The sequence below is a fragment of the Siphateles boraxobius genome, unplaced genomic scaffold, assembly GCF_051911475.1.
Source record: "Siphateles boraxobius isolate OS27281-9 unplaced genomic scaffold, OSU_SipBor_1 6, whole genome shotgun sequence".
NCBI lineage: Eukaryota > Metazoa > Chordata > Actinopteri > Cypriniformes > Leuciscidae > Siphateles > Siphateles boraxobius.
The window spans coordinates 507,320-651,498 of record NW_027509186.1 but is presented as its reverse complement, the minus strand read 5'-3'; the positions used below and the strand labels follow the sequence as shown (position 1 = coordinate 651,498).

General features: G+C 44.6%; 1 protein-coding gene and 24 non-coding genes across 25 annotated transcripts; 3 read left to right on the top strand and 22 right to left on the bottom strand.

Moving 5' to 3' along the window:
* The first annotated feature begins 11,305 nt into the window (after nucleotides 1-11,305).
* Nucleotides 11,306-11,388, top strand: trnal-cag (transfer RNA leucine (anticodon CAG)). The gene has a single exon. It is a non-coding gene; the product is annotated as a tRNA-Leu (tRNA).
* A 663-nt stretch (nucleotides 11,389-12,051) lies between these two features.
* On the bottom strand, nucleotides 12,052-12,125 carry trnam-cau (transfer RNA methionine (anticodon CAU)). Its single transcript has one exon. It is a non-coding gene; the product is annotated as a tRNA-Met (tRNA).
* A 95-nt stretch (nucleotides 12,126-12,220) lies between these two features.
* trnal-cag (transfer RNA leucine (anticodon CAG)) lies at nucleotides 12,221-12,303 on the top strand. Its single transcript has one exon. It is a non-coding gene; the product is annotated as a tRNA-Leu (tRNA).
* A 777-nt stretch (nucleotides 12,304-13,080) lies between these two features.
* Nucleotides 13,081-13,163, top strand: trnal-cag (transfer RNA leucine (anticodon CAG)). Its single transcript has one exon. It is a non-coding gene; the product is annotated as a tRNA-Leu (tRNA).
* Nucleotides 13,164-29,177: 16,014 nt separating this feature from the next.
* On the bottom strand, nucleotides 29,178-29,250 carry trnav-aac (transfer RNA valine (anticodon AAC)). Its single transcript has one exon. It is a non-coding gene; the product is annotated as a tRNA-Val (tRNA).
* Nucleotides 29,251-31,088: 1,838 nt separating this feature from the next.
* Nucleotides 31,089-31,161, bottom strand: trnav-uac (transfer RNA valine (anticodon UAC)). The gene has a single exon. It is a non-coding gene; the product is annotated as a tRNA-Val (tRNA).
* A 265-nt stretch (nucleotides 31,162-31,426) lies between these two features.
* Nucleotides 31,427-31,499, bottom strand: trnav-cac (transfer RNA valine (anticodon CAC)). Its single transcript has one exon. It is a non-coding gene; the product is annotated as a tRNA-Val (tRNA).
* Nucleotides 31,500-31,622: 123 nt separating this feature from the next.
* Nucleotides 31,623-31,695, bottom strand: trnav-aac (transfer RNA valine (anticodon AAC)). Its single transcript has one exon. It is a non-coding gene; the product is annotated as a tRNA-Val (tRNA).
* A 5,121-nt stretch (nucleotides 31,696-36,816) lies between these two features.
* Nucleotides 36,817-36,889, bottom strand: trnav-cac (transfer RNA valine (anticodon CAC)). Its single transcript has one exon. It is a non-coding gene; the product is annotated as a tRNA-Val (tRNA).
* A 410-nt stretch (nucleotides 36,890-37,299) lies between these two features.
* Nucleotides 37,300-37,372, bottom strand: trnav-uac (transfer RNA valine (anticodon UAC)). The gene has a single exon. It is a non-coding gene; the product is annotated as a tRNA-Val (tRNA).
* A 459-nt stretch (nucleotides 37,373-37,831) lies between these two features.
* On the bottom strand, nucleotides 37,832-37,905 carry trnav-aac (transfer RNA valine (anticodon AAC)). The gene has a single exon. It is a non-coding gene; the product is annotated as a tRNA-Val (tRNA).
* Nucleotides 37,906-39,173: 1,268 nt separating this feature from the next.
* Nucleotides 39,174-39,246, bottom strand: trnav-cac (transfer RNA valine (anticodon CAC)). Its single transcript has one exon. It is a non-coding gene; the product is annotated as a tRNA-Val (tRNA).
* Nucleotides 39,247-39,683: 437 nt separating this feature from the next.
* trnav-uac (transfer RNA valine (anticodon UAC)) lies at nucleotides 39,684-39,756 on the bottom strand. The gene has a single exon. It is a non-coding gene; the product is annotated as a tRNA-Val (tRNA).
* A 488-nt stretch (nucleotides 39,757-40,244) lies between these two features.
* trnav-aac (transfer RNA valine (anticodon AAC)) lies at nucleotides 40,245-40,317 on the bottom strand. The gene has a single exon. It is a non-coding gene; the product is annotated as a tRNA-Val (tRNA).
* Nucleotides 40,318-40,868: 551 nt separating this feature from the next.
* Nucleotides 40,869-40,941, bottom strand: trnav-cac (transfer RNA valine (anticodon CAC)). Its single transcript has one exon. It is a non-coding gene; the product is annotated as a tRNA-Val (tRNA).
* A 123-nt stretch (nucleotides 40,942-41,064) lies between these two features.
* On the bottom strand, nucleotides 41,065-41,137 carry trnav-aac (transfer RNA valine (anticodon AAC)). The gene has a single exon. It is a non-coding gene; the product is annotated as a tRNA-Val (tRNA).
* A 538-nt stretch (nucleotides 41,138-41,675) lies between these two features.
* trnav-cac (transfer RNA valine (anticodon CAC)) lies at nucleotides 41,676-41,748 on the bottom strand. Its single transcript has one exon. It is a non-coding gene; the product is annotated as a tRNA-Val (tRNA).
* Nucleotides 41,749-49,150: 7,402 nt separating this feature from the next.
* On the bottom strand, nucleotides 49,151-49,223 carry trnav-cac (transfer RNA valine (anticodon CAC)). Its single transcript has one exon. It is a non-coding gene; the product is annotated as a tRNA-Val (tRNA).
* Nucleotides 49,224-49,634: 411 nt separating this feature from the next.
* Nucleotides 49,635-49,707, bottom strand: trnav-uac (transfer RNA valine (anticodon UAC)). The gene has a single exon. It is a non-coding gene; the product is annotated as a tRNA-Val (tRNA).
* Nucleotides 49,708-50,002: 295 nt separating this feature from the next.
* trnav-aac (transfer RNA valine (anticodon AAC)) lies at nucleotides 50,003-50,075 on the bottom strand. Its single transcript has one exon. It is a non-coding gene; the product is annotated as a tRNA-Val (tRNA).
* A 214-nt stretch (nucleotides 50,076-50,289) lies between these two features.
* Nucleotides 50,290-50,362, bottom strand: trnav-uac (transfer RNA valine (anticodon UAC)). Its single transcript has one exon. It is a non-coding gene; the product is annotated as a tRNA-Val (tRNA).
* A 462-nt stretch (nucleotides 50,363-50,824) lies between these two features.
* On the bottom strand, nucleotides 50,825-50,897 carry trnav-aac (transfer RNA valine (anticodon AAC)). Its single transcript has one exon. It is a non-coding gene; the product is annotated as a tRNA-Val (tRNA).
* An 11,482-nt stretch (nucleotides 50,898-62,379) lies between these two features.
* Nucleotides 62,380-119,023, bottom strand: LOC143715742 (FGGY carbohydrate kinase domain-containing protein-like). Its single transcript, XM_077207478.1, has 15 exons — nucleotides 118,982-119,023; nucleotides 107,242-107,433; nucleotides 107,026-107,137; nucleotides 106,809-106,960; nucleotides 106,636-106,724; nucleotides 104,983-105,098; nucleotides 104,738-104,866; nucleotides 98,320-98,423; nucleotides 98,136-98,243; nucleotides 73,626-73,687; nucleotides 73,408-73,558; nucleotides 72,815-72,881; nucleotides 71,536-71,630; nucleotides 62,633-62,694; nucleotides 62,380-62,506 (listed from the first exon to the last, which is right to left on the bottom strand). The coding sequence occupies exons 2-15, from the start codon at nucleotides 107,419-107,421 to the stop codon at nucleotides 62,419-62,421; spliced, it is 1,515 nt and encodes a 504-aa protein (XP_077063593.1). The 5' UTR covers nucleotides 107,422-107,433; nucleotides 118,982-119,023; the 3' UTR covers nucleotides 62,380-62,418.
* A 24,195-nt stretch (nucleotides 119,024-143,218) lies between these two features.
* trnah-gug (transfer RNA histidin (anticodon GUG)) lies at nucleotides 143,219-143,290 on the bottom strand. The gene has a single exon. It is a non-coding gene; the product is annotated as a tRNA-His (tRNA).
* Nucleotides 143,291-143,480: 190 nt separating this feature from the next.
* On the bottom strand, nucleotides 143,481-143,562 carry trnas-aga (transfer RNA serine (anticodon AGA)). The gene has a single exon. It is a non-coding gene; the product is annotated as a tRNA-Ser (tRNA).
* Nucleotides 143,563-144,179: the final 617 nt, after the last annotated feature.

Sequence of the window (144,179 nt, the reverse complement as noted above, 5' to 3'; positions counted from 1 at the left end):
AGCTTGAAATGTCTTTAAACGAAACAATTATAAACGAAAAGAAATAGGCTACTCTCTCTATAGGCGCGTTCACTACGGAGATGGTGATCATCAATTTCATCTTTGCAGACACAACACTAGTTTATTAATAGAAATAAAATACAAATTTATTTTTAAAAATGGTGTTTATCGCGTTTTGGAAAAGAGCTCCTCATATCTTTTAGTTTGTCAGTGCGTTTTGTGGTGTTAGGAATTGTTTTTCTGCGCATTTCCGCACTAACTCAAAACGTGCGTACATGTACACCACCTCCTGACCTGGCGTAGGATTTGAGCGTGCCGTACGCCAACGTCCATATTGATAAATATCAAAGTCACTGTGGTTTTGGGTGTACGCTGGAAATTTGGTGTATGCACTTTTGATAAATGAGGGCCAGTGAGAGGTGCAGTAGCAGTGAGAGATGCAGGTGCAGTGAGAGGTGCAGGAGCAGTGAGAGATGCAGTGAGAGGTGCAGGAGCAGTGAGAGATGCAGGAGCAGTGAGAGATGCAGTGAGAGATGCAGGTGCAGTGAGAGGAGCAGGGCCAGGGAGAAGAGCAGGCCTAAATCATTTCAGTATACTCACCTTCGTGCCAGGATCAGTCGGAACTCCATTCTGTGTGCCAAATCCAGCTGGTCCAAGATGGTCTTGCTACTGGAAATGTAACCCATCTTACAACCAGCGGAACTGCACCAGAGGGTCTCCGTGATCATCAGGTAGTACCTATCGACATCCAAAACCTGGCGGGCTCACTTGTGGGCTCCATAACCTGTGAGCTGTTTTCCACACACAGGACAGCACAGCCTGACCTTCCAAAGGTGGTATGGCATCCACAAGACAAGCCGGTGTGTGAAAAAATGCTCTGGAGTGGGGGCCTTGTATCGATACGTTTTTATTTATTAATTACCCATATGACTATGGAGTTCCTTGAAATGTGCTATACATATGAGATATATAGGCCTATAATAATAATAATTATAATAATGTTTTGACTCAGGCTCACTGAATGATTACTGAATGACGAGAAACAATTCTATGAACAATAAAATGTTTTATTTTTTAACAATAAAATATAACATTAAACTATGCACATAATAAAGAGTATATATATAACATGGAGAACAGTAGTAAACACACAAAAGTAGAAACAATACGAGTATTAAAAAAAAACATATAAAATAATTAAAATAAAAGTCCCTGAGTGGGGTCGAACCCCCAACCTAATAATAAATAACATATATAATAGTAATAAACACACAAAGATAAAAAACTTTATAAAACTATATACATAGTAGTGAGTATATATATATATATATATATATATATATATATATATATATATATATATATATATATATATATATATATATAAAATAATGTAATGTATATATAAAAAAATATACAAAATATATAAAAAATTAGCTATTTCTTTTTCTTTACTTTTTCAAGCCACTGTTCTTTCGTAAGTGTCTCTGTGACAGGGCAGTAGATAGTCCCTCTAAACTGGCTGTGCCCAGTCGCTGCTGTCCTAAATTGTCCACACTTCCTGCAGGTATTTGCCTCAACCTTTCTGTGGTATGGACGAGGGACGGTGGGTTGAGATTGACTGACTGTGGCAGGAGCTGGGAGGACGAAACTGGGAGTGGCTGGGGCTACAGGAAAAGGGTTTTGGGGGACAACAAACAGTGTGAAGGTAGGGGTAGTGTGGGAGGCAAGAGGGACAGTCGCGCTGGGGCTGGGAAGGACAGGTTCTGGTTGAAGGCTGCCAACGGGCCGAGGAATTATTGGCCTCAGGGTTGTCAGCTTGGGTATGACTGCCTCAGTTGTATAGCTAGTGATGCACCTTTTTAATCTAGCTTGCCCAGCTGTGCTTTGTGGCAGTTTGTAAATATGTTGCTCTCCCTGGACCTGGGGTGGAGCAACAGCACGTACACTGGCAGGTGGGAGAGCCTCAGCAGCAATACCAAGAGGGTCAGGCAGATCGATCCCCTGAAGCAGAAGAGTCTGATCTTGCTTCTTAACCCTGCCGTTGTGCCACTGAACCAGAGTGGTCTGATTTACCTCCACCAGCTGGAGAGTAGTGTCCTGCATGATGGCACCATTAGACAGGATCAGCTGCCGGATCTTTCGGTAATCTTGTAAAATGAGAGACCAGCGACTCAGCGTCTTCTTCTCTTTCTTCCTCGGACTTTGATGGATGCGACAGAGCCTGATGAAAATGGCCTCCACGAGACGACAGCAGTCTGGCCATTGGGCAGGTGAAGCTGTAGATGCTAACACACTCCGTTTCAGGCTGTCCACTCCAGGGTTGAAAACAGCCTTCTTTTTTGGAGACCTGAACCTCCCTATTGTCAGCCTGTCCTGGTGTCTGGCAGCAAACTTCACTCGCTACTTGTCATATTCAAGCAGGCTCTGCCACAAGCACACAATGTCATCAACCTGAAGAAGGATAGAAGTATAGAGGCATAGCAGAGTTAAAAGGAAACTGGTAATTTCGCATACATAGTTCAGTAACACTGTTTTTACAGTCACATTGTGTTTTGTGTGGTCTTTTCCAAGTTAACAAACATTCAAAATGTTTACATACCTGCTGCCTGCTCAGTGTTAACCCTGTGCTTGTCCTCAGCTCTACCAAATACTCAGCCAGTCTGTCCACCCGGTCCATTCCTGGAATGTTCTGGTCATCCACAGCCTAAAACAGTATCATTTTAAATGGTAAAGAAAAAAAGAGATCAGTGAAATTACATCTTAATGGTAGTATTAATCAGTTTGTCGAATTACAAATTAATTTGCTCGTGGCAAGTTCCTATTGTGAAATTTACATACCAAAAGCTCTTCAGGCACATGAGTGGGGGAACCTGGTGCATACTGGTCTATGGATGTAGTTGGCTGAGAGGAGAAGGCGGCAGCAGCTGGCTGGGAGAAGGCAGATTGGGATGAGGCAGCAGCAGACTGGGATGAGGCAGCAGCAGACTGGGATGAGGCAGCAGCAGACTGGGATAAAGGAGCAGCAGACAGGGATGAAGGAGCAGCAGACAGGGATGAAGGAGCAGCAGACAGGGATGAAGGAGCAGCAGACAGGGATGAAGGAGCAGCAGACTGGGATGAAGGAGCAGCTGACAAGGATGAGGCAGCAGCTGACTGGGATGAAGGAGCAGCAGACTGGGATGAGGCAGCAGCTGACTGGGATAAAGGAGCAGCAGACTGGGATGAAGGAGCAGCAGACTGGGATGAGGCAGCAGCTGACTGGGATGAAGGAGCAGCAAACTGGGATGAAGGAGCAGCAGACTGGGATGAAGGAGCAGCAGACTGGGATGAAGGAGCAGTAGACTGGGAAAAGGCAGACTGGGATGAGGCAGCAAAAGACTGGGAGAAGGCAAACTGGGATGAGGGAGCAGCAGACTGGGAGAAGGCAGACTGGGATGAGGCAGCAGCAGACTATGATGAGGCAGCAGAAGACTGAGATGAGGGATGAACAGGCTGAATTGTAGGTGGGTTATAGTTAGCTTCATCTTCAAGGAGGAAACTCAGTGTAGGGTCCTCATTGATGTCCTCCTCAAATCCCTCATCCTGCTCATCTACATTTACTTCCTCCAGCAGCTGGTCTGTCTGCTCATTGTCAGCATCTATTGACTGAAGTGGCTGCCCTGTCTGACTAAGTAGATAGTCCACTCCAATTAGCTCCCCTAAAAACAGAATGCAGTGTGTTAAACATATTGCCCTTGCATTAGCAAAGAACCATGTGCTGTAAAATGTACAGTGAGAGTCTTACCAGTGTACTGTGCAGGAGGTTGGAAGGTGGGGACAAGCTTCTCTCCAAAAACATTTAGGCTGTTGGTGTTGATGCTTTGCACCACCTGCCCTACGTAGGTGAGAAGAGGGGAGGATTTTGTGGAAATTGATGCTGCTGCCTGGTCTTGGTTCCACCTGTTCAGGCCTTCCAGGAGATACAACTGAAAATTCAGTGTTTTAGCACTGGTTCCTGTAAAGAAGTGAACAATGAAAATCATGAAACTGGGATAATGAGTTCCTTCAGAAAATATAAAGTGATATTAGATGTTCTATTGTGTTGAATATATACTATACTGCAAACACAATGAGCCACAAACCTGGAATGAACCTGTTTAGGTGGCAGTGGAAAGATTCAAGTGAGGTCAAGCCCCTAGCACATCTGTACTTCATGAGAACTAATCCTCCCTTGGTGGTGGTGGTGCCCGTCACAGTGTAGAGAAACACACCTGGCGGATCCTGGATCACTTAACATGCCTCATCTCAAACACGCCAGATGTGCTCTATCCTCACTGTGTCCAGCAAAGGAACCCCCATCATATCTCTCCCCTTATCCCCCTTCAGTTCCTGCAGAAGCCTGTCAAGGTAGCGGGTTGTGGACTCCACCCCACGAGTCCTCCGACGGCAATAGAGCGCCAGCTCTTTTTTGGTGATGCGTCGGTCCACAAGGTTATCTGTGATGACAGGCACACCTTCCTCCTGCAGTTGCTCTCTCTTTGCCCGCCGCAACAAAGCCACATCATCTGGGTCCCATTCAAAAATGCACGCAGAGAGACGTGACATGAAGACTGGGTATAGAGGATGAGCATCAGTGGTGCACCCCACTGCCAGCCGACGCATGAAGTGCCAGATGTCCAGCCTGATATTGAGGTCAGGCCATCCTCCAAATCTGGCCTGTAGCTTGCTCTGCCCCTTCTCTATGCAGCAGCCACAGTCCACGTACAGCAGCAGTGGTGGAGCCACGGCCGCCTGGCTGTACCTGTTAATCAGTCCGGAGACCATGGTGTCCAGTGCTGGACCTTCCTGAGCAGTCAAGACACTGATAAGAATTTGTCCTGTCTCATTGCCAACAGAAGTCACCCACTGTGCTGTTCCCCTGGCTGTGCCTGCCAACTTCTTTGTGATCTAAAATCAACCAAATTAAAAATATTAATAAAGCATAACACAAATCATTTTCAAACTTCACAACAGTTAAAACATCAGTAATAATGTCAAACAATTACCTGTTTGGTTGAGTCCATTTTCAAAATGGTCCCAGACGTGGAGGTTATGCTTGCCTTGATGTGGTCTATGCGACTGATAATGTCCCTCCCATAAACTGACAGCAGCCACTTGTTAGTAGGGACATCAATGGGCTCTGGAGGCTTTTGGCACATGACAGGTAAGAGGCTGGGGCGGTTGATAAAACCAGCACACTCCTCCATATAGTGCGCCAAACGGTCAAGCCACTCCTCCCCGTGGTTCTCCCTCAGCTGTTTGACAAGTCTTGTGCGACTGTTGCCCAGCGTCCGTTCCCTCAGCATGCGTATGACACGAATGTCACAAGCTTACCTTTGTGTAAAAGAGAAGATTTGCTTATGTAATTTATTTTATGGTAAATAAAATACACTTTTATTTTGCATTTACTTCATATTACACATTTCTGCTTCAGAAAATAAATTATTAATTTTGAAATATGAATGACTTTATTATAAACACATTACAAAATTCTGTACAAGGCGTGTAGATTTTAACTCACTTCTGTGTCAAAATCAGACGGAAAAGTCTTCTATGGGGCACATCGAGCTGGTCCAGGACAGTCTGATTGGTAGACAGGTAACTCAGGCAACACACAGTACACCTGAGAGTCTCTGTTACCATAAGGCAGTACCTGTCGATGTCCAGGACCTTCCGTGCTCTCTTGTGGAGGCCATATCCAGTCAGCTGCTTCCCACATGCAGGACAGAACAGTCTGAACTTCCACAAGTGGTAGGGCATCCACACCAGAAGCCTGTGATTAAAAAAGCGATCTGGAGATGGAGCCTGGTGGTAGATGAGGGAAGGGACGGGTGGCTCATACCAGAGCTTCAAGTCTGTCCTAAGTCTGCCAGAGTGAAAGATCGCAGAAGCAATCCACCTCTGATCCTGTGAGGGGATTGTCTGCCTCATTTTAGTGGGCAGCCAAAATTGATCTGGCTCGGATGCAGGAGCAGGTCCGTGCATAGAAGGGGCAACATGCTCCTCCTGATTCAAAAGCAATGAAAGATTAGAGATGTAATATTAAAACATTGTTTCTCTCAAGTTTGCATACAAGTAATTCTATAAAGGGGCATTAGGGGACATTTCATGTCCATTTATGATAATTAGCCTATATTTTCTTCAAACAAAATTATATTTAAGGCAGATTTGAGAACTGGTTCTCAAATGATTTTTAAAAAAAATCACTGTATACATGGCTAAATGGAAAAAAATAACACTCATATACATGTTTTACTTGAAGTTTAACATTCAATTTGTTTGTAATGGTTGACAAATTCACCAGGGAAACATAAACCAACAGTAATTTTTGTAATGTACCCCCTAATTTTTAGAATAAGCCACATGTACATGTACTTCACACACAGGAAGTAAGAGATGCCACAAAAAATAGATGGGCACTCACCAAGGATGTAAGAGTCGGACTAGCTGCAGAAGGAGGTCTGACTTCAGGAGACGGATTGGCTGAAGGAGGTCTGGCTGCAGGAGACAGACTGGCTGAAGGAGGTCTGGCTGCAGGAGACAGACTGGCTGAAGGAGGTCTGGCTGCAGGAGACATACTGGCTGAAGGAGGTCTGGCTGCAGGAGACAGACTGGCTGAAGGAGGTCTGGCTGCAGAAGGAGGTCTGGCTGCAGAAGGAGGTCTGGCTACAGGAGACAGACTGGCTGAAGGAGGTCTGGCTGCAGAAGGAGGTCTGGCTGCAGGAGACAGACTGGCTGAAGGGGGTCTGGCTGCAGAAGGAGGTCTGGCTGCAGAAGCAGGTCTGGGTGCAGGAGACGGACTGGTTTAAGGAGGTCTGGCTGCAGAAGGAGAAGCACTGGCTACCGGTTGAATGCTTGAATGAGAAGGACTGGATGAAGGTGAAAGACTGGGTCTGGCTGAAGGAGGCGGACTGTGACTACCAGGCTATAAAGATACATATTGTACATTATCAACAACCATAATAAAGATGATGATGATGAAACATATTAAGGTCTTTTTAAATTACCTGAATCCGCCTTTGTACATTTAGGCTGGGTTTGGCTGCTGAACTAATGGATCCCCCAAATCGTGGCTTTGTAAACTAAAAGAAGGAGATTATTGAACAGATTGACATTCATGTAATATCATACATGCATTGGAAATTTGATGATATGAATTCCCTATTGAAGAATACACAAATAATCTTCCAGCCTACCAATAAAAGGCATTGGGAAATTCCGGAGATCATTGCTTGTGGAGGAGGTAATCTACTCAAATATTAAAATAATGCTTTACCATTGATAAGTTAAGTGCAGGCCGTGTAAAGGTCGGGGCTGAGGTAGAGGTTGGGACAGCGGTAGGAGTGGATGCAGGTGGAGCACTTGTGGTCTGGTAAAAGAACAATCAAGAATGAGGAAAACAGGTTGTATTCATCTTTCATTCGTGGTACATTTTACCGATCTAATTACGCACAGGCATGCCAAAATCTAACATTCACAGACATTTATACATTTAATCAGGACAATCCGTCCCTGTACACCAGCAAGAGTCTGAGAGCAGAAACAGCAAGGAGAAGCTGTATAAAAATAAATATAACACCCAATAAAAATAAATTCAATACTAACTGGTCTCTTTGGCAATTTTTAAAATCCAAATCATTTCTAAATGTTTTTGTTTGCTTGTGTTTTTATATCTGTAATGAGGTCATAAATAAAACCTGTCCTTCGTAATCTGTGGATACGTATATTTTGATATTTGGAGAAATACACACAGTGGCCACAAATTAATTATATTCACATTATATATATATATTTTATTTTTATTTACAATTATACACTAATTAATGGAGCCTAACTGCAAATCGCAGATGAAATTGTAATTGACTGTCTAATTCTAAGATGCAAATATATATATATATATATATATATATATATATATATATATATATATATATATATATTTGTTTGCAGCTTAGAATTAGATAGTCAATTACATGGATATATTAATCCATGTAATTGATCCTAAATTAATCCTAACATAAATATTATTGATATAGGTAATGGTAATGGACTGCTGACACATCAACTTTGTTTGAGGTAAGATTTAAAAGCTTTATACAAAATACTTTTTTGAATAAATGAGCAAAACCCAAAGCCTATCAGAAATTGTCTCTGCCTATTTAATCGTTGGAGGAGCTATGGGACTAGATATAGCCAACATTGTTATCCACGGTAAAAGGTGGTATCACTTTAGCAAGCTTTATAAATAAAAAGCAAAATTTTTATTTTTATTTTCCAAACCCCTGTGCTGGCAAACCGCCGCAGACGAGACATCCACTCATCGTCCCCCATGGCCTTGTGTGACTTTTTAGACATCTCTGGAACATTTGAAACATGTTTAGTCTTTTTAGCTACTAACGCTTTACTACTTATTACTGTATTTGATACAGTACTACTATAATTAAACACTAAACAATAACATACCAGAATCATGATCGATATTGACATTTTTAAACACACCTTAAAGAACACTGAAAGGTAAAAATCCACGAATATATTATTGTTAATGTAATTCATCATTGGAGACAATAACATGAGAAGTGCTGCAGTATACTACATCAAGACTGATCATGACACTAAACAACTTTACATTTTAAAATGCAAATTAAAATATGTTGTTGTTAATGTAGATTGTAGTTTATCAAAAAATAGTGTAATAGAAAAGTGCTGCAATATACTAGCTCATCAAGATATATAGATCATAACATTAAAAAGTACCTTAATGCAGCATAACATACGAGAAAAAGTTAGCAATATTTGAAAAATATGTTGCTGATGTTAATGTAGTTCATCAACACATTAAGATGAAATGCTGAGGTTGCCAGCAGATCAAGATCGCGATAGATCATAACAATAAACACCTTAATGGGTCATAAAATACGAGAAGAAAATGAAATATGTATTATTGTATTTTTGTTAATGTAGTTTATCTTACTTGTTGACATTCGATGAATGAACGGCAATACTTCGGCGCGGGTATACCTGAGAATAAAAAAGAGCCCGTCTCTCCACGGCGCCTGAAAGATGAAGATTCGATGCGTGATTGGCCAAAGAATCCTCTCAAAAATGAAGCCAGAGAACGCCATTGGCTCAGCAAAGATGGAGATCCGAAACGTGATTGGCCAAGGAACTCTGAAAAAGATGAAGCCCGATAACGCCATTCGCCAAGCAAAGATGAAGATACGACGCGTGATTGGCCGAGGAACTCTGACAAAGATGAAGTCCGAGAACGCCATTCGCTCAACAATGATGGAGTGCTCGCGCTTGATTGGCTGTTGTGAAACAGCGGCACGGCTGTCAGGTAGCGTTCAGGTCGCAGTCTCCCCTGCTGGCGTGGGTTCGAATCTCACTTCTGACAAACCTAACCATTGGCTGCGGGCCCAAGCTAGAGTCTTTAACCCTGTTCAACATTATCCCCATTTTGACGGACTATCCTTCGGCAGCTGGCGTTCAAGTCCCAGTCTCCCCTGTAGGCGTGGGTTGGAGTCCCACTTCTGACAAACCTAACCTTTGACTCTGAAGCTAGAGTCTTTAACCCTCTGGCAAGTTTATCAAGAAATGCAGTAATGTTGACAAAGCACTGCAATTCAGTTCATGCTAGAATTAACCAAACATTAAAGTAACACTGACCTGCAGTACATGGCCTTTAAAGTAACACTTTAGTGCAATGTATGGGATTCTATGGCACTTGGAATTTCAAGTCATGACATTTCAGAAAAAATGGACATGTTGATTGAATCGGATTCAACTGAATTTCACGAAATAACATGTTGTGATGTTTACCGGAAGAAGATGCAGTAGAATTTCATGGCAAGGATTCTTGGAAATTTCTTGGAATGAAATGTCATGGGTTTGGGGGCATGGGGTGGAGTGTCATGACACAAGATTCAAGGAATGTCATGTAAAACATTACATTGCCATTAACAAGACATGCCATTAGAATGAAGGAATGATATAAGCCTTAACAAAACATTGTAACAACACTGACACATATGACATGAATATGAGAGTAATACTATTACTGTATTTGTTCAACATTAGTCTTAAAAAAACACTGGATTTCAATTACATTGCATATGAAGAAATGGACAAAGGCATAAAAGGGAATACAGAAAGCAGCTCCTTTATTTACACGGACCCGTGTATCAAAAAGCACCATTCTGCCCCGTGTGAGGCTCGAACTCACAACCTAAAGATTATGAGACTGACGCGCTGCCTAACTGCGCCAACGTGGCATGTGCTGATACTCGGGTGAGCGTTGACCCCTAGATTCTAGATCATCTGCCATTCCGTGTAAGTGCAAAAATGCTGCTCACCACTGGCCGTCATGTCAGGATGGCCGAGCGGTCTAAGGGGCTGCGTTCAGGTCGCAGTCTCCCCTGGAGGCATGGGTTCGAATCCCACTTCTGACAAACCAACATTTGGCTGCGGGCCCAAGATAGAGTCTTTAACCCTCTGGCAAGTTTATCAAGAAATGCAGTAATGTTGACAAAGCACTGCAATTCAGTTCATGCTAGAATAAACCAAACATTAAAGTAACACTGACCTGCATTACATGACCTTTAAAGTAACACTTTAGTGCAATGTATGGGATTCTATGGCACTTGGAATTTCAAGTCATGACATTTCAGAAAAAATGGACATGTTGATTGAATCGGATTCAACTGAATTTCACGAAATAACATGTTGTGATGTTTACCGGAAGAAGATGCAGTAGAATTTCATGGCAAGCATTCTTGGAAATTTCTTGGAATGAAATGTCATGGGTTTGGGGGCATGGGGTGGAGTGTCATGACACAAGATTCAAGGAATGTCATGTAAAACATTACATTAGCATTAACAAGACATGCCATTAGAATGAAAGAATGATATAAGCCTTAACAAAACATTGTAACAACACTGACACATATGAAATGAATATGAGAGTAATACTATTACTGCATTTGTTCAACATTAGTCTTAAAAAAACACTGGATTTCAATTACAGTGCATATGAAGAAATGGACAACGGCATAAGAGGGAATACAGAAAGCAGCTCCTTTATTTACACGGTCCCGTGTATCAAAAAGCACAATTCTGCCCCGTGTGAGGCTCGAACTCACAACCTTCAGATTATGAGACTGACGCGCTGCCTAACTGCGCCAACGTGGCATGTGCTGTGATTCGGGTGAGCGTTGACCCCTAGATTCTAGATCATCTGCCATTCCGTGTAGGTGCAAAAATGCTGCTCATCACTGGCCGTCATGTCAGGATGGCCGAGCGGTCTAAGGCGCTGCGTTCAGGTCGCAGTCTCCCCTGGAGGCGTGGGTTCGAATCCCACTTCTGACAAACCTAACCTTTGGTTGCGGGGTCAACTTAGAGTCTTTAACCCTCTGGCAAGTTTATCCAGAAATGCAGTAATGTTGACAAAGCACTGCAATTCAGTTCATGCTAGAATTAACCAAACATTAAAGTAACACTGACCTGCAGTACATGACCTTCATAGTAACACTTTAGTGCAATGTATGGGATTCTATGGCACTTGGAATTTCAAGTCATGACATTTCAGAAAAAATGGACATTTTGATTGAATCGGATTCAACTGAATTACACGAAATAACATGTGATGTTTACCGGAAGAAGATGCAGTAGAATTTCATGGCAAGCATTCTTGGAAATTTCTTGGAATGAAATGTCATGGGTTTGGGGGCATGGGGTGGAGTGTCATGACACAAGATTCAAGGAATGTCATGTAAAAAATTACATTAGCATTAACAAGACATGCCATTAGAATGAAAGAATGATATAAGCCTTAACAAAACATTGTAACAACACTGACACATATGACATGAATATGAGAGTAATACTATTACTGCATTTGTTCAACATTAGTCTTAAAAAAACACTGGATTTCAATTACAGTGCATATGAAGAAATGGACAAAGGCATAAAAGGGAATACAGAAAGCAGCTCCTTTATTTACACGGTCCCGTGTATCAAAAAGCACCATTCTGCCCCGTGTGAGGCTCGAACTCACGACCTTCAGATTATGAGACTGACGTGCTGCCTAACTGCGCCAACGAGGCATGTGCTCTGACTCGGGTGAGCGGTGAAGCCCTAGATTCTAGATCATCTGCCATTCCGTGTAGGTCCAAAACTGCTGCTGACCACTGGCCGTCATGTCAGGATGGCCGAGCGGTCTAAGGCGCTGCGTTCAGGTCGCAGTCTCCCCTGGAGGCGTGGGTTTGAATCCCACTTCTGAAAAACCTAACCTTTGGCTGCGGGCTCAAGCTAGAGTCTTTAACCCTCTGGCAAGTTTATCCAGAAATGCAGTAATGTTGACAAAGCACTGCAATTCAGTTCATGCTAGAATTAACCAAACATTAAAGTAACACTGACCTGCAGTACATGGCCTTTAAAGTAACACTTTAGTGCAATGTATGGGATTCTATGGCACTTGGAATTTCAAGTCATGACATTTCAGAAAAAATGGACACGTTGATTGAATCGGATTCAACTGAATTTCACGAAATAACATGTTGTGATGTTTACCGGAAGAAGATGCAGTAGAATTTCATGGCAAGGATTCTTGGAAATTTCTTGGAATGAAATGTCATGGGTTTGGGGGCATGGGGTGGAGTGTGTAAAGAATCTTAGCTCAGGTTTGGGGAACAAATATTCAACAATTATTAATTTGGAATCAACAGTGATTGAATACGGGCCTGAACTAGATCATCATACATAAAATTCACCCAAATAGGGATTATATATACAGTATACAGTGCATATGAAGAAATGGACAAAGGCATAAAAGGGAAAACAGAAAGCAGCTCCTTTATTTACACGGTCCCGTGTATCAAAAAGCACCATTCTGCCCCGTGTGAGGCTCGAACTCACGACCTTCAGATTATGAGACTGACGCACTGCCTAACTGCGCCAACGAGGTATGTACTCTGACTCAGGTGAGCGGTGAAGCTCTAGATTCTAGATCACCTGCCATTCCGTGTAGGTGCAAAAATGCTGCTCACCACTGGCCATCATGTCAGGATGGCTGAGCGGTCTAAGGCGCTGCGTTCAGGTCGCAGTCTCCCCTGGTGGCGTGGGTTCGAATCCCACTTCTGACAAACCTAACTATTGGCTGCGGGCCCAAGCTAGAGTCTTTAACCCTCTGGCAAGTTTATCAAGAAATGCAGTAATGTTGACAAAGCACTGCAATTCAGTTCATGCTAGAATTAACCAAACATTAAAGTAACACTGACCTGCAGTACATGGCCTTTAAAGTAACACTTTAGTGCAATGTATGGGATTCTATGGCACTTGGAATTTCAAGTCATGACATTTCAGAAAAAATGGACACGTTGATTGAATCGGATTCAACTGAATTTCACGAAATAACATGTTGTGATGTTTACCGGAAGAAGATGCAGTAGAATTTCATGGCAAGGATTCTTGGAAATTTCTTGGAATGAAATGTCATGGGTTTGGGGGCATGGGGTGGAGTGTGTAAAGAATCTTAGCTCAGGTTTGGGGAACAAATATTCAACAATTATTAATTTGGAATCAACAGTGATTGAATACGGGCCTGAACTAGATCATCATACATAAAATTCACCCAAATAGGGATTATATAGCTCACGCGTCTGCTTCAGAGATATATAGTTAATTAACACAACGAATTGTAATTAATTAAGTATATAATTCATATGCAGGCGGGCTATATTAATTTTCGGAATACCTTAATAGAGTTACTGCAACTGTTATCCCAACTAATCAGTTCGTCCACCGAGCTGCTTGTTCGATATGCGTTACCAATTCTCAAAAAGGTTTATCCTTAGTATCAGTTTACTAATCAAATTAGTTAACTTTATCAGTATCAGCTCGTAGCTTTAGATCGTACATTAAAGAGGCTTTGTTCCGTGACCAACAAACAGAGACAATCAAGAGTATAATGGGTTTAATAAAAATGAACTAGACAATATAACTACATGTAAAATGAATATATCGAACAATAAAAACAAAAACAGTAAGAAAGAAAAGTAGAAGACAGGAAAACAAAGATTGTTACCACAGTTGAACCTTAAGAACCAACAAGGAAAATACACACTTTAACGCGCTGGAATCTGGATTGAATTATACTTGCACTGGACCTTTATGTCGCTGGACAAGCCGGCGTGTGTGGGTGTGGATGTCCTCGTAGTTGGTGAGCTGGAAGCGTCCTTTCGGTGTTTCGAGGGCGTGTTTTGCTCGCGGGAAATTCGAAAGTCTTAAAGGTATGCTGTGGAGGAGTCCTTTCACCCGGAGGATATAGGACTTCTATCAAAACGTAAAATGCTGTGTTCGGTCTGCCGACAAGAACTGAGCATCAAATAAAAGACTGAGTTAAACGTAAAATAAAACCGAAGATAAAATAAAGCGACTAGGTCGCAGGACATACACAGGAAGAATAGCACGAAGAAGAGAGAGAGTTGAGCCGTGTCGCGGTCTTTTAAAATGAAACTAAACGCCCCTTTCTGTGGAAGCACAGTCCAATAGCAACTCACAGATTTTTGGCGCCCGATATTCCCTTTGTCTTAATCTGATGACCTCATTCGCGTGTTTTATGAGGACGAGCGTTTGGCCTTTCACTTACAAAGATGGGAAAAACATAGTAGAATATTTTTTTCATTAACTTCTTACATATATTTGGCTCGAGCAAGTTGAGCGATTTCGTTTAATACCAATCACTCCGTGTTTGTTACGCATACAAGGATATATATAAACTCTTAGACCTTTATAGAAGTCCGCAAGGTTCAACTACATAACTAACAGTCCTAGATAGACAGGATACGGTATAAACTTCAAACATACAGGAATACATCATGTTTACATTTCATAATCACTCATTTCTGGGTTTTAATGTTATAGATGCATATATGTGTGTGTGTGTGTGTGTGTGTGTTGTCCATTTGCGCATCTGGCATTCCTTCCTCGGCGGGGGGGGGGGGGTTTGGAGATAACGGTCTTCTTGGATGTTGGCTCGCGAACAAATCAGGATCGCGCGAGGATCTCTGTGGGGACTCATTACGCTGTAAAGGTGTCACAAACTAATCTACCCTCCAGACTGGCTGGCGCTAACGGAAGATTTAGAATTGGAAGAGTCATAGGTTGGGGCTTTAGAAACCCCTGTTAACGTGTGTTTATTGTGTTAAGGAATGCTGACTCCATGATTCTGCGCTCATACTCTACTGTCCCCCTTTTCGTCGGATGACGTCTCTGTGGAGACATCATCGGACGACAATCATCACAATGGCGGATGGCAGGTGAATCATGAGGGTTTTGTAGCAGGTGGTTATTGAGGCTGAGGGCTCAGCTCGATGAGATTCAAAGCGGTGTCTGGTGTGATCCCCTCTTTCCGGGGGTTCCGTCGGAAACCTCCAGACACGGCTTTCGTGAGCTTGGCTGTCGATGTTCGCATCTCGTTGAGCCTCCTATACAGGATGAAGGCCAGGCCTAGTGACAGGATGTGGCTGACTACCATAGAGATACACAGCGCGGTGTCGGCTGCGGTCCAGGCTTGGACAACAGGTGAGGATGTCAGGATGGGCAGTCGAGACAGCGCTTGGAGGGCGGTATCGATGGGGGCAATGTCAATTAGCTGGGATCCCCCTTCTTCAATCCCCAATTTCAGTTCTGGATCCAGGGTGAAATTACGGTTCTTGAAAAAGGAGGGGATTTCCAGTTCTGATTCGTACTCGTTGCTTGGAAGATGGTACAAAGCTAGATCATCTAGATGGAGGATGGCACCTTTTGGTACCTGAATCCACATGCTCTGGTCGAGCAGGGTGACACGGGTGGCAGTGTCGTGCTGGTCGTAGGTGAGCGTAGCCGTGCGCACTGGAGTGTTAACGAGCCATCTGTCACCTACAATTTCTGCTTGCGTCTCTGTGACTTGAGTGCGTGACTTGGCTTCGGCAGGACACCGGGTGTTGCTGGCCATGGGTTGCAATCCGCAGATTCCATCAGTGTTGTCTCTGAGGAAGGGTTTGCTAGGGCAGAGATAGTGAATGTCTTTAGTCAACGTGCACATGTGCAGGTTCGGGGCCAGGTACAGCTGTGGGTCACTGTCGTGATAGGCCACTACGTCGGGAGTGCGGATCTTGACGTGGGTGTTATCTTTCCAAAACCCGACATTGACAATGTCCTTGAGTCTGTAAATTCGGCTTGACTCTATGATGGGCAGGTTCAGGAGAAAACCCACTTCCCTTTGCTCGGGGTCGACGTAGAGGGGGATGGCGCTGCCCAGAGAGTAGGCGAGGTGTATTTGTAGAGGGTCAGTTGGCGTGGTGACGGCGGAAGCCAGCACCGTTTGGACAAGGCTTAAGGGTATCAGGTACGGTGGAATCCTTCCCATGGCTAGGCTGTCAATGGAAGAGCTCACCTCCCGCAGCATGTCTGCCATCAGGGCTGTGACCAGCTGAGTTTGAGCAAAGTCATTCTGGAAAACCGTAAACAGCTGTTTCATAGAGTTCACGGTCTGGGTCAGCAGGACGCTGTGAGTGTTGAGAACCACCACAGTTCCCCTCAAAGTCTTGCCGATGGTCTGAAGGGAGGCACTTTGTGTGTTGAGTTGCTCTTTTATCTGTGGGATTTCAGTCCGAATTTCGGCCACGTGCCGTCTCACGGTGGCTAAGTTCACTGAGTTGACACTAGACATACCGATGTTAAACAGAGTTCCGACGGCAGCGCCGGCTCCGAGCAAAGCTCCAAGGAACCGTTTGGAGCGGCGGTTGTGTCCACTTAGCTCCGCTTGTGTGACAGTCATTTTCTCAAGTTGGTTGAGCATGTGCCTGACATCGGCCTCAGCGTGAGTGAGGGAGTCCTCTGTCCATCGGGCACCGGCCCAACTGTATTGGGCCACTGCGCTGGGGTAATGTGCTCTGTAAACATTACGCGGGTCTAGTCGAACATATACTTTCTGGGTGTGGGTCCGGCAGTTGGTGATCAGGAGTCCCGGTTGTTCCCTCAGGACGATGCCTGATGCCGGACCTGGTGAGATGATCTCCGATTGCGGCTGGCCTCTGGTCGACTGAAGGCACAGGATGGCAAACCACAGCAGCATCCTGGTGAGAGCAAAAAGGGTAGAGGGGGAGAGAAAGGGGGAGAGAGAGAGGGAGTAGGTCAGCGAGGGTTGTCCTTGGTTGGACAGGACAGTCTTTTCGCTCCTAGGACGGTAATCAGGTTAGTTTGCATTGGCCCCTCCCCGCCTTTCCCTTCCCGCAGCCACATGTCTTTTAATTTGATTGCGGTGGACCCATTTGAAAACTGCATCTTTCTGTCCCCGGCTTAGTTGGATTCGGTACGCCACCGGGGAGAGTTTGTCAACGATCTCATGAGGTCCTGTCCAGTGGGGCAGGAATTTCTTTGACAGCCGATGGGAGGCTATGTGGGATGGTTGTGTGAAGCTATGATACCAGACCCTGTCGCCCACGTCCAGTTCCTTGTTTGACGCTTTCTGGTCATAGTATGCTTTCTGGCCTTCGGCACTCTTTTGAAGCTGTTGTTGGGCGAAGGCAAAAGGTGGCTTTCAGGTGCTGGTGTAGCTCGTCCAGGTACTGGTGAGTGGTGCAGGCTGTCACTAGGTTGGAGTCTCCTGGCTGATACAACAGATGCAGTGGCAGTGTCATTTGCCGCCCAGTCATTAGTTCGAAGGGAGACACGTGAGTTGAGTCCTGCGGGGTGGCCCTGAGGGCCATTAACACCAGCGGGAGTTTCACATCCCAGTCTTTCTGATTGGCAGACACATACTTTTTCAGCATACTGACCACGGTCCGGTTTGAACGTTCCACTTGGCCAGATGAGATCGGATGATGGCTGACGTGTAGTTGAACTTGAACTCCCAGGAGTTTCCAGATCTGCTGCATAATCTCAGCTGTGAAGTGAGTGCCTCTATCTGAGTTGACTGTCAGTGGCAGTCCGAACCTGGAGAAGATGTGGTTCATCAGGAGGTATGCCGTGGTCTGGGCAGTATCGTTGGGTGCTGGAAGGCACTCTACCCACTTTGTGAACTGGCACACAACCGTGAGAAAGTATTTGTTGACCCTCGTCGACCTGGGCAGAGGTCCTACCCAGTCGATTTGGAGGTCTGACCATGGGAATGTGAGTCTTCTGCGTTGCAGTGGAGCTATGTGGTTTGGGTTTGCCGGTTGAAACTGGCAGCAGACCAAGCATTCTCTGACATATTCTGCCACATGTTCCTGCATGCATGGCCAGTATGCCACTTGCTTCAGTGTCTTATAAGTGGCTCTGATGCCGTGGTGTCCGGCACATGGCGCGTCGTGGGCATACATTAGCATGACCCCCCTTAGGCATTGTGGCACCACAAGCCTTGGCGCTGTGATGCCATCAGGTGCATACCACAGAATGTTTTCGATCACGCGCAGCATGTGCTTGATGTCATGCAGTCGTCTTAGGCACGGGTTGTCAGTGAGGTCAGATGGTTGGGTGGTTGGAGGGGTCTGAGAGGTGGTTTACTAAGGTCTTTATAGATGTGTCAGAGGTTTGCATGTCGGCTATGTCGTTGTTTGACATCTGCGGAGCCAGCGTTAGAGGCTGAGAGGTGGGCACTGCTGCAGGGAATGTTCTTTTGCTGCGGGTTAGCACTGCCACGTTAGAGGTAGGTGGTTGGATTGGCGGTGACCACAGATTACCGTGTAGTGCGCCAGTCTTGGCGAGTTTTATCATTCAAGTCTTTGTCAAGGCCTGGTTGTCTCGAGTGTCCTTTCACCTTTTTCCAGTAGACAATCATGTTGTGTGTGCTTGTGATGTCATCACATGCCTGGAACAGGTGTTGGTGTGTGACAGGCTTGTTCTTTGAAGTCTTAAAGCCATTTTGTTTCCAGCCTGGAAGGTGGCATGTGAAACTGAGTCTGGCATAGTTAGAGTCTGTGCAGATAAGGAGTTCTCTGATGTTATGTGTCGATGCGATTTGCAGAGTTATGAGAATGGCTGCTACCTCAGCATATTGTGATGACTGGGGGCCCAACTTGAAGTGTTGAGGTGGGCACGGGCAGTCATTTATCCATAGCACACCCGCTCCTGCTTGACGAATGCCCTCTTGGTTGTAGGAGCATCCATCGACATAGGCTGTGGGCATACCTTGGCACGCCTTTTCTTCAAAATACCTGTGACAGGTTAGTTGTTGCTGTTGGGGTTCTTGTACAGCCACCGTCGCAGCTGGTGTGATATCAGAGCAGTTTTGGCAGGCTGCCAGGCCGTTGCCTAGCGCAGATTTGTGGTTCTGAGCATATCGTGCCTCGACATTGCGCCCCTGGAGGGCCATTAACCACGTGGCAATGCATGAATTGGTGACCACGCCATCTCTGATACGTTGGCTGTTGAGGAACATGACAGGCTGGTGGCAGGTCTCTATAATAACCTTCTGGGCTCCAATGTAGTTGGAGAATCTTTGGATGGCCCATACGGTGCAGAGCAGAGCTTTTTCACAATCTGAGAATTTAGTCTCTGGTGGCAGGAGTGTCTTGCTGGCATACGCGACTACTCTTTTGTCTTGATCGTGGCGTTGGTATAGGCCAGCGCTGAGACAGTGGCTGGAGAATCCAGCTTCTAAGTAGAACTCTCTTTGTGGATCAGGGTAAGCCAGACATGGAGCTGTGCACAGGTGATGTTTCAGCTCATTCATGGCATTGTCTTGAACTTCAGTCCAGACAAATGGGCAGTCTTTTTTTAGAAGGGCTGTCAGAGGTTTTGCAATGTCTGAGTAGCTTTCGATGAACTGCCGTGAGTAATTACACACCCCAAGAAAACTTCGCAGTTCTGAGATGTTGGTGGGTGGTTTGATGTTTTGGACGGCTTGAATGCGATTGGACTGCGGTTCGATGCCCTGTGACCCAATCAGTAGGCCTACGTAGTTGACCTTGGTTCGACACCACTGTCCTTTGTGGAGAGCGATCTTGGCGCCGGCAGTTGACAATTGGTTCAAAACATAGTCTATCTCTTTTAAGTGGTCAGCCACTGTTTTGCTTTTCATTAGAACATCGTCTACGTAGATGAGGTTACCTCTCATTCTGGCATCTGGGCATGCTTTGTTCAGGAAGATGTTGAACTCAGCAGGCGAGTTGGCATAGCCGAACGGACACCTGGTGAAAGTGAATTGTCTGTTGCCGAAAGTGAAAGCTAGCTTGTGCTGGTCTTCTGGGTGCACGGGTATGGTCCAGAATCCAGAGGCCACATCAAGTGTAGAGAAGATTGTGACACCTCTGATTCTGGGTATTTCTTGCTCCAGCTGGGTCATGGGCCATCGTGATAGTGGCACCTGTTGATTCAGTTTCCTGTAGTCAATGGTGGGTCGCCACTTGCCGTTTGGTTTGATTACGGGCCAGATCGGGGCAGAATAGGTGCTGTTGCATGGACGGATGACACCTTTTTCAAGCATGGAATCGATGATCTCTTGCACCGGTTCGTGTGATGCGATGGGGATCTTGTACTGCCTGACAAAAGTGGGAGGAGCCTGAGGGTGCGTTGGGATGCGCACGGTGTGGAGTTTGGTGAGACCACAATCTAAAGAGTCTTTGGCAAAGGATGCTTTGAACTTGTAAAGGACTTGTTTGAGCCTTTGTAGATCTGCATCATCTTTAATTGCATCAGCGTCTTTTAGAATTTGTTGAACTTGAGATTCAAATCCTGGGTATGGCTCCTCTGTTGGTGTGTCGTCTGTCGTGTTGGCAGGCAGAGGTGCAGCAGTTTCATCAGTCTCGCAGGCGGGCTGTTTGGAGACAGTGTATACTGCAAGGTGTTGGTCATCTGTCAGTTCTGTTCTGCATACCTGGTCTTTGTCCTCCGGCATGACTGAGGTGATGGAGATTATCTTGAAGGGTGTTGTGAACACTGTGTTGTCTGTGTTCCCTTCGGGCATCATTGAAGATGGGATGGGTCCAATGATTGGTAATTTGAGTTCAAAATCAGGAAAGTCGTGGCTCACTAGCTATCCCACCCGATAGGCTTTTGGAATGGCGATGTCCATTGCCATGCAGTTGTTGAAAAGGATGTAGACTGCACGGGAGGACACTTCGATGAGGGGTGTGGCCTCTAGCGTGAGTCCAAGTTCAATGCATTCGGGTGAAGGTTGAAAAAAACCCAGAGTGTGGTTTAGGGTTTGGCCACATCGCATGATGAGCCGTACAGCGACCCCTTTGGTGTACGCTGGTACGACGGTTTCCTGTTCGTTGACTAAGGTGCAGACCTCTGGAATGGTCTGGCCTGACAGGAGGTTCTCAGTGTTGGTTGGAACAATGGCTGGCTGTAAAGTCAGTGGGGCCCACAACACCTCATTAATAATGTCTATATGAGCCTGGAGGCGAATCAGAAGGTCTGCACCGATGTAGACATCATGGGGCGGGTCCGGAAGGACCAGGAAGTAATGGGTCAAGCACCGGTGCTTCCATTGCAAGTTCAAAGCGCAGATGCCTTTAGCAGTCACCAGGTTTGATGGGCATGAGTTCAAAGGGAAACGGGTGTGCTTGCTGGCAGACGGAAGGTCCGGTGTATGTTCAGTGAGGGCATTGAATAGTGAGACACTGATGGCTGAGTTGTCTGCCCATAATGCAAGTATAATGTCAGTAGTGGTAATGAAGCCAGAGAACGCCATTGGCTCAGCAAAGATGGAGATCCGAAACGTGATTGGCCAAGGAACTCTGAAAAACTCTGTTGTGCGGTCAGCAAAGAAATTTTGCAATACATTAGCAGCTGGCAGGTGCAGATGAACTGAAACTCTCTTTGTTTGGACCTGGCACTTAAAAAAAATTGCATGAACTTATTGACTTGACCTACCAGGCTCCATATTAAAAAACAAGGTCTCTAATTTAATAATGTAACACGTTTTATACAGACACTTCATATTTGACACATGACGCCGTTCCTGGAAGTCGCTCTGATCGGGTACATCTACCGGTCTCTACAACTCCTCGTTAGTATAGTCGAGGTATAGTATAGTAGTATAGTATAGTATTTTTAGAAGATGGCTCCTTCCCATAATCTGCCCTGCAAGCAGTGTGACAGTCTGTAAATTCCACAAACAACAGTATAGAGGTCATTCGGCATAGCAGTCTACCTACAGCTCCTTGGTACGATGGCCTTCATCTGTCTCAAAAGTAAGGGTTTTGTAGCGAATTGCAGCATTTATATTTAAAATGCCTCCACTTGTTTCCGCCGGGTTTAGAACTGAGAACCTTTCGCGTGTAAAGTGAACATGATAACCACTACACTACGGAAACATGCTTTGTATGTCAGTCCCACCTCTTCTAGGGTACGCTTGTTCAAAAGCAAATTAAACTATAGACTGCCCAGTGTTTTTAACATGGCAAAAGCTGCTAATTTTGTTGGCAGACAAAACATTTTTTATTACTGTACAGGAAACCTCAATGGTCATTTGTTTTATTTTTGTCCTTTTCTAAAGAGATTGAACCACAAACATCCCTGCAAGTGTACTGACCTGCTCAACAGAAAATCGCATATGAAATTTTTACAAAAACCACCCACAGTTTCCGCCCAGTTTAGAACTTTCGCGTGTGATGGCCTTCAACTGTCTCAAAAGTAAGGGTTTGTAGCAAATTGCAGCATTTATATTTAAAATGCCTCCACTTGTTTCCAGCCAGTTTTGAACTGAGGACCTTTCGCGGCGGGAGTCGAAAATGGTTAAGCTTAACTTCCCTTAACTTTTCCCATTCATTCTCTATGGTAGTGCTTAACACTACGGATGCAATATACCTTTGGCCACACGTAGACTTCCTGGCGCTGTTTCGCTTTTCCGTGGCGGGGAGTTTAAAAAGCATAGTGTCATCTGTCAGTCATTCGCAGTGGAGGAGGGGAGACCCGTTTTACGAACGGAGAGATATTTGTTTACCGACTTGTCAGCAAACTTGTTTTGTTTTGTTGCTGTCTACCTGCAGACAGATTTTCCCTCAGGTGACCGCATATACATTATTATTCAAATATTTTATAATTTAAATTGCATGTATATTGTCATGTAATCGTATTGTTATCGTGTTGAATGGATTGTGACTATAAGAAACAGTAAACTCCTCGTTGTGAATACAGCTGTTATTTTATAAGAGTATCTTTGTTTGTAAAGGTGAATGTTTCATCATAATCTCTTACTATGCTTAAAATATATGTTAACAGTGCAGTAAGATGTAATGTGCAGTAGTATGGAGGACCAAACCTGCAATTAAAAATGAATGAATTAATAAATGAATAAATAGATAGATAAATAAATGTGATAATAGGAAAATAAATAAAGGAATAAACGACTTGATAAAATAAATATGATTCATTTTAATCAAATATATTTTTTTATATTTTTCCCCTAATTTATAATTTTTTGCTTTTATATTTTAATGTATTTGTATTATTTTTAATTGTTTTTATTTATTATTTTATTTATTTGTTTGTTCCATTTATTCTTATATTTATTTATGCATTCATTTATTTGTATATTTATTTATTCCAATATGTATTTATTTCCAGATTTATTTATTTTAATCTTTATTTATTTTTATTTTTCTTTCTTTAGTTTTATATCTATTCTTACATTTTTTTTGATGTGCATGATAATTAGATTGGTTGGTTTTGCTTACCAAATATAAATATTAATTAGCAAATAAATAAAAGCAGAAAATAAATTAAGGGAAATAATACAAAAATTAGTTTGATAAAGAATAAATCATATTTATTTTATCAAGTCGTTTATTCCTTTATTTATTTTCCTATTATCAAATTTATCTTTTTATTTGTTTACATGTTTATTTATTCATTTAATTTATGCGGGTTTGGTCCTCCTATAATGTAATTAATATCAGACACACACATATATTACATTTAAATTACAAACAAATATATATGTTATGAATTTGCGTGGAAGCAAAGGCAGTAGGCGGATCTAAATGCAGCAGTAGACTTTAATTACAGGTTCGGAACAGACAAGATACTCGTGGTACGCACATTAAAACATACATTCAATAACTGACCCCCAACAAAAGAGCAGACAGGATTTAAATACACAGACGGGATAAGGGAACAAGACACAGCTGGGGCAAATCAGAACACCGAGCGGGACCATACAACCTAACAAGACAACACACCTGAAACAAGGGACCTAATAATGACATGACTAGGATAACAGACTACAATTAACAAGGCACAAACTGAATAAAAGACCAAAGACAGAGAAACCACAAACCAGAAACATGACAAAATGAATAAACACCGTAACAATATATATGTGTACAATTTAATGGTATAATTTAACATTTTTAATTAGTTAACTTGTTAACTTTTTATATATACATATAAACATTTTTAAAGCAATTTAAATAATGAATATTAAATAATACAAATTTAATAAACAGTACGTGCTCTAAGGCTGCATTTATTCAGTTAAGAAACAGTAATATTATGGAATATTATAGCATTGTAAAATAACTCTTTTATATATATCACTGATGCTTTAGTATTAACTGTCTTATTTCATTTTGTTACTGTAAGTATTTAAATGCTTATGCTGAGACACTAATGAATACATTCTGATTTCAGAACAGCATCATGAAGAAAACAGTGTTCTTCCCAGGGAAAGTCAAAGTGTCTTTCAGGAAAGGCCCGTCGGGCCATTTACGCCGGGACCCATCAGAAGAGGCAAAAAGAATTAAAGACAACCCTTTACTGCAGGACAAGTCAACACCTCAAAGAGAAGATCTGGTCAAGTTGAACGCCCGTTCTGTTGTGTTACATAGAGGAGGGGATGTCTCTGACAAGCAAGAGGTGTTGGGAGAATGCATTCTTCAGTTCGGCAAGTACAAGGGCAAGTCTTTCAAGTGGTTATTAGAGAATGATGGCAGCTATGCTTTGTACCTGTCCGATAAGGTTGAGGAAGAAGAACAGGCTGGGCAGTTCAACCCAGAGGGTCCATGCAAGGATAGCCTCATTTCCTTTCTTGAGTATTCAAGAAGCTTCAAGGAAATTGAAGATCTTAAACAGTATCTGTCTCAAAGGCCAGACGCAGTGCCAGTTTTGACAGAGGAATACTGTTGGATTTGGATCCAGAGCACAAGACACTTGGAGGAAGATTTGGGATACCAGGGCAGACGGATATGCTTTCTTTATAATGAGGCAGAAGTGTGTGCCAGGCAGCAAAATGTACAATTTGCAGCAGTATCTTTTAAAACAGCAGCAAAAACAGATGACCAAAAACACTCCTCCGATGCCCTCACCATCAGCTTCCGCTGCAAGACCACCTGTTCCTTCCATTACTGACTCTGATCAGCCTGGTGAGTTAATAAAATTCATGCAAGTTTGCTTATATTGATTCTCAAAGCCTGCCTAGCTACTGATGCATTTGTCATATTTTATAGTAATGGAGGAGGATGAAGAACTGGAGAGGATGATGCTGAGTATTTCTCCAACAAAATATCTCACACAGCTGAGTAAGTAAATCAAGTATTGTGTCATGTGTGTTATATATACCCATGTCAAATTCTTATAAAATTGGTATAAAATTGTACATACTGGAGAGAAACCATTCAAATTATAATGCCTAATTTTTAGGATCATCTGCAGCCACAGGATCCACAGTCTTATCTACAACAGGTTACTTTACACATCAGTTTTGGAGGCTTATTCGGTTACATACAGACTTATCCTCCATTTCTGATTTTTAATTATCTTATTTGTTGTTTTGGCACTGTTCTTGCCTGTTCTAAAAAACATGTTATTTTGTTCTAACTACTGTCAAGGTTTGAATATACCAGTGGTGAGGGTGAGTGCACTTCATGAATTGTATGCATGCTATTTAAACTGTTTTTATTTGTTGTGAAAAAGTGGACTGTTTACTTACAGACATTTGAACATTATCAGAATGTGCATTACTAGAATAAATAACAAAATACATAGAATAAAATAATAAATAATGATTAGTCATTTAATGTAGTCAAGACAATCAAATACATATCATGTACATTCAGTGTTTTAATATGTTTTTAATTTCCTCCCTGTGCTTTTCCTTGCAGCTCTGCTGCAGCCTCCATCAACATCAGCTCCTGTGTGTAGGCCTTCTTCACAGGGTGAAGGCTTTATACCACCTCAAGCAGCACAATCAGCACCTCCACCTGCACCAATGCCGTCTGCACTGACTGAAACCCCTGTTCCCAGCTACTTGAACAAAAAAAGTAAAGACAGTTAAACACACGAGCATTAAATGTGTTATACACGCATATATATATATATATATGCATTTATTTCCTTTGCTTTGTGTTCCGTGCAGTTCTGACACAGCCTTCACCACCATCACATGCAGTCTCTAGTTCTCCCAGTCCACCAGCTCCTGTGTGTAGTCCTTCTTCACAGACTGATGGTTCTGTACGACCTCCTGCAGCACAATCAGCACCTACAGCTCCTGCATCATTGACGTCTGCACAGACGGAAGCACCTGTTACTAGCTACTTGCAAGATATTAGCCACTGGAACTGCTCTATTCATCAAAGAATTTGGATGAAAATAGAGATGGAGTCTATGGGGCTCTGGCCAGGATCACACCCAGTAAGACACCTAATGAATATGGTCTCCTTGTGGCGCTATCCACCTCAGCCTGAGCTTATAGAGACAAACATGGGCCTTCCGTCACCAAAGTACTTCCAGCTCCATCCCTTTTTCATTTGGAAACCTGAGCACAGTATAAATGAAAGGCTTAGAAACAACTACATCCTGCCCTGTCTCTACAGCTGTCCAAATCCTCATGTTGTGTCCTCAGGTGTGGGAAGACCCCGAGTGATCCTTGGCACTAGTGGGCAATATTACATCCTTGCTTCACGTCTGTGCTGTAAGGCATGTAAAAAATACTGGTTCGCTGATAAACCTCAGTGGGTGGACATGCTACCACAGCGATTCAGAAACATCTTGCCAACCTTCCTCACCCATAAGAAGGCAATCTGTAAAACTGTGATGGATGAACTGAGGCGCTCTGGAAAATCCCCTAATGACATGGCCAACCAGCTGTCTGAGGTGCTTCACCTTAAGTTTGAAAGAGCCCACCTTGCTTACCTTCTCATTGTGCAGAACGTCAGGGATGCTGAAGCAGGGCTGTATGGCCAGGAAACCATCACAGGAGCATTGAGGAAGGATGACACACCTGCTTCGTTTGGGGGTTACGAAGATACTGATGGGTGGCATGGGGTGTCTGTGTCTGCACATTATCTGGTGGAGTGCCTGCTTCAGGAATATCACCGGCAAGAGGCAGCTCTCACTCAGCTCCTTCAAGGAACTTTTGGACAGGTGTTCAGATCAGATCACACACGCAAAGTTGCTAGAAAAGTGACCCTCTCATCTGGCACAATGTCATCCTACGCTGTGATGAACGAGAACTGGATGATCCTGTCCTGGGTGATGCTGCAGTCTGAGAGTGAGCAATCCTTGACTTCAATGTACTGTGGGATGGCCAATCGCTACAGTGCTGCTGGCATATAGGGGTGGTGATGTCGCAGTGGATAATACACATGCCTTTGGTGTGAGAGACCGGGGTTCAAATCCACTGCGAGACACTTAACCCCTAGTTGCTCCAGAGGCGTGCGAAATATAGCAATTGTAAGTCGCTTTGGATAAAAGCGTCAGATAAATCTTGTTCTATAACCAAAATGGCGCCGCAGATGGCTGCCTCGGTGTGGAGCTCTCCATACCCAAGGCCAAGTACCAGTGGGTGGACAGGTAAGAATAATCACATCTCATCACACATCACATCAAGATGTCTAAGCAAAGGTAATGAATACATTAAAATGTATTTCCCTTTTATGTACTTAGGGACTGCTGTGCTGCTTTCAGAGTGATGGACCCAGGACAGTATGAGCACCAGCAGTGGGAAGCTTGGAGGACCACTGAAGCTACTGTGGCAGAGGTTACATCAGGAAACCTCAAGAATGTAAATGCCGCTTGCCAGAAGTACAATGAGGACATGGTGGTTAAACTAGACTTGTTTAACTGTATGCGGCGATTCACCAGGGAATGTGTTTCGGAGCACCATCCTCTGTATAGCTCGTTCTGCCACTTCCTCTCTTCTGCCTTCTCTGTAGTAGATCAGAGTGACCTGGAGAAACTGAGGAAAGCATACAAGTTCTGTGGAACTGAGCCTGGTAATCCCACAAAGCAGCACATCAGAGCGCACTGCAGGACAAAAGTGCCACATCCTAGAGAGCTGGTCCAAAGAGTGGAAGAAGTACTTCACCATTTCCATCTTGCAAAGGATCCCAACAACATCTTCCTTTTTAAACCCTCGATGCTAAAATTGTGTTGGATTCAGCATATCCACATCCTTAGAGGCTGCCTGAGTGACCCTGAGGTGGAGGAAGGAATCCTCTACAGACATGGTGAAACGCTACAACTGAATCATGTCAAGGGTGAAGGAGCTGCTGTGGCCATCTGGATCCCTGTCAGAGGCACTTCACAGCAAGAGGGGTTTCATTTCCACCAGGCTCAGTGGGTAACGGGTAATCGCGTCTCTCCTGAGCTGTTCCAGGCGCAGGGTATGACTGGTGTCGCACGCTGGAATTATCAGCGGCTGGTGGACCTGAAACAGCCTGGGCTTGTCTTACCTGGAGTGTTTGACCCTGTTTTGATGTTGGAGTTAAGCAGGGCATCTATAAGAGTGACTGGGCAACCCAAATATCCAGCCTTCCACATCTCCAGCTGGGACACAAGAGAGAGGTTTGGCTTACAATATGTGGAGCCAGGCTGTCGACCTGTGCCTCTTGACTTTGACAAACACAAAAGCAGGAAGACAGACCTAGGGATGCAAGAAGCGTCTTCATCTGGCACTCAGTTCTCATTTCCATCTCAGGTAAGCCTTTAAAGTTCTTTGATAACAGACTTTTTATTAAAAAACAAATACTTTATAATTCTTGCTCGCATATTACACTAATTTTGCTGAATTTCAGAAATGCTTAGAGGATTCCTCTTCTGCTGAGACCGCTCTTGCTGCTGAACCAGAGGCCACCCCCCTGACTTTCATTTTTCAATGTTTTTCTACTCCGAGTGCTGTGACAGTGAAGGAAAAAACATCTGAGGAGTTTCTTTTAGATGCAGGTAATTATATTATTCTGTTATACTGTTTCTGCTCGGTTTCAAACCGAGGACCTTTCGCGTGTTAGGCGAATGTGATGACCACTACACTACAGAAACCTATTGTTGAGACAATTGTGCTTTTTAGAAGATGGCTCCTTCCCATAATCTGCCCTGCAAGCATTGTGACAGTCTGTAAATTTCACAAACAACAGAACAGAGGTCATTGGGCATGGCAGTCTGCCTACAGCTCCTTGGTACGATGGCCTTCACCTGTCTTAAAAGTAAGGGTTTTGTAGCAAATTGCAGCATTTATATTTAACATGCCTCCACTTGTTTCCACCCAATTTTGAACTGAGTACCTTTTGCATGTAAAGCAAACGTGATAACCACTACACTACGGAAACTTGGTTTGGATCTCATTCCCACCTCTTCTAGCGAAGCGACTTTTCGCGTGTGAGGCGAACGTGATAACCACTACACTACAAACACGTCTTCAGGTTGCAGACATAAATCTTTAGGTGCACGCTTATTAAAAAGCATATAAAGGAAATGAGCGGTGCACCCACCTAGCGTGGCAAGCGGTTTAAATTTTCTGTCAGAATCCAACCACTGTTTCGAACCAAGGACCTTTCGCGTGTTAGGCGAACGTGATGACCACTACACTACAGAAACTTATTGATGGTTCATGTGCTTTTTAGAAGATGCCTCCTTCCCATAATCTGCTCTGCAAGCAGTGTGACAGTTTGTAAATTCCACAAACAACAGAACAGAGGTTATTCGGCATGGCAATCTCCCTACAGCTCCTTGGTACGATGGCCTTCACCTGTCTCAAAAGTAAGGGTTTTGTAGCGAATTGCAGCATTTATATTTAACATGCCTCCACTTGTTTCCACCCAGTTTTGAACTGAGGACCTGTCGCGTATAAAGCGAACGTGATATCATGGCATGTGCTTTTTAGAAGATGGCTCCTTCCCATAATCTGCTCTGAAAGCAGTGTGACAGTCTGTGAATTCCACAAACAACAGAACAGAGGTCATTCGGCATGGCAGTCTGCCTACAGCTCCTTGGTACGATGGCCTTCACCTGTCTCAAAAGCAAGGGTTTTGTAGCGAATTGGAGCAGTAAATTTAAAATGCCTCCACTTGTTTTCCGCCCAGTTTTGAACTGAGGACCTTTCGCGTGTAAAGCAAACGTCATAACCACTACATTATGGAAACTTGATTTGGACGTCAGTCCCACCGCTTCTAGGGTACGCTTGTTCAAAAGCGACTGAAACTATAGACTGCCCAGTGTTTTTAACATGGCAAAATGCTGCTAATTTTGTTGGCAGACCGAACATTTTATATTACTGTAAAGGAAACCTCAATGGTCATTTGTTTTATTTTTGTCCTTTTCTAAAGAGATTAAACCACAAACATCCCTGCAAGTGTACTGACCTGCTCAACAGAAAATCGCATACGAAATTTTTGCAAAAACCACCCACAGTTTCGAACTGGGGACCTTTCGCGTGTGAGGCAAACGTGATAACCACCTCACTACGGAAACATGTCTTAAGTTTGCAGACATAAATCTTTAGGTTCACGCTTATTAAAAAGCATATAAAGGAAATGATCGCTGCACCCACCTAGCGTGGCATACAGTTAAAATTTTATGACAGAATCCAACTACTGTTTCTGCTCGGTTTCGAATCGAGGACCTTTCGCGTGTTAGGCAAACGTGATGACCACTACACTACAGACACCTATTGATGAGGCACATGTGCTTTTTAGAAGATGCCTCCTTCCCATAATCTGCTCTGCAAGCAGTGTGACAGTCTGTGAATTCCACAAACAACAGAACAGAGGTCATTCGGCATGGCAGTCTGCCTACAGCTCCTTGGTACGATGGCCTTCACCTGTCTCAAAAGTAAGGGTTTTGTAGCGAATTGCAGCATTTATATTTAAAATGCATCCAATTGTTTCCGCCCAGTTTTGAACTGAGGACCTTTCGCGTGTAAAGCAAACGTGATAACCACTACACTACGGAAACTTGATTTGCAAGTCAGTCCCACCGCTTCTAGGGTACGCTTGTTCAAAAGCGACTGAAACTATAGACTGCCCAGTGTTTTTAACATGGCAAAAAGCTGCTAATTTTGTTGGCAGACTGAACATCTTATATTACTGTACAGGAAACCTCAATGGTCATTTGTTTTATTTTTGTCCTTTTCTAAGAGATTAAACCACAAACATCCCTGCAAGTGTACTGACCTGCTCAACAGAAAATCGCTTACGAAATTTTTGCAAAAACCACCCACAGTTTCCGCCCAGTTTCGAATTGGGGACCTTTCGCGTGTGAGGCGAACGTGATAACCACTACACTACGGAAACAGGTCTTCAGGTTGCAGACATAAATCTTTAGGTGCACACTTATTAAAAAGCATATAAAGGAAATGATCGCTGCACCCACCTAGCGTGGCAAACAGTTAAAATTTTCTGTCAGAATCCAACCACTGTTTCTGCTCGGATTCGAACCGAGGACCTTTCGCGTGTTAGGCGAACGTGATGACCACTACACTACAGAAACCTATTGATGAGGCACATGTGCTTTTCAGAAGATGGCTCCTCCCCATTTGGTGGTTCTAGATCGGTTCCAAATATGTGTTTCAGCAAAACGGTTCGAAGGAAACGCCCGATCGGCCCGAAACTGACGTATGCGTCCCGTCACGGGCCCCTGGGACGGGTTCTAGAGTTCCGCGTCCCTCTGACATTTTTTCGCGCTATTTGGCCACCAACAGCCCCATGGAATAAGTTGCACGTGGGACGTCAAAAAAACAGGGGCCAAAAGGGGTCGAAAGGTCGCAGCGGCCCCAAACTCGACGCGGTGGGTGTTCGGGGGCCCCCGGTTCTAGATCCCGGGTTTGGTGGTTCTAGATCGGTTCCGAGTGTGTTTTCAGTTTGACCCATCAAGAGGGAATTCCAGTCTATGAGCTGACTATGAGTGCAAGTGGCCTTTGAAGAGAAACTTGAACAAATGTGGAAAAAAAATTAGCCCTGAGTTCTAGAGACTCGTCCTCCTGATATGTCGTTCGGAGGCCCGAGGGGGCCCGGCACGCAGTGTTTGGGGCCCGTGGGACCTCCGGGGGCCGAACAGGGGCCACTGACACGTGTGACTTATCCCATTCATTTTCACAGGTGTTTGGTGGACGTGTGACAGAAAGGTCCGATCGGCCCGAAACTGACGTATGCGTCCCGTCACGGGCCCCTGGGACGGGTTCTAGAGTTCCGCGTCCCTCTGACCTTTTTTCGCGCTAATTGGCCACCAACAGCCCCATGGAATAAGTTGCACGTGGGACGTCAAATAAAAAGGGGCCAAAAGGGGTCGAAAGGTCGCAGCGGCCCCAAATTCGGCACAGCGGTAGTCCGGGGGCCCCCGGTTCTAGATCACGGGTTTGGTGGTTCTAGATCGGTTCTAAGTATGTGTTTCAACAAAACGGTTCGAAGGAAACGCCCGATCGGCCCGAAACTGACATATGCGTCCCTTCACGGGCCCCGGGGACGGGTTCTAGAGTTCCGTGCCCAAAACTGCTCGTTTGGCCGTAAAAAGCCCCCCTTGACCTGGAAGCGCCTGTGAAGTTTAAACTGAATAAGTTGCACGTGGGAGGGCGGAAATACAGGGGTCGAAAGGTCGCACCGCCTCCAAATTCGACGCCCTGGTAGTCGAGGGGCCCCCGGTTCTAGATCCTGGATAGCAGGGTTCTAGATCGGTTCCAAGTGTATCATTTTTTTGTGCAAAAATCTCCTCACTTTTGGTCCTACTGAGCATATGTCTTTCTGTGTGTGCAAGAGGGCTGCCATTAATTGGACCATGTGCTCGGTGAAGGGTGGACAGAAAGGTCCGATCGGCCCGAAACTGACGTATGCGTCTCGTCACGGGCCCCTGGGAAGGGGTCTAGAGTTCCGCGTCCCTCTGACCTTTTTTCACGCTAATTGGCCACCAACAGCCCCATGGAATAAGTTGCACGTGGGACGTCAAAAAAACAGGGGCCAAAAGGGGTCGAAAGGTCGCAGCGGCCCCAAATTCGGCACGGCTGTGGTCCGGGGGCCCCCGGTTCTAGATCACGGGCTTGGTGGTTCTAGATCGGTTCCAAGTATGTGTTTCAGCCAAACGCTTTGAAGGAAACGCCCGATCGGCCCGAAACCGACACGCGGGTCTCGTCACGGGCCCCGGGGACGGGTTCTAGAGTTCCGCGTCCCTCTGACCTTTTTTCGCGCTAATTTGCCACCAACAGCCCCATGGAATAAGTTGCACGTGGTACGTCAAGTAAACAGTCGCCCTAATGGGTCAAAAGGTCGCAGGACCTCGAGATTGGTCACGGACGACCGCCACGGGCCCCCGAATCGGGCCCCAGAGTATCGTGGCTCTAGATGCTTCCTGAGCCTAGTAGGCCGTCTAATCCTAACTGCTGAATTAACCCTTGCAGACACATGCTCCCATAGAGATCAATGGGAGACAGAGAGGTGCATAAAAAATAGCTAACAATAAACTTGGCATGTCTCGACCTAGCCCGCTCTGTCTGTCGCAGAGGGCCACGTGACGCAACTTTTTGTAGAGTTTGGGGCCCCTCGGACCCCTGGGGGCCGCGCGGGAGCCACTGACACGTGCAACTTATCCCATTCATTTTCATAGGCGCTTGGTGGACATCCCCACGCAACGGTCCCAATAGCTCCGAATGGCTCCGATTTGAAATCTGTGGCCCCTCAGGGTCCCCTCAGACGGTCCGCAAAGACTGGGGTCCGTAGTACCCCGTTAAGTGCGTTACAGTCAAAAACAGCATCCCATCTGTAACCTATTTGACGGGTGCCCTAAATGCTGTCCGTGGACAGTCCATTTTTAGGCTAATTATGCATAATTATTAGCTTTAATGTACATCATTGTGTTGTATTGTGTCCCCTGTGTGGTGTACAGTAGGTTTCACCTCATAAAACCTCTGTAATTATGAAATATGACCTGTTAATGCATTGACCACGGACAGCCTATTTGGGCCCCGTCAAATAAGTTGCAGGTGGGACTTCACCACATGTGATGAAATCGCCTAATCATTACAGGGATTCACCCGCTGAAAATGTCTAAGTTAAAAACAGCATCCCACCTGTAGCTTATTCGACAGGGTCCAAATAGGCTGTTCATGGACAGTCCATATTTAGGCTAATTATGCATAATTAATAGCTTTAATGTACATCAGTGTGCTGTAGTGTGTCCCCAGTGTGGTTTACAGTAGGTTTGACCACATAAAACCATTGTAATTATGAGATATGACCTATTAATGCATTGACCACGGACAGCCTATTTGGACCCCGTCAAATAAGTTACAGGTGGGCCCTTACTTTGCCCACCTGTAACTTATTCGACAGGGTCCAAATAGGCTGTTCATGGACAGTCCATATTTAGGCTAATTATGCATAATTAATAGCTTTACTGTACATCAGTGTGTTGTATTGTGTCCCCTGTGTGGTGTACAGTAGGTTTCACCTCATAAAACCACTGTAATTATGAAATATGACCTGTTAATGCATTGACCACGGACAGCCTATTTGGACCCCGTCAAATAAGTTGCAGGTGGGACTTCACCACATGTGATGAAATCGCCTAATCATTACGGGGATTCACCCGCTGAAAATGTCTAAGTTAAAAACAGCATCCCACCTGTAGCTTATTCGATAGGGTCCAAATAGGCTGTTCATGGACAGTCCATATTTAGGCTAATTATGCATAATTAATAGCTTTAATGTACATCAGTGTGTTGTATTGTGTCCCCTGTGTGGTGTAGAGTAGGTTTCACCTCATAAAACCACTGTAATTATGAAATATGACCTGTTAATGCATTGACCACGGACAGCCTATTTGGACCCCGTCAAATAAGTTACAGGTGGGCCCTTACTTTGCCCACCTGTAACTTATTTGACAGAGTCCCTGTAAGCTGTCCCTGGACATGCCATTTTAAGTCTAATAATGCATAATTCTTCTGATGGGACACATAGGCCATTCGTGGCCACACAGGCGGTCAGTGGGATGAATAGGCCGTTCGTGGTCACATAGGTGCACAGTGGGATGAATAGGCTGTTCGTGGTCACACAGGCGGTTAGGGGGATGAATAGGCTGTCCGTGGTCACTTAGATTGGCCGTGGACAGACGGGCCGTTCGTGGTCAAACAGGCTGTCAGTGGGACGAATAGGCTGTCCGTGGTCACTGGGCGGGGCCACGGGCCGTCACTTAGATTGGCCGTGGACGGACGGGCCGTTCGTGGTCAAGCAGGCTGTCAGGCTGCGTCGAATCGACTGAGGGCGGTCGGCGAGTCACCCCCTGTGGCCGACGCCCGTAGCCCGGCACCGTCGGCCGGTCCCCCAAAAATCACCTAGGGGGCGTCGCGCAGGGGTCCACTAACCTCCTACCACGGACTACCTTTTAAGCTGTCCGCGGACCCCTTCCCTAACCCGGTGGCCTAAAGGGCGTAAGGGTTTTGTAGCGAATTGCATCATTTATATTTAACATGCCTCCACTTGTTCCCACCCAGTTTTGAACTGAGGACCTGTCGCGTGTAAAGCGAACGTGATAACCACTACACTACGGAAACTTGATTTGGACGCCAGTCCCACCTCTTCTAGGGTACGCTTGTTCAAAAGCGACTGAAACTATAGACTGCCCAGTGTTTTAAACATGGCAAAAAGCTGCTAATTTTGTTGGCAGACCAAACATTTTTTATTACTGTACAGGAAACCTCAACGGTCATTTGTTTTATTTTTGACAGAAAATGTTCCTGCATCCCTGCAAGTGTACTGACCTGCTCAACAGAAAATCGCATATGAAATTTTTGCAAAAACCACCCACATTTTCCGCCCAGTTTCGAACTGGGGACTTTTCGTGTGTGAGGCGAACGTGATAACCACTACACTACAAACACGTCTTCAGGTTGCAGACATAAATCTTTAGGTGCACAATTATTAAAAAGCATATAAAGGAAATGAGCGCTTCATCCACCTAGCGTGGCAAACAGTTTAAATTTTCTGTCAGAATCTAACCACTGTTTCTGCTCAGTTTGGAAACCGAGGACCTTTCGCGTGTTAGGCGATCGTGATGACCACTACACTACAGAAACCTATTGATGGAGCATGTAGTTTTTAGAAGATGGCTCCTTCCCATAATCTGCTCTGCAAGCAGTGTGACAGTTTGTAAATTACACAAACAACAGAACAGAGGTTATTCGGCATGGCAATCTGCCTACAGCTCCTTGGTACGATGGCCTTCACCTGTCTCAAAAGTAAGGGTTTTGTAGCGAATTGCAGTATTTATATTTAACATGCCTCCACTTGTTTCCACCCAGTTTTGAACTGAGGACCTGTCGCGTGTAAAGCCAACGTGATAACCACTACACTACGTAAACTTGATTTGGACGTCAGTCCCACCTCTTCTAGGGTACGCTTGTTCAAAAGCGACTGAAACTATAGACTGCCCAGTTTTTTAAACATGGCAAAAAGCTGCTAATTTTGTTGGCAGACCAAACATTTTTTATTACTATACAGGAAACCTCAATGGTCATTTGTTTTATTTTTGTCCTTTTCTAAAGAGATTAAACCACAAACATCCCTGCAAGTGTACTGACCTGCTCAACAGAAAATCGCATACGAAATTTTTGCAAAAACCACCCAAAGTTTCCGCCCAGTTTCGAACTGGGGACCTTTCGCGTGTGAGGCGAACGTGATAACCACTACACTACGGAAACACGTCTTCATGTGGCAGACATAAATCTTTAGGTCCACGCTTATTAAAAAGCATATAAAGGAAATGAGCGCTGCTACTACCTAGCGTTGCAAGCAGTTAAAAATTTCTGTCAGAATCCAACCACTGTTTCTGCTCGGTTTCGAACCGAGGACCTTTCGCGTGTTAGGCCAACGTGATAAACACTACACTACAGAAACCTATTGATGAGGCACATGTGCTTTTTAGAAGATGGCTCCTTCCCATAATCTGCTCTGCAAGCAGTGTGACAGTCTGTGAATTCCACAAACAACAGAACAGAGGTCATTCGCCATGGCAGTCTGCCTACAGCTCCTTGGTACGATGGCCTTCACCTGTCTCAAAAGTAAGGGTTTTGTAGCGAATTGCAGCATTTATATTTAAAATGCATCCACTTGTTTCCGCCCAGTTTTGAACTGAGGACCTTTCGCGTGTAAAGCAAACGTGATAACCACTACACTACGGAAACTTGATTTGAACATCAGTCCCACCGCTTCTAGGGTATGCTTGTTCAAAAGCGACTGGAACTATAGACTGCCCAGTGTTTTTAACAGGGCAAAAAGCTGCTAATTTTGTTGGCAGACCGAACATTTTATATTACTGTACAGGAAACTTCAATGGTCATTTGTTTTATTTTTGTCCTTTTCTAAGAGATTAAACCACAAACATCCCTGCAAGTGTACTGACCTGCTCAACAGAAAATCGCATACGAAATTTTTGCAAAAATCACCCACAGTTTCCGCCCAGTTTCGAACTGGGGACTTTTCGCGTGTGAGGCGAACGTGATAACCACTACACTACAAACACGTCTTCAGGTAGCAGACATAAATCTTTAGGTGCACGCTTATTAAAAAGCATATAAAGGAAATGAGCGCTGCACCCACCTAGCGTTGCAAAGAGTTTACATTTTCTGTCAGAATCCAACCACTGTTTCTGCTCGGTTTACGAACCGAGGACCTTTCGCGTGTTAGGCGAATGTGATGACCACTACACTACAGAAACCTATTGACGAGACGAATGTGCTTTTTAGAAGATGGCTCCTTCCCATAATCTGCCCTGCAAGCAGTGTGACAGTCTGTAAATTCCACAAACAACAGAACAGAGGTCATTCGGCACCCACCTAGTGTCATTCGGCATGGCAGTCTGCCTACAGCTCCTTGGTATGATGGCCTTCACCTGTCTTAAAAGTAAGGGTTTTGTAGCGAATTGCAGCATTTATATTTAAAATCCCTCCACTTGTTTCCACCCAATTTTGAACTGAGGACCTTTCGCCTGTAAAGCGAACGTGATAACCACTACACTACGGAAACTTGGTTTGGATCTCATTCCAACCTCTTCTAGCGTACGCTTGTTCAAAAGCGACTGAAACTATAGACTGCCCAGTGTTTTTAACATGGCAAAAAGCTGCTAATTTTGTTGGCAGACCGAACAGTTTATATTACTGTTTAGGAAACCTCAATGGTCATTTGTTTTATTTTTGTCCTTTTTTAAAGAGATTAAACTACAAACATCCCTGCAAGTGTACTGACCTGCTCAAAAGAAAATCGCATACGTAATTTTTGCAAAAAACACCCACAGTTTCGAACTGGGGACCATTCGCGTGTGAGGCAAACGTGATAACCACTTCACTACGGAAACAAGTCTTCAGGCTGCAGACATAAATCTTTAGGTGCACGCTTATTAAAAGCATATAAAGGAAATGAGCGCTGCACCCACCTAGTGTGGCAAACAGTTTAAATTTTCTGTCAGAATCCAACCACTTTTTCTGCTCGGTTTCGAACCGAAGACCTTTCGCGTGTTAGGCGAACGTGATGACCAATACACTACAGAAACCTATTGATGAGGTGCAAGTGGCCTTCGATGGCCTTCACCTGTCTCAAAAGTAAGGGTATTGTAGCGAATTGCAGCATTTATATTTAAAATGCATCCACTTGTTTCCGCCCAGTTTTGAACTGAGGACCTTTCATGTGTAAAGCAAATGTGATAACCACTACACTACGGAAACTTGATTTGGACGTCAGTCCCACCGCTTCTAGCGTACGCTTGTTCAAAAGCGACTGAAACTATAGACTGCCCAGTGTTTTTAACATGGCAAAAAGCTGCTAATTTTGTTGGCAGACCGAACATTTTATATTACTGTACAGGAAACCTCAATGGTCATTTGTTTTATTTTTGTCTTTTTCTAAGAGATTAAACCACAAACATCCCTGCAAGTGTACTGACCTGCTCAACAGAAAATCGCATACGAAATTTTTGCAAAAACCACCCACTGTTTCCGCCCAGTTTCGAACTGGGGACCTTTCGCGTGTGAAGCGAACGTGATAACCTCTACACTACGGAAACACGTCTTCAGGTGGCAGACATAAATCTTTAGGTGCACGCTTGTTAAAAAGCGTATAAAGGAAATGAGCGCTACACTCACCTAGCGTGGCAAACAGTATAAATTTTCTGTCAGAACCCAACCACTGTTTCTGCTCGGTTTGTATCGAATTGCAGCATTTATATTTAACATGCCTCCACTTGTTTCCGCCCAGTTTTGAACTGAAGACCTTTGCGTGTAAAACGAACGTGATATCATGGTATGTGCTTTTTAGTAGATGGCTCCTTCCCATAATCTGCTCTGCAAGTAATGTGACAGTCTGTGAATTCCACAAACAACAGAACATAGGTCATTCGGCATGGCAGTCTGCCTACAGCTCCTTGGTACGATGGCCTTCACCTGTCTCAAAAGTAAGGGTTTTGTAGCGAATTGCAGCATTTATATTTAAAATGCATCCACTTGTTTCCGCCCAGTTTTGAACTGAGGACCTTTCGCGTGTAAAGCAAACGTGATAACCACTACACTACGGAAACTTGATTTGCAAGTCAGTCCCACCGCTTCTAGGGTACGCTTGTTCAAAAGCGACTGAAACTATAGACTGCCCAGTGTTTTTAACATGGCAAAAAGCTGCTAGCGGCAGACTGAACATCTTATATTACTGTACAGGAAACCTCAAAACCTTTTATATTACTGTACAGGAAACCTCAATGGTCATTTGTTTTATTGTTGTCCTTTTCTAAAGAGATTAAACCACAAACATCCCTGCAAGTGTACTGACCTGCTCAACAGAAAATCGCATACGAACTTTTTGCAAAAACCACCCACAGTTTCCGCACAGTTTCAAACTGGGGACCTTTTGCGTGTGAGGCGAACGTCATAACCACTACACTACAGAAACACGTCTTCTGGTTGCAGACATAAATCTTTAGGTGCACGCTTATTAAAAAGCATATAAAGGAAATGATCGCTGCACCCACCTAGCGTGGCAAACAGTTAAAATTTTCTGTCAGAATCCAACCACTGTTTCTGCTCGGTTTCGAACCGAGGACCTTTCGCGTGTTAGGCGAACGTGATGACCACTACACTACAGAAACATATTGATGAGGCACATGTGCTTTTTAGAAGATGGCTCCTTCCTATAATCTGCTCTGCAAGCAGTGTGACAGTCTGTGAATTCCACAAACAACAGAACAGAGGTCATTCGGCATGGCAGTCTGCCTACAGCTCCTTGGTACGATGGCCTTCACCTGTCTCAAAAGCAAGGGTTTTGTAGCGAATTGGAGCATAAAATTTAAAATGCCTCCACTTGTTTCCGCCAGTTTTGAACTGAGGACCTTTCGCGTGTAAAGCAAACGTGATAACCACTACACTACGGAAACTTGATTTGGACATTAGTCCCACCGCTTCTAGCGTACGCTTGTTCAAAAGCGACTGAAACTATAGACTGCCCAGTGTTTTTAACATGGCAAAATGCTGCTAATTTTGTTGGCAGACCGAACATTTTATATTACTGTACAGGAAACCTCAATGGTCATTTGTTTTATTTTTGTCCTTTTCTAAAGAGATTAAACCACAAATATCCCTGCAAGTGTACTGACCTGCTCAACAGAAAATCGCATACGAAATTTTTGCAAAAACCACTCACAGTTTCCGCCCAGTTTCGAACTGGGGACCTTTCGCGGGTGAGGCGAACGTGATAACCACTACACTACGGAAACACGTCTTCAGGTTGCAGATATAAATCTTTAGGTGCACGCTTATTAAAAAGAATATAAAGGAAATGATCACTCCACCCACCTAGAGTGGCAAACAGTTTAAATTTTCTGTCAGAATCCAACCACTGTTTCTGCTCGGTTTCGAACCGAGGACCTTTCGCGTGTTAGGCGAACGTGATGAACACTACACTACAGAAACCTACTGATGGCGAATGTGCTTTTTAGAAGATGGCTCCTTCCCATAATCTGCTCTGCAAGCAGTGTGACAGTTTGTAAATTCCACAAACAACAGAACAGAGGTTATTCGGCATGGCAATCTGCCTACAGCTCCTTAGTACGATGGCCTTCACCTGTCTCAAAAGTAAGGGTTTTGTAGCGAATTGCAGCATTTATATTTAACATGCCTCCACTTGTTTCCACCCAGTTTTGAACTGAGGACCTGTCGCGTGTAAAGCGAACGTGATAACCACTACACTACGGAAACTTGATTTGGACATCAGTCCCACCTCTTCTAGGATACGCTTGTTCAAAAGCGACTGAAACTATAGACTGCCCAGTGTTTTAAACATGGCAAAAAGCTGCTAATTTTGTTGGCAGACCAAACATTTTTTATTACTGTACAGGAAACCTCAACGGTCATTTGTTTTATTTTGACAGAAAATGTGCCTGCATCCCTGCAAGTGTACTGACCTGCTCAACAGAAAATCGCATATGAAATTTTTGCAAAAACCACCCACAGTTTCCGCCCAGTTTTGAACTGGGGACCTTTCGCGTGTGAGGCGAACGTGATAACCACTACACTACGGAAACACGTCTTCAGGTGGCAGACATAAATCTTTAGGTGCACGCTTATAAAAAAGCATATAAAGGAAATGATCGCTGCACCCACCTAGAGTGGCAAACAGTTTAAATTTTCTGTCAGAATCCAACCACTGTATCTGCTCGGTTTCGAACCGAGGATCTTTCACGTGTTAGGCGAACGTGATGACCACTACACTACAGAAACCTATTGATGAGGCGCATGTGCTTTTTAGAAGATGGCTCTGTTCCCATAATCTGCTCTGCAAGCAGTGTGACAGGTTGTAAATTCCACAAACAACAGAACAGAGGTCATTCGGCATGGCAGTCTGCCTACAGCTCCTTGGTACGATGATAAAAAATCTGATAAAAAATCACAAAGCCCATAATAAGAGCAACAAAAGAGATGAGAAACGGGGAAAAGAACAAGAGGTATTAAATTTATTTAAAGAAAAGGGAGCACAATTGATAAAAGAACTTAGAAAGAGAGTAGGGAAAAAAGAAAGCATAATAGAGACCCCAACCCCATATGCACCATCCTATGACTTGACTGGTAAACAGCTCCCACTAGTGACTGGAACAGTGGCTATAAAAGGCAAAGTGAATTTTGAAAATGAGAAGGAAGAAGAAATAAAGGTGAATCAGGACTGTAGAGGAGCAGACATGAGTGACCCTCTAATTTTATCAAGATGGGATGCTGTGAGCCGTGAGGGGAGTCAGGGAAGTGCCTTAGACCTCAAACACCTGATTGACGCTCATGGAAGCCCTGCATTGTCTAACCCGTATTTCCATGCAAGTCAAGCTTTGCAGGAACTCAGAGGAAAGACGGGGAAGAAGGTGGAGGTTGACAGACAACGAGCCAGACTTGACCGGGAAGAAATAGAACGAGATATACGGATAACTAAAGAACAGATCGACCAAGAAGTTGAAGCCATGCGAAGACTCCTAAGAGACTCCATAGAAAGGGACCAACAGAGACTTCGGGAACATCAAAGACGAAGATCTAATTCAGCCAGCCCACACAGGGAATACAAGCATGTGTCTGGAACCCTCCTTTTAGAAGAAGCACCCCCAAGCGAACCACACTGGAGGAGCGGAGACAATTTGAGAGAGATACCAGCACGCAAACTGAGTCCATATAAAGATGAAGAGGAACAACTGGAAGAAGATCCCTTACAATGCCCCATCCTGATCAAAGGACATCAAGGACAGTACGTGCCATGGGCAGGACAAGATCTGGAGGGACTGATAGCCCGCCTCCCTGACCTACATGAAGGGGCTGGCAAATGGATCAGACTGCTGGAAGAAGAGACAATGGGAAAGATACTAGCCAGTGGAGATGTCAAGGCCCTGCTGGCAAAGAGCGTTGGAGGTGCAAAGACTAATGAAATCCTTAAAGCCTCTGGACTTGGAGCTGCAGTCAATTCGACCAGGATGGATGCCACACCATTGGACAGGCATAGAGCTGCACTATGGCGGGCTCTTCGAGAACATTATCAAACTCAGATGGATCCGAAGATGCTGAAAGGGGAACCAATAGGAGATGAGGAAAATCCAATCACCTATGTTCAAAGACAGTCAAGAAAGTGGAAGCAAGAGCTGGAGAGATACCCTGAACGGGATCCAGTGATAACAGCACTGTTCAGATCCTCCATAATTGACGCCATGCCTCCCTCTGTAAAAGCCAAGCTGGAGGATGTGGTCGGGTTGGCCTCAAAGACATCAAAGGAGTTCAGTGACCATGTGGCTCACGCAGTGGAACAGTACAGGAAGAATAAACTAAAGCTGAAGAATCAAGAAAGAGAGCTTCAAAGAAAATTGACTCAGCTACAACTGGATGAACTGATTAACAAGAAGAAGAAAGTACAGGCTGCAGTAAAGGAAGTTGAAGATCAGTCTGCAGTGATGGCTGCTGTGAACATACCAAGTCAAGCGCCACAAGTCATACAGCAAGCTCCAGTCAACATGGGTCAGAATGTGCCAGTCAACGTGGGAAAACCCATAACAACCGAATGCACCTATCGTGATCTATCTTCCTGAACAACAAGACAACAGAAACAGAGCAATGTCAGCACCAGGAAGGGGAAGAGGAAGAGGAAGAGGAAGGACATACAGCAACCAACAGAGGAACATGGATCAACCTGGACACACCAAGAGAAATTGCCCAGTGAACCCATGGCCACAAGATGAGATGCAAGGCCAGATGCAACAACCTTGGCAGCAGAGATCCTTGAATCAGCAACACCAAGTATCAGGGCCAGTCAACCCATGGCGTGGCCCAGACCAAGGTTACTAGGGGTGCCCAGAGAATCCTACGGGGAGGAGTCAGCTGCCAATGCTGACCAAGAACCTATGCTGCGGGTTAAAATAGAGGACAAGATAATACCCATTATGCTTGACACAGGGGCAACATTCACATGGTTGAGCCAAAATTATGCCTCTCACCTACCCAGGTCTGGAAAATACGTCAACACAGTGGGATTTTCGGGACTGACACAGCTAATTCCAATGACAGCCCCTGTCAGCATAAAAGTCAAAGACTCTGAAATAAAGATTCCAATACTAGTGTCTGACCAAACGCCAGTCAACTTGTTGGGTAGGGATGCTATATGCAAATTGAACTTACAGATATGGTGCTCTCCTGAAGGGATATATATATATATATATATATATATATATATATATATAAAAATACAGGTATAAAACAGATGTTAGTAATGGGTGGAGCTGAGCAACAAGAACAATAGACAAAAATATTTTGGATAGGGAATATAGATTGGGTAGTAGGGGACACACTTGAAAAATGGGGAAGATACAGTATATAAAAGAGCAACTTCAGAAACCAGTTTCCCCAGAAACCGAATTCCATTGTACAATGAGATATGATCCCCTTAGAGATCCAAAAATGGAAAAAGAGTGGTTAGGAGGAACTAAAGGACAGACTGTGTGTCTGACTTCAAATTACATAATTGTAGGACCAGAGAGAGCAGCGTTACAAATTGAACACTGTGAATTCACTAATACTTGGTTTAGAGTAGATGATTCAGTACCACATGTTACATTATTTATAAATGAGGGGGGTCAAGCACAAGATCTAGGCCCAATGATGTTAAAGGTAGAAGGAAAGCTTTGGTAAGCCACTGATAACCCTTTCATTTTTCAAACAAAATATATGACATATCTCAAAATCATCTGCACAACCAAAATGGTAGGGATTCCAAAATTGATAGTTGAGACAGTAGAGAAAAGCGAACTGAAGTCTAGAATGGACGAACTTATCTCAGAGATGGAACAACAAGTGCCTGTACAGTTATGGTCAAAACATGACACAGATGTTGGCCTAGTTAGATCAGCAAACCCCATTAGAATTGCAACTAAACCAGGAGTTCAATTACCAAGAAAGCAACAATACCCATTAAAACGTGAAGCAGTGGAAGGGATAAAGGCAACAATTGATGGATTGGTTGAGGCAGAAGTACTGATTGAGACAATCAGTTATTGTAATACCCCAATTTTACCAGTTGAAAAAGCCAACAAGTCAAAGTGGAGGTTAGTGCATGACCTAAGAGCAGTTAATGAAGTAGTTGAAGATTGGCCAGCGGAGGTTCCAAATCTGCATACGCTATTGACAAATGTTCCACCTGCTGCTAATTATTTCACTGTGATTGACCTCTGCTCTGCATTTTTCAGCGTTCCATTAGCAGAAGAAAGCAGACACCTTTTTTCCTTCACCTACCAAGGTAAACAGTATACACTAGAATGCCTCAAGGATTTAAACACTATTTACACTCATCATAAGACTGCTGAATTATTAGAACAAGGACGATTTGTTTTGACACAGGCCAGATGCTTAGCATATTCTACATTGACAACTTATCCTGATATCACGATAAAGCGATGTACCACAACAAATCCAGCTAATTTTGTCCCGCTGGAGGGGGAAGGAACACCTAGTGAGTGTGTTTCTGTCTCTCTAGCTTTTACTCGTCTGAGACCAGATTTGGAATCAACACCAATTGTTGATCCAGACGTAGATTATTTTGTGGATGGCTCATGTTTTAGAGACCACTTAGGTAACCATGCTGGCTTTGCTGTTGTACAAAAAGATGGAGACAATTTTACCCCTGTGATAAGTCAACATTGTGAGCAACCTTGCTCCGCACAATTGGCTAAACTAAAAGCACTTACTGAAGCTTGCATATTGGCTAAAAACAAAGCAGCCAACATTTATACTGATTCTGCATATTTTACCCCTGTGATAAGTCAACATTGTGAGCAACCTTGCTCAGCACAATTGGCTAAACTAAAAGCACTAACTGAAGCTTGCATATTGGCTAAAAACAAAGCAGCCAACATTTATACTGATTCTGCATATGCCCACGGCGTATGTCACTTATTTGGTGCGGTGTGGAAGCAAAGAGGATTTAAAAAGAGTGATGGAACCCCAATTCAACATGGAGACAAAATTACTAAATTGATTACAGCTATGATGTTTCCTACAAAATTGGCCATAATTAAATGCCAGGCCCATAAGAAAGAAAATGACTTTGTCATCAAAGGCAACATTGCAGCTGATATGCATGGAAAACAAGCCTCTGGATGCCAATTAGCTGTAATGGCACCCTAAGTCCTGATCCAGCCTCTCCCCACAGTAGAAAGTATTGCCCAAATGCAGTCCAGAGCAACACCACCTGAAATATATTTATGGCAGCAAAGGGGGGCGACAAGAGATGCAAACAACATATGGAGATCACATGAAGGCCACATGATAGCCCCCACCCCATTGTAAGAGTAAAAAGATACATGTTGGTTATCATAGACAGGTTACAGCCAAGAGGGATACCACATGAGTTTAAAGCTAGAGACAAGGCAGCAGCAGGACTTGAATCAATATTTGTATGGATAACGCCAAATACGAATATGGAATGGATTAATTACATATATTACAATCAGCATATATTATAATACAGATCAAGCACTTGTTGCCTTAGGTCACCAACTTAAATACACTAGCAGAATGACATGGCAAAACATACAAGCCCTGAACTGGTTACTGGCAGAAAAAAGATGTCTAAGTATGTCTAATGTTTGGATCTGATTGTTGTACCTTCATCCCAAATAACACAGTCCCAGATGGATCATTTACTAAGGCTGTGAAGAAGTTGAAGGCCCTAAGACAAGAGGTTTCTGCGAATACGGAGAGAGACAGAAATTTGGGATACTGGTTTGATTCCATATTTGGATCATGGAAAGAATGGCTTATTGAAGTGAAAGTGAAAGTGACACGTGATGGCCAAGTATGGTAAACCATACTTGGAATTTTACCCCTGCATTTAACCCATCCAAGTAAGTGCACACACATTAGGAGCAGAGTAGTGAGTAGTGAACACACACACACTGCAAACGTGAATACACACACCCGGAGCAGCAGGCAGCCTTGAGTGGCACCCGGGGTGCGATTGGGGGTTAGGTGCCTTGCTCAAGGACACCTCAGTCATATTCCTGCCGGTACTGGAATCGAACCAGCAACCTTTGGGGCAGTCCAACTCTGTTACCATTAGGCCATGACTGCCCCTTATTAAGGTGGGAATAATAATAGCAGTGACTATTGGTGTTTTCTTTTTGCTGTTCTGCTGTGTTGTGCCTTTTCTCAGATCCATGCTGGCTAGTGCAGCTGCAAAACAAATGATCAATGTGTCAGTGAAACCATCAGGCATTGACATTGGATGCACCAACTCAGGAGTATATCCAATTGGCCCAGGCTTGGACGAACTGGATGACTTCCTTTGAGAGGTTGGATGAAAAAGCAAGGAATAAGGGTACCTTATTACTTTTGATTTTGATAATATTTTTACTCTGTTTTTGACAAGATAGGGAGATAGCCCCACTGTGTATTTTGATTCGGGGATAAAACTAGTTAGAACAATTAGAGCATGGGTAGAGTAGGAAGTTAGTTAGAGTGTTACTATTTACACTTTAAATATATTCCTGTAACAAGTCAAGAAATTTAGAACTTACATGCATTAGACCATTGGAACATGTATATAGTTATAAGTGCAAAAGAGGAATTATTTGCAAGCGCGGTCATCGTCTGTTGAAGAAACACGAGCTGACTCAACTGGTGGTTTAAAAACCCGCTGTCTGCTCTAACACCAGATAGCGCCCCTGGCTGGACTGGGGCACCTCTGGCAACGATGGAGCAACCCAGATAGCACTCCAGGCCACCGGAAGCGCCTGCTCAGTTCCTCTGGCAACGTGAGACAGCTGCTGGAATTCAAGTTCATACACTGTGATTGTGTTATTGAATGTTTGATAACCTGAAGTAATGCATCCCCTTAAACTGATGATGTGATAGGAAGGTGAGATCTTTTACTCCACTCTAGCCAATTGGGGGTGGAGATGTTTGGTCTTACTATTCCTCCAGAGTGTACCCTTATGATGAAGGTTTATTGATAAAGTTGGATGGTCTAGATCGGCCATTTTTGATAGGTAATACAGAAAGAGATCTATTCATGAGGACACACCCTGGGTAAGAACGGTTTGAAGGTGGGACTAGAGAGAGTCCCAAAGGGGGGATGTGTTGGGGAATTTCATTTGTCTCATACATGGGTCTGAATATAAAATGCTGTAATGCTGGAGAAAACCAGGCCTAAGGATATGAGATGAACAGAAAACTAGGCCTGAGGGGAGGAGATGAACAGAAAACTAGGCCAAAAGGCAGGTTAGGTAAGGACAGGAGAAGAAACTGGGTGAAAGGGCATGGAAAAGTACCTGAAAATCATGTATAAAGCCATTTTTAAAAGATACGCATGCGCAAAGAAGGTTGCCTCAATTAAAAAATAAAATAACGATGCAGGTGTTTTTAATCATGGTGACAGGTCAAGGAGGAGCAAGTAGAAAAAGATAACTGTATGAGCGCTAATTGGACACTTAACCATAAGAAAAAGGTATAAGACCTGAGCACTGGGCCCTTGTGAAGTCAGATGAGTGGCCGTCATCTCACTTTGTTGAACTGCTCAATAAAGTTATTCTTCTGAGACCTTAAACTTCGACTCTGAAAGATTTCTTCTGAGACCTGAACCAGACTTTGAAGACTTGAACCAAAGATCGAGAATTTGCCACAACAATAACCACTACACTACGGAAACTTGATTTGGACGTCAGTCCCACCTCTTCTAGGGTACGCTTGTTCAAAAGCAACTGAAATTATAGACTGCCCAGTGTTTTTAACATGGCAAAAAGCTGCTAATTTTGTTGGCAGACCAAATATTTTTTATTACTGTCTAGGAAACCTCAATGGTCATTTGTTTTATTTTTGTCCTTTTCTAAAGAGATTAAACCACAAACATCCCTGCAAGTGTACTGACCTGCTCAACAGAAAATCGCATACGAAATTTTTGCAAAAACCACCCACAGTTTCCACCCAGTTTCGAACTGGGGACCGTTCGCGTGTGAAGCGAAAGTGATAACCACTACACTACAGAAACACGTCTGGCTGCAGACATAAATCTTTAGGTGCACGCTTATTAAAAAGCATATAAAGGAAATAAGCGCTGCACCCACCTAGCGTGGCAAACAGTTTAAATTTTCTGTCAGAATCCAACCACTGTTTCTGCTCGGTTTCGAACCCCGCGCACCTTTTGCGTGTTAGGCGAACGTGATGACCACTACACTACAGAAACCTATTTATGGAGCATGTGCTTTTTAGAAGATGGCTCCTTCCCATAATCTGCTCTGCAAGCAGTGTGACAGTCTGTGAATTCCACAAACAACAGAACAGAGGTCATTCGGCATGGCAGTCTGCCTACAGCTCCTTGGTACGATGGCCTTCACCTGTCTCCAAAGTAAGGGTTTTGTAGCGAATTGCAGCATTTATATTTAACATGCCTCCACTTACTTGTTTCCACCCAGTTTTGAACTGAGGACCTTTCGCGTGTAAAGCGAACGTGATAACCACTACACTACGGAAACTTGATTTGGATGTCAGTCCCACCACTTCTAGTGTACGCTTGTTCAAAAGCGACTGAAACTATAGACTGCCCAGTGTTTTAAACATGGCAAAAAGCTGCTAATTTTGTTGGCAGACCAAACTGGGGACCTTTCACGTGTGAGTCGAACGTGATAACCTCTACACTACGGAAACACGTCTTCAGGTTGCAGACATAAATCTTTAGGTGCACGCTTGTTAAAAAGCGTATAAAGGAAATGAGCGCTACACTCACCTAGCGTGGCAAACAGTTTAAATTTTCTGTCAGAACCCAACCACTGTTTCTGCTCGGTTTCAAACCAAGGACCTTTCGCGTGTTAGGCGAATGTGATGACCACTACACTACAGAAACCTATTGACGAGACGGATGTGCTTTTTAGAACATGGCTCCTTCCCATAATCTGCTCTGCAAGTAGTGTGACAGTCTGTAAATTCCACAAACAACAGAACAGAGGTTATTCGGCATGGCAATCTGCCTACAGCTCCTTGGTACGATGGCCTTCACCTGTCTCAAAAGTAAAGGTTTTGTAGCGAATTGCAGCATTTATATTTAACATGCCTCCACTTGTTTCCGCCCAGTTTTGAACTGAGGACCTTTCGCGTGTAAAGCGAACGTGATAACCACTACACTACGGAAACTTGATTTACATGTCAGTCCCACCTCTTCTAGCGTATGCTTGTTCAAAAGCGACTGAAACTATAGACTGCCCAGTGTTTTTAACATGGCAAAAAGCTGCTAATTTTTTTGTCCGACCAAACATCTTTTATTACTGTACAGGAAACCTCAATGGTCATTTGTTTTATTTTTGTCCTTTTCTAAAGAGATTAAACCACAAACATCCCTGCAAGTGTACTGACCTGCTCAACCGAAAATCGCATATGAAATTTTTTCCAAAACCACCCACATTTTCCGCCCATTTTCGAACAGGGGACCTTTCGCGTGTGAGGCGAACGTGATAACCACTACACTACGGAAACACGTCTTCAGGTGGCAGACATAAATCTTTAGGTGCACGCTTATTAAAAAGCATATAAAGGAAATAAGCGCTGCACCCACCTAGCGTGGCAAACAGTTTAAATTTTCTGTCAGAATCAAACCGCTGTTTCTGCTCGGTTTCGAACCGAGGACCTTTCGCGTGTTAGGCGAATGTGATGACCACTACACAACAGAAACCTATTGATGAGGCACATGTGCTTTTTAGAAGATGGCTCCTTCCCATAATCTGCACTGCAAGCAGTGTGATAGTCTGTAAATTCCACAAACAACAGAACAGAGGTCATTCGGCATGGCAGTCTGCCTACAGCTCCTTGTCAAAAGTAAGGGAAATTAGGTAGTTCATGGAAATATCCCTATTAATTTAAGTTGCCATTCGACGCTTAAGCACTCGGAGGGATCTCTGCTCCAAATGGACGCCCATTTGCCGCTTAAGTTAATGGTGAAATGGACACTTTGCGTTTTTGGGGTGTAAGGCGTATGAATGCATTGCATTGCCCATAGGGCCCTGGATGGACAGGCTGGTGGTGGTGGACAGGCTGTAAATTCCACAAACAACAGAACAGAGGTCATTCGGTATGGCAGTCCTTACAGCTCCTTGGTACGATGGCCTTCACCTGTCTCAAAAGTCATGCCGATCTTTATGGGAGCTCCCTGGGCACAGCGCTATGGAGGGCCAGGATCGGAGTTGGGCTTGCATGATTGGAAGGCGCAGACGGAATATCTGGCCGGATTACAGGGACAGAGTGCATCACAGAAAGTACAGTTTGTGTTGGGGTCTTTGGAAGGAGAAGCCAAAAGAGAAGTTTTTGCTGCATCGGAAGCCACACGGAAAACTACCGCGAAAACTATCTTCGATTTCCTGTCCGGATTATATGGAGACTCTACCCCGGTGGCCACTCTTCGTGCCCAGTTCTTTAACTATCAACAGGGGCCTAAGCGGACTCTTCGGGCATACTCCTTGAAATTGCGGGAGCAGTTTGGCCGGCTTTTGGGTGAACTTCGTCGGGGTCGAGTCGAGGGCGGATCTATGGTGAGAGAGAGGTCGTATTCGGAGAAGGGGCGAGCTCCTGTGCGCCGCCCCCTACGTCCTGTGGGCCCCCGGTTCCAGTGGGATGACCAGGGAAGGCCCATCTGTATTAATTGTGGAGACCCGTGACACATCAGTCGTCAGTGTGGGCTCCGTCGGGGTTCTCAAGGGGGTTTTTAGTCCCACCGGCTACTGTGGGTCAAGTGGCCGGGACCCCTTTGTGTGACCCTCCTTCTGTTCCTGTTTTACGAGACGACAGGGTTGGGCGCTGTCCCACCGTGGAGGTTCAAGCTAACGGAGTCACGATAGATTGTCTGGTCGATACAGGTTCTCAAGTTACGTTATTTTCGGAGAGCCTGGCCCAGGAGTTGGTTGCAGATCATCGGCTCCAAGCAGTGGACGCTTCTAGGCTGACTTTACGGGAGCAAATGGTTTGGACATCCCTTACACTTGGTACATCGTGGTAGACTTTCTGGTCCGAGGGGTTCCCGTCCAACAGAAAGGGGTCGTTATCGTCCGAGATCATTGCTTGTGCATTCATCGAGCACTCCTAGGGAGGAACGTTATACTGGATTGCTCGGAGGAATTGTTTCTGGGCCGGCCGGCTCGGACTTCTCTGTCATCGGCGAAGCAGGACAGGGACCGGATTCTGGCCGATTGCCGAAGAGTGCACGTGGCTAGTCAAGTGAAGGAGAGAGAAGGCATCGGTCGAGTAGCCTGTCGGTACGCTTTGTCTGTCCCAGCCCAGAGCGAGACCGTGCTTTGGGTCCGAGTACCTGCAGGACCCTGTGGGACGGGTACCTGTGTCCTGGTGGAGCTCCATGAGGACTGTCAACCCATTGAAGTGGCACACGGGCTGACGGCCATCCACCGTGGGCGAGTCTCAGTAAAGATGCGGAATGCCAATCCCTACCCCGTGCTCCTTCGTCGACACCAACGTCTGGTTCGAGTTTCCTCGGTACGCTCTGCCCAGGTTCACGAGCATCAGTACGTCTGCTTCAGGCAGGTGAGCTCTGCGGTGGTGGAAGTCGCCGTCCGCCCAGTTGAGGCAGAACCAGGCTCTGTGGGAGGAGGGGTGCCGACCCATTTGATGGGAGAGTCCCTGAAGGGTGAAAATCTGGAGGAGGAACAGGTGTTACAGCTCCAGGAGCTCTTGAGAAAATGGCAACATGTGTTCTCGAACCACGAAGAAGACTATGGCTGCACAGGGGTAGTGAGGCATCAAATACCTACCGGTGAGGCGATGCCTTGCCAAGAGCGGTATCGTCCGGTGCCACCCACCCTCTATGCCGAGGTCCGCGCCCTGTTGAAAGGGATGCTGGAGGGAGGAATTGTTCGAGAGAGCAGTAGTCCGTGGGCGGCGCCAATTGTTCTGGTTCAGAAGAAAACGGGAGCTTGGAGGTTCTGCGTTGACTACCGCAAACTCAACAGTGTAACGAAGAAAGATACATTCCAGTTGCCACGGATTGAAGACTCACTCACCTGTCTCACACAAGCGGCGTGGTACTCCACATTGGACCTGGCAAGTGGATACTGGCAGGTGCAGGTAGACGACCGAGATAGAGAGAAGACAGCCTTCACCACCCCGTTTGGGTTATTTGAATGGGACCGGATGCTGTTTGGCCTGTGCAATGCTCATGCGACCTTTCAGCGCTTGATGCAGCACTGTCTAGGGGGACAACTGGTCGACTCAACGCTGGTATACCTGGACGATGTGATCATCTTCTCCCCTGACTTCCGCACTCACCTGCACCATCTAGGTGGGAGGAGGACCACCTAGGGAGGAGGAGGAACACAGGAAGTGTTCAGGGCCATGGAGAAATATGGGCTAAAGCTTAGGCCAGACAAATGCCAGTTATTGCGGAAGGAGGTACCGTTCTTGGGACATCGTGTCATTGCTGCAGGGATATCCCACGACCCGGAGAAGGTGGCGGCTGTCCAAGGGTGGGAGCCACCCCGGGCAGTGAGACAGGTGCGGTCGTTCCTGGGGTTCGTGGGATATTGTCGACGCTTTATAAAATGATTATCTGGGCATGCTAGGCCATTGAACCAACTCCTTGCTGGTTCCGGACGTGCCTGTGGCAAAGGCTCCCCGTCAGTGTATTGGGATTCCACCTGTGAGACCGCTTTCCAGAACCTCAAGCAGGAACTTCTGAGGGCCCCTATCTTGGCCTACGCAGACTTCACCCAGCCGTTCCTTCTGTACACTGACGCCAGCAATGCAGGTTTGGGAGCCGTGTTGGCCCAAGAGCACCAAGGAGTGGAGAGAGTGATTGCATACGCAAGTCGAATGAAGTGGGCCATGACGGAGAAGTTCAAAGATTACCTGTTGGGAGCAAAGGTGACGGTGATTACGGATAATAATCCATTAGTACACTTGCAGACCGCCAAGTTGGGGGCAGTAGAACAGCGTTGGGTGGCACAACTAGCAAATTATGATTAACAGCTTAAATACCGACCCGGCAGAGAACACGTAAATGCGTACGCCCTGTCCAGACTCCCAGTCATCCGGAGGGACAATCAAACACCCCTTTGTACCCCTGGCCCTGAAGACGAGTTGCTGATGGCAATGTTGGAAGCTCCCGGGACCCTGAGGGCTGTTCCGTCTAGTTGGGGGTGGGACCCCGGGCGGTGGAGAAGGCTGCAGCTGGGAGATGCAGACCTGTGTCAAGTTACGTTGTACCTTAGACAGGGATACATGCCGAGAGCAGAGGAAAGCGGGCTCAGACGGTGGGAGTACAACAGCTCCTAAGGCAGTGGAAGAGGCTGCGACTTAGAGAAGGGGTAATCTGCCGTTCGATGCGAGATCCCCGAACACAGGAGACAGTACACCAGGTGGTGGTACCGGAGGGCCAAGTCTCGGAGCTATTGACTGCATTCCACACCCATACTGGCCATCAGGGCCAAGAGAAGACGCTGTCTCTGCTGAGGAGGTATTTATACTGGCCTAGGATGGAAAAGAAAGTTGAGGAGTTCGTTCAGAGTTGTCCACGGTGTACGTTGTTCAAACGCAGGAAGGAAGTCCGAGCCCCATTGGTCCCCCTGTGGCCCAAAGCACCTCTGCACATCATAGGAATCGATTTCCTGACTTTAGGTCGGCCGACGGATCGATTTCAAAATATCCTGGTGATGACTGACCTATTAACTAAATACGCCTGGGCCATCCCCACTGTAGATCAGACGACAGTTACCACAGCCAGCGCCCTTTGGAGGGCAGTGATACAACCTTTTGGCTCCCAAGAGACCCTACACTCAGACCAAGGTTCAATTTTGAGTACCGAGTGATCCAAGAGCTGAGCCACCTTTATGGGTGCCGGAAGACCCATACGACCTCATACCATCCTCAGGGTAACTGGGGTGCGAAAGGTTGAACAAGACCCTGTTGGGGTTATTGGGGACCCTAGAGAGTGAACAACAGGGCCAATGGGCCGAGAATCTCCCCTCTCTGTTGCAAGCCTATAACAATAGTGTGCACAGTATCACCGGGTATGCTCCTTCCTACCTTATGTTTGGGCGCCATCTCCGCTTACCTGTGGACTTGCTCCTGGGGACCGAGGCTGCAGAAAGAGGGTATAGTACCACTGACTGGGTGAATCGGCACCACCACCAACTGCTCGATGCCTACCGACGAGTCTCAGATCATCTGAGTGCAGCAGCCGCCAAGAACAAGCGGCTATACGACCGGACTGCCCGAGAGGCCCCTTTGTTACCAGGGGAGCGAGTGCTGGTAAGGGACAACCGGCGCTCAGGGAAGGGGAAGCTCAGCGATCGCTGGGAGTCGACGCCATATGTGGTGGAACGACGACAAGGGCCTGATGCTCCAGTTTACTCGGTACGACCCGAGGGGAAACCAGGACCGATACGGGTGCTCCATCGAAACTTGCTCCGTCCATGTCCGAACTATTCGCAGCTAGCGGCCGAGGCCCCAAGTGCGCCACCCGCCCCAGAGGTACTCATGGTAGGGTGGTCTGTGGTCCCGAGGGACCCTGAAGTTGAAGCAAGAGTGGCTCCGCCCTCGCCACCCCGACGATCTCAGCGGGACACCCGAGGACAGCCTCCTGAGAGGTATGGCGAATGGAATTGAAGAACACAGGTTCTCGGGACTAGAACCGATTGGCGGGGGGGATGTCACGGGTGACAAAAACGCGTAGTGAGCGGAACCCTCTTGGTGAGTCACGAGTTTCTCGAGGGAATGATTTGTGTGCGACACATCCCACTCCAGTTCCAGGTGTGGCAGAAACATTGCCAGGCCTGATTAGCGCTAATGCACTGCAGGTGCAAGAGAGAGAGGAGCGGCGTTCACACAGGTGTCTGGCTTCACAAGCCAAAGATAAAAGGGCTATCCAGAGAGGTTTCGGGGAACGGGACGTGGATGTGGTCTGTTTTGTTTTTGGAGCAGTTTGGGGCTCAAGCTTTACTCGGGGAAGTTGTCTGGATGTGGAAGCCGCCCATTGAAGTCTGCTGGATCAGAGTTCGTCTGTGGGAGTCTGCTGGGCTGATTTATCGATTGAATCTGCGCTGTGAAGGGAGAGAGAAAGATAAGTGAATTGATTTCATCTTTTGAACATTCGAAAAGCTTGAAGAGGATGCAGTGAATGTAAATCTGACTGTTGGGGAAGCTATGCGTTTCAGAGTGTGTTGAGGAGGAACTGAGGATTAAATATCCCCCACGGGAGTGTAACGAATGGATTGAGGCCTCTGATCAGCCCTATCGTGTGAGTGAATTGCAGTGTTTTTGCCTTATTTATATACATTGATTCATGGCTGTGGATTTGAAGTGAACACGAGTGTGATGTGCTTTTACTGAGAAGCGGCCCCAACCCCTGCTTACACGTTTGTGAAAAGTTATTATATCTGCTCTCCATCAGAAGCCCAGAGTGATACAGCTGAGTTTGGAAGTATGCAGTATCGCTGGTGAAGTAAGCTTTTAAATCACTGTCTCACTACTTTGCACTGACGAACAGTATCCTATGTTGAGAAGAATCCTTTACCTTCCTACTTACCATCTAAGTCTGGAAGTATGCAGTATCGCTCGTGAATTTTTTTAAATCATTGTTTCACTACTGTGTACTGACGAAAGTATTCTATACTGAGAAGAATCCTTACCTTCCTACTTAACGTCTGAGTCTGGAAGTATGCAGCATCGCTGGTGAAGTAAGCTTTTAAACCACTGTCTCACTACTGTGCACCGACGAAAGTGTTCTATACTGAGAAAAATCTTTATCTTCCTACTTACGGTCTGAGTCTAGAAATATGCAGCATCGCTGGTGAAGAAAGCTTTTAAGTCACTGTTTCACTACTGTGCACTGCTGAAAGTATCTTATACTGAGAAGAATCCTTACCTTCCTACTTACTGTCTGAGTCTAGAAGTATGCAGCATGGCTGGTGAAGTAAGCTTTTAAACCACCGTCTCCCACTACTGTGCACTGACGAAAGTTTCTTGTACTGAGAAGAATTCTTACCTTCCTACATACCGTCTGAGTCTAGAAGTATGCAGCATTGCTGGTGAAGTAAGCTTTTAAATCACTGTCTCACTACTGTGCACTGACGACAGTATCCTATACTGAGAAGAATCCTTACCTTCCTACTTACCGCCTGAGTCTAGACGTATGCAGCATCGCTGGTGAAGTAAGCTTTTAAAATCATTGTTCACTACTGTGCACTGACGAAAGTATTCTATACTGAGAAAAATCCTTATCTTCCTACTTACTGTCTGAGTCTAGAAGTATGCAGCATTGCTGGTGAAGTAAGCTTTTAAACCACCGTCTCCCACTACTGTGCACTGATGAAAGTATCTTGTACTGAGAAGAATTCTTACCTTCCTACTTACCGTCTGAGTCTAGAAGTATGCAGTATTGCTGGTGAAGTAAGCTTTTAAATCACTGTCTCACTACTGTGCACTGACAAAAGTATCCTATACTGAGAAGAATTCTTACCTTCCTACTTACCGCCTGAGTCTAGAAGTATGCAGCATCGCTGGTGAAGTAAGCTTTTCAATCACTGTCTCACTACTGTGCACTGACGAAAGTATCCTATACTGAGAAGAATCCTTACCTTCCTACTTACCGTCTGAGTCTGGAAGTATGCAGCATCGCTGGTGAAGTAAGCCTTTGAATCATTGTTCCACTACTGTGCACTGACGAAAGGATTCTGTATTGAGAAGAACTCTTACCTTCTTACTTACCGTTTGAGTCCTGAAGTGAGCCGTATCCTTGGTGAAGTTGTCACAAGGTGACGAACTAGAGACGGAACTACACAGCCCACGGGGGGATGTTTCCGCCCGGAGCGGTTTCAACTGAACACCAAGCCGGCCTCAGATGCGTCGCTACCATAGGAACAGCAGCCGCTGATGGCAAAGTGACAGCAGGTGTGGCGCATTAAGTGACTGTGTGACGATTGGGACATGTCGCTTTTAGGAATAGACAAAAGCAAAACTTTGAGAGACTGAGTGGGTTGGGTGGGATTGCTGCGGCGTTCTAACTTTTCTTCTTGCTGAGAGAGAGTGAGAGATTTCTGTGGGACAAATCGGCTGGCTAGATTGATCCGTGGGAAGGGAATCCGCTACGAAGAACTGGGTGACGGAGAACAGAGAGGCAGAGGGCGAAGTCATCTATGAAGTATTATCGAGTCCACTTACTGGGGTGAAGATAAGTACCAACCTTCTACTGGCTGTATTATATGTGGGTTATACACGAAAACATTATATATGAGGAGAAATGACATAAAAAACGGAGTCCAGACGTCTGAATGAGAAGACAGCTGTTAGGATTTGTGATTGCAGTCGCTGAATTCTTCCGTCTTACTACCCCCGCTGTCCAGAGCGAGGAGGTTGGCCGTGACCTTAAATTTCACGGAGTGGATGAGAGTGACGTGAGTTAATGCTGTGTCCCACGGTGTGTGGTTGAAGTGGAATTATTGAATGCTTACTGTACAGAATTCTGTCACGTGTCCATCGGTCTTGCCTTGTGTTACAGTCGGGAGTTTTCTGAGGAAGAGATTAAGTGAAAACGGACTTTAAGCCTGCTGTATTCTGATTCATCATTGATGCTGTTCTGGAGAACGGGGAAAATCCAGTTACCTGCTGTTCTGAGTGTTGAATATCCAAAGCCTGTTGTATTCTGATTCATCATTGATGCTGTTCTGGAGAACGGGGAAAATCCAGTTACCTGCTGTTCTGAGTATTGAATATCCAAAGCCTGTTGTATTCTGATTCATCATTGATGCTGTTCTGGAGGACGGGGAAAATCCAGTTACCTGCTGTTCTGAGTGCGTCCCATCTGAAGCCCGCTGCATTTGTCTCATCGTTGCTGTTGTGGAGAACGGAGGAAACCTCAGGTACCCGTTGTTCTGAGTGTTGTGTATCTAAATCCTGTTGTACTCTGCTTCATTATTGATGCTGTTCTGGGGGACGGAGAAAATCCAGTTACCTGCTGTTCGGAGTGTGTTCCATCTGAGGCCGGTGCATTCTCGTCTCATCCTCGCTGTTCTTGGGAGTGGGAATAAACCCAGTTACCTGCTGCCCAGTCGACGCCCTTCACAGCCCCAAGCCTTCTGCACCGACGTATTGGGAAGACCAAACGTACGTGGAGTACCTACTTGCTGTCCAGTGGACGCTCCTTCACAGCCGTAAGCTTTCTGCACCTGTTGAACTAAGAAGAACCAACCATATTGAGAGGATTTACCTGCTGCCAGTCGACGCTCCTTCACAGCCCTAAGCCTACTGCACCGACGTATTGGGAAGACCAAACGTACGTGGAGTACCTACTTGCTGTCCAGTCGACGCTCCTCAGTACCTGTTGTACTGAGAAGAACCAACCGTACTGAGAGTAAGCCTTTGGCACCTGAGAGACTGAGAAGAGTCAACCGTACTGAGAGTAAGCCTTTGGTACCTGAGAGACTGAGAAGAGTCAACCGTACTGAGAGTAAGCCTTTGGCACCTGAGAGACTCAGAAGAGTCAACCGTACTGAGAGTAAGCCTTTGGCACCTGAGAGACTGAGAAGAGTTCACCGTACGGAGAGTAAGCCTTTGGCACCTGAGAGACTGAGAAGAGTCAACGGTACTGAGAGTAAGCCTTTGGCACCTGAGAGACTGAGAAGAGTCAACCGTACTGAGAGTAAGCCTTTGGCACCTGAGAGACTGAGAAGAGTCAACCGTACTGAGAGTAAGCCTTTGGAACCTGAATGTATCGAATAGAATCGAATGTAGCTCTTTAATGAGAACTAGTAATGTAGCTAGTTTTATTTAAGTTACTTATAAGCCATAAGCAATCGTCGATTAAAAGAGTATTTGGGGATGGCAGTTTGCTGTTTGACTTATCAATTTGTGTCGATAAAGTATAATAGGGTGAATCATGTATATAGTGCTTGCATAGTGCATATACTTGTAGCTGTTAAGTATCTTTGGAAGTCCTTGAAATTAATAGGTTTCAAAGCGCAGCGCAGCGTTCCGCGTCCTGTCTAAAAGGTGCTTCAGTCCTTGGCGCGCGCAAGTGCACGAACCCCAACCCCCCCTGTATGTAGATAGATAGCCTATATATACACACACACAAACATATACACAAAAAAAAGTGTACATGCAGACCCGCTAACAACATGTCTATAATTAACCAAGAATGTGAATTATAAAAAACATGAATTATAGAAAGCATGAAAGGCCCAGTTCCTCATTAAGGCCATTTGGTTCTACTGTGTTAAGAGTTAAAATCCAGAAAGCGTCCCGTTGTAGTAGGGACTTTACTATGTCACCTCCTCGGTGGGATTTTGGTTTTTCAATACCCAAAAATTTTAAGGACGCATTGGAACCATGATTAGCTTGTACATAATGCCTCGCAATTTCATAGTCCATATTTCTGTTATGAATTGCTGCTTTGTGTTCTGCAATGCGTAGTTTGAGGGGGCGTTTAGTCTGACCTACGTACTCCAACCCACATGGACATTTCAACATGTAAATCACATGGGTGGTGTTAAAATCTTGTATTTTTTACCTGACTGGGGATGGAAAAATTGCTTTGTGTCATTTGAGTTAGAGCAATGGGTGCAGTGCCCACATCTTTCATGCTTTCTAAAATTCATGTTTTTTTATAATTCACATTTTTAGTTAATTATAGACATGTTGTTAGCGGGTCTGCATGTACACTTTTTTTGTGTATATGTTTGTGTGTGTGTATATATATAGGCTATCTATCTATCTACATACAGGGGGGGTTGGGGTTCGTGCACTTGCGCGCGCCGAGGACTGAAGCACCTTTTAGACAGGACGCGGAACGCTGCGCTGCGCTTTGAAACCTATTAATTTCAAGGACTTCCAAATATACATAACAGCTACAAATATATGCACTATGCAAGCACTATATACATGATTCACCCTATTATACTTTATCGACACAAATTGATAAGTCAAACAGCAAACTGCCATCCCCAAATTGTCTATAGCTACATAGTCTGTCTTTGACTTGAACAAGGGTTAAATTACTCGTCAGGCTACAGAATACCATAATTCCTCCGTTCTATTTGGCCTAAGAAATCGAGAGTCACGCAGACCTATAACAACCCAGCCACAACATAATTGGGAATAACATGCCTTACCTTAACAAGAAATGGATTTCAAGGACTTCGCGCGCAGATCAATGGCCTCCACAGTTTTTATTTTTTCTACGAATCTTTGAGTTAACATGTAGCCTACTAACCATGATTGGAATTTGCACCGCAGCGCCACCACACCTTGATGCTCATGAATAGCATGTACAGTTATCTTTATTGAAGTGAATTAGGGTTAAATCGCCATCATACATGCATGAATGAATGATATTTTGCTATTTTAGACACAATTCTCCACGATGATCACATTACACAAAACTGAAATTGCACGTAAAAATGAAACAGTCAATATTTTTTGAGACCCCCCCCAAAATTTCATGAATCACGTTTTCAGGGGAGCCCATGTCTTATTAAGGGGAGCCGAGCTCCCCCTAGCTCCCCCGTAGTTCGCACCCTGGTCGAAACGTTAGTCATTCTATACTAATAAAAATATTAAAACGTTCTATGCTCCGGTCCTGCTCCTTGGTCCTAGCTAGACCTTGGGTCCTTTTCCTCAGATTTTTGTGTCCTGTTCTGTGAGCACTAACTAGGCTGAAGCGCAAGTGACTCCTTTCTACTAGAGCAGGGCTGTTCAATCGTTTAGATGCCTCAGATCCCCATATATGATCATTCTCCTGCGAGGAACCCTATCCTAAAGTTAAAAAGACAACACACAACCCCTCTCACACACACACACACACACACACACACACACACACACACACACACACACACACACACACACACACACACACACACACACACACACACACACACACACACACACACACACACACAAACACTCACACACACACACACACACACACACACACACACACACACACACAAAATAATAAATATTGCAAAAGTATATATTTTTAAAAGCCTTTTATTGCTCTGAAATGCATATTACAACACTGATTCTAGTTATGGTCGAACACTTGTTTATAAAGTGGTTTCATCTGGTGATATTTTCCTCACTCCTGCTCATTTGTGTAAAAGGCTGAACACTTATAATGTTAAGATGAATACAAATCTAGTGTCTTTGGTTATTTGAAGCAGACTCTTCTAGTGTTTAATCTGGCCGTCTGTGTGTCAAACTCCATCATCCTCCATCAGCGCCACACACTCCTTCTGATGATCATAAAGACGTCGAAACACAGCGTACTTCCTTCTGTAAAAGCTTTACACACAGAGACCAATAATCATTCATTACTCATGCAGGAGACATGAATCCTGATCTATGACTGTATTAAATCTCTGCTATGTGGATTAATGCTTTATTACGAGAAACATCATTGGATGGCACCTTTCTAGAGCAGGGTTTGGTCTGACGACATGCCCGATTCTGCTCATCTTCATCATTGCTTCCTGAGAAGAGAGACAAGAAGTTTGGTGCATGAATTTACACGGAGAATACACTGTATAAAAATAAATGCAAATTAATTAATGTAATGCGGAACTACTGTTTCATACGCGGGTTCTTTAGGGACACATAATCTGTAGCCCCGCGCCTTAGGCAGTTTTTTGTCAGGTCGACGACTGTCCAGTGAGTGAGTCACAGACAGCAGCACTAAGGACGAGTATGGCGAGTGGTGGCGACCCACAAGAGTTAGGCCTGTTTTATGCTTCTACGTCAAATCGGCGGCGTACCCCCGCAGACCCCTCTGCGATGCCACGAACCCCTCTCCGACCCCTCCGCTCTGATTGGTCAGATGCACCACGATGCAACGCAACCTGACGCAGAACCATAAAACGGCCATGACGCCGTAGGAGTGACGTCGTAGCTACGCCATGGAGTTGACGCAGAAGCATAATGAGGCCTTTAGAGGACCCGCCGGCCTCTTTAAAGGGGGGGTGAAACACTCAGTTTCAGTCAATCTCATGTTAATCTTGAGTCCCTATAGAGTAGTATTGCATCCTTCATATCTCCAAAAAGTCTTTAGTTTTATTATATTTATAAAAGAAAGATAGGCTGTACCGAGTCTTTCCGGAAAAAACTGAGCGGGTGTGGGCGGAGCTAAATAATCACAAGTGCGCAAAGCATTTGCGTTGAGAGCGTCTGGAAGCTGTGACATCCCAAAACAAACCATGGCTAACAATCAGATTCAGCCATACATTTTTGATCCCGAATCAGATCCCGTGAGATGGGCAGTGAAATGGGGGAAAAACGCAAGGTCTCGAGAGTTTTTTAAAAGTAGATATTATTTGAACTTGGCGTTTTTAGAACACCGTGTCATGCGCGAGTTTTACAACATTTGTGTGTGTTTACTCGTGGTTTATGAGGACATGATTTGGTTTTACAATAAACAACAAGACACCTACAGTGGGCAGCTAAACAAATGTATTTAAACACACACACACACACACACACACACACACACACACACACACACACACACACACACCATACATCGCATGCTCCATAGATACATTAACTATACGTGATCATGTTGTTTACTTGCTGTGCTTACACGCCGTTAGTTAACAACACACGACATTTGAAGCAGTTTTACTCATCGCCTGCGGTTCCAAGGCACGACCGTGAACCTTTATCAAGACTGCTCCATCCTTAAGCATTAGACGATCTGCAAAAGCCAAGCACAGCGCTTTGATGGGCATACTGCCTTCACTCTCTCGCTCTAGGCTACAGGTGCGCGCGCGCCCTTCCGGGAGAAGTGCCTTTAGGACCCGTATAAGGAAATTCCGGCGCATCTGACGTCACACACGCCCATACTCGAAAAAAACTTTCCTAAACTTGTGACAAACCGGAAGGAGTATTTGTGGCACAGAAATACTCCATCAAACCTACAACTTAATTTTTGAAACTTTGTCCATGTTTAGCATGGGAATCCAACTCTTTAACAGTGTAAAAAACTCACTATGCATGAAATAGCATTTCACCCCCCTTTAAGATCGCAAGTTTAGGAAAACTTCGGTTTCCCAGTCAGTTACAATTAATTAAACCAACAAGCTTCAATATTAGGTTACTCAATTACTCACTATTAGGTCTCTCTCTCTCTCTCTCTGGCTCTCTCTCACTTTCTCCGGTTAATTCATAAAAACACATTCTACATTGATTAAAAAAGAAATTCAAATGTCTTATTAATGGTAGTATTATTTTATACAGAAATATATATTTTTTTATAATTCAGATGAGAATAAAGTTAGTGTTAATTAAAATTAAGGAAAACAAATATATTGAACTGAAATATCAAATTAATTTTAAATTAATTCAGGAACAATTACCAAACATATCAATGTCTTTATTTTCTTTTCATTAATTTAATTAATAAATGAATTATATATAAATATTGTCAATGCACTACTCATAAACTGGTTATATGCCTTTACTTTCACACAGAGAAAGAGAGAAATGTAGTAATACACTAGGTGGTACAGCCTGAGACATGCACAATTAAAAAAAAATTGCCTTCTGCATTTTTGTTTTGCTTTTCGCTCCATTGTACCAAACTTGTATCGAACCGTGACTTCTGTGTACCGTTCCACCCATAGTGTGTGTGTGTGTGTGTGTGTGTTGAACCTGTATGGAGCCAAAGTCAGATGAAGGACAGGCTCCGATCACAGCGGCTGAGTGTGTGTGTGTGTGTGTGTGTGTGTGTGTGTGTGTGTGTGTGTGTGTGTGTGTGTGTGTGTGTGTGTGTGTGTGTGTGTGTGTGTGTGTGTGTGTGTTTTTTACCTGTATTGAGCCACAGTCAGATGAAGCACAGGCTCCGATCACAGCGGCTGAGTGTGTGTGTGTGTGTGTGTGTGTGTGTGTGTGTGTGTGTGTTTTGTACCTGTATGGAGCCACAGTCAGATGAAGCACAGGCTCCGATCACAGCGGCTGTGTGTGTGTGTGTGTGTTTTGTACCTGTATGGAGCCACAGTCAGATGAAGCACAGGCTCCGATCACAGCGGCTGAGTGTGTGTGTGTGTGTGTGTGTGTTGAACCTGTATGGAGCCACAGTCAGATGAAGCACAGGCTCCGATCACAGCGGCTGAGTGTGTGTGTGTGTGTGTGTGTGTGTGTGTGTTTTGTACCTGTATGGAGCCACAGTCAGATGAAGCACAGGCTCCGATCACAGCGGCTGAGTGTGTGTGTGTGTGTGTTTTGTACCTGTATGGAGCCACAGTCAGATGAAGCACAGGCTCCGATCACAGCGGCTGAGTGTGTGTGTGTGTGTGTGTGTGTGTGTGTGTTTTGTACCTGTATGGAGCCACAGTCAGATGAAGCACAGGCTCCGATCACAGCAGCTGAGTGCGTGTGTGTGTGTGTGTGTGTTTTGTACCTGTATGGAGCCACAGTCAGATGAAGCACAGGCTCCGATCACAGCGGCTGAGTGTGTGTGTGTGTGTGTGTGTGTGTGTGTGTGTGTGTGTGTGTGTGTGTGTGTGTGTGTGTGTGTGTGTGTGTGTGTGTGTGTGTGTGTGTGTGTGTGTGTGTGTTTTGTACCTGTATGGAGCCACAGTCAGATGAAGCACAGGCTCCGATCACAGCAGCTGAGTGCGTGTGTGTGTGTGTGTGTGTGTGTTTTGTACCTGTATGGAGCCACAGTCAGATGAAGCACAGGCTCCGATCACAGCGGCTGAGTGTGTGTGTGTGTGTGTGTGTGTGTGTGTTTTGTACCTGTATGGAGCCACAGTCAGATGAAGCACAGGCTCCGATCACAGCGGCTGAGTGTGTGTGTGTGTGTGTGTTTTGTACCTGTATGGAGCCACAGTCAGATGAAGCACAGGCTCCGATCACAGCGGCTGAGTGTGTGTGTGTGTGTGTGTGTGTGTTTTGTACCTGTATGGAGCCACAGTCAGATGAAGCACAGGCTCCGATCACAGCGGCTGAGTGTGTGTGTGTGTGTGTGTGTGTGTGTGTGTGTGTGTTTTGTACCTGTATGGAGCCACAGTCAGATGAAGCATAGGCTCCGATCACAGCGGCTGAGTGTGTGTGTGTGTGTTTTGTACCTGTATGGAGCCACAGTCAGATGAAGCACAGGCTCCGATCACAGCGGCTGAGTGTGTGTGTGTGTGTGTGTGTGTGTGTGTGTGTGTGTTTTGTACCTGTATGGAGCCACAGTCAGATGAAGCAAAGGCTCCGATCACAGCGGCTGAGTGTGTGTGTGTGTGTGTGTGTGTGTGTGTGTGTGTGTGTGTGTGTGTGTGTGTGTGTGTGTGTGTGTGTTTTGTACCTGTATGGAGCCACAGTCAGATGAAGCACAGGCTCCGATCACAGCGGCTGAGTGTGTGTGTGTGTGTGTTTTGTACCTGTATGGAACCACAGTCAGATGAAGCACAGGCTCCGATCACAGCGGCTGAGTGTGTGTGTGTGTGTGTGTGTGTGTGTGTGTGTGTGTTTTGTACCTGTATGGAGCCACAGTCAGATGAAGCACAGGCTCCGATCACAGCGGCTGAGTGTGTGTGTGTGTGTGTGTGTGTGTGTGTGTGTGTGTGTGTGTGTGTGTGTTTTGTACCTGTATGGAGCCACAGTCAGATGAAGCACAGGCTCCGATCACAGCGGCTGAGTGTGTGTGTGTGTGTGTGTGTGTGTGTTTTGTACCTGTATGGAGCCACAGTCAGATGAAGCACAGGCTCCGATCACAGCGGCTGAGTGTGTGTGTGTGTGTGTGTGTGTGTGTGTTTTGTACCTGTATGGAACCACAGTCAGATGAAGCACAGGCTCCGATCACAGCGGCTGAGTGTGTGTGTGTGTGTGTTTTTTACCTGTATGGAGCCACAGTCAGATGAAGCACAGGCTCCGATCACAGCGGCTGAGTGTGTGTGTGTGTGTGTGTGTGTGTGTGTGTGTGTGTGTGTGTGTGTGTGTTTTGTACCTGTATGGAGCCACAGTCAGATGAAGCACAGGCTCCGATCACAGCGGCTGAGTGTGTGTGTGTGTGTGTGTGTGTTTTGTACCTGTATGGAGCCACAGTCAGATGAAGCACAGGCTCCGATCACAGCGGCTGAGTGTGTGTGTGTGTGTGTGTGTGTGTGTGTGTGTGTGTGTGTGTGTGTGTGTGTGTGTGTGTGTGTGTGTGTGTGTGTGTTTTGTACCTGTATGGAGCCACAGTCAGATGAAGCACAGGCTCCGATCACAGCAGCTGAGTGCGTGTGTGTGTGTGTGTGTGTTTTGTACCTGTATGGAGCCACAGTCAGATGAAGCACAGGCTCCGATCACAGCGGCTGAGTGTGTGTGTGTGTGTGTGTGTGTGTGTGTGTGTGTGTGTGTTTTGTACCTGTATGGAGCCACAGTCAGATGAAGCACAGGCTCCGATCACAGCGGCTGAGTGTGTGTGTGTGTGTGTTTTGTACCTGTATGGAGCCACAGTCAGATGAAGCACAGGCTCCGATCACAGCGGCTGAGTGTGTGTGTGTGTGTGTGTGTGTGTGTGTGTTTTGTACCTGTATGGAGCCACAGTCAGATGAAGCATAGGCTCCGATCACAGCGGCTGAGTGTGTGTGTGTGTGTTTTGTACCTGTATGGAGCCACAGTCAGATGAAGCACAGGCTCCGATCACAGCGGCTGAGTGTGTGTGTGTGTGTGTGTGTGTGTGTGTGTTTTGTACCTGTATGGAGCCACAGTCAGATGAAGCACAGGCTCCGATCACAGCGGCTGAGTGTGTGTGTGTGTGTGTGTGTGTGTGTGTTTTGTACCTGTATGGAGCCACAGTCAGATGAAGCACAGGCTCCGATCACAGCAGCTGAGTGCGTGTGTGTGTGTGTGTGTGTGTGTTTTGTACCTTTATGGAGCCACAGTCAGATGAAGCACAGGCTCCGATCACAGCGGCTGAGTGTGTGTGTGTGTGTGTGTGTTTGTTTTGTACCTGTATGGAGCCACAGTCAGATGAAGCACAGGCTCCGATCACAGCGGCTGAGTGTGTGTGTGTGTGTGTGTGTGTTTTGTACCTGTATGGAGCCACAGTCAGATGAAGCACAGGCTCCGATCACAGCGGCTGTGTGTGTGTGTGTGTGTGTGTGTGTTTTGTACCTGTATGGAGCCACAGTCAGATGAAGCACAGGCTCCGATCACAGCGGCTGAGTGTGTGTGTGTGTGTGTGTGTGTGTGTGTGTTGAACCTGTATGGAGCCACAGTCAGATGAAGCACAGGCTCCGATCACAGCGGCTGAGTGTGTGTGTGTGTGTGTGTGTGTGTGTGTGTGTGTGTGTGTTTTGTACCTGTATGGAGCCACAGTCAGATGAAGCAAAGGCTCCGATCACAGCGGCTGAGTGTGTGTGTGTGTGTGTGTGTGTGTGTGTGTGTGTGTGTGTGTGTGTGTGTGTGTGTGTGTGTGTGTGTGTTTTGTACCTGTATGGAGCCACAGTCAGATGAAGCACAGGCTCCGATCACAGCGGCTGAGTGTGTGTGTGTGTGTGTTTTGTACCTGTATGGAACCACAGTCAGATGAAGCACAGGCTCCGATCACAGCGGCTGAGTGTGTGTGTGTGTGTGTGTGTGTGTGTGTGTGTGTGTGTGTTTTGTACCTGTATGGAGCCACAGTCAGATGAAGCACAGGCTCCGATCACAGCGGCTGAGTGTGTGTGTGTGTGTGTGTGTGTGTGTGTGTGTGTGTGTGTGTGTGTGTGTGTGTTTTGTACCTGTATGGAGCCACAGTCAGATGAAGCACAGGCTCCGATCACAGCGGCTGAGTGTGTGTGTGTGTGTGTGTGTGTGTGTTTTGTACCTGTATGGAGCCACAGTCAGATGAAGCACAGGCTCCGATCACAGCGGCTGAGTGTGTGTGTGTGTGTGTGTGTTTTGTACCTGTATGGAACCACAGTCAGATGAAGCACAGGCTCCGATCACAGCGGCTGAGTGTGTGTGTGTGTGTGTTTTTTACCTGTATGGAGCCACAGTCAGATGAAGCACAGGCTCCGATCACAGCGGCTGAGTGTGTGTGTGTGTGTGTGTGTGTGTGTGTGTTTTGTACCTGTATGGAGCCACAGTCAGATGAAGCACAGGCTCCGATCACAGCGGCTGAGTGTGTGTGTGTGTGTGTGTGTGTGTGTGTGTGTGTGTGTGTGTGTGTGTGTGTGTGTGTGTGTGTGTGTGTTTTGTACCTGTATGGAGCCACAGTCAGATGAAGCACAGGCTCCGATCACAGCGGCTGAGTGTGTGTGTGTGTGTGTGTGTGCGTGTGTGTGTGTGTGTGTGTGTTTTGTACCTGTATGGAGCCACAGTCAGATGAAGCACAGGCTCCGATCACAGCGGCTGAGTGTGTGTGTGTGTGTGTTTTGTACCTGTATGGAGCCACAGTCAGATGAAGCACAGGCTCCGATCACAGCGGCTGAGTGTGTGTGTGTGTGTGTGTGTGTGTGTGTTTTGTACCTGTATGGAGCCACAGTCAGATGAAGCACAGGCTCCGATCACAGCGGCTGAGTGTGTGTGTGTGTGTGTGTGTGTGTGTGTGTTTTGTACCTGTATGGAGCCACAGTCAGATGAAGCACAGGCTCCGATCACAGCGGCTGAGTGTGTGTGTGTGTGTGTGTGTGTGTGTGTTTTGTACCTGTATGGAGCCACAGTCAGATGAAGCACAGGCTCCGATCACAGCAGCTGAGTGCGTGTGTGTGTGTGTGTGTGTGTGTTTTGTACCTTTATGGAGCCACAGTCAGATGAAGCACAGGCTCCGATCACAGCGGCTGAGTGTGTGTGTGTGTGTGTGTGTTTGTTTTGTACCTGTATGGAGCCACAGTCAGATGAAGCACAGGCTCCGATCACAGCGGCTGAGTGTGTGTGTGTGTGTGTGTGTGTTTTGTACCTGTATGGAGCCACAGTCAGATGAAGCACAGGCTCCGATCACAGCGGCTGTGTGTGTGTGTGTGTGTGTGTGTGTTTTGTACCTGTATGGAGCCACAGTCAGATGAAGCACAGGCTCCGATCACAGCGGCTGAGTGTGTGTGTGTGTGTGTGTGTGTGTGTGTTGAACCTGTATGGAGCCACAGTCAGATGAAGCACAGGCTCCGATCACAGCGGCTGAGTGTGTGTGTGTGTGTGTGTGTGTGTGTGTGTGTGTGTGTGTGTGTGTGTGTGTGTGTGTTTTGTACCTGTATGGAGCCACAGTCAGATGAAGCAAAGGCTCCGATCACAGCGGCTGAGTGTGTGTGTGTGTGTGTGTGTGTGTGTGTGTGTGTGTGTGTGTGTGTGTGTGTGTGTGTGTGTGTGTGTGTGTTTTGTACCTGTATGGAGCCACAGTCAGATGAAGCACAGGCTCCGATCACAGCGGCTGAGTGTGTGTGTGTGTGTGTTTTGTACCTGTATGGAACCACAGTCAGATGAAGCACAGGCTCCGATCACAGCGGCTGAGTGTGTGTGTGTGTGTGTGTGTGTGTGTGTGTGTGTGTGTGTGTGTGTGTGTGTGTGTGTTTTGTACCTGTATGGAGCCACAGTCAGATGAAGCACAGGCTCCGATCACAGCGGCTGAGTGTGTGTGTGTGTGTGTGTGTGTGTGTGTGTGTGTGTGTGTTTTGTACCTGTATGGAGCCACAGTCAGATGAAGCACAGGCTCCGATCACAGCGGCTGAGTGTGTGTGTGTGTGTGTGTGTGTGTGTTTTGTACCTGTATGGAGCCACAGTCAGATGAAGCACAGGCTCCGATCACAGCGGCTGAGTGTGTGTGTGTGTGTGTGTGTTTTGTACCTGTATGGAACCACAGTCAGATGAAGCACAGGCTCCGATCACAGCGGCTGAGTGTGTGTGTGTGTGTGTTTTTTACCTGTATGGAGCCACAGTCAGATGAAGCACAGGCTCCGATCACAGCGGCTGAGTGTGTGTGTGTGTGTGTGTGTGTGTGTGTGTTTTGTACCTGTATGGAGCCACAGTCAGATGAAGCACAGGCTCCGATCACAGCGGCTGAGTGTGTGTGTGTGTGTGTGTGTGTGTGTGTGTGTGTGTGTGTGTGTGTGTGTGTGTGTGTGTGTGTGTGTGTGTGTGTGTGTGTGTGTGTGTGTGTGTGTGTGTGTGTGTGTGTGTTTTGTACCTGTATGGAGCCACAGTCAGATGAAGCACAGGCTCCGATCACAGCGGCTGAGTGTGTGTGTGTGTGTGTGTGTGCGTGTGTGTGTGTGTGTGTGTGTGTGTGTGTGTGTGTGTGTGTGTGTGTGTGTGTGTGTGTGTGTGAGAGTGTGTGTGTGTGTGTGTGTTTTGTACCTGTATGGAGCCACAGTCAGATGAAGCACAGGCTCCGATCACAGCGGCTGAGTGTGTGTGTGTGTGTTTTGTACCTGTATGGAGCCACAGTCAGATGAAGCACAGGCTCCAATCACAGCAGCTCCCAACAGAACGGCCTCTGGTTCGGCCGACAGGACCACCGGCAGCCCTGAAACACACACACACATCCCTCAGAGCACTGACCCGTGGTGTTGGTCATGTCATGTCAGATACCTGAGTGTAGAGACCTGCACTTCTGCGAGACTACCCCGGGACCCAGCGCAACCGTGTGCGGCGCGGGACAATATTTGATGGGTGAATGCGGGTGCGGGCGGCAAGATATTATTGTGTGCGGGTTGCGGGAAAATAAAATTATTTGTGGGAAATATAGAACAAAATAAAATAACTAGAAACAAATAAACCATTATTTATCTAATGCACAACCAACAAGGATAACTAAAATAAAAACGATTTACAGGCACATGGTCGGAAGCTAACTCTCGCGTGGTTCATAGGCGCAGAACAGCCAAGCCTACCACACAGAGGCAAAATGTCTGCACCGCATGACACACGCCATGTACTTTGCATTCCAACTTCCAGCGCACCATCGGAGAGGGCTTTCAGTATTTGCGGTCGCATACTGGAGCAGAGACGGATTAATCTGAACTCCTCATCAGTGAACGACATGCTATTCCTGCATGGGCACATTAAGTAGTCATACAGTTTTTTTTAAATTGTTTTAGTTAATTCAGTTTTTTTTTTATTTAGCTAAATATTTAAAATTGGTATATTTTGTTATAGAGGAATAAGGATAGTTTTTGTTTAATGTTTGAAGGAAGTGCTAAAAGCAAAGGCGGCATTCTTAAGCAGTATTAGGCCCTATATATAGGCTACTTTTGAACATGAAAGAAATCCAGGTTTATTATTATTATATAATTTATAAGGCTATACTATAATCATTATTGTATATTTTTATTTATGTACATTTCTTACTTTTTTTACTGTATTTATTTGTTCTAAGTTCCTTGTTCAAGTTCATCCATTGAATTAAGCGCAAATAAAACAAAACATTTGTTTATTTTCCGTTTCTTTTTTTTTCTTTTTTATATTCAACAGGGGAGCAAGTGAAAAAATCACAGAGTAGCAGGCAGAATATGCAATGTATTTTAAAAAAAAAGTACTTATACGTTTACCCGCGGGATTTTGCGGGCGGGAGCGGGACGAAACTTGATTGTTGCGGGCGGCAGCGGGAGAAAACAACATATATTTTTATAGGAAACGGGATAAAATCCGTCCCGCGCAGGTCTCTACCATGTCAGATATATGAGCGTGTGTGTGTGAGTGAGCATTGACCCGTGGTGTTGGCGTGTGTCTGTACGAACAGCGCGTTCTTGCACAGGAAGAGGGTTGTGATGTCATATAAAATAATTAAAATAAGAAATTATATTAAACGTAAAGAAAATCTTTCTTTCTAGAACGTAAAGAAAAAAGTACTTTATAGGGCTATTAACATTATTTTCATGACATTAAGCAAATGTCCCTGTTAAATCCACATTTCTGTCCTCTGAAATAAAGGAAAAAAGCCCAAAAATATAATAAAAAAAAAAGATTGTCATTACTATAAATGTTAATTTGGAGTTCATTCTCAATATTCTCATTCTAGCAGCACCAACAACCCTAGCAACCACCCACAACATCCGAACAACTGCCTGGTGCCAAATTTTGCCGCAGTAAGCACCACTCACATATTCTGCAGAAAATGTACGTCCAGTTATCAGTTTTATTAATAAATAATACAAAAATAAATTAAATTAAAGGCAGTACAATGAAAACTGGAACATAATGAATAAATAGTAAAATGTAAATATAAATTTAAATCTTATGTTTTTATATTATATTATATTATATTTTTTCATCAGCACTGTAACAAGCACAGCGTTCCTCACCGATCCCCGTGACGTCTGGTCGGCCAGAGGAGAGCGGTTGCCGTGGAAATCAGGCCAGATGTGCAGGCCGGCCGTCAGCTGCTCCAGCTGTGCTGCGTCTCCAGACATGTGCTCCAGATGGAGGTTCAGGCAGGAGTAAACGTGTTTCCCACTGCAGAGAAAAGCTCAGCGATCAGACTGAGTGAGAACAGAAACGCATCAGAGCGACTGATGCTCACCTCTTCTCCGCCTGCTCTTTCAGCTGCCTCGAAGCGGCGTGTCCGTTCACCACATGGTCCACCTGAAAGGACATGACATCGCTCTAATTAAGATATTCATATATTTACATGTAAACCATCTGTATATATAGCGTATTATGTGTTTATTGTAACGTTTGTCACAATGTCCTGTAGTACAGTGATGACTGTCTGGAACCAAGCAGCCAAACTACCAACCAACCAATAAACTAAAAAAACAACAGCCAACCAATCAACTACACCAATCAATCAGACCAAACAACCAATTTAAAATATCAACCAAACAACCAACCTAACGACCAACAAAACCAACCAATCAATCAAACTACCAAGGAAACATCAACCAAAAACCAAGAAAATAACCAAACAAACAACCAACCAAGAAACCAACTAATAAACCAAACAACCAAGAAAACCACCAACCAAGTAAAAAAACGACCAATCAACCAACAAACCAATAAAGACAACAACCAATCAACCAACCACCCACCAACCAAGAAAACAACCAACCAACTAATAAACCAAACCAAGAAAATAACCAACCAACTAATCAACCAATCAACTAAACCAACCAATAAAAACAATCCATCAATCAATCAAACCAAGTAGAAAACTAACCAATCATCCAAGAACAATACAACCAATCATCCAAGAACAATACAACCAATCAACCAAACAACCAATTTAAAATATCAACCAAACAACCAACCTAACGACCAACAAAACCAACCAATCAATCAAACTACCAAGGAAACAACCAACCAAAAACCAAGAAAATAACCAAACAAACAACCAACCAACGAAGAAACCAACTAATAAACCAAACAACCAAGAAAAACACCAACCAGGTAAAAAAACGACCAATCAACCAACCAACCAACCATTAAAGACAACAACCAATCAACCAACCACCCACCAACCAAGAAAACAACCAACCAACTAATAAACCAAACCAAGAAAATAACCAACCAACTAATCAACCAATCAACTAAACCAACCAATAAAAACAATCCATCAATCAATCAAACCAAGTAGAAAACTAACCAATCATCCAAAAAAAACAACCAATCATCCAAGAACAATACAACCAATCAACCAAAAAAAAACAATCAAATCAATCAACCGATCAATAAACTGACAAAAAAACAACAACCAACCAACCAAATCAACCAACCAACCCAATAAAAACAACAACAACCAAACAACCACTACTTTCAAGAACAAAACAACCAATCAATCAACCAATAAACCAAGAAAAAAACCCAACCAACCAATCAAATTAATCAACCAACCCAAGAAAAAACCAACAACCAATCGAATCAATAAACCAACCAATAAACCAAGAAAAAACAACAACCAACCAATCAAATCAATCAACCAACCAACAAACCCAAGAAAAAAACTAACGAATCAATCAACCAAACAAACAATCAACCAAGAAAAAAACCCAACCAACTAATCAAAATCTACCAACCAACCAATAAACCAAGAAAATAACAACACAACCAACCAATCGAATCAATTAACCAACCAATAAAAAAACAACCAACTACCCAACCAATCAAATCAATTAACTAATCAACCCAAGAAAAAAACAACCAACCAAGTAGAAAAAACAAACAAACCACCAATCATCCAAGAAAAACCAACCAATCAACCAAAAAACCAATCGAATCAATCAACCGATCAATAAACCGAGAAAAAAAACAAAGAACCAACCAAATCAACCAACCAACCCAAGAAAAACAACAAAAACCAAACAACCACTCCTTTCAAGAACAAAACAACCAATTACTCAACCAATAAACCAAGAAAAAAACCCAACCAACCAATCAAATTAATCAACCAACCCAAGAAAAAACCAACAACCAATCGAATCAATAAACCAACCAATAAACCAAGAAAAAACAACAACCAACCAATCAAATCAATCAACCAACCAACAAACCCAAGAAAAAAACTAACCAATCAATCAACCAAACAAACAATCAACCAAGAAAAAGACCCAACCAACTAATCAAAATCTACCAACCAACCAAGAAACCAAGAAAATAACAAAACAACCAACCAATCGAATCAATTAACCAACCAATAAAAAACAACAACCAACTACCCAACCAATCAAATCAATTAACTAATCAACCCAAGAAAAAAACAACCAACCAAGTAGAAAAAACAAACAAACCACCAATCATCCAAGAAAAACCAACCAATAAAACAAACAACCAACCAATCAAATCAATCATAAATCAATCAAGAAAAAACCCCAACCAAGTTACCAATCAAATCGATCAACCAACCAACCAATCAATCAATTAATCAACCAAGACATCATGGCTCTGTTTCAAACCCAAATAAACTGTCTTTCTGTCAACATTCTCAAGCAGCGTCTTAACACAAAGCACAACCTCATAAATGACTGAAGCTCTGAGCATCAAACAAACACAGATCGCACAGGAGACTCGACTCACAAAGGAGTCGAACAAGGATAAAAACACAGTGAACGCACAACTATTCATAGTTTTCACTGGAGTTGGCTATCGTTTCTTTTTTTTTTCGGTGCCAAATCAATACTTTTAAAACGGTACCGCTGCCTAAACGGTGCCTGAACCGATACTTTAAAAAAAGAGCCTCAAAACGATGGTGAATGACATTAAAGAACGGCTTTTTTATTGAAAAATAAATAAATAAAATAATCTTAAAAATTAACAATATATAGATTTTTTAAAGTATACTGAAATATGTAAAGTGTACTAAATACAAAACACAACAAATTTTCATAATAAATTCACAATAAAACCCAAGCCACCTAACCCAACTACAATAATTTAACACTAAATAGCAGTTACATTTCTAATTAACAGCAAAGTAGTGTGTATTCTTGGTGTGCTACAAACTAGCTTCTCTTTTGCAGAAATATTAACACATTTCTTGTCTTCTCTGGCCAAATATGACACCTCTCCTGACTCCTGACTAATTTATTAGATGTATGTAGGTCTGTTATTGTAGGGACATCAACTTTACATTTTCACACTAAACATGGTGCGGAACAAAACGTGATTGTGATTGGTTGCGTGACGGGCGAGTCAGTCCTTGGCTGATATTTTTTATTCTTAAATACGTGTAAGTGAATGTGTTTTGTCTTAAGAAACCTTTATAATGGTCATGATTCATGTTAGTTGATCTAACGCATAATGTACGCCATGTTAGTACGCACCGCAGTTCAGAGAATTGCATCTGTCAGATTTAGGCCTATAGCGCGTCAATTCATCCACTTCTCCCAAAATACATGAAAGTGGCCAGTGAAGTGTGAGAAGAATAGAGTAAATTTTATAATTACCTACACAATATGCATCTAAACACGTCTTCAATTTATAATTGAAAGGATTGTTATTGCTGCTTCCATGGACATCGTTGTGTATTTTACAAACAATAAATGTATTGTTTGCTAGTAGGTAGTCTACTTATGTGTCTAATCACACCGGCGTGAACGATCGTACGTGTTAAAGGGTTAACTAGCGATCACGTGCGGTGATGATGCTTCTTACGTCCGTTTCGGAGAACCAGAGGGAAGTATTTCAACCGACAGCTGAGGCATAAGTGTCACCGAAATCTGCGTTTTGATTCGGTCCGAGTACATGTCGGTAACTTATGGCTCGTTTCCGAGCGGTGCGGTACGGTACAGTACAGTATGGTACGCAATTATTTCCGTTTCCACTGTCAAAAGCCATACCACTTTTTCAGTACCCTTCCGTTGGGGTACTTAGCACAGTGGTACGGTACCTAAAGGGTGGAGCTAGACTCACTGCAGAATGCTGATTGGTTGACAGAGAATAGTCACTTGCACGTGCTAGAAGGGGAATGACAACATAAGAAGCACCATTTTTTAATATACAGTTGAAATATATTACTGTCATTGTGTCTCAAAATGTCGTTTTAAGAGTTTTTCAGGTGAGAATGTAGTTGTTTAAAGCTCAAATCTGTGGTTTATTTATAAAGATTTATGAAAATTTGATCTAGGTTGTGAGATCCATTCCAGGCGATCACAGGGCGTTCGGCGCTCATGTACCCCGCCTGGAACAGCCTTTCCTCGGCTAGTCGTTCTGACGTTTGCCGCTGACGTCTCTGTAGTGGTTAAATATGAGATATAATTCGTCTTGTGTAGACCTAACGGGCGATCTTTGGTCTCGTGAATCTATCATTTGTTCCCTGGCCAATGGTTGAGGGCTAAGTGAAGTTTCAAAACTTTATATATTTAGGCTATTTAACTTTACTGTTGTAACGTTAGACTAGAGCGCTGACTTTTGACTGAATTGTTTGCTTTATTTCTTATTGTATAGCTTCTTGTACCTTTTACTTATACTTTTATAATGGCTATTATTGATAAAACTGAAGTTTAACAAAAAGAGACAGGGTTGAGTTTTGTCATTTTTAATTTTATTACAGTGAAGATGAGCACTGTAATGTTGTTTACTGCAACATTTGTTGTTTAGTACAAATGCACATATTGCCTGGACCATATTAATAATTGTAATATTTTTAAAATTTAAATGAAATTTTGTTATGAATAGGCTAACGTTATGCATGCAGTGAATATAACCAATACGCATTGCCTGAACCCCATTTGTGTGGCTATGATGTTTAAGATTTCTTTAACCCTCTGGGGTCGACAAACGCGCCGGCGCGTTTTGCTCGATTTTTTTCACATACAGTAGCAGGAAAATAGACTTAAAATACTCTGTCATTTTTGGTCAAACACACTTAAGAAATATAAAAAAATAAACTGTTGAATGTCTATTTTTTATGTGTCCACTTACAATCGAAATAAAACATTGTGCTTTTGTAAAATAAAGAAAATAAACAGGGTGTGCTTTCTGTCTCTCCATCTCGGTTAACCTTTTTTCTGGAGCACGTCTCTAAACTTAAACAAAACTCAGCGAATACTATTCACCCAAGCATGAGCATTATATCTTTATAATCATTTAAGTTTGTACTTTTAAAATATCTAATTCAAAACTAAAATAAATATTCTCTGTTTATGTAATCTATAAAAAAGAGAGGGGTGTCAGCCGATCTCATTATCGTTCTCTCAGCTCATTAGTCTGCTAATGTGACACGCCCACGGAGAGCGCGCGGTATTCAAACGCAAATGATCTGAAGCGACACATGCAAACGTGTCAACGTCCCTCATAAACGCGATAACACAACAAATTTAATCATCAGATTAATGTACCTTTTCGTCTTGTGAGGCTGTGACTGTGAGGAGTAATCCTGGGACATTTACCTCAGAACATGTAATGGTTTATTTTCATTTTGAGGAGCGACCGATCTAGCCGAGAATTGTGAGTAGCTACCCTAAGTTTTTTATTCTTGTGCTTTGTTCTAATGTCTGTAAATGCAAAAAGACTTTAAATTTGAATCACGTTTCTGTGAGTGAATGAATTAACGGCACAGATGGGCACTGTTGTTTATGTTTAGCCTACTATGTTAGAGATGAAATATAAAAGATAACTATGGGATCAAATTCCCGCCAAATATATTGCGGCCACGGATCAAAATATAATAAGCGTGAATCAAAAATGGGATCAAATTCCCGCCAAATGTATTGCGGCCACGGATCAAAATATAATAAGCGTGATTCAAAAAATAACAAGCATGAATAAAAACTTTAAACACATTAAAAAATATTTTTCACAAAAAGTTTATTTTAAACTTTACAAGGACTTTTAAGCAGTAAAGCTATCTGAACTCTGGACATATACAAATAATTAAATTCCTCCTTTTTGAGGTAGCCTACATTTTAATGCGCACACTGGTAATTGGTGTTAAACAATGGCTCATGATTATGCTAAAGCAGCTCTAAAACATCATGCAGTTTTGAAACACTACATTTCTTTGCTAAAATTAAGTTAAAAACGACCATTTTGCCCGTCTGAAGAATTTAGGACTTTGACCTTTCAATGCTACACACAGCCTTTATATTATTTAGTTCCATTACAGACAAGGCATACAGTGCAAAAAGTACAAGACGAATACAAAGGCATTTGTGGTACAGTTCAGAGTATGTAAAACAAAGAACAACAACAACTAAAATTTAAAATAAACCTGTAGCCTTTGTAAAAGGAAAAAAAACGCACAGCCTACCTGGTGATCCGTTACAGTTAAATACGGCATCCTGAAATATTTTCTTAATTGTTGTTGTTAAGCGATCATATAGCCTAGGTAGCATGGTAAATTAATTCTAGACTAGATAGATGTACCATTTGACTAAAGATTAATGAAAATGATAGTGTACAGAGGAGATTACAGAAACCAGGTGGATTTGATATGCAGTGATTTATTATAATTATTGTGTTCATTTGCATAGCTACATAATTGCATATTACTTTAGGATTAATGTTTTAAATATAGCTTAAATTTTTAATACAGCAACATGAAAATTATTGAAAAGATCAGGGATAGGTAACGTTTCTGGAGTGCCACTGTCCTGCAGAATTTAGCATCAACTCCGATAAAAACCTAGCTAGCAGTATTAATAATCCTAAAGATGATGATTAGCTGGTTCAGGCGTGTTTGATTAGGGTTGGAGGAGCTAAACTCTGCATCCAGGAGGACCGTCATTGCCCTTCCATGTCATAGATTAAATATGAAAGTAAAACGGCCAGTAGGTGGTGGCAAGTTACTGTCTTTATAAGTGAGTCATTCATTCAAACTTCTCGTTCAAATCAGGAATTCTTTAATGAAACACTGTTGTGTGGCTCGCAGGTGATCGACGCTCACAGTGCAAGGTCCAGAAGTAAGGCCAGGGCTTTAAAGATGAACTGAACTGAAATTTGAAAAAATGTGATATAACAGATGTATTTTATTTATTCTCATTGGTACAATTATTTAAATGGCAGAATTTGTTGAAAGGGACAAAATGGTACTTTGAAAATGTTGTTGTTGTTACACGGGCGCGCCATGTTGGATCTCAACATTCGACTACGTCACTGGAATCGTAGGATACTCCGTTGCCGACCAATACTAGCAGAGCTAGCTTCTCTCTACCCCATGCCTTGTCAACAAAATTATTCTAGTCGTGATTTCTAGTGTTTAATCTTAGGTACGAGAGACAGATGTGTTGAAAACATCAATGAGTACATGAAGCGTCTGACATCAAATGTTTTATTTAGCTACAAGTCCAACGCATACTAGAATCCTTGATGTTCAGCTGAGGGGAAAAGATGTAACGTTAACGTTAGTTCACTGCACAGGATGGGAACGGAATCTTATTCATCCTTCCCAAATGCCCCCTCGCCCAAAGAGTGAACTGCCGGTACACTGTTAAGCTTAACAGTCTGAGAAAAGGATATAAGTTAGCCTAGCCTAGCCCAGTCGCCAATTCGTAAAATACACTGTTACATACCAGCTACTTATGGGGCGCTCCAGCGTCTCAGCTCGGACATCCCTTAGAGATAGCTTAGCCTCCTCCAACATGTCTCTCTCACCGCACAGCATCCGAAATGAACGGTGCATGGTGATGCATTTTCGCCGATCAATAAATGTTCCAGGTTGACCTCTGTGGCGAGGGGGGCGTGGTTTTGCGAAGTCTGTAGCGAGAGACGAGTCAGCGAGCTGTGCGGTGAGTAAGTAGGTCAAGTGCAGATGATGAACACCTGCGTCTGATTGCAGTGATTGGCGTGGAGACCGCATATAAGCTGCCGGGAATGAGAGAGCGAGGAGAGAGAGCTGGGACTCGCACGCGACCCGCAGTACACACTGGCAAACGGACTGAGTGGAAAGAGTGTATATATATTGCTGTAGTGTTTCACTACGGTGAAGGCGCACGAGCGCACCTTTTGTTTTCTTTATTTTTTATTTCTAAATAAAGTGCGAGTCCCAATTCAGCCGACCCTGTATTCTTCTTCCTTAACCCACGCTGAATTTTACTACACTGGTGCCGAAACCCGGGAAGAAGAAGACTGCCGCCGCCATGCAGCCCCCGCCAGGAACGCCATTTGCGGACCTCATCCAAACGCTCGCGGGTCTTCACAGGGAACAACACCACGCCCTGCTGGCCGTAAAGGAGGAGCAAGACCACCGGTTCCAGATGCTTCTCCAAGGCCAGCAAGAAGACCGCGAGCTGTTCCGGAGCTGGCTCGACCGGGAGATTCGGGCCGTCCCCGATCCAGCTACGGCCTCGGCCCCGCCCCTGCCTCTCAATAAGATGGGACCCCAGGATGATCCGGAGGCATTCCTGGTACTTTTTGAGAGGTCGGCCGAGGCCCGGGGATGGCCCCGAGCGGACTGGCCCATGCGACTCATCCCACTGCTATCGGGAGAGTCGCAGATAGCCGCCCACCAACTGCCAGTCCAGAATCTCCTGGTCTATGAAGACCTGAGGCGCGCCATTCTTCAGCGGGTCGGCCGGACCCCAGAACAACATCGCCAGCGGTTCAGATCCCTGAGCCTGGAAGAGTCCGGCCGACCCTTCGTCATGGCGCAACAGCTCCGGGACTCCTGCCACAGATGGCTGATGGCCGACGGACGCGACGTCGAGGACGTTATCAACAAGGTGGTACTGGAACAATTCATCTCCAAACTGCCCAAGAAGACCGCACAGTGGGTCCAGTGCCACCGCCCGACGTCGCTGGACCAGGCCATCCACCTGGCGGAGGATCACATGGTGGCGTGCCCAGGGGTCGGCGAACCCCTTCCATCTGCCTCTCTCTCTCCCTCTCTCTCTCTCTCGTCCCCTTCTCTCCCCAAACCTGTTCCCCTTCCCAGGTCTCGTGGGGGGCTGATGCCCCGGCCGGCGCCGAGGTGGAAAACGGGGGCTCCGGCGGAGCCTGTCCCCGCATTCAGGGCCCCACCCTACGCTCTCCACGCCAATCCCTTGACCCGCTTCCCGCCACTGGGGCGGCGAGGAGGCCTGGGCCGGCCTGTTGGCGCTGCGGGGACCCGGGACACTTTATCGACCGGTGTCCGGTGATGGAGGTGGGGACACTGATCCGGGTTCCCGACGCGCCACAGGCTGCCCCCGATCAAGCTGGCCTGTACCAGATACCAGTGAGTATCAAGGGGGGTACTTATCAGGCTTTGGTGGATTCAGGCTGCAACCAAACCTCCATTCATCAAAGCCTGATTCAACCTGGGGCATTGGATAACAGCCGCATGGTTAAGGTGCGGTGTGTGCACGGGGTGGTGGTAAGTTATCCTATAATGCCTGTGGTAATTCAATTTAGGGGACAAAAGCATAGCGTAGAGGTAGCAGTTAACCCGCACCTCCGGGATCCGCTAATTCTGGGAACGAATTGGCCTGCTTTTAGTAAAATATTGGGGTCTTTATGTACGGATGCCTCTTGGGAAAAGAAAAGCAAGGGAAAGACAGCGGTTGTTCAGGTGGGAGATGCTGAGCCGGGACCTCTGGTGCCTGCTGCAGGGGAACGGAGTACTCTGGAGAGAACTATCCTCACAGAGCGCGATGATTTTCCCCTGGAGCAGTCCCAGGACGAGACGTTAAAACATTCCTTTAATCAGGTCCGTTCTATCGACGGCCAGGTACTCCACCTAGACCAACCGCTCTCTTATCCCTATTTTGCTATTTTAAAAGATAAGTTGTATCGGGTGACCCAGGACACCCAGTCAAAAGAGGATACAACGCAGTTGTTAGTTCCTAAAAGCCGCCGGGAAATGCTTTTTCAGGCGGCTCACTGTAATCCAATGGCTGGGCATTTAGGTCAAACGGCGACACTAAACCGTCTCATGGCCCGGTTCTTCTGGCCGGGCATTCACGAGAATGTGCGCAAGTGGTGCGCGTCTTGCAGTGAATGTCAGTTGGTGAATCCACCGGCCAATCCAAAAGCACCATTGTGCCCCCTTCCGCTAATGCAGGTCCCCTTCGAACGAATTGGTATGGACCTCATCGGGCCATTGGAACGGTCAGCACGTGGACACCGCTTTGCGTTAGTCCTGGTGGATTACGCAACGCGGTATCCTGAAGCAGTCCCGCTCCGTAACATTTCTGCCAAAAGTGTTGCGAGCGCGCTCTTTTCATTATCTCCCGGGTGGGAATCCTCAAGGAGATTCTCACTGATCAGGGCACGGCGTTTATGTCACGAACTATTCGCAAACTTTATGAATTATTGGGCATTAAATCGATTCGCACTAGCGTCTACCACCCACAGACAGACGGATTAGTGGAACGGTTTAATCGCACTTTGAAGTCCATGATTCGAAAGTTCGTTCACGAAGACGCCAAAAATTGGGATGAGTGGCTAGAACCCCTCTTGTTCGTTGTACGCGAGGTTCCCCAAGCCTCCACGGTGTTTTCCCCCTTCGAGCTTCTCTATGGGCGTCAGCCCCGCGGGGTGTTGGACGTTCTTAGAGAGTAAGAACGAAATTCAGTATGTCTTGGACCTGAGAACAAAACTCCAAACTTTGGGGCGGCTATCAATGGAGAATTTGTTACAGGCCCAGGACAGACAGAGTCAGCTGTACAACAGGGGGGCTAGACTTCGTCAATTAGCACCGGGAGATAAGGTGCTTGTATTACTCCCTACTTCTAGCTCGAAATTACTCGCAAAGTGGCAAGGACCTTTTGAGGTCACACGGCGGGTTAACGATCTCAACTATGAGGTAGTTCGAACAGATAGGGGCGGGGCACATCAAATTTATCACCTCAACCTCCTCAAAAAGTGGGTTGAGGCGGAGTCAGTGATGCTGGCGACGGTAGTGAGCGGAGAGGAGGATCTCGGGCCAGAAGCGAACACAAAACCACAATCTCTCGCGCTGGCTCTTGGCGGAGATCACCTCTCACCCTCCCAGCTCACTGACATTAAAAATTTACAAGCTGAATTTGCTGATGTGTTCTCTCCCCTGCCTGGTCGAACGGACCTCATTCAGCACCACATTGAGACGGATCCGGGGGTGGTGGTGCGCTGCCGCCCGTATCGTTTACCTGAACACAAAAAAAAGATAGTTCAGAACGAATTAGAGGCTATGCTGGATATGGGGGTAATAGAAGAGTCCAGCAGTGACTGGGCGAGCCCGATAGTTTTAGTTCCTAAAACCGACGGCTCGATCCGTTTCTGTGTGGACTATAGAAAGGTGAACGCGGTGTCTAAATTTGATGCTTATCCAATGCTGAGGGTTGACGAATTGCTTGATCGGCTGGGTACTGCTCATTTTTATTCGACACTGGACTTAACAAAGGGTTATTGGCAGATCCCCTTGTCTCCCATGTCCAAAGAAAAGTCAGCTTTCACAACGCCGTTTGGATTACACCAATTTGTCACCCTTCCTTTCGGCTTGTTCGGGGCTCCGGCGACTTTTCAGCGTCTGACGGACAAAATTCTCCGGCCGCATGCTGCATATGCCGCTGCCTACTTGGATGATATTATCATCTATAGTAACGATTGGCAGCGTCATATGCAGCATTTGCGGGCAGTCCTGAAGACGCTGGGAAGGGCTGGGCTCACGGCCAACCCAAAGAAGTGTGCGATTGGGCGTGTGGAAGTAAGGTATCTGGGCTTCCACTTGGGTCACGGACAGGTGCGTCCCCAAATTGATAAGACGGCAGCGGTTGCGACCTGTCCGAGACCTAAGACGCTCCCCTGCAGTGGCACCACCGCATGAAGGATACCAACGCGCGGATCACCCGTTGGTATCTAGCTTTACAGCCTTTTAAATTCCAGGTGGTCCACAGGCCGGGTGCACAGATGGCTGTGGCTGACTTCCTCTCCAGGAGGGGGGGGGGGGGGGGAGGCTACAGGCCGGACGGCTCCCCGGCCTGAGTCGGGGCGGTGGGGGTATGTGGCGAGGGGGGCGTGGTTTTGCGAAGTCTGTAGCGAGAGACGAGTCAGCGAGCTGTGCGGTGAGTAAGTAGGTCAAGTGCAGATGATGAACACCTGTGTCTGATTGCAGTGATTGGCGTGGAGACCGCATATAAGCTGCCGGGAATGAGAGAGCGAGGAGAGAGAGCTGGGACTCGCACGCGACCCACAGCACGCACTGGCAAACGGACTGAGTGGAGAGATTGTGTATATATATTGCTGTAGGATACCTTTTGTTTTCTTTATTTTTTATTTCTAAATAAAGTGCGAGTCCCAATTCAGCCGACCCTGTCTTCTTCTTCTTTAACCCACGCTGAGTTTTACTCTCTTCAACAGATCGACTCCGGTGCAGTGTCCATGCTCCGGCAGCGCCCGCGCCCACACACTTCCCGCCAAACGATGCTGTACTGTATGTGGAGCCTGAAACTGGTCGTCCTCCATGTGGTGGTAGTCAGATACAACTGGCATGTCCCTCACATGTTCAAATGCGTAACTCATGCCATTAAAATTACTCATTTTCGTGTGTGTATATAGGACTTGCAGCTGTTGCATATATACCTTCGCGGGTCCTACCATGCCAGTGACGTCATCGGAATTGCCAGCGTAACAAACGCAATTTTTGTGCTGCTTCAAAAAAAAAGCTATATTGATATTTTTAGTTACAATTTTTAATGTAAATTACTTTTAATTGTCATAAACAACATGTTATCAACGTTGATTTTTTTCAGTTCAATTCATCTTTAAAGGTTAATATGATGGATCGTCAGACAGGCACAACTGTCAACTAACGACACAACAGGTCGTCGTCGTTAAAGTGACGAATTTAACGATAACGGATCGGCAGGTAGACGTAACAGGTCGAGTTGCAGGCACACATACAGTTTAACGGTGTCCTGCCACGGAAAGATTTTTGCCAGCTGAGCTGATGGTTATCTTCACCTGTAGCTACGAGAGAACATCAGTACAGTAGCGCGAGTCGCATTGGAGTGACGTCAACTCCCCTCTTCGTTTGATTGGCTAGAGGAGGAGCTGTCAATCGAGAAACAGTGGACCAATGGTGACGCTTAAGCCCGCCCTAATTTACATGAAACTCGAACTGCAACATTTGGAAGAGCAAGCGCAGAAGATGGAAAGATGAGCGAAGAGGAAAACAGCACAAGCGTACAAAAAAATAAATTATGAGCAGAAAATGAAAGAGAGCGCAAAGTACAGAGTAATAAAACCAAGGATAACATCATTTTAAAGAAAGCATGAAAACAAGTTTAAGTTTTGTAAAAAAATATTTTTTAATGTATTTAAAAAAAAAATTTTCATGCTTGTTATTTTTTGATTCACGCTTATTATATTTTGATCCGTGGCCGCAATACATTTGGCGGTAATTTGATCCCATAGATAACATTTTGTAGTTTTGGATAGATTATTAAGTTTTTATTCTAAAATATGAAATAAGCTTTTGTCATCCAGTTTCTGCAAATATTTTAAATATATAGTAGGCTATGTTCTGTCAAAAATAAACTCATCAACTAAGTTGTTATTATAGTGTTTGTTCCAATGTAAGCTATATAAAAACTAATGAATCCTTAACTTTAAAATATGTATGATAATACTGTACGATAATACTGAGGAATACTGTAGTTTTTTTTCATTCTCAAGTGAATCGCGTTTCTGTGTGTGAATAAATGAACGGCAGAGATGCGCTGTTTACCACAACTCGCAAAAAGACAGTTTAAATTTGAATCGCGTTTCTGTGTGTGAATGAATGATCCGCTTTTAGCAAACTATATTGCTATACTGAGATGAGTAAAAATCGACTGAAATATGTTGAAATTAAATGTATTTGTAAAAGCAACGTATTAAACTGCAAATTAACATTTATATTTCTTATATAAACGAAAGACCTATGTTACAGACATATGAAAGACAACATTTCGTTGACTAGTTTTGGATAGATTATACATTTTTACTGTAAAATATTTGCTATCTAAAATAAGCTTTTGTTTGCCAATTTTGCTCATATGTTAAATAGCCTATAGTATGTTTTGTCAAAAATAAAGTAATCAAATAATATGTTATTATGTGTTTGTTCCAATGTAGCCTAGGCTATATCCAAAGTAATGAATCCTTAACTTTGAAATATGTATGATAAAATGTATACTTTAGTTTTTACAAAGAAAGATTGCACTTGAATTGTTGTTGTAATTGTAACATTTTTAATAAAAATATATATTTACAAGGTAGATGTAAACAAACTATTAAAAGGTAAATATAAGTCTTTTCTTTAAATATTTTTTATTGAGTTTTATTAGTGACAAATTTGGGGAGAGGATACTGTTGTAAACCTTGTTCTTCTTAAGTGTAGAAAAACTCAGAAGCGAAGACCAGGAAACTTGGCTTATCTTTTAAGCAGGATTGTTTATTTGCTGTAGTCTGCTTCGTCCAAAATCTTACCCAAGTCTAACTAAGGCTCTATACATTTTAGATCATATACCCTTTCAGGGGGAGGAATTACATAAAGGTGGAGACACTCTGAAACAAAAGCATGTAAATGAGGCATACAAGTTTAGGAACTTGCCCTAGACTGAGAGTGTTACCCATCCTAATCCAATCAGCATAACAGTGTAATGTAAATATCCTAATCCAATCAGCCTGACTCTTCACCGATACCTTCACATTATCATAGAGCTTAATGGCCAGGCAGTGCATAAAGACAAAAGGTGATAGTCTCAGTGCTCTGATCAATTTAACTTACAATAGAGAGAGCAGGACAGACAGGAACAGGCAGGTCTGTGACATCAGATGAGAAGCAACAAAACGGTTAATGTCATATGCCTCAAAATGGTAACTTTCTCAGATAAAATACTGTTGAACCTAAATTAAAACATTTTAATAAATTTGTAACACTACAACGCCTATCGAGTAAGGGTACTGTTGGCGGTGGAAATGCAAGCCAGATCAGGGTTTACCATCCCAAATCGTACTGTACTGTACCGTACCGTAACGTACCGCTCCGTGGAAACGAGCCATTAGGTACCGGTTCCATATTGGTACCAGGTTTCGGTACACAACCCTTGTTTTCACTATGAAAATCTTCACACCCTGTTAGAAATATATTTTCTCCCTCAGCATAAATCTATAACATAAGAAGGATTCTTTGTTCAGCCTAAAACTGACACGTTTGCACATTCTTTTCTATGTATGTAAAGTTAAACATCTGGTATTCATTAATGAGGAAGGGAGCCCCCTTCTCCTTTCTCTTCCTTTTCTTTCTTTGTGTTTCTATGTTATACATTGAAGAGCTTCCTCTGAGCTCCAGGCTTGCAAGGAGATTCTAGCGGATACTGCCCATATAAAGAAGTTGTTATATAAAGTCTATATGATATGCCAATGATGTAATGTTTGGTTCTATTGGTTAGACTTATACTCCTCCCTGTAATACTTTGCCTATTTAATGTATAATATAGACATTATGAGCTGAGCGTTTTGTCTCCCTCCGGCCTGGGGTTGTGAATTGTTTATTCATAATAAAAAAACAAGAATTTTGGCACTTCTCGTTTGGACCATTTCATTTCGATTCTAACACTTGGGGGCGTCGTCAGGGATTTCTCCAGACAGGTAAGAATTTTTTTTTTTTTTACAAAAGAGAAAGTTGATTCTTACTGTCTGCTGAGAAAAAGTATTTGTAGTGCCGTGATTTTTACCATATTTGGTGAAATCAGCCTCGTGTTTTAATTAATGCGGGAAGAGCAGAAAAAAGGGAACTGATCTCTCTCTCTTTTTTGTTGTTTGTCCTTGTATAAAACGATACAGGACGGTAGCCTCGTATTTTTAATAAAAAATGTGAGAAGAACAAGCAAAAGAGATTTGAGCTCCCTCTTTTGATGTTATTTGTCTTTGTTTAAAACGATACGGGACCGGTTATCCTCCTGTTTTCGATAAATGCGGGAAGAACGTAAGGAAAATTGATCACTTTCCTCCGTTTTTTGCAAGAAAAAAATAGATTTGCTACACAGATAATTTGTTTTCTTTTGCAAAGTCTATTTTAATTTCCCTTTGGTCTAGGGCTATGAATAAATAAATCACTATTTTTTTTCTCTTCACTTTCTCTTTTCTTTTCTTCTCTCTTATTTCTCTCTCTATTTGCCAATTTACTAACACAATTAATTTGAAATTGTATACTTTTCTTTGAGTTCTGTAAGGAACCTAGCTATATGAAATATTAATAATCAATAATAACTTGTTATGATTAATTATGAATATTTGGGTCAGTTAATTGGATTAACTTGACATGGCTAAATTAATATTGCAATCAATTAATCAGTTCATCCAACGAACTCTTTTGATTATTCATTAATTCTAAGAAAAGGGTATCTTCCCTGGACACAGAAGAATAATTATTTCTTAATATGTACAGCGTTTTGAGCATGTAGCAAGAACCGAAACCATAAAGGGACTTCGTATTGCAAGCAAATCAGAACCAAATACATAAAGTGCATAAGTTTTATTAACTAAATCATAAACATGAATAAATTAAAAACACATATATACAGAATTACAGAAATAGGTTAGTGATAGGATTAAATTGGCAACCGGAGAAAGGGACTAGTGAAGTGCAGTGTGAACTGGAAGTTGGTTGAGAGTTCTCTTTCTCCAGGAACGCAGGTTTGGTCAGGGCCTGGGGCCCTGTTGAGGCCACGCTGAGCACTCAGGAGAAGTGAGGAAGTCGGAAGAGTGAGTGATTGGAGTCGTTGTTGGTTGGAGTCTTTGTTCCAAAACTCCTGAGATTGTCCTTGGTTCTTTGTGAGAGTCTTCTCTCTCCTGCCTGAGCCCATATCTGGTAGGATCGAGGCCTGCTGGGCCCTGGGGCCCCTGTGGAGGGGGAGGGGGTTCCCCAGGATCACCAGAGCAGTGTTGCGGCTGGATGAAAGAACTAAGAGAGTGAGGTCACATGTGGGCTGTCTCTAATAAAGCCTGGAAAAGATCCTCCCCTAAGGGTTGAACTCGACCAATCAGAAAGGTGACATGTCTGAGAGGGAAAGTGGCTCTTAGTTGATTTACGGGTCTTTGTCCCTAGCGTGGTTATACCTTCATTAATGCTCAGATAGCTATAACACATCCACACTGCATTCTAGAAGAAGGTGATGAACATCAAAGTGTGAGTCATTAAATGAGGATTAATTAGGTAAGAGGCATGATACAGGTGAGGTTACATTGATCGTTAGTTGGTTGTATACCAGGATACATACCATAATATATACCTAATAGTACACGAGACAGTAAACCATTTACACTGTTTCTTTCACAGTTTTATGCATGTTCATTTATAGATCAGTTAGTCTATGATTAATGCAGCAAAGTCTGTTTTAAAGAGGGTTTCTGTTTCATAGTCTCTCTCTTGTGCATGTGGCCACGTTCCTCGGAGGTCGTAAAATCTCCTCATCATGCCCTGTAACATGACACTGTTTCTGCCCCTTGTGTTCGTTCATTTGGGCTGTTAGTTTTGGAGTTTCATAAACCTTTGTATATAATGAATAATTAGTGTCTGATTGGTCCATACCCTACAGTTCCATTTGGCTATATTGCAATTTATTTAAGTTGCATGAAGGAGAAATTTTTGTGTGTGTACAATGGGGAATAAAATTAGTCCACCGTTAGAAAATGAATCTCCGAAAGATTTTATGATTAGAAATAATCAAGCATTTTTTACGGAGCCATATGTGTCAAATTTAGCTGGCTGGTCAACTGGCAAAACACAATTAGATGCGTTTCCTCGTGACGGCTCATTTAAAGACACATATATGCGTGAAGCAAAATACATGATTTTTGGAAATTGGGGCGATCCCGATTGGGATTATTCGTATATGAAACGTACCTATAAGATCTGGTGCAATAAGATGCAATCTTATTGGAATCGTGGTCCAAAAGTGGATAACAACAAAAATCTTTCTCCCCCTCAAGCTGAACAGCCTGAGGAGGAGAAAGTTATTTCACATCCTGCTGAAGTCAGAGCGCCCCTTCCTCCCAGATATGAGAGCATTCAAACTTCTCCTGTCTCGGAACCTATAAAAAATAAATCCTACCCTGTTGATGAAAATTATTTACTATTTGTGAACACATTTTTGAATAACATGCACAACGAGACTGCACAAATGATTCGAATAACTATAACCAACATTAGTAACATTTCTGTTGATGAATTGGGTAGACGCTTACGTGAACTGTCGTCTGCTGGGGCATTTGAAAACTCCAGAGGAAAAGTTCCCGCAATGTTCCAAGTAAATTCCACTGTCCAAAATCGCCCGCCACCCAATGTCAGGAATGACATAAAGTGTTTTTTTATGTCACACACAGCGGACACACACAGCGATTTTGCAGAAAAAAAGCTGAGAGATTTCAGCAAACTAATGAGAAACCGATGTTTAGGCGCTCTGATGGCCTCCCTTTCTTTCTCCCTCTGAAAGACAGAGACCTGTGTATCCGCCTGAATGGGGAAAGGAATAACAGACATTAAATTCTATAGGGAATAGATAATATTCCAGTGGTTTGTAATTTGACACCACCTTTATTTGTTACTTCTAATGATATACCATCATTGTTCAAAATGCATGATTATTTGCAATTATACCTGATTCTTTATTCTGCTTGTTAGGTAGAGATTTAATGCATAAGTTGGGTGTTAAATTAGGATTTGACTCTGACTCTTTGCAACTCATGTTTCCAGCAGCCTTTTCTCTTACGACCGACACAGGAAGTGCTCTCTTCGAGGATGTATCTGCAACTGAGCTCGGACAGGAAGTAGCTGATGTAAACCCGAAATTGTGGGCGGCCCATAAGGATGACGTGGGACTTCTTGATATCCAACCTTATGTGGCCAATTTGACAATGAATAGGCCTGTTTTTTTAAAAAAAACAATATTCGCTTTCAAAGGAAAAAGAGGAGGGAATTCGACCCCTCATTGATCAGTTTCTGGCTCAAGGCATTCTGGTTCGCACTCATTCACCTTACAACACACCAATTAATCCAATCAAGAAAGCAAATGGTTCTTGGCGCTTAATGCAAGACTTGAGAAAAATTAATGATTTGATAAAACCACATGCTCCTATTGTGCCAGATGTACAAACTATTATTAATTCTATTCCTTTAGAACATGCATTTTATTCTGTCATTGATTTATGCTCCGCCTTCTTCAGCATTCCTGTTGACCAAAAAACTCAGCCACTTTTTGGTTTCTGTTTTCAGAATTGCCAGTACATATGGACAAGACTCCCTCAAGGGTTCAGAGATTCTCCGGCTGTTTTCTCCGCTGTAGTGCACGCAAGGCTGAAGGATGTCAGACTCCCTCCTGACACCTGCCTGCTCCAATACGCTGATGGCATTCTCGTCACTGGTGCCTCTGCGGACATGTGTGCTGCTGCCACTACAATTGTCTGCAACGTTTTAGCAGAGGCTGGTTCCAAGGCATCTAAAGAGAAACTTCAGTGGGTGCAGAGGAAAGTCAATTACATCGGCAATGAACTGTCACAAGGCCAAGTTCGCCTGTCTGCGGACAGAGTCAAAGCCATCGCTTTGTTCAAGCACCCTTCAACACGGAAGCAAATGCAAAGCTTTCTGGGACTGGTCAATTACTGTCGATTATGGGTGCCAAATTGCTCCATGTATGACAAAATCCTGCGAGACGCTACGCTGGATGATAAAGAGGACATTACATGGACAAGTGAGATGGACCAAGCGTTAAGACATTTGAAATCCTCTCTGTTAAGGCCTCCCGCCCTCGGCCTTCCTTGCTACAAGCGAGATTTCCACCTGTACGTGCACGAAGGTGGGGGCACAGCCGCAGGAATCCTGGCCCAAGAGCATGGGGGCACTTTTGGTCCAGTAGCTTATTTGTCTAAAACTCTTGATTCAGTGGCTCGGGGACTCCCGGCCTGTTTACGTGCAGTGGCTGCTGCAGCGATCATGGTACAGGATGCTGAAAGGGTTGTTTTATCATATCCACTCACAGTTCACACATCACATCAGGTAGGAGCAATTATGCATAACATTTCTACTCAACACATGACTGCTCAACGTCGTTCAGGCTATGAGGCTATATTATTAGCAACTGCTAATTTAACGTTGAAAGTAACTTCTGTTATTCATGGTCCTACTGTACATCTGCACAGGTTGTTGACAGATGGTGAATTTGAGAGTGACGACCACGACTGCCTTACCAGAATCCAAACTTCGACTGCCTGCAGGCCAGATGTGTCGACATCTTTCCTGGAGGAGGGAGATAATTGGTATATAGACGGATCCTGTTTCAAGCCAAATGACAATTTATACTTGTGTGGATATGCTATTGTCAAATTACCTGATCGTGTAATTGAGGCATATTCATTGCCATATAAATCAGCTCAAGTAGCAGAATTAATTGCTCTAACAAGAGCTTGTCAGTTGGCAAAAGTTCAGTGCATCAATATATACATTGATTCCAAATGCGCGTACGCCGTTGTCCATGATTTTGCTAAATTGTGGGAAGAAAGAAATTTCAAAACCTCCGATGGAAAAACAATTTTGACCATCGAAACCATCGAAACTTGCTGTTATTAAAGTAGCTGGTCATAAAACAGGTTAATCGGATGAGGCTAAGGGAAACAGGTTTGCAGATGAAGTCGCGAAATGGGCTGCTAAAGAAGTAATACTTAGTCCATACGTAAATGAAAAGAGCAACGATGTACCTATGATGAATTTGTCGCTGATTAATGATTTGGACATTAAAGTACTGCAAGCTAACCCTACGCAAGTTGACTTGATTCATTGGGCTGCGAACGAAGTAAAACCAGATCAAGCTGGTATTCTGAGAGACAAGCAGGGTAGAATCGCTCTACCAGCATCCACCGTTGTAATGCTGTGCAGGCATTATCATGGTGCATCACACGTGTCAAAAGAAAAAGTGATACAAAATTTGAATCAATCATACTGCATAGCAAATGTTCGAAAGAATACTTTGTTGATATTGGATGCTTGCCTGGTGTGTGCACGAACAAACAGACACAAGGCAACCCGCATGAAGCTTTACCGCATCCTGAGGTTCCTTTTTAATATTTACAGATCAATTTTACACACATGCCTCCATGTGGAAATCACAAATATTTGCTCATGATTGTTGATCGATTTTCTAAGTGGCCTGAAGCTTTTACGTGTGGTAAAGAAAACGCTCAGACGGTTGTAAAGGTTCTTGCAAAAGAAATTATACCGCGTTTCAGTATTCCAACCGTTATAGCGAGTGATAATAGAACTCCGTTTGCTTCAAAAGTCACACAATTGTTAGCCAAAGAGTTTAATATTAATTGGCACTTCCACATTCCCTATTCGCCGCAATTATAAGCTAACGTAGAACAGACAAATAAGACGATAAAAGAACGTCTCAATAATGCGTGTCTAGATACAGGCAGAAATTGGGTTGATTTGCTGCCTGCCGTATTGACGGAAATGAGAATGTCCCCATCAGCAACCACAAAAATTTCTCCATTTGAAATTCTGATGGGTAGACCTTTCCCGACCCCTTGGGTCAGAGGTCGCGCTGGCAATCTCTCCACAGGTGACACGGAGGTGATCATCTCGGATTACGTGGATTCCTTAGCTAGAACGTTAAAAGGCATAAATGGTGATGTTTCTCTCTCTCTCCCTCTTCCTTCAGAAAAGCCGACTCATCCTTTCGTTCCAGGACAACAGGTGCTGATAAGGTGTCTGAAGCCCACGTAACTCGGTGAGCCGAACTATTCAGGACCATCCACTGTTATCGCTGTGACGAGGACCGGTGTTCTGACTGACCACCAGCCGCAGTGGGTCCATGCTAGCCGGGTTAAGGCAGCTCCATCCCAGGGGAACGCACAAGCCTATGTGGAAGCACTGATCGAAAGGAGAACGAGGAAGAGAAGTAGACGAAGAACGAGATTGCTGATTGATATTAGCAATAATTATAACTGAATCTATTAAGATACTTTTGATACTAAGATACTAATACTTTTGAATTTTTTGTATATGCTTTGATGAAAAGAACTGTCAAATATTAATGATTTTGAAGGAAATGTTTGATTGAAGAATATTGCATGTATTATTGTACTAGAATGAATATGCTGAGAATGATGTGATATGATAATTCTATTATGTGATAATTATCTTATCAATGGGGCCATTGTTAGAAATATATTTTCTCCCTCAGCATAAATCTATAACATAAGAAGGATTCTTTGTTCAGCCGAAAACTGACACGTTTGCACATTCTTTTCTATGAATTTATACTAACTGGACTTATACTCCTCCCCGTAAGACTTTAATTTAGACATTATGAGCTGAGCGTTTTGTCTCCCTCCGGCGCTGGGGTTGTGAATTGTTTATTCATAATAAAAGACCAATAATTGGGGCACTTCTCGTTTGGACCATTTCATTTCGATTCTAACACACCCTTATAGGCACACCCACCTTGAGGGCAAGGCTTTCCTATGTACTAATGTAGCAAAACAGAGATATTAAAAGATCACATTCAATACACACCTTATTGATGATGCATACTGTGTACAGGCGAGCAGATGAAACGTTCCTCAAGTGTTGTCCCATATAAAACATCTCGGTTACTAACATAACCTCGGTTCCCTGAGATAACGGGAACGAGTATTGTGTCTTTGCTAGATGCTATGGGGGAAAATTCCTTTTTGTCCGATTTGTTGAAGCCTTTTATTCAATAATGCAGTATTACTGCACGGCCATAATAGTGCGGAGATGCACGCACGCTATTGGCTGGGCAGTGGGAACGGCACATGTCTATAGCGAAGTGGCACATCTGCGCGAGCCAATCAGGCTGCGTCCCGCCGAACCGAGCGCAGAGCCGGCCAAAGAGGGCGGGGCATCTGCCTATAGCACAGCTGTCTACGCAATACTTGTTCCCGTAATCTCAGGCCCACTTGCTTGACCGATGCTAAGGCTAGCAAGTGTGCGGTCTTGAGCGAAAGTGCCCTTAATTCGGCCGACTGTAGCGGCTCAAACGGGGGCCCCTTGAGGGCCCTGAAGACTGTAACAGGACTGATAGGTCTCAGGAAGGTGTTGTGAGGGGGCGAGGCAGGTTGAGCATCCTTGCCCACTTCTGGAAGCGAACAATCAAATTGCTTCTACCCAACATCTGGCCGGCCACAGGAGCATCTAACTTTGCTATGGCCGCCACATAGACGGAGCGTGGAGGGGTACGACACGCGTTCAGCAGCACTTGTAGGAAGGAAAATAGGAGCGGTACATCACATGAAGTAGGGTCTTGGCTCCATGCTGAGCACCATTTGGAGAAGACAGAACACTTAAGTACGTGGACGAGTCTCGTGGATGGGGCTCTGGTCTCAGATATAGTGTTTAGGACACTCTCGTGGATAGCCCACATGGATAGCCCATGGCATTGGCCATGGGGCTGCTGCTAGCAGCTGAATCATCTCGGGAAACCAAGGCTGGGTCCACCAAAGGGGGGCCACCAGACAGACTGTGCATCTCTCCTCTCTGATCCTGTTGATGACCTGAGGGAAGAGCACGACTGAGGGAAAAGCATAAAGGGGAAGACTGGGCTATTTGTGGGCCATGGAATATTGGGCAGTGAGAGTTGTCTTTGGAGGCGAAGAGGTCAACCTCTGCCCTGCCGAAGACACTCCAAATTGTTTGAACCTGGGGCTGGAGGGCCCATTCTCCCGGGGACACATTGAATCAGGGAGCAGACATGCTGTCGCGAGACAATCTGCCAGACACGTGCATCGCTCTCAGCAAGCGCAGGCTGTGTTGTGCCCAAAAGAGCAGACGTCTGGCTACCCTGTTAAGAGGCTTCTACCTGAGTCCAACCCTGGTGGTTTATGTAGGATACTATCGCCATGTTGTCCGACCGGATTAAGACGCGATGTCCATTTAGGTCTGGTAGGTAGGTTTTGAGGGCGTGCGCCGAACGATCAGGCTCTTGGTCGCCGGAGAGTGCCGAAGCTTCACTCATGTGGAATAAATGAAGGGCAGTTGATCATTACTGAAGTAGAAAAATTTCTGAAATCCCATGGCAAAATGAGCAGCTGTATAGGCAGAAGCCCCGCCTCTTTGGCGGGCTCTGCGCACGGTTCGGCGGGACACCCCCCCCCAGCCCCGGATGGGCTCGCGCAGACATGCCAGTTGGCCATAGGTTTGTGCAGTTCCCACTTGCCTAGCCAAAAGCATGCGTGCATCTCCGCACTATTATGGCTGTGCAGTAGCACTGCGTTATTGAAAAAAGGCTTCAATAAATCATTTAAGTTTTCAAAACTAAGTTTTCCCCCATAGCGTCTAGCAAAGACGCAATACGAGTAAACGTTTAGGAAGGAAACCAATATAGAGGAAATTCTTAAACATTTAGTATTGTGTTAACATTCTGTGCTCATCTGCATCATCAATAAGCTGTACACTAAATTACACTTTTAATGTCACTGTTTTAGTATGTTAAGGGGCTTGAAGTGTTTTGAGTGTGTTTTTCCATTCCACTGCGCTACATCTTGCATTTTTAACCACAAAAATGTGTTCTGTGTGAATGGTCTCTTAGACTGGTTTGTTTTGCAATTATGCTTTCAGTATTGAATAAAATCTAAATGTATTTTGTCCAGTGCATTCTGGGATTTCCTTCCATATTAAAGATAGATGTGATTGACTCACCAGTCGTCCCGTGGCGCTCTGACCTCCCTCATTAAGCCACAGTCCCGGCAGCATGGCGGACAGATATGGGCCCCAGACCCCAGGGACGAACAGCGGCTGTGTGCTCACCTGAGAGATACAGACACACGCTGACATCAACAGTCACATGCTTTGAACACAAACAAGTACAGGAACTGAAGCTCACAGCCATGTGACATGAGGACGTCCCACATATGACAGCCAAACGGGACGTGACTGGTTGCTCTTCACAGGGCAGCTGGTGTCCCCTCACATCGGCCCCGATGACCCCTACAACAAGACAATAAAATTACAGAAAATATAACTGACACTGCTACATAAATTTAAACTCACAGATCTTACGATAATTACCCAGCTAATTAATCACAGTACAGTAACACAATTGTTTTTGCATTGCAATATGCAAATGAGTCACTATCTAATTAAATATGCACTCATATGCATATATTTCCTGTCCAGAAACCTGAACCCTGGATAAAGCCAGATTCATCATTTTTATTTGATTTTGTTGACATATTACTGTTTTTTTCCAGCAGGGATTTTGGATTTTTCTTTTTATCACTCTATAAATCAGAAAAGACTGTCAACAGACAGAAACAAATACATTTTCATCATGTTTTTAGCAGTTGTATAAAAATGTTGCATAAATGTGGTGAATGATATATGAACAAACTTTCATATAGATATAGATTTCATATAAACTAAAATTTTGGCGTGTGTGAAGCTGCTGAATTGGAGATTTCGGACTCAAGTTCACCGTCTTTAAGGATTAAAATTTACAGACACTAATAGATAAAGTGAAATAAAATAAGCACTTGTTTTCTTTCCACTAGTTTGAAAGAAGACAAGCTATGGAAGCAGTTAGAGCTCAAAACTGACAAGTGGATGAAAAAACCCTGGTTTTGCCTGTAAAATCTTGCACTAGTTTACATGTTTTGCGTGTTTATTTATTGCTATATATCATCTGAAGGTTTAGATTAAGCAGGTCAGGACAGTTATTACAGGAACACTGTGATGAAACCAAGAAGAGGCTGACTAAACATCAGGGCCATATTAGGAGCACACAAACACTGCAATGCTCCTCCTGTGTCAACAGGATTTAAAAAGCCCCAATTATGCTTTTTAGTGTATTTCCTTTAATGTAGTGTGTAATAAATATGTTTGCGAATGTGAAAGATCTGCAGTTCTCTTACAAGAGGTTCTCTCGTATTGCGTAAGCTAGCTTACGCTACGGGGAAAGTCATCTTTGCTCGAGATATTGAAGCCAAAAATTATCCTTGATTTTGTATTTATTGTCAACGTAGTGCAACAGCCAGCAGACTTAGAGCAGGCCATCTTGCGTGCTCATTGGCTGCCCTGCGGCAACTGCTGCAGCCTACCACTGAGCCTCGCGCGTGACGTCACGTCCAATGAGGGCGCTTTGCGCCCTTATGCGTCATAGCCCGCCAAAATGGGGGTGGCTTAGCGTATAAAAGCTAGGCTCGTTTGCTGCGTCACTGATTTCATCATCTTCAGCGAAGCTCTCCGCATCGCGGAGTCAGTCAGAGATAGAACTGTTATCTCACAGAGCTGTGCTTCTCAGCCATCTGGAAAGCTTGGGTCTCATGGTCAACTGGACCAAGAGGTCATTACTGCCCACTAGTCAGTCAGGTTTCCTTCCTAGGAATAGAACTGGACTCTGTGGCTATGACGGCCCGCTTATCGACACAGCACGCCCGCCGTGTTCGACAGCTAGCCGCGTCTTTCCAGGAGCGCAGCATTACACCTCTGAAGACATTCCAGAGGATGCTAGGCTGTATGGCATCAGCTGCGGCTGTGCTTCAGCTGGGCCTCCTGCGCATGCGCCCGCTAAAACGCTGGCTGAACACCCAAGTGATAGTTCATACAGGACCACCATGTACTGGTCCGCTCGGACAACATGTCTGTGGTGTCCTACATAAACCGTCAGGGCGGCGTCAGATCCAGAAACCACTGCCATCTGACGGAACGCCTTCTTATATGGTCTCAGGGCCGCCTGCGCTCGCTAAGAGCCACGCATGTGCCAAGCCACTTGAACGACGATCCAGACAAACTGTCCAGGAACTACGTTCCCCAAGGGGAATGGTCCCTGCATCCCCAAACAGTCCAGTTACTGTGGCGCCTCTTCGACAAAGCGAAAGTCGACCTGTTTGGGTCAAAAGACAACACTCATTGCCCGCTGTTCTTTTCAAAGAACGAGGATGCGTTGGCCTAAATCTGGCCCAGCCTCCCACTTTATGCTTTCCCTCCGGTCTCTCTGTTACCACAGGTAATCAAGAGAATCAGGGAAACGCGCCACTCGGTGCTCCTTATAGCCCAGAATCAAACCTGGTTCCCGGAGCTTATGCGGCTGCCCCAAACAGCCCCTTGGCCGATTCCGGTGAGGAGAGATCTCCTCTCTCAAGCCCGCGGCTCAATCTGGCATCCCCATCCAGAGCGCTGGTCTCTGCACGTATGGTTAATCAACGGATACCCGTTGTACTGCCAGAAGGAGTGATGAACACGATTACGCAAGCCAGAGCTCCCTCTACGAGGCGACTTTACGCGTCTAAATGGTCGTGTTCTCCAAATGGTGTGCTGATAGAGATCTAGACCCACGAATGTGTGGGGTCACGGGGTTGCTTAGCTTCCTTCAAGAGAAGTTGGATAAGGGCAGGTCCCCACCCACGCTTAAAGTCTATGTGGCGGCCGTCGCAGCGTTCGCTGAGTCGACGCGTGGCCAGTCAATAGGAAGGAACGAGCTCGTCATTCGCTTCCTTATAGGAGCTAGACGGATGAATCCCCCGCGACCCTCGTCGGTTCCCATGTGGGATCTTTCACTGGTCCTAGAGGCCCTGAAAGCTTTCCCCTTAGAACCATTAAACTCCGTGGACCTAAAGTACCTCTCGCTCAAACCCGTTTTTCTGACAGCTCTGTCATCAGTTAAACGTGTGGGGGATTTACACGCGCTATCTGTTAGCACAGCGTGTCTTGAGTTCAGGCCAAATGACTCTAAAGTCATCCTCAAGCCAAGACATGGTTATGTCCTTAAAGTTTTGGGCACCGCCTTCAGAGTGCAGGTCATTTCTCTTTCGGCTCTGCCAGCATCCGATAGTGAGGGTGATGTGGATCTCCTCTGCCCCGTCAGGGCACTGAGGGTTTACATTACGCGCTCCGCCTCTTTCAGGCGTTCGGAACAGCTCTTTGTCTCGTTCGGTGGGCGCACCAGGGGTCTCGCCGCCGCTAAACAGAGCCTGTCCAGATGGATAGTGGAAGCTATCACATCTGCTTATAAGTCTAAAGGTCTGCAATGCCCCTTGGGCATCAGGGCGCATTCCACCAGAGGCGTGGTCTCGTCGTGGGCTTGGTCCAGCGGAATTTCCATTCATGACATTTGTGAGGCGGCAGGCTGGGCCTCTCCCTCCACATTTGTTAGGTTTTATAACCTGGAAGTTCCCGCCTTGCAGGCTAGACTCCTGTCAGTGTGAGCAGTGTGTTTGTCCTGCCCAGATGATCATGCGCAGACTTCTCTCACGCGACGTTCGCCTTCCTGGTTGAGCTGCACTATATAGTGAATAGTTATATGGACCGGCGACGCCGCTCTGTATACCCTGTATGTGCTTATAACATGTGCTGGCCCGCATTGCTGGCCACCTGTTTCCCACTTATCTATGTTCCCCGGGAATCCCTGGGACTCATGAAGTGGAGGCTGGGCGCACGGCCTTGACAATGGGTTCCCGTAGTGTAAGCTAGCTTACGCAATACGAGAGAACCTCTCGTAAGAGAACGATACTCGGTTACTAACGTAACCTCGGTTCTCTCTAGAAGAGGGAACGAGTATTGCGTAACCTGACTGTGCAGGCGCCACGAGCGTTTTTCGCTTCAGCTGCTGAAACCAAGACACAGCCAACGAGCCTGGCTTTTACACGCTAAGCCACCCCCATTTTGGCGGGCTATGACACGTAAGGGCGCGAAGCGCCCTCATTGGACGTGACGTCACACGCGAGGCTCAGTGGTAGGCTGCAGCAGTTGCCGCAGGGCAGCCAATGAGCACACAAGATGGCCTGCTCTAAGTCTGCTGGCTGCTGTACTGCGTTGACAATAAATACAATATTAAGGATAATTTTTGGCTTCAATATCTCGAGCAAAGATGACTTTAGCTTAGCTTACGCTAGCTTACGCAATACTCGTTCCCTGTTCTAGAGAGAACCGAGGTAACGTTAGTAACCGAGTATCGTTTCAATGATCAAAGTTCCGATAAATTGATTTTTTGTCTCCAAAAAGAAAGCGATTCTGAACCGAAATGAGTCAACCTGTAATTCCAGTCTCACTTCCTGATATGGTAAAACCCACGGTATTGTTAATGTTCGCATCCCAGTGTATATCAAGAGCTGAGATTCAGATATGATAATGAGGGTTTGGTTTCAGACCAATCACAGCAGACTGGGCCATCTGACCAATCAGAGCAGAGCAGCTCTCAGAGAGGCGGGGTTTCGAGAGACTGAATCCTTGATCGAAGCATTTCAGACACAGAGAGAAAAAAGCTGATGCTGCAGTGGATATTATGAGGAAATTAAAGTGTTCCTGCTTGTTCTTGTTGTTTACAGTAGAGGTCGACCGATAGTGGATTTTACAGATACAGATATTTAGGTTTGACCGTACATGCCGATAACCGATTATTCAACCAATATTTTTTTAAATGGATACTGGATTAAAAACAAACATAACACTCCAGTAAAACAGTGCTGAACTGAAATGTGCTAAATTAAATAAATATATAAATATGAATATATTAAAATGAGAAGTTCTACATAACTAACTATACAGAAATAAATTTAGACATTAAAATATTGCAGATATGTGTTTCTTTAGCTATTACCTAGAAACATAGCCTATATAAATTTCATAGGTAACACTTTGGAAGTCCCATTTGTTAACAAGGATGTATTAGCTAGCTTTCATGAACTATATGCATTATGCAATATATGTTTTACTGCATGTATTAATATTTGAGCAATACAATTGTACCTTGATCATTCATATTAGTTCATAGTACATTAACTAAGGTAATAACAGATAAAATAAAAATTAAAACTCAATTTAAAATGTATTAGTAAATGTTGAAATTAACAAACTAACAATGAATAATACTTATACAACATTTATTAACCTAAGTTAATGCTAAAAAATGTAATCTTATTGTAAAGTGTTACCATTTCATATAAATCCAAAGAGTCATGCTTAAAGATGGCCATATTTTAAATATCTGCAAAGGCCAGAGCATTAAAATTACATACATGTAGACCTATATTACATGTATAGTCTCTTTGCTTCTATTTTAGAACACATGATGATTGTTTAATCAAAATAACAATATGTGTTGTAGTGATAAAAATATAAAGACCTGATCTATTTAGGAGTGAAGCGGGTTGTCGAAGGTCACACACTCAAACATAAGTGGAGTGACACCTTATTTAACGCAGTGTAAATGCATTCATTATGGCCTTGGTTACACTGTCAGTGAAATGAGACCAAATTCAGATTTTTTGCTCATATGTGACACAGATCGGATGTGTTAAATGACTGTGTAAACAGGGAAAAAACGCATGCATTCGGATATTTCGAGATCTGTTTCAGGCCTCGTTCATATGTGGAAATAAATCAGATATAAATCATATATGTGCCAATGCGACTGTCATGTAAAAGGCAGGATTTTCTGAGGCATTACGTCTCCGCGGTTTAATGACGAGAGACAACCCCGGCACGCATCTGCGAAGGGACGGATGGTGTCGTCATAGGAGAGGAATGTGGACACACGATGACACAACATATCAAAAGTTGGCTAGCTCATCCTAACATTTCGGACCCACTGCTTCTCGTTAAAGCCCGCCACAATCTCATGAAAGTGCATATCTATACCACTAATTTTATTTCTCGTGCCATTTACACCAAAAATAGTTTTTGAGTGAATATTATATAAATGAATGAGGCATTTATATAGCGCTTCCAAACAATGGTAATTTCAAAAATATGTTCTTTATGGTGTGTAATACGCACGCACTCCACACCCCTAATCCTACCCAAGGGGTTTACAGTGCGTATTATGCACGCAAAACTATTTTTGACGTATAAATGGCGCGAGAAATAAAATTAGTTACGCACTTTCATGAGATCGTGGTGTATGTTCCCAGCAGTCCCGAGATCTCTTGCACACAATAACTGAAGCACATGCACTGCTGCAATGATGGCCCTTTTCGTCGTCCTCCGCCTCACAGTCATGCTGATGTTTGGCGAACTTCGCATATATCGCAGAGCTAGCATCAAGCATATTTCGCATTCGTCCATCTGTGCAAGAACCAACTTTAAGCATGCGCGATGTTTCAGATAGTATGTCAAATCGGAAATGGGTCACAATTGAAAAAGACCTGTAAACGGACAGTCAAATAAATTGGATATAGGCAACAAATCAGAATTGGGCATCAAGACCTGCAGTGTAAACGAGGCCATGACACAGTTTTCTCTTCATTTCAAAGAGACGTGGATGAGCGAGCGCTGCATTAGCACTCAGCTGGTGTGGCGTATCATACCTAACCCTCCTGCGTGTGCGTCTATGAGTGAAGCGGCCACAGCCGTTCCCGGTCTCAGGCCCAGATCTGCAGCCGCCTCTGCGGTCAGTCCTTGTCCTACAGGAGTCCCAGGAATACAAGTCTGCTCACCTGCACACACACACACACACACACACACACACACACACACACACACACACACACACACTATCAGTCAACACGACCGGCTGAACAAACACAGACACCTGAGCTTTACTCTCTCCCACCGATTTTACAATAGCAGTTTTCCATCAGGTCCTCCAAGCCGATGGCGCTCCAGAAGGTGTCGTCCCAGCCTTCAGACGGAGAATACGTCCACTTACAGACAAGAGTACAGAGAGACCTGCATCAGGAGAGCAAGACATGCTGTGTATCACTGCTTGAGCACCTGGCCCTTTGCCCCTTGGTGCCCAAAGAGCCCTTTTGTCAAGGCAAAATTTCCTATCCTTTTTTTGTAATTAAAGGCCCTTTTGTGGATGCCTGCCCAATCTAACTATTAGTAAAATTAATGAATAATAATTTAGCCGTAAATAAAATGACCCACATGATGACCTTTCACCTGACGAACTCACCCGGATGACACGCCGCACGCGCATTTTTTAATATCGCGCGCACTACCAGAGGATATCTTCAACTCCTCGGCTGCTGGTGTATCATTCTCAGCAAAGTGATTTTGAGGTTTGTTTACTTATTATTGTTATTATTTTACTAGAACGACGTGAAGAGATGTTGTTTATATTGCTGTGTGTAGCCTGCATAAGTAACGTTAGCTTGCTGTTTGAGGGAGAAAAGTTTTAAGAGTGTCGAGGGGCCCGGTCTTTTTATGTCATTTGACTAAAAACTATTCATACTTTGAACTACTATTATTATTATTACAGTATTTATTTAAAAAATGTCGAGAACCTTAAAAATAATTATCACATTACTGGTAAGGCTTACCATATTTATATTTAAGGCTTTTCTTATTTTTTTCTACCTGCAGGTCTTGGTGTGCAGCAGCTTCTGTGAGCATCTCCCTCACAGCAAAGGCAGCAAACTCACTTAAGGACTTCAGTAAGAATTTACCAGAACAGGCATATCTATATATTTATATCGCTGTGGGCCTCTAGTCAGTCAACGTAGTGTGATTGCGTAGATCTACGTCACACATAGGCTCACTATTGGCCGACGCTGGTCATGTGGGTGATGCGTGTGACATACAACAACAGAAGCATACGCTGTTACACTAGTTAACTGAGAAGGAAATTAATAGTTGAAATAAAGTCGTTATTTTTGTTTGTTTTTGCGCACTAAAAGTATTCTCATCGTTTGATAAACTTAAGATTGAGCCACTGTAGTCACTTGGACTATTTTAACGATGTCTTTAATAACTTTTCGGGGAACAAGTTTCAATCCCTTAGAAGCCTATGGAGGAGTGATCCAGCTCTCAGATTTCATCAAAAATATCTTAATTCGTGTTCTGAAAATGAACGAATGTCTTACGGGGTTGGAACGAGGGAGAGTAAATCCTGACAGAATTTACATTTTTGGGTGAACTATCCCTTTAAACAAGTTTTAGTGTTTTCTTCTTCCCTCATATTTAAAATATATAAAATATTTGTGACATAACTGTATATTTGTTTGTGTTCTTTGTGCAAAAAAGCTAAGTGAACCTCAAGGAACATGTTAAAATCTTTTGTAAAAATCTGCTTTAAAGATTTGACTTGGCTAAAGTGGTTGAAGTGATGGATCTGATTTAAAGAAGTAATTTCATATACATTACTGTAGTCAATTACATATATTGAGCTGCATCAGCAGTTTTGTAGATCTACAACCCTAAAGTTGTTTTATCACAGAATGAATGTCGTCTATGAAACAGTTGTGCGGATCCTGCATCTCACCTGCATAAGGACCCTGTAGCTTTCCAGGATTGAAAGTCTGGAAGGTCAAAGAAATGTGCCGCGTCTTTCCAACAGGTTTCCTGCAGATTCTAACCGCAAAAGAAGAAACAAGCGTCTGAAACACAAGTGTTTATAGTTCTCTCGCTCTTCCTCAGGATCCCAGCGCTCCTCACCTCTTTGAGCCACAGTAGTTTGGCCGGCTGCATTTCGGGCGACATCACCCCGCCGACCCCCTGAAGCACTCTGTGTTTGGTGTGTGTGATCCGAGCGGCTTGTTCTGCGGCCCGGTGGTCCATCCACATCACCACGTTCCTCTCTCGGACGCCTGCAAGTAACACTGGGTCAGAGCGCTGGCTCACGCTCTCCGCACGAGTGATAAACACGCCTCACCTGTGTGATTGACAGCCACGGGCTGGAAGTGCCGATCCAGAGCCACCAGTGAACAGGTGGCATCAAACCCGAGCCCTCGAACACACGTCACGTCAATGTCCTGAGTCACTCTCTGAAAATAAACGCAAACAGCCGTTTGACCAACACAACTCCAACAGAGTCCTAGACAATGATGATGCACAGTTTATGTGCCTGCCGGACAGATGGTCGCCCCACCTTCACGGCCCGGCAGCACTTGCTCCAGATATCAGCTGACGACTGCTCATAATGCTCCGCACGCGGCTCCCAGATGACAACGGGCTCCTCTGCTGTGTGCTTGACCTGACCGTCCGGAGTGACCAGAGCCGCTCGCACACTGGCAGTGCCCACATCCACCGCCACATAATACCTGCTCATCTCACTGGACACCTGCGGAAACACACACACACACACGTGTGCTAAGCACCCTCAAACACAAGCAAGAGCACCCTCAGTTGATACTGTAATAATACATTGTATTTGGATAACAGATTTTGGCCCGAACCCAGAGTAATCCCAGGTTTGGGATAGGACAACTAAGTGAGGAGATGGGGTGGTGGATGGACGCTGGAAAACTGTCATATAACAGCGGTAAAAGCTACTGTATGTATACCTCCTTATGTTAATTGAGTTGCCTGGATGACTCCCATGACAATTACTAGGTTAATTATCTGAAAGTGCTTCTTCCGAACTTTGTTAATAAAACATCATTTCACGAGTTCACACTTACATATAGGGGTGTGACAGTTATTATATAACCGTGAGACCGACGGTTATAGTTAAACACCGTCATTAGAGCTCTATAACCGCCAAAACCGTGTTATTTAAATTATTTTTACAAACATGTCTTGTTTGTAATGTAATGTTTGTAATTCAGAATGTTTAAATACTAATATCAGCTTACGAGGCAAACGGAGGCGGAGTTAAGTGATGCTTGGCCGGAGACTGCTGCAGGAGATGATTCGAGAGAGGTCTGTGCCACTTTACCGATCAGAGCGCGCGCTGACACGGAGTAAAGCCTTGTTTATACTCGACGTGTCCGCACGAGCGCGAAGATGCGCGCGGCAAAAATGACGCGTCAGGTATGCAAGATCGGTAAAGCCTTGTTTATACTCGACGCGTCCGCACGAGCGCGAGTCTCGGCTGACTGCGTGCGCACCTCTCCAAACAGACGAGGCGTTTATACTTGACGCGCTCGCCGTTGTGCTATTCTGTGAAACGACAGGGGGCGACTTGGAGTAATTCTCCTCTAAACCACCAGGAATCAGCAGTGAAGAAGTAGCTTGCCGGTTATTAATTGCTGAAATTCATATAAAAAGAGTAATAAATGCAGTAGGTTTATTGTACTTTCACTGCATGTAAACTAGTTAAACAACTGAAGCCTTATTGAAGAGTGTTTAAACCTTAATTTCATCAGCAGGGCTTACTTCTGCTATTGTAGGCTTATTTTGTAAATGTAAGCAGTTACTTTAGACAAGTGCAAACTGGGTGCTTAATGCAAATGTGTTCCTATTCACAAAATGCAAATGTCTCTGTGTATAGAAGGATCATAAACATGCTGGTACAGACGTACCAGTTCGGCCAGATTCGGCTCAAAGTCGTTCATCTTCGGATGCGGCGCCGAGCGAGATTTTACAAAAAGTGCCGTGCACACCGCCAGGCGAAATGGGGTCTTGCGCACCCAAACGCACACGACCGCCCACACCGCAATGACGTCATTTTTGCCAAGCGCACCTTCGCGCTCTAGCGGACGCGTCGGGTATAAACAAGGCTTTAGGTGTTTGGTTATTACTTCGCTCGACCGGGAGGGGTCGCGCTGCATCCGACGGGAGCCTGCAGCTCACAACATCGGAAGAGCGATAATTATAGGGTAAAGAAAACAACCAACCAAATTAAAAAGTCATTTTTTTATTCCATTTCCACCTATCATAGTCCTCAAGTATCTCTGGTTATTTTAACGTCTATTTTTAATCAGTAATTATGTTCAGGATAGGGTACACATATTCTAAGAGCTATTTCCTTGTTGTGGATTAAAGTCCTTGTCTCTTCAAACGTGTGTTTGTGTGTGTGTGTGTGTGTGTGTGTGTGTGTGTGTATTTATGTATTATCCACATTTTATTATTGTTCTTCTGTCTTTTACAACTGTTTTAACTATTGTTCTTGTGTAGTGATGTTTCAGACAGTTGTAATTGTATAACTGGAGTGACAAACAACTTGAATGTGAGCCTACATGGTAAATTCAAACTATCCAAGCATGACTTAGCCTACCAACCTGTGTAGGAGGAGCTGACTGCTCTTCATCAATACTGCTGTACCTATACTGAGCCGTTTCACTGCTGCTGTAGAAGCTGTGGCTGCCTCTGACTCTTTTCTTTTTTGAAGAAGCTCTGAATATCTCTGCTTCTCTTCATAACTATTCTCTTAACCCTAACCCTGGGGGAAATGTAATTCAATCACTCAATCAATCAGTTAGTCAATTCACTTTGAAGTAATAGCTATAACTACAAACATAAAGCAGGATCATTGTCAAATTGGGTTAGAATCAGTGTGCAAAATACAGGTGTTCGTGGGGCTCTGGAACCCCTTAAATAACAGCTTTGACTCCATTAAAATGTCAAAAAGAAAGGTGTCAGCAATGTGCCTAAATATAGGATCTACAAAGGTTTATTTTTACATAACTAAACTATTTTTATAACGTACTCGGTTACTAACGTAACCTCGGTTCTCTCTAGAGAGGGAACGAGTACTGCGTAATATCTTACGCTATGGGGAAAACCTCTTTTCCACGAGATATTGAAGCCAAAAATTATCCTTAATTTTGAATTAATTTAAAACGCTGTGCAGCAGCATGCAGACATAGGCAAGACGGCTTTCGCGCCTATTGGCTGCCCTGCGGCAACAGCAGCAGCCTATCGAGAGAGGCTCTGCGTGACACATATCCAATGGGGGCATTTCACGCCCATTTCATCACGTCCCGCCAGAAAGGGCGTGGTCATGCCCTATAAACATAGCTCGATTAGGCTGGTACAACTGGTTTTCATCGCCGAAGCGAACCAGAGCTGTGTATGCACGGCAAGATACGCAGTACTCGTTCCCTCTCTAGAGAGAACCGAGGTTACATTAGTAACCAAGTACGTTCTCTTACGAGAGTATCCCACGTACTGCGTAATATCTTACGCTATGGGGAACACAATGCAAAACGCAGTGCGTACTGGGATCCGACACCAAAGTCCCAAGGGCAGTAGCCCGGGGCTCATATAGTGCATAATCACCATAGACTCACAGAGAGTCTGAGAAGAGAGGCTGCAAGCATCATTCCCCATGAAATAGCATCCTACAGGAGCTAGTTATGTTAACAGTGTTTCACGCATACAGGGTGAACGTGTTCAGCCTGAACTGGGTAATAGTACGGGTTATTCAACACCCATGGAGCTGTTTTATCGCTCAGTGAGCGATGCACAAGCGAAACTCAGCATCTGGGCCGGCACACCGGGGCAGATAGCACTGAATTCTATACCGACAGAAGCTTGGCTTGTAAGGCGGGAACCTCTAGGTTGTAAAACCTTATAAATGTAGACGGCGAGGCCCAGCCCGTGGCCGTACAGATATCGGTAACCCCACTATACCACGCCCACGATGAGGCCACGCCTATCATGGAGTGCGCTCTGACACCCAAAGGACACTGCAGGCCCTTAGAAGTGTAAGCCAGTGCTATGGCGTCGACTATCCATCTGGATAGGCTCTGTTTTGATGCGGCCAGTCCCTTGGAGCGTCCGCCAAACAAAACGAAGAGCTGCTCAGTCTGTCTGAAGACCGACGAGCGGGACACATAAGCTCTCAGTGCCCTGACAGGGCAGAGGAGACTCGCATCCTTCTCCTCATCACGAACTGGGAGGGCGCACAGGGAAATAACCTGGGCCCTGAACGGTGTGTTGAGGGATGTGGGCACGTACCCGTGCATTGGTTTGAGTATGACTTTTGAGCCATTAGGCTCAAACTCCATGCATGACGCGCTTACCGAAAGCGCTTTCAAGTCCCCTACGCGCTTCACTGAAGCGAGAGCCATAAGGAATACCGTTTTGAGAGAAGGATGTTTCATGTCTGACAAATGGATTGGCTCGAATGGGGCACCTTTCATGGCTTCCAAAACCGTAAAAAAGGTCCCTCACAGGGACTAAGGGGGGTCTGGGAGGATTCAGCCTCCGAGCTCCCCTGAGGAATCGCACGACCAGGTCGTTTTTCCCCAGTGACTGACCAGACGTCGGTTTTGCAAACGCCGCTATGGCCGCCACGTATACTTTGAGCGTGGATGGGGTTCTGCCCTTATCCAGCAGCTCCTGAAGGAAGGAGAGCACTTCCGTAACTCCGCATTCTGCGGGTGAAAAGCCCTGAGCTTGACACCAGGCAGAGAACTCTGACCACTTTGAGGAATAGAGCCGTCTAATAGACGGCAACATGCTCTTGCAGAAAATGTTCGGACAGTGAGCGCTTTCTTGAGACGCGAACAGGTCCACCTGCGCTCTTCCGAATGTCTCCCTCAGCAGTTGGATCGTTTCTGGACCATTCCCCTGCTGGGACATTGTTTCTGGACAGATGGTCCCAGATTCAGGCGACCAGGCACATGCGCTGCTTTCAGTGAAAGCAGGTTGTGCTGAGCCCAGACCAGGAGGCGTTCCGTCAGCCTGTAAAGGTTTCGGGACCTGACGCCACCCTGGTGATTTTTGTATGCCACCACTGACATGTTGTCCGACCGGACTAAGACATGGCGGCCTTTTATCTGGGGACAAAAACGCCATAGCGCGTTGTCGACTGCCAGCATTTCTAGACAGTTTATGCGTAGGAGCTTTTCCCGTTCTGACCACTGGCCGAAGAACGGTCTGCCCTCGAGCTTCCCATTCCGAGGTGGAGGCGTCCGTGGACACCACCGTCACACTCGAGGGAGTCCCCAGACACACGCCTGACTGATACCAGTCGGCTATTTTCCAAGGTTCCAGAGCCGAAACGCATTTCATGTCCACCCTGAGGTGAAACAGACCAGAGGTCCATGCCCCGGGTGGAACTCGCACTTTCAGCCATAACAGCAGTGGGCGTATGCGAAGCAGGCCCAGCTGGAGTACTGAAGATGCCGAGGCCATGAGGCCCAGCATTTTCTGAAACCTTTTGAGCAGGACTATAGAGCCACGGCGAAAGGATTTCGCGGTGCGCTGAATGTCCAGTTCTCACTCTGGCGACAGATGTGCTGTCATAGACAGCGAGTCCCGCACTGTTCCCAGAAAATAGATTTTCTGGCTAGGAAACAGCGAACTCTTCACCAAATTGACTGTGAGACCCAGATTCTCGAGATGCTCGAGTAATGTGGTTCTGTGTTCTATGAGCTCTGAATGTGATCAAACTAGAATCAGCCAATCATCCAAGTAGTTCAAAACTCGCATGCCCTGAAGTCTCAGGGGTGCGAGGGCCGCATCCATGCACTTCGTAAATGTACGGGGTGCTAGGGATATGCCGAACGGTAGGACTGTGTATTGATATGCCTGGCCCTCGAAGGCGAATCTCAAGAATCGCCTGTGACGTGACGCTATTTGTATTTGGAAATAGGCATTTTTCAGATCTATTGACATAAACCAGTCTCCCTGGCGCACTTGCGCGAGGATTTTCCTGGTTGTCAGCATTCTGAACTGGCGCTTCATAAGCACTCTGTTCAGCTGTCGCAGATCTAGAATGGGTCTGAGACCCCCGTCTTTTTTCGGTACCAGAAAATATCTGCTGTATAAGCCCCCCTTCGCTCTGAGCCTGAGATAAAGGTTCTATGGCCCCTTTGCTCAGCAGTTTTGCTATTTCGGCTCGAAGTAGATGAGATACTTCGTTGTTTACCGTGGTTTCGACTCGCGCCGTGTAACGGCAGGGACGTCGAGCAAACTGTAGCGAATAGCCTCTTTTTATAGTGTTCAACACCCATTCTGATACCCCGGGAAGCTTTGCCCACGCATCTGCTTGAATAGCTAGGGGTAGAACGAAATCCGGGCTCTGGCCGCGGCATAGCGGCAGCTGCAGAGCTTCGGTGTGCTGAGACATAAACACTGTGTTTATAGTGTGTGAGGCGGGAGGCGCGCCGATCACGGCGGGCAGCCTGGTCGCGCTCGAATTCTCTGTGACAGGTTGTGGAGAGAGAGAGAGCGGGACAAACCCTGTGGGGTTGAGCGTGTCTGTGAAGGAATGTGGGCGCGGAACGGCGGGCACATTCACTGCACTGAGAACACCGTCGGCTTGTGCTGACCAAATGTGCGTCGTGTGTGTTTCGTTTTTACAGAAAACGAGGGACACGCATCGTGTAGTGTTTGTTGGCACTCTGTCGTGGGCACATTCACTACATTTTTGCACAATCGACATGAGTCGATTTTATTTGTGCTAGCCCTGAACTGTGGCGGGCTGTGTCTGTGTGTGGGAATGGGCACTGAGACGTGGGCATTCTTACAACACTCATAACACCATCGGCCGTGACCGGAATACCAGAAAATACACTCTTTTGGGATTTATCTGGGTCGCCGTAAAAATGGCATTTGTGTGCAGGCAAGCGGGCTGTGGTGCCGGCTTGTTTACCGCGAAATACACTGGAACAGTCACATTGTTTGGAACTGAACGAGCGAGAAGTTTCGGTGGAGTCTGGCCGCGGCGAGACTTAAACACCGTGGGTCTTAGCTGACTGTATGTGGGTTGGTTTCGTTTTACCGGCTGTGTTTGTGTGTAGAAATGAACACTGGGCTGTGTTCGGTTTGGGTGACTGCTCCCTTTTCGGTGCAAGTCTGGCCGCGGCGAGACTAAATTTTATCTGCTGCGAGACCTGGGATCGAACACGGGTCTCCCGTGCGAAGGCTTTGGGTTTTGCCTCTGTGCCACAGGGGGAAACAACAAAAGCTTAAAATAGCTCGAGCAGATAAGAGAGCGTCATCACAGTTTGTATGTGTTGGCATTTGTTTGCAGGCGTGCGTGTTATACAACAGGCTCATTGCTGCAATATTGAACTTTTTCAGCCGCTCGAACTAAGAGGAGCTGAGAAATGTTTGAGAAATGGAGAATGGCCACTGGATTGTGACCAAAACACACTCTTTCCTCATTTCGCCGGTGACGCATGTCCACGGGGGGCGGGATAGCTTTCTTGTAACGTAAAGAAAGCTAGCCGCGCAGCGATTTTGATGCTCGGGGCCGCGCTGGCACGGCGCTTTTATGGCGCGGCGCTACAGCTGGCTGAAGTGCAGGCTCTGAGAATGATGCCAGGCAAGTCCTCAGAGTCACCATCGGCAGTAGCTCACAGTGAGGGCATCCGCCGTGGACGAGAGCGAGAGCCGCATGATCCTCACCCAGGCAGGAAACGCAGATGACATGGCGATCCTCTTCACTAAGTGTGGCTCGGCACGAGCCGCAGGATCTATGCATCTTGAAAAAGACGCAGCTCTTTTAGGAGAGGGAGAGAGACAGTGAAAAAATGTGTGTTGCAGCGGCGAACACACACACACACTTGCAGAAAAGGATATAATGCCGGAAAGCGTAGCAGGTACGGCGGCTAAAGGCGGCGATGCCAGCGACTTCAGACTCAAGGCTCGTCCCGCTGTGTGCTTTTTCTCAGAGGGCGTGGCTTCTCACTCCGGATCGATAGGCTGCTGCTGTTGCCGCAGGGCAGCCAATAGGCGCGCAAGCCGTCTTGCCTATGTCTGCATGCTGCTGCACAGCGTTTTACATTAATTCAAAATTAAGGATAATTTTTGGCTTCAATATCTCGTGGAAAAGAGGTTTTCCACATAGCGTAAGATATTACGCAGTACGAGAGATACTCTCGTAAGAGAACTACTCTTACCACTCACTTATAATAACACAATTAACACATATTGCATCTCAAACATTTGTGGCATTTGAATGCAATTTACTCTGCCTCTGCTTATTTAAACATCTAAAAATATGTGAACTGTGAAGATGAGCTAATTGATAAAAACAAAAAGTCCTTTATTTCCAAGAGAAAATATGTATTTAAACAGCCCTTAAATCACAGAGCAAATAAATAAGTCACAGCTTGTTCTTGCGTTATAGCTAGCTACTGAAATCTACACTGTCACACTATATTTCACACACTGGTTAGCCAAAAAAATATAACATTAGCTCTATTGAACACACACATCTGCAAAAATCACTCTCAGTCTTCAGTCCAGAAAATAGCGTTTCATATTTCATGGCGGTATCCAAATAACAATTAAAAAAACAAAATGCTAACGTTCAATGCTTAACTTGGTTCGGACGGAACGACGTCCACGCGATGAAACCGGGGGTTCGGCGGCTGTGACTGGAGGAGGAGGGATGATCCTAGTGGCGCCGGATTGCGGCAGAGGATCAGGGGAGAGAAAGGATTCGTCATCAAACGGCTAGAGTTCGATTTCAGACATGTTGCAATTGGGCGGGGGCCAAATGCTGGAAAGCTGTCATAGAACAGCTGTAAAATCTGCTGTATACCTCCTGATGTTAGCTAATTGAGTTGACTGGATGAGCTCCTCCCATGACAATTAGGTTAATTATCTGAACGTGCCTCTCCCGCACTTTGTTAATAAAATATTAGCGAGTGAAAATCAGGGCTAAAATCAGGGCTGAAAACTTGTGTAATCGTGCATAAGACCTTGTCCATACTAATACGTTTTCGTTTGAAAACACTTTTTTTCCCTCCATTTTGGCCTTCAGTCCACACTGAGACGGTGTTTTTATAAATGAAAACTAAGCTTTTTGAAAAACGCTCTCCAAAGTGGATAAATTTGAAAACGCCATTTTGGCATTGTAGTGTGGACTGTCAAAACGTAGGTATTTGAAAACGATGACGCATGTTTAGTCATGTGACACATATTGTACCGGTATATATTCATGTTTATACCGGTATTGTGCATCTTATGTGCCATTCACTTTCACACTGTTGCTAAAATGTTACTTTCATATCACAGTTCTGCAAAGACCAAACATATGGTGACTGAGTGCAACCTGGTGAACTCAGTGAATGCTGATATATTTTGCTAAATAGCATTATCCTGCCAGAGGAATTGCGCGATAACTTTATCATTTATTTTTCCATTTGTATCATCTCATTGAGCTTTTGTGAGAATTCCATTACCTGTACAGAACCTATAGGATGTTGCAAATGGGTGGTCAACAACACAAAATGAACGAATCACTCTCTGAGACAACTCAGTGCTCCTGAGTCATATTAAAGATTCGTTTACAGTGAAAAAAATCACTCATGACCGACCCATCACTAACACTAGTGTGGAGGAGAAGCTTTTGGAAAACGTTAATGTGGATGGACAGTGTTTTTTATACGAAAACGCCGTTTTCAAATGTATCCGGATTAATGTAGACGTAGCCTTAGAGATGTATTGTGCATTGTTGGCGGCTTCATTGCACTTTGTGAGATCGTGATGAAATGACAGAGCGACAGCATTAGTGATTGTAAAGGGAGCAGTCTTGACTCGCATTCGAGGCTTCAGCCTATATAATCCATTGAATAACACTATTATTTTTCATGCTGCTAAGAGAACCGACGCCAATTGCATGCTGTAAAGTTTCAGAAGTGACCTGGATTCACGCAGCACGGGATAGAAATATGACGCTAAAATAGTTACGCATTGAAGCAATGTAAAGGCACACTAAATTAATAGAAAAATATTTGTAGTATATATATTTTTTAAATTCTATTCCAAATATTGGCAAAAGTTATGACTTGTAAATAATAGGAATGTAACGACAAAATCTCACGTTACGATAATACCTTGGTGTAAAGACCACGGTACGATCATTATTGCGATATTTAAAAAAAAAAAAAAGAAAGAGTGACAAATGAAGACTTGGAAAAAGGTGCCATATGTGTTTATTAAACAATGATTAAACATTACAATGATGTACAAATTAACCATGTAATTTCCTGACTCTTTTTTTTATCCTCATAACTTCTGCTTAGAAGGTATATACACACACACACACACACACACCTACAGAGAGAGAGAGAGAGAGAGAGAGAGAGAGAGAGAGAGAGAGAGAGAGCGAGACAAACACACAGAGAGAAAGAGAGAGAGTGAGAGAGAGAGAGAGCGAGAGAGAGAGAGTGAGAGAGAGAGAGAGAAACACACACCGAGAGAGAGAGAGAGAGACAGACAAACAAACAAACAAACAAACAAACACACACACACACAGCGACAGACAGACGGACACACACGGGTTAATATTTGGGTGAACTCCCCTCATTACTGTCATAACGTTAGTTAACTCACTCTCATTACTGCAAAAAGATAAAACTGAATACAGCCCGCTATTTCCTTCATGCAAATTTCATATCCGTTTGCAACTGCTTTGTTTGTTTACATCGGTAGAATGACTGTAACATTAAGTATCTCACAGCAGGGACGTGCACAGGGGGGTTGCTCAGGTTGCCCGGGCAACCGGGCCTAGATACATTTTTTATTTTTATTTTTTTAAATCGCAAAGCCTCATTCACTTCCATTCGTGCACCGAACTTGAAAGTCAGTAAGGGAAGGGCAAACTGTTTACGTGGCTGCAGCGCTGCACGCGACCGGTGCGTAAGACCCCACAAATGACTTAAGGCCCCGCCTCCATCTCGTGTCATAGCGTGTCAGTTAATGTGTACAACATCCATGACAAAATGAAGCGAAACTATCCTTCTGGTCACGAAAAGAGGAAGAAGAAAAAACCCATGAGAGTGAATTGCGGGAACAACAATCAGGTAAACTTGTGTTCTCTCCTCTCTAAGTTTGATGTCAGCAAAGTTTGATGTTTTTCGGTCTTGCTAACCTAGCTGGGCAGGCAGTGCATCTCTTGCATCACTTTGTGCCTGACAAAAGTGAGAGTAAAATAAAAAAATGTATTACGTTTGTTTTTGATAAACGACAAAGTGCAACGGTGTTTGTTTACTGCAGCTCGGAAAACATAACCGCGTCGCGTGTGTTATCGTGCGTTCATATGCGCGTGCACGAAATGAAACTCCCATTTTTCAAGCAGAAATATGTGGAGACCAGACATACTGTACAATACATGCACGTGAATGATGGCACTCCCAATCAAAGTCACATTTATAAAACAAGAAACTGATTATCTATAGTCTCAGTGTAGTTAAAAACTCTAAACAACTGCACTAATTATGCAAGATAGAAAGCAATGTATTGACAATTTGACATTGATTGACTATTGATTTATAGGCTATATTGAATTTAAAATGTTGATTAGCTGGACATACTAGTCAATATGGATGCACATCCCTCAGTAAATAATAACCATAAATCAAGAATTGCTTCAACATGCATAATAATAAATAAATAAAAATCATACTGATGCAGAAAATACCCAGGCTGTAGAGAGAACCAAAGTTAATCCCAAAAGCCAAAGCTCAGGGTTATAATTTATTATTTTCTTCTTATTTATGTTTACGTTAATATTCACTTTTATTATGTTAACATTCTATAGAAAATACTCTATTCAATAAATATTGTTTGTTTGAACCTCATTCTGTTCTATATTGTTGTACTTATTCTTTGACTGTTTTGTTTAAAGGAGGGAGGATTGTATTGGGAGCACTGAAGTGTCAGGTGTGATTGTGTGGCAATGGCAAATGGTTTACATAGCTCACGGCGTCACAGGTCAGGTAGAGGGCCCCTTTTGCTTAGGGCCCCAGGGGGAGTTCAGGATCGGCCCTGGGTTTAGCAGTCGATTCTGTTGCCTACCGGAATTCCTGTTCCCTTTACGCAATCATACTACAAATCATGCGTAGTTGCCCGTAGCCTACCATCAGAACTGAATACGAGCAAGAAGCACAACTGAATGTAGGGGAAGCCCTTTTTTCAGGTCAGAGCAACTGCCCCTCATAATTCCTGTGCACGTCCCTGTCTCACAGTGAAACTCCTACCTGCTTCGCGCGCGTCTGGAGTAAACGCGTTTACTCTCATTCGCTTCTGCAGGACTTCAGTCAGAGTTTCAGCGACTGAAGAAAAAAACATTCACAATGTACTTTGTACGACCAAAAAGTACGACCGCGCGAGACTCAATAAGCATTCGTGCCGAGGTCATTATGGGATAGTTAGAATAAAACCCTTTCAAACCCTGCACTCACTGTGCGGGGTTAATGCAGGAATCCTGCAAGACAGAATGAAAATCCTACAGAACAGGATATTGCTGAGCAGGGGCGTTGGTAGGGTCTTGATACATTGGGGGCTTAGCCCAGTCCGCACCACCCACCCCTGCTTTTGGTAACTACTACTTCTACTCAGAGGCACATAATTATAAGCAATAATATCATCAATGGAGGGTGTGGGGGACCTCCCCCAGGGAACGTTGGGCATTAAACACTTCATTTCCTGCATTCAGGTGCATTTTTTGTAGCATTTTAAATGATATGTAAAAAGATAGAATGCTTTATTTGTAGAACTGTAACAGCTATTCACAGAAACACAAATAAATAATACATGAATATGAAATAATATTTAAAAAAATGAATATAAAAACAATATATATATATACTGTGTATATAGATATTTATCTATCTATATTGATATATATATCTATACACACACACACACACATCACTCCAACAGTCTGCTTGTATAAGTCTGGAAAAGGAACTATAGCAGGCATGAAAACGGGCCAGGGGTGAAAAAGGTGAGAAGGATATTACCCCTCTAGGGGGGTTCGGGGGCACGCTCCCCCGTAAGAAACATTAAAATATTCCATATTTTAAACCATCAATCTGATGCATTTTGAGATGCATTTTTGCCAACCTGGGGAGAGCTGGAGAAACTTAACTTCAGCCATGAGTCAGAAATATTATGGCCTCCGTAGCGTTAGCTAATAATTTTCCACTGGAGCTTTAGCTAGCTGGCTAACGTTGCGTTCTCTCCTGCTGTGTTCAACGACTCGATTCATCAAGCTAAGCCTATGTGAACAAAGCTCCTGGGTAACTTAGATATAGCCTACCAGAAATTATTAGGGATGTCCCGATACCATTTTTTCTGAACCGATCCAATCCGATACCAACAATTTTGAGTATCGACCGATACCGATCGGATACCAGCGCAGTTTTAACTCAGTAAAATTTAGTCTAGAAAAAACAATAATTGTATAAAATATGAACATTTAGTGAAAAACATTATTTAGTGGGGAACAAAGAGACAATAAGTGTAGCACTAAATCTGGTAAAACGTTACACATTGCTCTTTGTATTGTTGTAAAATACATGAAAACAAGATAAAAATCAGAAAGATCAATTATTATATATAGTCTACTATAAAATTAAGACATTATTTAAATGTATAGCACAGCTGTTTAATGAGGCAGCAACATATGATAGATAGGACAGAACAGAACAAAAAAGGCTATTAATAATCTTTCATTGCGCAAAAGTATTATATGATTATGAAAGACTCCAATACAGTGCGGCACACAGCGCTTATGCGCATCCCGCAACCAACAACCGCTGCGTCACGAACCACCGCAAACATCCAATAGAAAAATTCAACTGCAGTAGCCACCGTTCAACCTGAAGAGGGCAGCACGCAGACGTTTCTACACCATATATTGTAGAATTAAAACACTTTAAACCAAAAAGTCAAAAAATTTACTGGAATCAATGAACAGCATTTATGAAGCTCCATTCTTACAGATCATTAACTTTAAAAAGTTGTTTTAGTGTTTAGTTACCCTTTAACCAATGGCTCTTTCAGGCTCTCTCTCTCTCTCTCTCTCTCTCTCTCTCTCTCTCTCTCTCTCTCTCTCTCTCTCTCTCTCTCCTCTGGTGCGCACTCTAAATGCAAGCATATTATTGTAACCACAGTAACTTTGATCTGCTTGAACACATTTTAATCGTCTTTAATACATGATTCCGAAGGATAGATTAAAAGACCCGTTCGTTTTTTTAAATAAATACAAATTTATTTTAAAAAAATAAATAATTATCAATAAATTAATTTTTTTGAGATCCGGGGCTATAAAAAAAACATCCGGGACTGAAGCCCCGAATGCCCATGTCTAAGACGCGCCTGTTGCTGAGTCCTGTAGGTTTGTCCACATACTGTCCTGTAGGATTGATAACATCCCACAGAAATTATAAGCCCTGCAAGATTCAGAATGTAGATTGATTTATTGATTGGTTGGTTTATTAACCTTTTATAAATCCTGCAATATTTGCAAAAAAGGCCTAAAAAAGGCCTACCCAAATTAAATTGCATGCTGTTCTTGAACCCTTGGGAGTATTTGTATACTTTTGGTCTCTTTTGAAAGGGGACACTTTGAGGTTTGTTCCTAAACAGTTAGAATCACTGTAAGTCTTACTGGTATTGAGTAATAGAACTTTGAAAACACTAAAAAAGGGTGAAAAAATTTCCGCCTACATTTTTTCTGTAAAAAGATGCCTGCAGATAATTATAGCTGTGAGGTATAACCTGGAAAACACCGTGTGATCACAGCATGAAGCCTTACCAAGCCCAATTTAAAATTTTATAACAATACATTAGAAAATGAGTGTTTTACACATGTTTATCTAAGTGTATGTCTAGGCGTTTCCCAAAAAAGGCCACTTGGAGACTCCAAATGACCCTTTTGTTACCACAGACATAAAACATGCTGCTATTCATGAATGCTTAACTCTACAGTCATAATTTTGGTCTCTAATGAAACGTTACACTTAGAGCTATTATAATCCTTCCAGATTCACTGTCAATAATTGCTAACACATAGTAAGTGAAGCATAAAAACATTATAGTGGGTTTTTTTTCAATTCTTGAAACCAAACTTTCTACAAATAAAGAGACAAAACAAGTTCTATTGAATTAAAACACTTTAATATTAGAAGAACTCACTATAAATATATATATATATATATATAAAATAATAATAATAATAATAATAAAAAAAAATATATATATATATATACACACACACACACACACAACTATTTACAAATATTATTTATCAGAATAAAGAAAATATATCTTCCAGAGCACATCTGGGTGCTCTAATATGTATTCCACTGAACATTGGAAAAAAAGAAATTACAGGTTATTGGCAACATGCCAATCATTGTAGCAATCCCGATTTGGAACGAAGCACAAAGGGGTATCGCAGGAGGAGCACTTGACTGGTGTCTTTGCCTGGCACTGTCTGCACCTCAGACGACCTGCAGTGCTGTGTCCACTGATGTGCACAGGCTTGTGATGTGCTGTGCGTGGAGTAGGTGGTGGAGCAGGTCTGCCAGCTGCTGCTGCCAGCTCATCAACGAGTGTCTCCCTAATGGCCTTCTGGTGCATGGGTACCTGTCCTTTGCCTTTTGTGATGTCCTTATAAAGGAGGAACGCATTCACCACAGCTATGTCCATAAAGTGATAAAAAAAGGTTTTGTACCACTTCCGGGTCTTGTGGATCACTTTGTAAAAGCTGATTAGGGCATCAGATAGGTCCACTCCACCCATGCACCTGTTTGGACATAAAAAAAAACAACAACATTGAGATATTTTATTAAATTTTTTTTCAAATAGCATTGATGATTTTATAATACATACCGGTTGTACTCTGTCACTGCTGGTGGAATAGAGATGTCTTTCAACACCCAGTGCCCATCTGCATCTCTGACTCTCCTCTGAACTGTGTTCCCCGCATGGGCTATGTGAAGTGTGGAACACATGAACACGTCCCTTGTGTCCCGCCACTGAACAAAGAGAAGGGAGTCCTTTCGGATCCATCGAATACTGCCACGGGGAGATTTCGAGTCCAGAAAATTTATTTTAGTTTTTGGAAACCCGATTCTATTTGTGCGTATGGTTCCACACGCCCAAATCCTCTTCTGGAGGAGGTCAATGAAAAGAGAGGGACTGGTGTAGAAATTATCTACAAAGAGCTTGTAGCCTGTGCCGAGCAACTGCGTGTCCACAAGCTCCATCACAGACTCGTAACTTAGCCCCTTGCCACTATTCCCTTGCAGCTTCCCTTCGTAAACAAAGAAGTCCCACGTGTACCCATTACTCGAGTCTGCAAGGACAAAAAGTTTATATCCCCAGCGCACAGGTTTATTCTTCATATACTGCTTGAGCCCAATGCGAGCTTTTGAGGCAACCATCCTTTCATCAATAGAGATTTCTTGGCCAGGATGAAAGTTCCTTTTGCAGGCTTCTCTAATCTCTGTGTAGAGTGGTTTAATTTTGCATAGCCGATCGAATTGGGAGGTTCCTCTTCTCTGCTCATTAGCAGCATCATCCGCCATGCTGCTGATGTGAAGGGACCGGCAGATCCGAAGAAACTTCTTTCCCGTGATTACCTTTTTTGGGAACGGTATGCTGTAAAGATTACCCCCTCGCCAGTAATCTGTCAGTGAAGGGAGTTTCACTATACCCATGTAAATTACCATAGCCATGAAGGCAAACATGTCCTGTAAGCTAATGTCAATCCATGGGTTAGAGGGATGTGTGTAATTTGTTGATCCAAATTCGTTAGTGTTTTGAATTACTGTCTGTAACAGGGTGTTGGTAAAAAAAAGTTGGAAAAGTTGAAGAACCGTATATGTTGCTGTACGAATGAGCTGGGGTCCTGGTGATTTGGTGGGTCTGAATGTAGGCTGTGGTGGTGTCACATCTGGAATGTCAACATCATTCCATCCTTCTTCAGATGTGGTAGGGGACATTTCAACTTGACTGCCTCTCCCACGTCCTCTGCCTCTCCCACGTCCTCTGCCTCTGCCTCTCCCTCTCCCTCTCCCCCTCCCCCGTCCTCTGCCTCTTGATGTTTTGCTTGCTGAAGCTCTCTGGGAAGGTGAAGGTTGGGGCCCTTCCCCCGATGAGGTACTGTCATGACCCTCAGTATTTATTCCTCTACTGACTGGCTCCCAGACTTCATCTGACTCATTTTCAGATGATGGCCTGTGATATAAAACAAAAACAAAGAAATAAGTAATTTACAAAACATTTACACTGTTTCTGTATCCACACTCATATAAACAGAAACACATATGCACACAAACAACCAGGCTTATATACACCAGTTCATGAGCACACACACACACACACACACACACGACAGAAGTTAGCAGGTACACGTCAACACACACACACACACACACACACTGAACTGCGCGCGCACATAAACACACACACACAAATATACATATATATATATATAAACTTGTACATATCCAATATAAACCTTTACCTGTATAAAACCTGTACATGAACACACGGATACGCGGTGCATAAGCGCACATGAACATACACACACACACAACCGCGCTTGCACACAAACACACACACGACATATAACACACGACATAAGTTGGCAAGTACACCTCAAAACAAACACATAACCTCAGTATATGCAGTAAAATATGTTGTATAGTAAAATAAAATACTTACTTGTCGAGAGTGACGTCTCCACCACCCAAAAACATCTCCTCTGCCACTGAGTCAATGGATGAAACCTCGCTATCTTCGTCTGATTCATCATCCTCCGACTCATCGCTGTCACGCCGAGTACACTGCTCAATAACCTCTTCTAATAAGAAGTGTGTTTTGCTGGTTTTCTTAGCCATTTTTTAACCTCGAACCTTCTCTCACTCCAAAAACGCGTTGAACTGTCTTTTGCGCACGGGCGCACCAGTCACTATGCAACTTTGCGCATGAACTTCACGCGTGAAAGGTTGAATCCTCCCACTAAAACAGGATGTCAATCTTTTCAGAAATTCATTGGCTATCAGAAAACACCGTAATTTGCGTAAATCCACGTAACTGCATGGATTTACTGTCAGTCAAATAGAGGGAGGACCATTCTTCAACGATGGCACTCCTTGGCTATTGATTCCTGGTGACACCCCTACAAAGCACCAATTCGCTCAAATGACCCGTCAATCAAAAGTTCAGGGGTCAGCGGCCATTTTGACATAAAAATATCTGTAATGTTTACATGTTCAAGGTAGCTTCATCAAAGAATGCGTCGAAGTTGCGTTAGCTCTGTCAGCTAGCTCGAAATGCGACTAGAACACTACGTGGCTGTTTATTGATATACAAATGTGTTATGGACCAAATAATTCGCTGAATTGGATTGTATGGACCCTTTACAGTGTAACTAAACCATTTTTGTTGGAATGAAGTGGATCAGTGAAGTAAGATGAGCTTTATAGGTGAGTTTCTACCATTTTGTGTTGTTTTATTTTGTTGTAGGTGGTCTGACAAATACACCGATTGCACCCGCTGTGTTAAGTCTATATTAAAATGGTTTACATCGTTCGAATCACAAGAGTTTCAGCTTTCTAACGATATATGATATGTTTAGCTTATAATTTTTGCGTTTTTGTATATCGCGAAGTTATTGCGCAATAATATGTGACGTACCGATGACGACCCGTCGGACCCTTAAAAGGTTAAATAAATAAACTAATCACAAACTTAAGGATATATAACATTTATTACCTAGCTACCCTAACTTACTAGCTAGCTATCATATATCCCAGCTAACACAGTTACGTTGTGAAGACGTAACAGGACCGGCCCATATTCGTCGTAACGACGTGCCAAATAACGTTCCAGCACGTAACCTTGTGATTCCTGTATTCGTCGTGGCAACGTTATTGTGGTACGTCAGCAAGAACGTGATGAGTAGGCCCTACGTCTCAATTGCCTAACTGGTATGTTCTGAGGAGGTAACATCAAAGGACCGTTTTAGTCGTAACAACGACCGAAATACCACGTAAAAACAACAAAAAAAAACACTGCATACATTTAATCAGCATTTATTCAGTGTTACCTGTACTATTGTGTGTATGCACCGCATGCATCAATGTGTCACACACATGTGTGCCTCGAGAATCAATCAACTAGAAAACATTTATATCATTTAATAATCAGCAGTTAGTTAATGACATTCTCCACCTCAAGATAATAAATAATTAACATATAATTTTTAACATATATATATATTAAATGTTAACAAGTTATTGAGAAGTGAAAATTTGGCATATACATTAATTTTAATTAATTTGATCTTACTTTAAGGAAAAAAATACGAAAATTTCAACAACAAAAAAATCAAAAAGTCTTATTTGTTTTCCAAAAGTAGGAGTGTTTCATCATCTTCATCTTGCTGCTGCACACATTTTCTCTGGTCTTTCTGCTGCAAAATGAAAAGTAGCCTATTTCAGTTTTATACAATTAATTGCACATAATTTTTTTCATTTGACTTTTACGTTTGTTGAAATTAAATGTTAGATTCAGCTGGTCAATATAATTTATTTAAAATATGATGGTTTCATTATATTAATCATGTAAGATAACTATAAATATACTATAAATCCAGTAATTGTATTTACTAAATGGTTAAAATGCAGGAAACAAATAAATGCAATAGTGAGTTTATTAGGATTAGTGGATTACAAAATCGGATATAGGGATTACGTGAGAACCAGTTCTCTTCACACTTCATGACAGTAGGTGGCGACATGCACCTATTGATGTTGGTTCGCAACCCGCCATTACACCAAATGAAGAAGGACGGTTGTTCGGCAGTTGTTGAACGATATAAGAAAAAACTCCAGCTGCGCTCTATGTGAGTAACCATGAATTATATTTTTCATTTTGATATTTTATTTGTTGTTAGGATTGTCAGATGTCAACTATATGTAAATTATGACGAGGTGAGATGCGCTAATCATGTTAGCTTATAGCACGAGATCCAAACTTTTGTTTTACCTAAATTACCGTTAATTAGATTCGAATGAGCGGAATTGGAATAATTAAAATTCAAACCTACCCCAAGCCTAACTGACCTAAACGACAGACTGTGAAATGCTCCACTCACATGTACAGTCAGATGTTCTTTGTTTGTGCAACTTTAAGTAAATCAAACCAGTGACTAAACGGTCAACTTCACATTGTTTCTACTTTTAGTAAAACAAAAGTACTAAGTGAACTGAACATTGTCAGGATACAGGCAAGGAGACAGAGGTAAGTGAATCCAAACACAGCTTTATTGAACGTGACACAAGTGCATAGGTGAGTATTCTCAGAGTTCAGGTGCAGATGCGGTGAGGGTCTCTACGTGCGGGGCAGATAACAGGTGAGCAGGTCCTCTTCAGGTTAATTGGATGTCAAGCGGTCACAGATCATTCATACTTGTCTTTTCTCTTTCAGGTGTCGTCGTGGATGAGACAACTCGGCGTGAACACAGGGACTCAGGAAAATACAGGATTCTAGGGAACAGGGATCCAGACAGGAAATGCAGGAAACCAGGACTCGGGTAGGATGTCTGAAGACAGTGGAACAGGAATGCAGAGGTCAGTAATACACAGGTGAGTATACGTTACTTGGTCGGCGATGACGAGGAGATAGACTTTGGTAGACAGCGGGAAATGGTCTGTTCCTGTTGGAGGCTTGACGGTGAATGAAGCTGTGGTGAGTGTTTTTATTCAGAGGCTATTGATTGTGAACAGGTGCAGGTGATTAGAATTCTGGTGAGAGTGATCGTTGTGTTGTGAAGGGTGTGGTGTCTGATTGGTTCCTGACATTACCCCCCCCCCCCTCCAGAGTCCGCGCCAGCGGATCTTGGACCCCGACGTTGTGGTGGTCTACCTCTGGGCCGTGGTGCAGGTTTGTCAGGTTATTGAGCGTGAAATTCTCGGAGCAGATTGGGATCAAGGACGTCGTTCCGGGGTACCCAACATCTTTCTTCAGGTCCATACCCCTCCCAATCTATCAGATATTCAATCCGAACACCTCGACGTCGGGAGTCCAATATTTCCTTTATCAAATAGATGGGTTCTGGTTCAATAGGCGGTATCGGGGGGTTATCCTCAGGGATTGGTTCCGTGGCTGAGTTGGGTACAGGTGGGTGGTGAGGTTTCAGGAGGGAGACGTGAAACGTGGGATGGATTCGATGTTCTGGAGGTAGGCGGAGTTGGTAGGTGACTGGGTTTACTTGTCTTACGATGGGGAAAGCTCCGATGTATCTGGGGTTGAGTTTGCGGCAAGGTTGACGTAGACGGATGTCTTTAGTGGAGACTTACTTACTGTCCGGGTTGATATTCAGGAGTCTGACGGCGGTGAGCATCTGCAAAATGCCGTTGGCGATTCACTGCTTGCTGAAGGTGATGATGGGCTTGATTCCACACTCCTTCGCTTTCTTGAAACCACTTGTTTACTGCTGGTACTTCTGAGGGTTCGCCGGACCATGGAAACAATGGAGGTTGGTAACCCAACACACACTGGAAAGGAGTTAGTTGCGTGGATGACTGTCTGAGGGAATTTTGTGCGTACTCTGCCCAGATGAGATAACGACTCCAGATGTTTTGGTTGGAGTGGCAGAAGGTACGCAGGAAACGTCCTACATCTTGGATTTTCCGTTCGGTTCGGCCATTTGTTTGTGGATGGTACCCTGATGACAGGCTTACGGTCACGTTCATGAGAGTGAAAAAAGCTCGCCAAACTCGGGAGATAAATTGGGGTCCCCTGTCAGACACGATGTCCTCTGGGATGCCGTAGTTCCGAAACACATGCTCCATCAGAAGTTCAGCAGTGACAAAGGCCGTAGGGAGTCCCTTCAGAGGGATTAGTCTGCATGCTTTGGAGAACCGATCGATGGCGACAAGGATACAGGTGTTTCCATCGGATGCTGGTAGATCCGTAACGAAATCTACCCCAATGTGGGACCAGGGCCTATGTGGGACTGGGAGCGGTACTAATTTACCCACAGGGAGATTCCTGGGGACTTTGGACATGGCACATGGGATACAACCCTGTATAAACGTGGTGATGTCTTGCTGCATATTGGGCCACCAGTACTTGAGTTGGAAAGTTGTGGACGTTTTGCTTATGCCAGGATGACCTGTGCCTACGGAGGAGTGAGCTGAAGCAATGAGAGAGTTTCGGAAGTCCTCTGGGACGTAAATTTTCTCGGGGGGACATCCTGGAACTCGAGGTTGTTGTCGGGACAGCTCCAATAATTGCTCGTTGATCTCCCACTGGATGGGGTTGACAAACAACTTCTCAGGCAGGATGGCCTCAGGTTCCTCCCTCGGGATCTCTGGGGCATGGATGCGTGAGAGGGCATCCGCTCTAGTATTTTTGGAGCCTGGGCGATATGAAATCTTGAAATGGAACCGGGTGAAAAACAATGCCCATCGGGCCTGACGTGGATTCAGTCTTTTCGCATCTCTCAAGTACTGAAGATTCTTATGATCCGTTAGTACTAGGAATGGATGTTTCGCCCCCTCTAACCAATGCCTCCATTCCTCCAAGGCAAGATTCACAGCCAAAAGCTCCCGGTTTCCAATGTCGTAGTTGATCTCTGCCGTAGATAATTTCTTGGAAAAGAACGCGCAAGGTATGGTCTTGGAGGGTGAACCCGAGTACTGGTACAGAATTCCTCCCACCCCGGTAGTGGAGGCATCTACCTCCACCACAAATACCTTCTCTGGATCTGGATGGTGGAGCAAGGGTGCAGTGGTGAAAGCGGCATTGAGGGAGTTAAAACCACGCTCTGCTTCTGGGGTCCAAAGTAACACCTTCGGTTTTCCCTTTAACAGGGAGGTCAGAGGAGCTGTCAAGAAATTGTATCGGTGTATGAACCGTCGGTAAAAATTTGCAAAACCGAGGAACCTCTGGAGCTCTTTCACCGACTGTGGAGTGGGCCAGGACATGATGGCTTCGGTCTTTCGCTTATCCATTTCTACACCTCTTTCACTGAGTTGGTATCCCAGGAATTCGACGTTAGTCTGGTGAAACGTACACTTCTCTGCCTTTAGAAACAAGGTAAACTCTCTGAGTCTCTGGAGTACCAGGGCCACATGATGTTGGTGTTCAACAGGGTTCTTGGAATAAATCAGAATATCATCAATATACACCAACACAAATTGCCCCAGGTAGTCTCGGAGTACCTCGTCCATGAAACTCTGGAAAACGGAGGGAGCGTTTACCAACCCATACGGCATGACCAGGTATTCATAGTGCCCTGAAGGCGTGATGAAAGCAGTTTTCCACTCATCCCCTTCTCTGATTCTGACCAGATTGTATGCACTCCTCAGATCCAATTTGGTGAAGATCTTGGCTTCTCTGAGCTGTTCGAGGGCTGCTGGGATGAGAGGTAGTGGGTAACTGAATTTGACAGTGATTTGGTTCAGGGCTCTGTAATCGATACAAGGTCTTAACCCTCCATCCTTTTTGGCAACAAAAAAGAAACTAGCGGCCGCAGGGGATGTAGAGGGACGAATGTAACCCTGTTGTAACGCTTCCTCGATGTATTTCCGCATAGATTCTTGCTCAGGAATGGAGAGTGAGTAGATTTTTCCCTTAGGAATCGATGCATCGGGGACCAGATCAATGGCGCAATCCCATGGTCTATGGGGTGGCAAGTTGGAGGCAGTAACAGGGTTAAATATGTCAGAGAACGAGGAATAACAAGAGGGAATATTTGTGGACAGATTCTCCGTGGGACTCTCGATGGAGGTGGAACTCACAGTGAGCACTTTCTTAGGTTCCGTGGCTGGGGGAGCAGAGTGTGTGCTTTTCTTAAGCGAGCAATGACATCCCCAACTGATTATCTTGCCGGACTGCCAATTAATGGTAGGTTGGTGACGGATTAGCCATGGACGGCCGAGGATGATGTCTGTTTGGCTATTTTGTAGAATGAAAGGTTCGAACATTTCATGGTGAAGCTTTTCAATAGACAACTGGATGGGTGTTATTTGAGATGTCACATACCCCTTGTTAATGGGTTCGCCGGTCACTCCATGGATGGAATATGGCTTGGGAATGTCGACCTTCCTGAGGTTAAGTTTCTCGCTGAGCCGTCCTGATATGAAGTTCCCCGCTGATCCGGAATCGACGATGGCTGTTGCAGATACATGGGAATTTAGGATTTTCAAGGTTACAGAGATAGTGAGCGGGGTCGATACATCGTGGTGATCCAGAACGGAGCTTACCGTCATCTGAGGTGGCCGAAAGAGACATGAAAATCGAAAATGACCTTTACCACCACAGTACAGACATAACTTCATTTCTCTGCGACGAGAGCGTTCAGCTTGGGTGAGTCGATGAGCATCGACTTGCATTTCCTCAGGGGGTTTTTCAGACTCATGGTTTGCGAGGACATGAGGGGATGTGACATGAGAAAGTCGAGCATCTCGATAGCAGCTCTGAGATCGTTGATGAACACGGAGAGTTTGCTGTATGAATTTCTCTAGTCCCAGGTTATCATCATAGATCGCCATTTGGAGACGAAGTGCAGGATTTAGTCCGCCGCGATAAACAGCCAAGAGAGCCTTTTCGTTCCAACCGCTCACTGAAGCCAGAGTCCGGAATTCAATGGAGTACTCTGAAACGGGTCTTTTTCCTTGACGGAGTTGAATTAACTTATCACTGATGGTGGAATCACTGACTGGTTGGCCGAAAACTTCCTTGAAATGATTTATGAAATTTTGTAGTGACCTGATAACCTCAGTCTCCTGTGCCCACAGCGATTCAGCCCATCTCAATGCTGTTCCAGATAACTGCTTGATGATGAAAGAGATTCGCGAACGATCTGTGGGGAATTGATGAGGTTGCTGGTCAAAGATGAGCGAACACTGCAATATGAAGCCATTGCAATCCTCCGCCCGGCCAGAGAAGGGCGCTGGTCGGGAAGCGGGGCTAGCAATGCATACTAGCGTGGAAGTGGGGTTCGCGGAAGTGGCGGTGGGCTGAGGACACGAACTCGCCACATCGATTGGCGGTTGTGTTGGATCCATAGCGGTAGTTGGTCAAGCCTTCTGTCAGGATACAGGCAAGGAGACAGAGGTAAGTGAATCCAAACACAGCTTTATTGAACGTGACACAAGTGCATAGGTGAGTATTCTCAGAGTTCAGGTGCAGATGCGGTGAGGGTCTCTACGTGCGGGGCAGATAACAGGTGAGCAGGTCCTCTTCAGGTTAATTGGATGTCAAGCGGTCACAGATCATTCATACTTGTGTCTTTTCTCTTTCAGGTGTCGTCGTGGATGAGACAACTCGGCGTGAACACAGGGACTCAGGAAAATACAGGATTCTAGGGAACAGGGATCCAGACAGGAAATGCAGGAAACCAGGACTCGGGTAGGATGTCTGAAGACAGTGGAACAGGAATGCAGAGGTCAGTAATACACAGGTGAGTATACGTTACTTGGTCGGCGATGACGAGGAGATAGACTTTGGTAGACAGCGGGAAATGGTCTGTTCCTGTTGGAGGCTTGACGGTGAATGAAGCTGTGGTGAGTGTTTTTATTCAGAGGCTATTGATTGTGAACAGGTGCAGGTGATTAGAATTCTGGTGAGAGTGATCGTTGTGTTGTGAAGGATGTGGTGTCTGATTGGTTCCTGACAAACATGTAATCTCCCTTTTTTTTTTAATTATGTAATTAGAATATAATAACTATTTTATAGAAAACTGCACCAAAGGAGCTTACATTCTGACAGCTTGCTGGAGCTTAAGTGTGTCTGCCACAATGTCCTCCACTGTTGCTTGCTGGATTCTAGGATTGGACATCATCACTGCCTCTGTAATATTAAATTCCTTAAATATGCAGCAATGGTTAAAAAAGTACTGGTAATACATGTTTTTTGTGTCACTAACATATAGGACTTGCTCTTCCCTTTCTTCCCCTTCAGACTAAACTCCTTCCAGACACTGTAGGAGGCCAGTGCCCGCATCACCCTACGGGTGTTTTCCCCAGGGTTTGGACCTCCAACAAGACTTAAATGGTGTGTCTACAAGATGGAATACATTTTCAAAATGGTAATAACTTTTGTTATTTAACTTAATTCTAACACTTTTTTGGCATTTCACGGATAGTTCACTATTAACATACCACACTATTCCGAAATGTCTCCTCTTCATTTTTTCTTTCGAGAGAGAGAGGAGTTCCTCCATAGTGGCACACACATCAAGGCTCATCTCCTCCACTCGCTGACTAGTCCCATCACCCAGGGCACGAGCACAGTTCATACAGGGCTGCTGTTGAGCTCCTCATCGCCTTCATCTCACTCTCAATGCTGATGATTCTCTGAGTGAGTAACTCAGGAGTTGATCTGGGAGAATCAAGATTGATTCATTCAAATAAAGGTAAAAACTAAGTTTCAAATTATGTTTTGCATTTACCATTCTTCTGGATGTCTCTAGGAGGCACTGGTCTTAATGATGCATCAAGAATGGTATAATCTTCAGGTCTTGCTGGTGTTAGTGTGGTTTGTTTGTTGGGTTTAAATGCTCGGGGAAATGGCAGCTGAGGTTCCACTGTAAATTAGAAGGTAATTACTGAAAAATAGGAACAAACGAAAAACGATGAAATGTACTGGTATTGGTATCAATCAACTAATGAAATTTTGGTATTCTGAAAACCCCCAAACACTTTTTAATATGAAATTGTGCACAAGTGGTAAAGTAAAATAATTAAAACTAAGAAAGGCCTACCAGTTGATGTACAGTTCACCCGGCTCTTCTTTTTGGGGTGAGGTACTGAAGAAGTATCTTTTAAAAAAATGAATAAAAATGATTTTAGAATTACTTTAATTGTTTACTTGTAAACTTATTTCACATGCTCAGGTTCATACCTCCATCAGAGCTGCTGAGACACACTGGTCGTTTTTTTCTCTTGGGAACATCATCAGAGCTCTCCACAGAAGACTGCACAGCTGCTCTTTTGGACCACTTCTTTGCAGTTTCATAGTCACCTGAAGTAAAAATACAGTGAGTATAATTTAGCATTCCTTAACAGAGTTGCACTAACATTTTGTTTGAATGATCCTTTAAAGTAAAATGAAATACCTGTTTTTGCAAACACTCTGACCCTGTGCCTGGTCCAATTTTTTTTATCAGGTTGTTATTAATTTTTAATTAAAAACCTTTTAATTTTTAATTAAATTATGAAATAAATATTGTAGAAAATGAATTCAAACTATAATATGAAAGCAAGAGTAACTAAAAATCTGAACCAGTTTCAGGCTCCACATACAGTACAGGATCGTTTGGGGGAAGTGTGTGGGCGCGGGCGCTGCCGGAGCATGGACACTGCACCGGAGTCGAACTGTTGCAGAGAGGTCAACCTGGAACATTTATTGATCGGCGAAAATGCATCACCATGCACCGTTCATTTCGGATGCTGTGCGGTGAGAGAGACATGTTGGAGGAGGCTATGCTATCTCTAAGGGATGTCCGAGCTGAGACGCTGGAGCGCCCCATAAGTAGCTGGTATGTAACAGTGTATTTTACGAATTGGCAACTGGGCTAGGCTAGGCTAACTTATATCCTCTTCTCAGACTGTTAAGGTTAACAGCGTACCGGCAGTTCACTCTTTGGGCGAGGGGGCATTTGGGAAGGAGGAATAGGATTCCATTCCCATCCTGTGCAGTGAACTAACGTTACATCTTTTCCCCTGAGCTGAACATCAAGGATTCTAGTATGCGTTGGACTTGTAGCTAAATAAAACATTTGATGTCCGACGCTTCATGTACTCATTGACGTTTTCAACACATCTGTCTCTCGTACCTAGGATTAAACACTAGAAATCACGACTAGAATAATTTTGTTGACAAGGCATGGGGTAGAGAGAAGCTAGCTCTGCTAGTGTTGGTTGGCAACGGAGTACCCACTAAACAACATGATGTCCAAAAGACGTCTTTTCAACGTCTTTGTCACAAAAGTCGGACGTTGAAAAGACGTCCACTGAGGAGCCAGAATGAACGTTTTTATGACGTCTTTTTTTGACGTGTTCTGCACGTCCGATATAGACGTCCATCGAACCTTCGTACCAGTTTAAAAACTAGTTCAAATGTGGCCATTGTGGACATATTTTCAACATCATGTTTTATTTTAAGTAACCATTGTGGTGATGAGTGTTTGCTTTAGTTGGGCTCTTGGTCCCAGTTCTTCTTACTTTAACTTTACCGTGGCTGTTGTAACTGTGTGTTTGTATAACACCATTGTTGTGGCAGAGAAAGCCAAGAAAAAGTAAGATCGACTGTCATCAGCTCCTCGTTGATGATGATAAAATCATCACAAAGTGAGCATTTAATGTTGTGTTTAGACTTTTGTCTTTATATCAGGCATTTATAACCACCAATCTTGTGGAACTGCATTATTTGGTCCAATACCATTAGTTTGATCACTTATTTGAAGGTGGATAAAAGAAAAGCATGCTTACACAATGTTATGAGAAAATGCATCATACAGTCAAACACAGAGATCAAGATTTTGCGTATGATTCACAACAATGGTGACAATAAAAAAAAGCTTCATGCTGCAATGCATGATGGGTAGCTTTCAAAGTACAAAACATCCTTGATTCCCAAGCTTTTTTGTTTTGGTTGTCACCGTTGTTGTGAATCATATGCAAAATCTTGACGTCTATGTGTGACTATGTGATACATTTGCTCAAAACATTTTGTACACATGTTTTTATCCACCTTAAAATAAGTGATCATTTTAATGTTACTGGTCCAAATAACGCAGTTCCACAAGATAGGTGGTTATAAATGCCAGATATAAAGACAATGGTCTAAACACAACATTAAATGCTCACTTTGTGTTGATTCTGTCACCATCCGCTAAGCACTTTCCGTTTTTCTGCCAACTCGGTTTTTTCTCGAAAACCTGGAGGACACAGCCCATTCAGAGCTTGTATTTTGGTACCATCCATAAGTCTGCCCAACCCATTCTTTCAGTAGATGCTCTCATACATCATGGTGGAATTGGCCATTTATGAACCCTAAAGCTCTAAGGTGTCCTATTCCTAAACTGATTGAGCTTTTGCATCAATCATTGTGTCAAGCAAAGGTATGCAGAGGCGAGATGGCTCGCTGGGCCCTACCACCTTGGTGATAGCTCGCTGGAACCCGAGGTGTAGATATGCCTTGAGCTGGGCACCAAACTTGTGCTTGCTAAGGCAGCATATATACTAAAATTGGATTGATACAGAGCAGATTAACATAGCCCCTGGGAAAAGCTCAGCCATCGTTCTTCTCTGTTGTCGCGCATGCGCATTAGTGCCTTCGCGCATGCCCAGTCGCACAAACGCGGTACAAACGAGACACCATCAAAACGCAGGATCGAATCCCGACCGAAGCACAAATATTAAACATTATATTACACACTATTATATTCATATTATGCCTATTTCATGTGTATACATAAAAGTAACATGCTGTGTATTATTTGTTTCACCTTTTATTCAAATCTGTTGTGTTAAACATTATATTGTATTTATATTGTGTCACCTTATTAAAATGTATGTTAAATAATATATTGTATTCATATTGTTTCCCCTTTTTATATTGTTTCACCCTTTTCTGCATAGATATATTGTATTTATATTGTTTCACCTTTTTCTGCATATATATTACAATTTGTTATGTTAAACATTATATTACATTTATATTATGTCAATAATTTTATTTCGATGTATAAATAAAAGTTACATGCCGTGTATTATTCGTTTCACCTTTTTCTTCAGTAAAAAAAATATCAATTAAATATCTGTTGTTGTTGATGTTGTTGTTGTTGTTGATGATGATGATGATGATGATGATGATGTATAGATGCAGAAAACACCAAACACAGCAGCAGTAGACTACAGTGTGAAATAGATTATTTATTTCAAACTACAATACAATAAAACATGATGATGATGATTTTGATGATGATGATGATGATGATGATAGTAATAATAATAATAAAAATAGAGCATCAGAGCAGACACATGGCATAAACATTCTGGGGCGAGATGCAGAACAGTGGTAGTGATGCAAAACAGTGGCACAAGGCTTCATTCCTCTTATTTTAAACCACATAAATCACAGCAGACAGACGCATAGTATAAGGGCTCATTACACACATGCATGGATACATAAAGCAGCAGCATACAGTGTGAAGTACCAACGCGGCGGCAACAGAGCCAGTGGCAACTGGACGTAACTCCAAAGACAGTGACCACATTATTGAACATACCCACATGTCCAAAAGGCCTATGTAACTTGTCAACGCATAAAATCACAACAGCACAAATGCATGACAATGTGTTATACAGGTGTGAATGTGTTATACAGGTGTAAATGGGACAGACAATGTTTTCTTTTCTTTTTCTTAAGCCATATGATAGGCAGCATACACACACAGTATAGGCCCGTATAACTTGTCAGTGCAAAGAATCAGAATAGTACAAAGGCATGGCAATGTTGTACAGGTGTGAATGGGATACACAATGTTTTTTTTGCTGTAGAAAAGTTGTGGCAGGTGTGGACCGGTGTTTGTAGGAAGCCTCCACACCGCGGCAAGGTCCCGGTCCTTGTGGAGGGTAAAGTCAATGTCTTTAAAAAACAAACAAACACTGAAACAACTATATACACCTGCCCCAGCGAGAATGCGAAATCAGTCCGGAGCTCGACCCTGGTCCTTCATCTCCCTCAGTCAGTCCTCCACACTCTTACCCGCCGCGGCGGCAGAGCAAAAATGTACATTGCTGTAGCGGGTGTGTCCGGTCTCCCTCCGCTTTGGCTGGCCGCATCTCCTGCACTTTTGTTCTTGTGGCACGCCGGCCCGGGCAGCGACGACTGCTCCTGCCGCTGCCCTCTGCTCAGCCCTCTTCCTCCTCAGCCATTCAGTTTTGTACGCAGAGCGAGGCTGAGGAGGGGGAGCAGGAGGTGGTGCAGGCAGCCGAGGGCCGGCGTGATGTGCGGCGGCCAGCGGCAGCGAGAGGACGTGTGGGGCTGGCGTTGTCAGAGGGAGCGTTGGGATGGGGAGCACCCTCACACTCTGCTGGGGCAGTGAGAGGTCCAGAAAGAGAGGCTGTGTTGCCGGAAAAGGTCCTGTTGCAGCTGCAGCAGCCGGTGGTATGGCCAGGACAACAGCTGAGGGGGCATGCGGTAAAGGCGCCAGTGGGCGCACTGGCGCTGGCAGAACAGGCACCGGTGCTGCCACAGCCGGTGCTGCTGCCAGAGGTCCCGCCGCCCTTGGCGCTGCCGTCCTCGCCTGGCCTGTTGCTGCTGCCGGAGAACGATCCACCGCTGTTGCTGGGCACGGCACCGAACCCGCTGCCGCTGGTGGTCGTCCCTCTGCTGCAACGCCTGAAGCTAGCACAGTCCTCTCCTTCTCCCGCTGCATCCTGGTGAACCTGAAAACGGATTTCAACGTAGTTTTTTAGTTACATGTTCAATTTTGAGAGCATGCCATTCAAGCATGTCATTACCATAACATCAAAAGCATCAAACATACAATAGCGAGAGGGTCCTGGCGTTCAGCTCAAAGAGCTGTATGGGCGCCCGAGCCATCAGCCTCTGGTGGCCCAGCACAAGGTCCCGGATGTGCTGGTACCGAAGCAGTATGCTGTCCCACCGCGACCTCCGGGCACCGCGCGCACGGCTGCCCGAGGGGATCAAGCGGCAGAGCTGGGTGCATACTGCCTCTACCAGCCGGCTTGCGCTGGGACTGCTGGCAGGTCCAGAGGTCTCTCTGACCAGGCAGCTGTGGACAATGGACAAAAACAATGACAGATATGAGCATGATAATGGGCAACATTACATAAAGCAGCTTGTTTGTACACCAGGGAAATGTATGATGGAAGCGTAGCTTTACCGTCTCAAGCTTTCCACACCAGGTATACTGGTGGGGCTTGGCTTGGCTGCCATGAAGCGCCCCTGAGCTGGCCTGTCCCTGTAGCGGGGAGGGTAAACTACTCGGGCCCTGTCGTACGGTGACAGGGCCTCGTAGAGCCTGTTAAGCTCGTCTACCCTCCCCTCGGACAAGGCCGGGTCGTGACCCAACCCCACCAAGGCCGTGGCCAACTGGACCACGGCCAGGTACCCCGGCTGGTCATCCGGTCCTCTGTAGTCCTGCAGACACACAAGAAGAGATGGAAAACAATAAGTCAGTTGGATGGAACAGAGCGAGCGCAGTTTTTGGTGATGCGAGATGCACTGCAGTCGCAGACCACAAAGAGGTGGCGTGCTTACCTCAGCAGCCTGCTGAGGCTCTGGCGAGGACCGGCCGGGGGAGTGGGGTGCGGGCTCGTGGGCACCGGTCGGACTGGATGGCTCGGGCACGGGTGCGTCAGCCGGTCGCCCTGACCGCGGGTCCGTCTGAGGAGCTGGGAACTCGCCAGGCAGGGTGAGGTCCTCCACCTCCTGCGGGCCGTCTGCGAGCTCGTCATCCTCGACAAGTTGGGGAACGCCCCCCCCCCCCGCGTCCGGAATGTCAAGGTCCAAGCTGACGTCCTGCAGCACTCTGCCCGTCTGGGAGTACAGGTACTCGATGCCGATGAGTTCCCCTGAAGTACAACAACACAAATCGCATCAGTCAGTCTGGTACAAATATCATTCAGTGTGGACAGGTGTAAGCGCGGTGGCTTGAGTGTTCTTACCCGTGTACTCCCTGGGCTTGGTGTAATCCTTGACCACATTCGTGCCAAGCACCCTTTGGCTGAGCTGGTCAAGGGAGTGCTGCAGGGGGCCATTGTAGGAGCGGATCAGCGGCCGTCCCTCCTGTGCCACGGACGCCGCCCTGTCGGCGTTCCACCGCGTCAACCCCTCCAGGAGAAATGCCTGGAAGGTCCAGGCATTGGCACTTTCTCCTGAGGAGGAACACAGATCTGTTTAGCAGTTTATTCAGTGCACACAATGTGAATGACAGCGAGTCGATGACAGTGAAAGATTGACATGACAGGGAAGCATGTGAAACATACCTGGAATGAAGCGGTTGAGATGCAGGTGGAACGACTCCAGGGACGTGGAGCCTCGTGCACAACGGTACACCGGCAGGCTGATCCCCCCCTTGGTCATCCTGCTGGTCTCAGTGTACAGCTCCACGCCCGGCGGGTCCTGGATGCAATGGAGGTGGCGCCGCTGCTCCGTCCAGATCTTCTGGATGCGGTCTTGGTCCAGCAGGGAAATCCCCATGGTGTCTCGTCCGTTGGCACCGCCGAAGGTTTCCAGGAGGTCACCGATCAGCCGCTCCGTCTCCGCCGCTCCACGCGTGCAGCGACGGCAATGGAGAGCAATATTCTTGCGGCTGACGTGCCTCCACACTCCGGCGTCGGACGAGAAGGTCATCCCCTGCGCCTCAAGCATCCTCTTCTTCGCCTTGAGCAACCGGGCTGCGTCCCCTGGGTCCCACAAGAAGATGCACGAAGACAGCTGCTGCAGGAAGGGTTTATACAGCTGGTGGCTCTCGGTGGTGACACCTGTTATGGAAAAATGCATGTTATATCAAGTTATGGAACCATGATGTCTCTTACTGTGATGCTGTTTGTTTAATTATTGTTTTTGCCACAACGCACCTGACGCGAACCGCCGCATCAGGTGCCAGATGTCCAGCCGGACCACCAGCTTGTCCCACTTCCCGAACATGTCAGCTGTCTTGGATCCCCCGTGGGACGAACAACAGTCCCGGTCGACGTAGAGGAGCTGAGGCGGCTCCACCCCAGCGTCCCGATACTGCCGCATTAACCCCGCAGCCATGGGCAACAGGCCGGCACCCTCGGCGTCCGTGAGCACGGACATGAGCACCTGTCCTTGCTCGTTGCCGACGTTCGTTGCCCACGCTGCGTTCTGGGCAGCAGCACCGGCGAGCTTCCGGGTCACCTGTTTGAAAGAATAAAGCATCTCAGTAAGGCTGCACGCACATAGCTAGAGCGTGATACTCCGCACCACATTTATATACATATATATTTATACATACATAGCACCACATTTACCTTCTTGGTCGAATCCATCTTCAAAACCGTTCCAAAGACGGAGGTGACCCGGGCCTTCACGTCCTCCAGGCGGGAGAGGATGTCGTGGCAGTACACCATTAACAGCCATGCGTACTGGGGCACGGGTGGCGGTTTTGGTGGTGGGGTGCACATGCGCACGACACCTCGCGACGTGAAGGGCTCCATGACGCTGAGGTAGTGTATGGACCGCCGCATGGACTGTGACAGTGTTCAGACAGGTACTTACTTGTAGGTGAGGATTGCCGGCAAGAGGGCGCCACACACAGACACACTGTGACAGTGTTCAGACAGCTACTTACTTGTAGGTGAGGATTGCCGGGAAGAGGGCGCGATGCCCCTCTCCCAGCTGACCCACGACCTCCTGCGACCAGGCAGCTACCTTCCTCTTACACCGACGGCACTCCAGGTACTCGGTGGCCATCAAGTACCAGCCGTCGATGTCCAGGACCCTCCGGATGGTCCTGTAGAGCCCACACTTGGTGAGGGCCCTATTACAGCATGTCGGCCGGACGCCCCACAGACGCAGGGGCGTCCAGAGGAACAGCCGACACGTGAAGTAGGGGTACGAGCTGCTGATTGGCCCAAAACCAAAAAAACGCTCGACAAGCGCTCGACAATCCGAGCTGCTGATTGGCCGGCATCCAGAGAACATTGATGGGCACAGAGCGAAAGAATGACATGCAAATACGTGAAGCGCTCCATATTTTTGCAGCTGTGATCAAAGCCTGCTTCACTGGACTTGATTCATCCCCTCCTGCCACTCTTTGTTTTCATTCTTGTTCTCTTGTGTCAAGAACTGGTGCATCTCCAATGTCTATAGCGCACTATCAGTTTTCCTGCCAACTCTTTTTTTTAATGCTTGTACTCTGGGGCCATCGACGAGTGTGTCCACTCCCTTTCTTCAGCAGATGCCGTTGAGGAACAGGGTTTGAACACAAAGGCAATATCTCCAACCATATACACGCACCATATTCTCTCTGAAGCAAGATTCTTCCGAAATAAATAAGAGCGATTCGTTTTCAGTCTTTTCTCTAAGGGTTCGAACCTGAGAGCTTGTGCTTTCAAAGAAGGTCCCAGTTTCAATTCACTCGAACATCCAGAGCACGCGCCGTGCACAAAAAGAGAAGTCTGAAGGACGGGGTGAGGAGAGGTGGTGACATGGAGCTCAATTTCAATGGCACCCAGAAAATCTTGCCATGACCCGGATTCGAACCAGGGTTGCTGCGGCCACAAGGCAGAGTACTAACCACTATACGATCACGGCGAGCTTTCGGTCTACCCGACGTGTCCCTGAATACAAAGGGGCCTTGTCAACTTTAGCTTGCAGACAAAACTGTTTCTTACCAACATAACTCAGGGGTAATCCTGTAACAGTGACACTGGAGAAGAAGTCACTGAAAGAAAAGGATTCTGTTTTTCCTTTTATAAAGTTTAAGCTAGGCCTCCAGAAGGTTACAAACTAAAGCAGGCGCATGCTGTCAACGTAGTCGGTAGGATTCGAACCTGCACGGGGAGACCCCAATGGATTTCTAGTATATCGCCTTAACCACTCGGCCACGACTAAAAGCTGGCTGAAAGGGGCATGTCGTTTGTGGATTGGTGCCTTACAGCGTCGCTGCCGGAGGCCAGTGTAGATCAGCAAGAACTCAACAACAAAACGTACCGCTCCACAAAAAGACGCTCGTTCGCCCGAACAGGGACTTGAACCCTGGACCCTCAGATTAAAAGTCTGATGCTCTACGGACTGAGCTACCCGGGCTCTTGCTCAAGAAGCGTGCATGCTGCGTAGGAACGGACAGCAAAATGAATCGTATTGGCGCAGAAAAAAGAGTGTCCTCCAATGCATTGCGTTTCCTTCTTCGAAGATTCAGAATGGCCGTCAAAACGTCTGCTATGTCAAAATATATTTGCAAATTAGTGGGAATGCAGCCTATTAGACTGATGATAATAATAATTAAAGGAAAATAATGCTAGGAAAAAGAACAAAAACTCACTGCTACTTGTCTGGAAAGCCTCTTCACACGCTTCAATGCTGTTGACTTGCCGCGCTCTTATCGTTATTGTAAACTTGTGTCAAAGGCGCAGTTGTTTGTAGCAAATAGCAAGCCCGCGGCACTCTAGGTAACAGCCAGCGAGTGTACTGACACCTAGCGATTAGAAAATATACACGCACCATATTCTCTCTGAAGCAAGATTCTTCCCACATAAATAGGAGCATTTCGTTTTCAGTCTTTTCTCTAAGGGTTCGAACCTGAGAGCTCGTGCTTTCAAAGAAGGTCCCAGTTTCAATTCACTCGAACATCCAGAGCACATCAAGGGCACGCGCCGTGCACAAAAAGAGTAGTCTGAAGGACGGGGTGAGGACAGGTGGCGACATGGAGCTTAATTTCAATGGCACACAGAAAATCTTGCCGTGACCCGGATTCGAACCGGGGTTGCTGCGGCCACAACGCAGAGTACTAACCACTATACGATCACGGCGAGCTACAGGTCTACCCGACGTGTCCCTGAATACAAAGGGGCCTTGTCATCTTTAGCTTGCAGACAAAACTGTTTCTTACCAACATAACTCTTTTCAAGGGTAATCCTGTAACAGTGACTTTTTTTCCTTTTATAAAGTTTAAGCTAGGCCTCCAGAAGGTTACAAACTAAAACAGGCTCATGCTGTCAACGTAGTCGGCAGGATTCGAAGCTGCGCCGGGAGACCCCAATGGATTTCTAGTCCATAGCCTTAACCACTCGGCCACGACTACAAGCTGGCTGAAAGGGCCACGTCGTTTGCGCATTGGTGCCTTGCAGCGTCGCTGCCCGAGGCCAGTGTAGATCAGCAAGAACTCAAATATAAGGTAGCATGTACAATAAATGACAAGAATCTGGAAAACAACTAATGCAATCTCTCTGGTTTACCATGGAATCATGCGTAGATTTGCTACCAAGCTTGGAGGCTTGCAAATATTATTGTTAACAGCAAATGTTTGCTAACTTAATGCAAAATAATATTGCTGATATCTACATTTAGATTTTGGTTAAACCTTATGGTACCAATCCCATGCATGACATATCTCAATTTTATTAAAGTAAAATAACAACTGGAAAATATAAGGTAGCATGCACAATAAATGACTAGAAGCTGGAAAACATGACTTATGCAATAAGGCTGGTTTATCATGGAAACAAATAGATTTTGTTTTACCATTCATGTATGTTCATGTTAGCTGTGCTATCAGACATACAAGCTATAGTTACATCTGCTGGGTGACATGGAAGCTGTATTTAGGGTCACATCTCTCTCTCTCTTTAAAGATCTGTGCTATATAATATGTATGATCAAGTGGCAAACAGCAACGAGGCTTTTGTTGACCACTTGGAC

What these genes read in the sequence shown, in the direction of transcription:
- LOC143715742 (XM_077207478.1), bottom strand. Translation starts at nt 107,421, where the DNA reads ATGAGCAGGTATTATGTGGCGGTGGATGTGGGCACTGCCAGTGTGCGA. An exon ending in CGTGGCTGTCAATCACACAG is followed by an intron (nt 106,961 to 107,025) that starts GTGAGGCGTGTT and finishes TGTTACTTGCAG; the next exon opens with GCGTCCGAGAGAGGAACGTG. An exon ending in CTGACTGTGGCTCCATACAG is followed by an intron (nt 62,695 to 71,535) that starts GTACAAAACACA and finishes CTCTCTTCTCAG; the next exon opens with GAAGCAATGATGAAGATGAG.